A 135,589-nucleotide genomic window follows, 5' to 3' on the forward strand; every position below is an offset into this window, starting at 1 on the left:
TGGACTTTTGTTTGTTGCTTTTCCCTGTCCGATACCTTTGAACAATAAGATCTAAGCTCTTTGCAGATCATGGCTTGTGCTGTAAAATGTGACTATTAATAAATCATTAAAAAAAAGCCCGCTAGAACATTTGAACTCGATTTGAGGTTAATCAGGGGAGCTTCGAATGTTGGCAGGCGCGTGCCGAATCCCATTTAACAAGAGTTTGAATGTAATTAATGACTACTGAACACAGCCAGTCATGAGGGGGTGCACCTCAGCCCCACCGATTAATTGTACGATATAAACATTAACACATTACAACATAAGACAAAGACATTCAAACACTCCCCACTCAAAAACAAACAAACAAAAACAAAACTTTGTCCCAAAAATCTGCACATTTTTCTCACTGTTGTAAATCTAAACAAACACTTAAGGACAAACGAATGTGAAACAATCAAATATTTTTTCTTTTTGGTGTAAGCACCAAACGTTTTCCAAATGTCTCAAACAGAGTTGACTCCCCCCCAAACTTTGTTGGGCTCAAGAGCGCACACGCTTGGGCAACCGAATTATCTCATAGGTCACATTAATGGTGGCAAAATGATTTATTTTTGCACATTAATCTGGCATTTGGCCAAGGGTGTGTAGACTTTTTAAAATATCCACTGTACAAAACCAAGTGCCAGTCAACACAAGAGCCGTGCCTTAAATTTGGAAAATGAATGTCAAAGTGTGATTATTTGGGAGTATCGTGGCCGTTGATATGACGCGTTCCATATTTATCTGTAATGTTCCTTTCCCCAGAGTGATAATGTACCATTCCTCTGCCCTCCACACACAAGTTTGAGTGAAAAATATTTCTGAACTTAGACAATATTCTGCCGCCCCCTAGTGTCCCACAGAGCCCCCCCCCCCCCCCTCCAGCCCCCTGCCCCTAAAAACATTTGATCCAAAGACGTGCTATGAAAAAGTCCACCATTCATTTTCTGAAACGGAAATCACATTTATTGTTTTGTTCTGGAGTTTGATTCAGCTAAAACTGTACAGAACAGCTCTTTTCTCTCTCAAACATCTTTTTTGTCTGCTGCTGTCATATCCACCGTATTATTGCGCGTGTGCAACACACACACACACACACACGACAATACACACACAACAATCCACACGCGCACGCATACACACACAACCTTTTTTTGAGGGGGAACACTAAGGCTCATTAAGTGACGCAAGAGTGCAAAGTAGTCCCATTGAAAAGCTTCTTGAGGCTGCTTTGATCCACTGTCAAATCGCCTTCAATCACACAAGTTCCGTCGCAACATTCTGAGCAGCACCAAAAGTTTCCGCGACTCGGCGATTTAAAAATTTAGAAATGTTCAAATATTCACTTTGCAGGACTGCAAGTACAGAAAATGCACAGAGAAATAAAATACATAGAATCAGTTTGAAATTAAATCACAATAAAGGAATTCAGATCACTTCTTTTTTTTCAACTACGTGGCTAATATACTGAACAAAAAGAAAAAAAACCCCAAAACGCAACACTTGTTTTCGCTCACCTTTTTCACGATCTGAGATCTTTTGCTATGTGGGCAAAAGGCCCGTTTCTCTGACTATGGGTCCCAAATCGATTTCAATGTGTTGGTGAGAACTTCTAATTTGCCAAAGCGAGCCACCTCGTGATTCGCGTCATTCCTACGGATCATTGCACGGCTCTGCTCGGTGAACTCAAAAAGGTTCAAGTCTGCCTCGGCTCCACGGTGGCCATCAGGGTTTCGCGAAATCAAACGCACGCGCACATCCAGAACCTGGCCAACACACTGGTCATAAAAACTGGACCAAAGCTAAGTAGAACGCAACATTTTGCTGATCTTAATTCACTCGATAATTGCCCCTTTCTTCGCTTTCGTGTACCGTCTCATAGTCTTTTATCTCAGGCGCCGATTCGCTAGCTAACAGCCGATCGATCGTCACCGTCTGCAAACGGCACTTCGCATTGCGCTGACGGAGGCTCGTTCATTCAAACCATATCTAAGAAGCACGACGACACAACAGTTTCTCGCAAGGGTAAACGTTGCTTTTTCACTTCGACGAGCTCCTGCTTGTATTAAGAGCGTATTGCTCAAGATTGGCCTCGGTGTGCGTTTCATTTCATGAAATCCTCGGATGGCGTCATAAACAAACGACGACGCTAAACGAAGGAGTGAAGGTTGGCTCCCTGCAAGTATCAAGCACTTGACCGCTACAAAAGATTAGTTCGTTTTTTTTTTTAACGATACTTGAGCGGAATTGATCTTTTGCGCACGTAGAAAAAGTCTTCGATCGACAGGGGGCAAAAACAAAAGTGTTGCGTTCACATTTGCGTTCAGTGTAGAACTGCTAAGAGCTCCTACTAATGTCAACAGCTTCTTAAGTACATGGAGTTATATAGTGTGCGTCTATATTCCGTACACGGGGAAGGGGAACGTTGAAAGCAAACCGTCGTGTGAAACATGGGCAACACGGGAACAAACTAGAAATGTCAGCCTAGTTTACTCATGTTTATGCTTCGGTTTTGCGTTGATATGAACACACCGAAGAACCGCTGAAGGACCGCAGCCCCAACGTTGCGCCGTTTTTCTGTTTGGACTGCGAGCTGAGAGTCCTCCAGAGCTCCTGGCTTGGAATGACGTTTGGTTTCTGTTCATGTTTTGTCTGCAATTGTCTCCTGTTCACGCCAATCCCATGGCGGGCGTCTCACTCGGAGGCCGCGTCCTTTGCGACGAAAAAGCGCAAGGCTGCTCGTAAGTAGGATGCGGGCCACCGCTGCTCGGTCCATTATTCGGCGAGTAGCCTCGGGGAACTCCAACGCTCGCTCCCGTCATCAGGTCCAACGTAAACAGCTTTTACAGAGGCAAGGCGAGGAAGTAAACAGACTCTTTGGCACACCCAAACGCCAACGCATATCCTGCACGTCCCGATCCCGCGACGTACAATCGGGAGGCCGCGCGTTAAGTCACAAAGATGTCCTATCGAGCCTCTTTTTTTTTTTTCTCCTTCTTTCGAAACTAAAGCATAATTGTACAAATGTATGTACACCAACCGGCCACATTCTAACCAGCCGCATGATCTAAAGAGAGCCAACACAACTGTCTCAAAGACTATCCCCCCCCCCCCCAAAAAAAATGTTTCTATTGAAACATCAGGATGGCGTGAGGTTAACAATATATTTATTAATGCAATTGTAGTTGGTTGTCAACGGTACTGTTTTTTTCCGAATATTTGGGTTCCCTCGGTGCGCTACATGAGAGTCAACGTATTATAACAGCGCTCCTCATCCAATTTAGTTTGTCAACGACCACCACAAGATTACAAAGAGAGAGAGTGTCATTCCAGACTAAGCAGGACCATCATTGCAAAGGCAAGAATCTTTGTCTTGGATCTCAGTAGATTGTGCAAGTGTCCTGTGCCTCATGTTGCGGCTGGGCAGTTCCGGACAGACATACGCGCGCGCACGCTGCACAAATGCAAAAGTGCACAGTTTACCAAACAATCCAACGTTCTACTGAAGTCTTTATAATGAGCTAGCTTACCACATTCAGGTGCATCATAAATAAATAATTATTTGGGTTATGTTTAAAAAAAAAAAAGAAAGAAAAGAAAAGGCAGGATGCCGATGGTAACACTGTGAATGGAAGGTTAACTGTAAAAACATGTAACCATGAATGTCCTTTTTTTTTGTTTGTTTTTGAAGGCCCCGAAATCAACAGAGGGATAATTAAAAGAAAAGAAAAGAAAATCTGCACAGCAGCAGTGGAATATCAGTGGTATCACACGGGGCAAGTTTTTGATTGCTAAATGTGTGGAAATAAAAGGAATGAACAAGTGCTTTATGCTACATTCAAGCAACATTGATATTTTGGGGTCGGTATTCAGTTAATTTCCCTTTTTTGGGCTGTGCTTCCACTTCTTGCTCCTTACACCAGTCACAATTTCATCCGATCCAATTATTTTCATAAGTGCTCAGTGTCTTATGTCAAAAGTGCCGTGTATGTTTTTAACACTAAGTGTTAACGTGTGTTTAAAGTCTCCGTCGCAAGACTGGCTGCGTGAAGAAATCTCTTCTGGTTTCAGTCAGGACCAATGCCGCCGGCACGCTCTCACGGAGAACGTGCTGGTAGAAATGGTTTGGGAGAACAAGGGGGACTGACCGGAGCGCGATGGGAGGGGGCGCTAAACCCTTTTCGCCCCCCCCCCCCCCCCCCCCCACGATAAACGGGTGCCGGGGGTACGGCAATGGTCCACGTCAACACCTGGACATTCAATAAAAACAAGGCGGAACAATAAGTTCACCTCCGCGGATAACCTCGGCCGCAATCGCCCTTCAGCCGAGAGGGCTTCGTTCCCATGGTAACAAGACTTTGTAACAGTTTCAAAAGCTGCTTCAAAAAGGTGCTTGGGGCACTGAGGGGCTCTTTGGCCTTCACCAAATGTTGAAAGGGAGCGATTCTCTTGACGGGGAAGAGACAGATGGACTCGAAGGAATGAAACGGCAGGAAAGTAAAGAAAAGAAGAGGGGCAAGCGAGGCCTGCGAGGTGGAGAGGGATGAGCTTACACCACCTGGGCGGGCAGGGCGACGGGAGCCGGGGTGAGCGATTCCTCCGAGATTTTGACGAGCTCCGCGACGCTCGGAGCGAGTTCCGCCGGAGGCTCGGGCGAGCGGCCGTTGGCGGCGACGGAGCGAGTCACGGCGGGGGTGAGGGAGGTCGTTGAGGAGGTGCCGGCGGCCGAAGCCTGCCGGACGGCGGTCGGCTCGTCCGTCGCGACTTGAGCGCGGTCCGCTTTGGGTTCAACGGGCTGGCTGTAGTTCATCTTGAGGATGTGTTGCTGGAGGTGCCTGATCCAGTCCTCTTGCACCGAGAGCGGACCGTGAAACTCCACCTCGCAGAATCTGACGGGGCACGGGGGGGGGGGGGATAGCGGTGACAACCTCAACGACGACGGCTCGACGGGCCGGCTAATTTTAGCCAATCGCTGATAAATCGACATCGGTCTTACGCGCGGCTCCTGTGGAGCAAAAGTTTGTGATTTTTCAATGTCGTTTGACTTTTTTTATGTCGTTTTTGTAGACGGGGTTTGTTGGGTTTTATTAATTGTGATTTATCAAATATATTTTGCGTTAGCTCGTTTAACTTGGGGCAAAAAATTTCGAGCAGGAGGCGGAGCCAAACTCTCCTTCCCAACAAATGACCGCTTGAAGCCTCGGGCGATAAGATATCCACGACAAAGACTTGACTCACCGGCACTTCAGGGTGTAGAACTTGCCCACCAGCTTGACCAGGGGGTAGGCAGGTGGCTTTGGCACTAAAGCGGGGACTGTGCTTGTGCGCGGGGGCTTTGCCGGGCCGCTGTCCCTCTCGGTTCCCTCGATGCAAGACGGGTGCTTCAGGGGCCGACGTTCGAAACCTTCCAAGAGGAGGATACTGATCAGTCATGCTTATCGTTATGATCAATTATTTTCTTACGTCACGGCGACAACAGTCGTAGAGTAACGTGCCGTTTTGAAGACGTTTGATGAATGGCGGCTTAAAGCTTATAGGTCATTTTTAAGACCTTACATTCTATCCAATTGACATTTTAAAGAGCTTACGACACCTCATTATGTGTTCAAAGCAATGCGGCTGTCCGACAAGTAGCTCTGATCTTTTGAATGATCCGAGGGGGCGACGTTGCGTTACGATATCGAAGTGCACAGACTTGCGGCAAAAGCCCAAGGCAAGCGAGGCTCGTTTGTGGGGATCTTGTGAAAAAGAGACCACGCCATCAAACGCACAATCGAAATGGAATCAAACCGTTCTGTACCTCTGGGTAGACGAACATTGAGTTCACTGCGAGCCACCTGCGCTTGAAGTGGAAGGCTACTGACAAGCTGCGAGGGTCTGGGACCGCCGCTGGGAGGCCTGACGTGAGAAGCCCGAAGGTTGGGACCCGCTTCATCTTTTTCCCAAGCCTTGTTGGAGCCCGGGCCGAGCTCGCGGCTCAGCGGGCGCACCAGGTTCACCGCCAAAGCGGAAGACCATTGGGAGGATGATGAAGAGGAGGCCTTATGCGAGAAGGGGGGGCTATGATCGGAATCCGTGGACGCGGGGAGCGGTGAGCTGCTCTTCTGCAAGGCAACGAGGGAAAAAGTCATTCCATCGGCAGTTTATGGACAAGACACGGTGACCCGCATGGGGCAAATCTATTTGGAAAAACACACACACACATTTTGGTGAAATAAAAACTATGTTGGCCAGTTTAATTGCAGTTTGTGATACCGAAAGGTAAACAACACAGCCAGCTTCCTTTTGTTTTTGTTTTTTTGGACCTAAAAAAAGAAGCAGGCTTGGAGAATGGCGCGCGAACTATTTTTAGCAGCCAAAACAACCACAGGCCACGAGATTGACAATCGACGTTCAAACGATTTATTTTCTGTCGGAGGACGAGGGGCACCTCATCCGAAAAAAAAATGGCGGGTTCAAAAACTTGACGATTCGAGTGCGTATTCCTTCATTTCGTTGGCTGAACCGATTTTTCATTGTTGCTGTGAGAGTGACATTTCAGTTTTCTTCTATTCATGTCAGTTCCGTCTGAAACAATGTGGGATTCCAACGCAATCGATTGGAAACACAATTGACATCCGGAAGGTCATCCGCATCACAGCTCGGGCGAAATGTGAGTGAGAGTGAACGCAAATGCACCGAGAAACTTAAGTCAGAAGGGAAGAAAAACATTTTCTTCAATCGGCAACAAACGATAATTCATCTGAAGATGAAACCTAAGCGGCGAGGCGCCCTGGTTGCTATGGCAACTATTGAGTCAATAGCTCACTTGCGCTGGCGCGGCGACGCTTGCGAGACGTAAAGACACCGAATCTAATCATCGAAGCTGATCGGCGACACGTCTCGAGTGTTCCAAATCGCGCGAAGCCCGTCAAACCGCCAGCTGAGGCATGTCTGATCTCCGAGCATGCGACGCAGAGTTAAGAAATGCAGAGAGCCCACAGATGAGCACTTCGGTGGGTTATGACCCGAGCAGCTTGGTTTCGTGATGCGTCTCCATTTTGTTTTTCTCCAGAAATCGCAACAAAATGAAGTGTCAAAGGTACAAGATACATGCAAATAAAACCCTCGGAGCGAAAAGTTTGTTGATAAAAGCCTTGGCTGGGCTGAGCTATGTGACTACAGGGGGGGGGGGGCGCTGCCTCTACTTACTCTCTTGGAGGTGGGGCGGTTACTCTGCATGTAGCTCCGGTGCATTTCCAACACCTTCTGCGGCCTGCTGTGAATCCAGGCGCTCAGCGTCTCGATGGGGGAGCCGTTGACACACCACTCGGTCACGCCAAACTGCCTGAGGTGGGCTCGCGCGTGGCTGGCCAGCGCCTTGCGGTTCTCAAAGTAGAAGCCGCACAGCTCGCAGCTCGGATCTGATGACACAGAAGAGAGGACGGGGGGGGCATCTCCTTGACGGTCAGAACCGTCGCCGCCGGCGGTTTTGAAAAGCGGGACGCGATTGGATCACTCACCCTTCCGGGCGTACTTGTCAGGGGAAGGCTTTTTTTTCAAAGGGAAGTCGCGCGGCAGCGGCGAGAACGTCTTGCGTTGATGCGACGCCGCGTGGGAAGGGTCCGGCGACTCGGCTTCTTCGGGCTGTTTTCCTAGCGGGGAGATCCTGACAATCTTCGGTAAGCTGGGGGTCTCAAAGGGGCCCGCGGAGCTCAGGCCTTGCTTGGAAAGCCTGGACCCCGATGACGGCATACTAAGGGGGGATTTATAGAGCTTGGCCAACTGGTAGCCAGATATAAACAACCCCCCTGAAGTTTTGGTTGCGTTGGCCCACGAGGGACTTTTGGCCCCCTCCTTCTTCTCCCCCTCAGACTGAGAGGAGGCGCTTAAGCCCCTCTTGTGCATAAAGACCCTCAGGGTGTCAATGGGCGACCCGTTGACCGTCCACTCGGTAATGCCCATTTGGCGCAGATGGGATCGCGCGTGGCTGGAGAGGCCTTTTCGGTTCTCAAAATACTCGCCGCAGAATTCGCAGCGAATATCTCTCGTCGGCTCCACCTCACGAGACATAGCTGCAGAGAAAGAGAGAGAGAGAGAGAGAGAGGCTGTGTTCGGTGTGAACCATTCCAAAACGCTTCGATGATAAGAACTTACCCAAGTTGAGAGGGAACGCACTGTCGGGGACGCGCCAGCCGCAGCCGAGCGAATCGGCGGAAAGGCCGCCGGAAGCGGCCGCCGCTTCCGCAGTCGTGACCTCCAGCTGCACGGGTTCAGGCTTCAGCTTAAGAATCAGCCCGCTCGAGGACATCGGTGGAGCCGAATTCGATTTGGAAGCGGGCGGCGGTGGCGGCGAGGCGAAGGGGAGTCGGCTAAGGACGGTCGACGGCGAGGAGTGGGTCGAAAGCGGGGAACCGGGGGGTCCGGGAGAAGATGGAGGGGGAGTTTTGCGAGACTTGAAAGGACGGGCGCAAGGCAAGCTCCGTCTTGAGATGATTTCCCTCAGCGTGTCGATGGGGGAACCGTTGACCGACCACTCGGTAATGCCCATTTGCCGCAAGTGGGAGCGAGCGTGGCTGGACAGCCCTTTACGGTTCTCAAAATATTCCCCGCAGAATTCACAGCCTATTTCCTTTGCGGGCTCACCTGAGCAAAAAGAAGATGGCGTCGGCTCGTGGATTAGTGCGCACATTCAACTCATTCATCGGAAAACAACAACAACAAAAAAAGAAAAGACTCACTATGTGGGAGGCTCACGATGTCGCCACTGCCCAGGCGGAAGACCGGCACGGAAGATGATTTGAGACGCTTGGGAGGCGGGCCAAAGGATGACGGAGAGGTAGCTTTGGAGGTGGACCCGCCTCCCGCTGTTGTCAACTTATACAGTAGAGATGGGGAGGAGGAAGGCAGCATTGCCTTCTTTGGGGAGGACAGCGTGCCGGGAACACTCCGGGATTCGGCGTCAAGCTGCAATTCGCCGGCTTTGTGCTTGAAGTCCTCCGAGTCCATCAGCTGATTCAGGAGGGCGATCGGTGAGCCTTTCGATTCCGAGTACTCCACGCCGAAGTGCCGCAAGTGAGCCCTGGCGTGGCTGGACAAGCCTTTGCGAGTCTCAAACCAGGCGCCGCACAGCTGGCAAACGATGTCCTTGCTAGGCTCCACTTCGAGGGCTGCGCGTTGGGAAAAACGCAACGTCAATCGCGAAACCGCCTTCGTATGAATCGTTCGGACTGGGGGGGCTTACCGAGGTTGAGAGGAGCGTCGTTTTCATGCGGGGCCCAGATCGGTTTGGATGGTGAGATGGCGGCAGAGGTCAAGAGGTTGGGGGTCAAGCCTTTCACGGCCCCGGTCTTGTGCTCCGCGAAGCGCAAAGGCGAAGACGCCGGCAGCAAAGAGGAAATCGGGGCTTTCCTCACCATCGAAGTTGGAGAGCCCGCGGGAGAAGGCGCATGCGCCGAACAGGAAGCGGATGGCGTCGCTTTCGCTGCTTTGGGCAAAGCGGAAAGGGGCATCGCGTTCTGGTCCGAGTCTTCGCCTTCCTCGTGGCCTTTGTCCTCTGGGGTCTCCGAGTCCACCAGAGAGGAACTCTTGGCCGACTGAGCCTCGGGTTCACGTGAGCTTATTTGGCTGTCCGGGTGACGCTCCTTGGCAGTTTGACAGAGCAGGTCGATGGATGCCTGCAAGTGAGAGCTGGCGTGGCTGGACATGTCGCGCCTGCTCTCGAATTGAGCGCCGCACAAGTCACACTTGAAGTCGCGAACTGCAAGAGAGAGCGGAGCGTCCACGAGTTACCCGACACTCGGCTCATACCCTTTTGGGCCTTTCTTGCGAGATAAAAAACATTTCTGTGGCACCTTTGGTGCCTTCATCGTCGCCTGCAGAGAGGCAATCCCGGTCCGCGTTGCGCAGGCCTGTTTTCTTCGGGCTCGAGCTGAGGCCATCGACAGCCGAGCGCTCAGGCTCAACTTCTTCTTCAGCCTCTCCGTCAGCTGCAATAGAACACAACACCGCCGTCCCTTGTAATGCCGCTTGAGAAAGTTCACGGCGATTCATGTAAGAAGAGAAAGTTAGCCCTGTTTCAATGTTAAGGTTTGATGAATTCTTCAGGATCTGATCAAAGGCATCCGGAAATGCGCCCCGCTATTGTCGGTCAGTACTTGTTTAACATCAACTGAGCCAAACGCAGAAACGTGCGCGAGCACACCAGCGTTAGATAGCAGCCGGGGCATCAGCTCCTCAAAGTCGAACATTTTTGTATTTTGCAAGTTCTGGTGCATTCTGGGGTATGCCAGCATTTGCAAAGATCTGAAAGTGGAGCAGTCTGCAGTGAAGAGGACATCTATGGGACTGCAGTTTGATTCTTCTTGTTCAACGTCAAGGTGCCGGGTGATCAAAAAGCTGCTCGATCCTGGCCGACAGCCCCGTCGAGCCAGCGACATATAAAGCAAAAAATAGGAAGTCGTCATCGCGCAAAAGAAAACCAGTCACACAACACGAGGCATGGTTGAAGAGAACCAATGCTCTGCTCAATCACGAGACCGCTGCCGGTCATCAATGATTCCCTCTCAAACAGAATGCCTGAAAAAGAAAAAGAAGGCCGTTGTTGCAAACCGTAAAAGTAATGTGAAAAGAATTAACCTAATTACACCTTTGGGACTGGTTGTTTATTGTCTATCAATTTTAATAACAGTGCTTGATTTATTTAAGGGCAGCGCTGTGGTTGGCACACCCACGTCATAATTCTGAGGTGAGGGATTTCCCGCCTGCAGGGTTCGGTTCATCGAAGAATCGAAATTGTCCTTCGGTGTGAATGTGAATGGTTGGTTTGTCTTGCGTCAACATTCAAGGCTCTACTGATCTTTGCCGGACATTTCTGCTGCATGTTGGCTTTGTTGTTAAATAAATGATGACTGTGAAGTATGTGATGTGCCATTATTCAACTGATGTTGCGGACTTGGGACCTGATAGGGACCAAAAAAAGTCCTGATACTGGAGATAAAACGCCGTATTTTGATGGTGACGACAATATAATTCCAGTGTGTGTAAAGTGCACGAATGAATGAGACCACGGGAAGAAAACAAAGCGCAACCTTGGCAGCGCAGTTTTTTTTTTAGAAATCGCAGCTCACAATGACATTTCATGCATAGACATCACACAGCGACAAAAAAAAAAACGGTGCAAAAAGGAAAGCCGGTGGCCGAAATATGGACGGTCTCCTGCAGTTGGGCATTTTCTGCGACAAAAGGGTGAATCAAAAGAGACGTGGAGCCAGACAAAGCTTTTAGGTCTGGTGGGCGGGCCGCTCATCCCTCGACTGTAATGGAGCGGCGATGTGACACCTCGGGGTGCAGACGAACCCATTTACCTTCCAGCGTGGAGCAAGGTCAACCTCTCGCTCCACTCTGGATCGCCTCAACTAAAGTCAAAACTTCCACCGGGGCTCGCGGTCCGAGTAAGATCCACATAAGGTTGTTGGGTGCACTTAAGTTAACATCGTGACGTCGGTGCGATCGCTCCGGGATCCAAGATGCTTCCACGCAATGGAATCGCAAGCACACCCTCTTCAGAAAATCAAAGCGAAGTAAAATGGCGAGGATTGTGATTTAGGTCTGATCGAAAAAGACCGAGCATATCCAACTGCGAGCAACGACCCATCAGCGATCGCAATCGATCCTCGTAATTAGTCATGCCCGTAAGTAATGACCCGATTTAACGCGCTTTGACGTGCGCGTTACCTGCGAGGGAGACGCGCATTTATGTAGCTGACACTTTTAATGGCTCGGGGCTGCCCGCGACGTGACTCGAGATGCGGCCCGAGTCGCGCGACGCACCGCCGCCGCGGGGAACCGAGAGCACGCGCGGAGTCGACGCCGGCCGCTACTCACCGGTCCGCGACCGCGACGCATTGGAGCCGGACGGGGTTTCCGCTATTGTTTGGGTCTGCGGGGAGGTGGAAGCAGCCATTTTGCCCCCATATGCACCGCTCAGCTAAGGCGTGACCAATCGAGAGGAGGCGGAGGTTGCGACGAACGCACCGAGTCGAGTGCCACATCAACGGGCATCGGGAGGCTGACTTTCTCACCACACTCCTCCAGTCTCCCTCACCTTCTCGCTCATACTCGCGCACGCGCGGGTCACACACCCCTGTTTTGATTCAGCATTCAAAGTGACGGGTGAATTCCAAGCATCTGGGGTCACATTTCCCACTGCTTCATTCGTCAGTCATTCAAATCCTTCGATAGGCTTATGTTCCAATATTGCCCCCCCCCCCCCACACACACACACACACATTCAGTCACTACGGCTCAGGACTTCGTTCTGCTAAAAGGCAAAATGTTCACCAATGGCACAAGTAGTAAACAAACCCTTCAACGTCATTTGACAAGACACGGCTATCCAATCTGTGCGATTTTTTTGCATTTAGGCTGGCTGCATTCGTATTGGCACATATCCAATTTCAATCCGGTTCTTATACACATTTCGAAAAGAAAACTGGTCAGCTTGGCTGTCAAGAGGCCAATGGCAACTATGAAGGAACGGCAGTAATTTCTTGCAAAAACTGGTTGTTTAGGACAAGTTCCAGCCATCTCCCATCTTCCTTGGATTACCCCACTGTGGTTTAAGGTGCCAACACCGAAGCCTTATCTTCCAAAGGAAGAAAGAAAAAAAACCACACCCTTGATATTTCAAGCAAGTGGGTAAATGTTCCGCGTTACGCTCCGATGAAACCAAGGTTGAACTTTTTATCTCTAATTCCAGAAGATATGTTGAGCGCAAACAAAACACTTCATATCGCCAAAGGAACATAACCACGGGTGAAGCGCGGTGGTGACAGCAGCGTGCTTTCTCTTCAGCTCAAACCAGGGCCTTCTTCGTGTGGGCGGGAATAATGAACGGTTCCAAATATCAATCAGTGGTAGAAGAAAACCGAGGAAACAAAACAAGAAAACCCCATACAAGCCTACTAGAACAGCTCAACATTTGTCTTATCTAATTAAAGGTTTTCTTTCACAGAGAGAGAGTGTGTGTGTGTAGGGGGGGGGGGGGGGGGTAGGTGATAATGACCCAACTAGATGTCGCTGTATGCATTCTGCTCCGATCACTACGGACATGATTCGCACCGACTGAGCTGGATCGACCACTTGGAGGCGCTGCTCCGAAGATTTGTTCATCGACCAACCGCACTTTGGCCTACAACGAATTCAAACCATCAAACGTACCTTCTTTGACACCATCCTCCGCGTTCAAAGGTCCAGCAGATGCAGATGAGAGAGAAACAGGAGAAAGAGCATCCCTCTTCGTCTCGCTCATCTCACCCTCCAGCTTGACCTCAATGACCCCATCCCCGTCGTCCTCATCTTCTTCTTCTTCTTCTTCTTCTTCATCCTCTTCGTGAACGGAGACGGGGCTGCGCGGGGGAGCTGTGGGGATGACGAGGTCCGGTCTGCTGGAGAACAGTTTTCGCAAGATGTGGATCGGCGAGATGGTAACATCCCAGTTGGTGATGCCGAAGTCTCGCAGGTGCGCCCGGGCGTGGCTCGACAGGCCGGCGCGGGTGTCAAAGCCGGCGCTACAGAACTCGCAGTGCATCACGCTGAACGTGGATGGATCGAAGTTAGCCACTGTGGAGTGAAAAAATAATAATCATTGTAGGAAGTGTGATTTTTAGTTTGAGGCTTTTTGTGCTTTCTACTCTCTTTGCGATTCATTTATGGTTTGTTTGTCGTATGAATTGTTTTTGCTCCGTGTTCAATACTTTTGTATGCAGCCACGGTTCGCTCGAGGAATGCGGTCGAGTTGAGAATCTTCACCCGTTTCCGATTGCGCTGCCGTTACGTTCATGTTGTCTCTTATTTCTGTTCCGAACCAAGACCAAAAACGGTCTTGGTGACTTTCAGAATTCACGGTCACAATTTAACAAAGACGCTGACCTTTTTTCTTTTTCTTCTGATAGGAAAAGCGCTTCTCAATAGCATTGACCTCCTCCGGGGATATGAAGTGGCGCACGTTGTAGCTGACGCCCACCCGGTTCAGGTGACCCCTCACATGATTGGCCAGGCCGATGCCGTTATGGAATCGATCGGGGCAGTAGGGGCATTTCCTCTCCACGCTCCTCAGAGAGCCCGAGACCTCATCGATCTCATCTTCCACTTCATCCGAGATGTCCCCGGACAGGAAACGTCGCAAGCGTTCGTCATCGTCGCACTCGTCGCTCTCAATTTCTACAGGGGGCGCAGTAATCCTGTTGCTTCTCCTTAAAACAAAACCCCTCGTGTCAGTCTCCCCTCCTGGCTCATCCTTCTCCTTCAAACGATTCCTCATCTCGGGAGACTCATCTGTATAAAAAAAAGGGTACGTTTCAGGCTTGAAATATCGCGCGGTGCCGTCTCTTTCTTTCGCCTCACCTGGCTCAGATGGAGCTCTCGCGCGTCCTTTGGCGACAACCTTCTCGGGGTGGATCTCTGGGCTCTCCTGCCGGTCTCCCTCACAGCCAGGAAACTCCTCTTCATTTGGCCTGGATCCAAGTTTTGCTCTGCGACCGAACCTGCTGTTCTTATGACATCCAAGGACTACCTGGGTGGCCACAACCTTCTCAGAGGCGCCAACTCCCTGGCGGCCTTTGGTTTGACACGAGTTGGGCGGGGCTACAGAGTCGGAGACGCAGTTGGAGTCCAATATGGAGTTTGAAACGGGCTCATAAGACCAATGAGATCCCCCCAGCGCTCCGTCGCGGATGGAGTCCGGTTCAGAGCGGGCCCGTTTCCGCTGTCTCTTTGTTCCGGCTTGAGATGAACATGAGGGGGGATCGGGAGAAGAGGAGCCAGACTTAAAAAGTAACGGCTTTCTCATGTGGGTCTTGGTGTGATTCGCAAGCGCCTGGGAGGTTCTTGTGCTGAAGTTACAATGGGTGCAAACAAAGCGGCGGCGGTACAAAGCAGCCCGGGGCTGGAATGCGGTTCCTAAAGAACCCGGAGGACTTTGAGATGCGTTTGATTGAAGAGCCGCATGTTCACCATCCGATGTTAAAGGCGGAGCCTGGTACGGAAGTGGACGGGTGTCTGACACCTTGCCGGGACTCGTATTTTGCGTTATTGCCTCAGGCTCCGCTCTCTCTTTTGCCTTCTCATTTTCATTCAGTTTCTCGATTTCCGCCAGGATCTTGGCACGGGATTCCCGGTGTCTTTTTTGATGGTCGGCTAATACGACAGAATCGTGGAGGTCCCATCCGCACTCGGTACACTCAAAATGTTCGGACCCTTCTTCACTTGTTTGACGGTGCTCAATCATGTGCTCCTTCAGGTGGACCCGTTTGTTGAAGTATATGCTACATTCCACACAGGTGAAAATATCGGCGCCGCGCTCAAAACGACAGTCTTTGTGCTCCTCTCCTTTTGCTTCACCGTCTCTGATCATGATCGGCTCTTCCGCCGATCCCTTCCCCAAATCGTCGATATGGTATGATCCTCCACTTTGACTCGGAGGTGCCAATTCGGCATTTACTGATCTTCGGGGACTCCCGCCCGCTTGTGTAGCGGCCTCGGGAGATGTGTGGTGTAAGGTACCGGTGAAGGGCCTGAGCGGGACTCTCTTCTGCCTGCACCTCTGGAAGTGTGTAGCGTCAGGGTCAGAGTCTCCCATGAAGCTGTATACATCCCTCTCAAGATCCTTGGCATCTTTTCCCTCTTCCTCATCCCCCGTTTGGCAAGCATCCTTTGGTTTGATTTTGCAGAGGAGGGCCTCACCTCCTACTGTGACGCAAAAGTTGCGAATGAGAACGTCTTATAGAAAAGTGACAACAACTATTTTTGTTCTGCCACGTGGGTACTTACGTTCTGTTGGGCCGAGCTGAGATGTATTTGGTTCTTCTGCTATTGTGCTTTCTCGACTTTCCTTGCACAACTCCCCAGAGACGCACAGACCAGACTCTTGCTCCAAGTGCTGCAATTTTTCTGGTTTTTCGTCGTCCTCACCATCAACTCTGGACAGCACCCAAAAAAGAAAAATAGATATCCATACATATATCCAGATATTTTATGTACAGATACTACACTGTATATTGTCCAGTACTGTGCAGTATACTGTATGTGCACACAGAATACACACAAATTGTACATTATATATAATATACACACAAACACACCAAACAATACTGTATACTAGATACAATGTCACACGAATGCTTTACATGCACCTACAATAAAGGAGTCGCTTTTCAGTACAAGCAGCGGAAGCATCGGATGTCATTGAAGTCATCCCACCAATATTCCGCCTTGGGACGTAGCAAGTGAGTCAAGACAACGCGTATATAAACAGTGAACGCTGTGATGCAGCGACGACGGGGTGACGTTTCAAACTTCTTCTGTTTTGTTGCGTCGAAGGCAACGTCGCCGCCCAACGAGCATTCATACGTCGCGGCGGACGCCGATTTCGGGAAGTCGGCTGGCCGTGAACATCGCACGAACATCCCGACGGCTTCGTGCGGGAACTTTCACTTTCTGCTCTGATGGGGCCGTTTTGCAAAATCTTTGCATTAAAAAAAAAAAAAAGGCTTTAGTTTGTAAGAGTAAACCACAGCACCACCTTCCTCACCTGGGTCCAGAGGAAGGAGATCCTGGGCTGTGAGCAGCCAGACCTTGAGGGTTAGAAAAATGCTGCAGCTCCTCCTCTGACATATACAGCACACACAAACCACAGAAACAATCACTTCACAGCCAAACAGTGAAAATCGACAGTCAAAAACGACATTGTCGTCAAAGTGGATTCCACAGAGGGAACTGAGAGACTTCTCCAAGCAGACGGAATCACATTTAAAACGATAAGAGGACGACAATGATCACGACTGAATTTGCTTGGCTTGACTAGCACGTTTCAAAACTTGGACAAAATATGCAAAGTGATGTGTTACCATCTCGGGTTTCTTTCTCGTCCCAACTCAGGGAGGAAGAAAAGGCCGAGGACCCGAATCTCCTCTGTGCGCTCCTCGCTGGGTCTGCGCTGTGCTCAGAGCGCTCGGTCTGCTCGGGAGGCGCATCCCCATCGTGACCTTGTGAGCCTTTAGTCGACGTCAGGGCGTCGCTCACGTCGGAAGAACATGAGGACTAGTGGCAAGAATTACAAAAAAACATATGGGACATTTTTATAATGCTCACCGTATTAGAGTTAAGAATGGCACAGTTTTCTTTTTTCTTAACAAAAAAAAAGTGCATTTTTCAGATGTCAATTGTGATTGTTGTGACTGACTGGCAAACAGTCCAGGGTGTAAGTCACCTTTGACTCCAATTTAATTGGGATGAGCCCCTAATGAGAATAGGCGGTATAGAAAATGGATGGATTACATCACAAAAGTAATATGTAAAAAAAAAAAAAAAAAAAATAAGTCACACATTTCATCATTTTCTCACCATCTGTGCCGAGGGGCGCAACCAGTTTTCTACTAGTGTCACTGAAAAAAAAAAGACATTTGTTGAATTGACTCCATTTTATGATGCCAGGTGGTTGCATGAGATAAAAAATCATCTGGATGCAGATCTTTTTTTTAAGTAGACTATATATATCCACTTAAAATGTATCAGGATCTTTATTTTGTGCAGTCAATGGACAAAATAAAATTGAGTAAATTCAACGAAGCGTTTTTTTTCCAGTGTACAGTATATGAATATATTTTTTCCACCGGGCTATGGGGTAGAATAGACAGTGCTTTAGAAGTTCTGTCAAGCAACCAAGAAATATGTCACCCAACAAGGAAAAGTAATGCAAGCAACTCTGTTGATCCACGGCGCCAATGCTAACGTCTTCACCAATAGTCCAACACCACCTTTGTTGTTTTAGTACTCTTCGACTACTGTCAATAGAAACTGGTTTGGAACCGGGGCAGAAGTAACTAATCTGTAACACATCTGAACTCCTGTGAGGCAGATGTGCTACCCACTAGTTGACCATGCTACCCTACTGTTATTCGGGTATTGTTCCAACAACTCCTATTGTCTTTCAGTAAACATTCATAATAAAATCACACAATACTGATGTTGTATGTGTGATTCATAACATTGCAGATGACATGCCCCACTATTTCCTCCACCTTAAACGACAGCAGTGATGGTGACGTGAAGGCTTTACCTGCTGTAAGGTGCAGTTAAGGAAGGCCGGGGTGACTGGATTTTGTGCGGAGTTCAAAGGTGGGGGCACATCGCTGGTCCCTGGGGTCTGGGGTTGCCCTTCTGGCTCCATTGTCCCCTCCCAGAGAACAGTATGGAGAACAGACTGCCTACATTGTGCACCCCCTCCTTGTCTTGTGAAAACATCCAAAGAGGGGGGGAAAATGTGATAAGTTACGTTTTCTGCTTTCTACATTCATCCATTGCTCAACGCCGATTGCATTCATCTGCATGACAAAACTGCAGTCGGTGTGTTCAAACGGCGATGTCACACAACGCAAACGATTGCGGAGTTGCAGAATGTTCATGTTTTAGCTGTCCTCAGTAGATCCCCCACCGGCTGCAGCTGTATAGGCCCGTCTGACCCATTTTCACAATACGTCCGCTCTTTTAAACGAGACAAGGTGCCCGAATGGTTACAGAAAGATGCGGCGTTTATTTCCAGGCCCACGTCCTTTCTGTCCCTTTTAGGTCAGTGAGGAAATAACCGAGACGTTCAAAAGGTGCAGCGGCTGGGCTTGTGTTAGCCCACTGTAAGTACGTGGCCGGTGTTGTTGATCGGTCATTGTCGGGTCAGTCTAAGCTCCGCGATGCAATGCACGGTGCCTTTTAAAAGCACGAAGTCACATCGGCAACAATTTCACTAGGAAAATACTCACTGATATCGCCTTGGTGTGCGGATCCAGGGGAAGGAGTCGCAGCCTAAGCTTCGCTCGTCATAGTTGAGGACCGAGCAAGAAGCTTGACGCCCCGGAGACGATGCTCGCTACAAGCCCCCTCGGCTGCTTACATGCGCGAATGTGCTCTGTGTTAAGTGTCACACGAAACTCTTTGGTGATGTTTTGCATGGCTCCCTGGCAGGCATTCGGCACAGGACTCCATATTATTAGATTTGCAGGCACGCCACGGCGGCGGCGTACGTAACGTCGACTGGGAGGTGACAAGAAGTTGAAGTCGCCCTGCAGCAGCAAGTTTATTTTCACTTTTAAAGGTTTTTACTCGGGCATTCCACGTACGACAATGATTACTGGATGCGTATTTTGTACATCCACCTTTGAAAAAAATATATATATATAACGTGTAATAATAGTGGTCTAGTGTGTCTAGTAAGGTAGTTTATATACCTAAGTGGGTTGTGTACGTTACAAAATTTCATTGACATAGAAGATTAGAATCTCCATTCAGATTGTAGTTCAGTGCAATTGTAGATGTTATAATTGTCAGTTGGCATTGGTTTGGTTTACATAGACGCTGTTAAAAAAAGGCTCACTTGTATTTTAGTCAATGGAAATCTAATAGCAGGTGTATCCGGTTTTAAAATTTGACACCCTCATTAAATACCTTTAATATTGGAACGTAATGCTCGATGAAGAAGCTTTAATTAGTCCTTTAGCGTACCCTAGTGGCCGTCCCGGAATTAGGTTTGTTATCAAGGACTATACATTTCTTGAATTAGGGTTCACGGTTTTAGTATTGAATAAAACTGGCTTTCGATAATGCAACATGATATATAGTATACTTATCGTCACTCTACTGCCATCCATTTTTAAAATTAGTATGCGTCGTTTGGTTCTGGTTTATACAGTCGAAGTGGCCTCCATTCAAGCGTCACTGTATACTTTGTGCTTGGATGGATTTGGTGGAGTATTGTTCAGTACTGTACGCTATTTGTTTTGATGCTTCAATCTTAATCCGGAACTGTAGGTGGCGGTATAAAGTTTATCATTGCCTGAAATGTCACATGACAAGCGGGACGAAGAAGGCAGCTTCCACAGCCAGCATAATACGGTTAGTTTGGCTGACAAACTATTCCTCAAATACATTGACACATTCAGTTTCACCTCCACCACATACAGTCAAGTATGAGTAAATAATATACATTTGGGTTTCCACTCCCGCAAAAAAATGATTATGCCTTTTCTTCTTATGAAACAAACGCTAGCTAGTTAGCTAACACCCAGCTGGTAGCGTTCTACTGAACTATTACAATACAACTATATGTTAAAACGCAGCTAATATGTTATGGAAAATCGAAGTAAAGCCGCAGTGGGATGGACATTATAATAACGCGAAAGGATTCTCAAATAATCTGCTTTTTACCCCAAGCTAAATTTTAATTTCTCATTATGGTATTTCGTACCAGTAGCGTTCAAACGTTCTCATATTTTAATGAGTTGAAGGAATAAAGATTCCCCCAAGAATACATTTGTGTAGAATCTATACGTGAGGAGCGCAAAAGAAGTTGTGCCTAAATAAAAACATGTTTTCCTGGTCTAATTGTTATTAGACATGCAATGTTTACAAAAATAAAAAACTAAGGATATTTATATTCGCGGTGAACTTCCAGGATGAACCTATGATTCAGAACATAGCTTTTACAAGTAAATTGATTGTGACCTCTAAAAAAATTGAAACCTGAAAATGATCCAAAGCATCTCACCATCGTGAGGCTTCAAACGGGACCGCGGAGCGGTATAGAAGTGGATGTCTTTGAAAATTGCAGGGTTAAAAAAAAAACCCTCCCTCAAACATTGCACAATTCTAAGAGTGGTGAGATCAAATTAAGTTCACCTATAAATGTTCATCTTCAAATTTCACCTGATTTTTTTTCTGAGCAGTGTATGTGTTTAAAATAGCATTTTCCATTTAGACATTGCAGATCCTTATAACATCATACTAACCATAAATCTGTGTTTCTCAGAAAATGGACACCCGGTTCACTCGAGGGAAATCTACTATCTTGGAGCGCCCCTTGACAAGACCCAAGACTGAAGTCAGCGTCAGTGCGTTTGCATTACTGTTCTCAGAGATGGTCCAGTACTGTCAGAGTCGAGTGTACTCGGTTTCGGAACTCCAGACACGTCTGGCTGACATGGGCCAGAGTGTTGGAGCTGGCATGCTGGATGTGCTGGTGCTGAGGGAGAAGAATGGCAAGAGGGAAACAAAAGTGCTCAACATGCTGCTCTTCATCAAGGTTTGTACCTTCAACAAGTCCAAAACTTACGTGATGGGAAGCAACCAAGTGCAATACTAAGTAGATTTTTTCTGCTGTCTGTACGTCACTTGAATATTTTTCTGCTGACTTCTACTCCTTAAAACAAAAATCTGAATTATGTTTTTGAGAGTGCATTTAAAATGCATTGAAGTTTATTTGTACACTCTTTTCATTGTAGGTGAATGTGTGGAAGTCTTTGTTTGGGAAAGAGGCTGACAAACTGGAGCAGGCCAATGATGATGACAAGACTTACTACATCATCGAAAAGGAGCCCCTCATCAATGCTTACATCTCTGTGCCCAAAGAGAACAGTAGCTTAAACTGTGCTGCCTTCACTGCTGGCATCGTGGAGGCCATCCTCACACACAGTGGCTTCCCCGCCAAGGTCACTGCCCACTGGCACAAGGGCACCACGCTTATGATCAAGTTTAATGAGTCGGTCATAGTCCGGGACAAGGCTTTAGATGGCAGATAAGGACAGCAGGACAAAACCAGGGAGGGTGTTTATGTTTATCGATGCAGGATAACAACAAACAACTGAATTCTGCGCAGTCTTGCAGTTACTTCTTTATTTCGGAGTAACTGCAAGATTAATTCCTGTTTTACTTTGTGACTGTACAAAAGACTGTGTAACCTGTTTCCCACTGGTCATCTAAGATGACATTTTCCCAGCTCGCCGTCCTATGTGTTGAGGTGCCAATGTGGGACGGGAGTTGAAGCGGACCAGAGTTTTTGTATCGGCGGCGTAACTGAGGTGGAACACTGCTCGCTAGCCACCAGAGCTTGAAATTTAATGCCGGCAACTCATTGTGTACACGTCTTTGTTGGAAGCACCCGCTGTTGTCACACCGATGTATACAACATGGGTATGGAATGACACCGCATGTCCTGTTTCAACAAGTTTTGCCTGAGAGGCACAGGCTAATAAACCCTGGCTCTACGGTTTCGCCTGATTCGCTAATTTAGACAGAGTGCAACGTGAAAATGGCTTGCAGGCTGCACGGACAGCATCATAAACAGAAAATATGCATTTTAGTTACGTTTTCTAAGTCTTCATCATGTCCTATTGTACATTATGAAGTAACACTTAATGGGGGAAATTCCACTTTGTACCATATACGATCACTCTTGTTTCTATTGTTTCAACTCTGTGTTGTATTTGTCAATATTATGTAAATATGCGAGGTATTTCATTGAAGCATCTTATTTACTGTACAGTAGTTGATAAAGGCCCTGTCCAATCGCTTATGGCTCACACAATTAAATACAATATTCCTCCTGAAGAAAGTAAAGACAGGTGTTGTCATCGAGCTCCTCTCCTTCAAATCATTCAATTTTGATGGCAAATATGCTTCTTAGAATATATCAACAGAGCATGTGGAAATGCGGTCGCCTAAATGAGAAGATGAGACGAGGCCACGTCGTGTCTCTTTACTCTCCACACAAAACTACACAGCAAGCAGCTCAGATCTTCATCCTTTCAAGTCTGTAATCCCTCTGAACCGAGAAACGTGTTTCAAAAATGACCTCGGCGGTTTGAATCATTCGCCATCTAATGACACACGCTTACTTTTCCCGACCTACGAGGAAGACCTGTTGTTTCAGCACGGACACGGCTCCGTTGTTGACACACCACGAAACGTTTGTTAAAAGCGAGGATACGAGATGTACTGCGGTCATCCCGATCATGAGTTGAGCCATTTCTGCGATGCAATTACATACGAGAGACAATGAGAGCAGCCTCTGAAGGAATACTTTTATAGTGCCAGATCTGTGTGAATTATTAATTTTGAGTGTGTTGAAAGCATGTCAGGTAGATATTTCATAAGACACTCTGCATATGGTAATTGTTTGGAGATCTCCATAACAAACATGCTAAAAATACTGGATGTTAAATATTTTCCTTTGTGTGGGCATGAGTCAACGTACGCGTTGCGTCATTGCCGGTGCTATTGACAGCAGTCACATGACGAAGTCACGTGGCATACAGGAAGTTGAGCGATGTTTCCCATTCTAGCGCTTGTTCTTACAGTGTGACGCGGAGCCGCATAATGTCTCTCCTTTGTTTACACGAGACCCGAAAAATAGAAATTATGAAAACAATTACCCGCCTGGCGAAGTTACTGAGGTAATATCCAGCCTTTTGTTTCCCGTGTGACCGTCCAAACATCCTCATGGCATCACCGAGGTGCGCTCAGGAGCTTTCTACAGGTTTGTTGAAAACAACGACCTCTTCTGATTGCATTCAATTAGGGATATCGATGCTTTCTGAAACGGGACTATATTTCACATGTTTGTTGCTGCTTATTGAGCAATTCATTATTTGCACGGGTGTAATCCATTCATTTTCTTTTCAATGTATTCGGTAACGTGGGGTGCAATAGGATCATGAATCGAGATGTTTCTCTCGCAAAACACTCATCGAGAGTATGAAGGAACGTACGTGTTTTTGTCCACGCGAGGAGACCTAGATGATTTGATGGTCACCCAAAAATGTGTGGAAAAACATTGGCATGGCACCCAATCAGTAAAGGTTTCTTTTGGATTAGTGACTGCAGAAACTCAATAGGAAGTAGGAACAAACCAGAACATTGACAGAAACTGAACTGACAACTTTCAAGAGGCGTGACTGACATGACACGCCAAACTAATGACCCATTATTCTAGCACAAACCTGGCACGGGATCCAGAATATTAATCCCAATTAAATTACAGCAGAGTAGTGAAACTATAAACAAAGCACAACAGAAATCTTCCCTCATAAATTTAGTTTGAAATGTCACCTCTTAAGGACTATAACATTGCTCAGTATCCTGGTAATAGTAAGGATGTCATTTCTTTCCCTTCTGTCACAGAGAAGGACAGGATCCTCTCATCCATGGGTCTCAGTTATGGGTCTCAGAACTTTCTTGGGGATACACCAATGAGCTCTGATCTCCACCAGCAACTGGAAGAGGAAGAGGAAGAAGCCCTGAGGAGGAAGCTCAAATATTTCTTCATGAGCCCTTGTGACAAGTATCATGCCAAGGGACGCAAACCATTCAAGTTGGGCCTACAACTGCTCAAAATCATCATTGTCACAGTGCAGGTAAAGCAAGCCTTTACACTTACAAAAAAATATATATATATTTAAATCCTCCCTTCAAACCCCCGGAAGTGACCACCGGATGATTACTCTCATATGTAGTTATTATTATTTTTGGGGGGGGTCACGTCGGGGGCTGCTGAAAAAAATGGACGCTGGGCCGCAAATGGCCCGCGGGGCGTAGTTTGGACACCCCTGGATTAGAACAGATTGAACACTGCAGTATCTGTCCGTATTCCGCACCGTAGTTTCACCCTTTGTTCAGTATTTTACTGCTCTCTCCCTGTCTCTCAGTTGGTGCTGTTTGGGCTGAGCAACCAGATGGTTGTGACATTTAAAGAGGAAAACACGGCGGCATTCAAACATCTCTTCCTGAAAGATTACCAGGACGACACTCCTCAGGCTGTTCACATGCAGAAAGAGCTGCACAGCCACATCGACTTCGCCATTGAGCAGGTAGCGTATCAAGTTAGTCACTGCACTGCTTTGGCCCCTCCATCTAAAAGCCACCCCCCCCCCCGCCCCAAAACAAAAAACGTGAACTTCTGATTGTATCCTTCTTTCTTTAATTAGACAATTGAGACAAGTATATAGCGACCTGTCTGAAGGGTTTAAAATGAACATGGAGCATTTGCGTTTGCAATGTTGACATGGTCCTCGCATGACACTTGTCATTTCCGTGCCCCTTAGTATCTAGCTCTGCCTCAGATCTCACTGGGAAAATATGCCTACGTGCAAGGCGTCGGCTTCAACGGAAGTGCACTCTCACTCTGCCAGAGGCACTACAAGAGGGGCACCATCGTCCCCGTCAATGACACTTTTGACATCGATCCTCATGTTGTCACTGGTAGGATGGCCGTCATTGTTCTTAGTTTATACTTCAACATATGGTGTGTGTGTGCCCGGGGCCTTTGGCGGTCCGCCATCCATTTGTCAGCGTCCGGCGAAATGACCAAAAATAATACGAATGTTTTTGGTTTTGTGTTGCAAGTCCACCTTTGAGTCAATATTTCATGCACTATTAAATCCTGCTGCTCATCCGGCAGACAAAGAGCTTTTGATTGCCTGACAAATCCCGTGAAGTGCACTCAAAATGCTCAGTCAGTACTCTATGCTTTGAAGGAAGTGGAAAAGTGGATATTATGTGTCACGTGATGTGCAAACAGAGACTGGTTGGAGTATTTCCGCATGTGATGATATTTTGTTCCTCTACGTCTGCTTTCTGCTTCCTTTTTCCAGACTGCATCGGACTCGATCCGCCGAGCTTCGGTTCCGCTCCTGGAAAGAGTGACTACAAAAACTTCACTCTCAATTTTTACAAGTTAGATTTCTAACTGGCGCAATCAAAGGTTAACACGTCTTGTAACGGGCGTTCGCATCTCAATGATGATGTGTTTATTTACCTCCAGGCTGATCAATGTAACGATTGACTTCCAGCTGAAGGCCATCAACATTCAGACCATCATCAATAATGAGATACCAAACTGCTACACCTTTGCTATCACGGTGAGCTATTCGTCTTCTTTCGAAGCAAATGTGTGCCTTTCTCACAGACTCCGCGATTCAAAAGAAATGCTCATGCTAACTTTTGCATTTGAGCGAGATTCATGATCTCAACCGGATGAAAAATTTGATCACGAAATCCCGGATAGGAAACAGTGGAGTCCTATTTCTGTTTCAAGTGTTCAATATGTCATACAGTACAAGAAGTTTGGCTGTGGTAACGTTGATATTATTTTTGGACTGTATTTATCGGAATGTTTTTGAATGCGCTCCTAGATTCTCATGGATAACCGAGCTCACAGTGGCAAAATGAAGATCAGTTTGCAGAACCAGGCCTCCATAAAGGAATGTAAGGACCCCAACGTTTCCGGACATGGTGAGTACCTGCAAGTAAATGGCGGCAAAGGGCCCCCCAGCCCATTTTGAACCTCCTCAAAAGTCCTTTGACCCACATTATTTCTCTCGGCACCTGTCAGCGGAGAACTACGCCCGAGAGTTCTTTGACGTGTTGGTTGCCCTGGTTTGTCTGCTTTCTCTGCTTCTGTGTGGCCGCTCCATCCTCAGAGGTGTCCTTCTGCAACACGTAAGAAACCAAAACGCAAACCTTTGCGTCTCTTTGTCTCATTATATTTTGGAGACATTCAAAGAGGTCAAGGACACTGTTGAGGACGTAGGCACATCATTTTCGGTGACTTCTGTCAAGAGTCGATGCACCTTCGTCAATGGAGAGAAAATGATGCATCGCAGGCTTCTCATTCTCTTCATCAACTGCGTTTTGTGTTAATTGAGTCAAGGCGAGGCTCGCTCTTTATTTTAGGCCACCAGTCTCGAACGTGGCTCTTAAGATGGGCAGCGATTTGAAATTGGACTGGCAAATTGGTGCCGTTGTGAAATCAAGCTTCTTTCATCTTTGGCAGCAGTTGAGTTGAGAAGGCGAGTTTATAGATTTGAACTGACAAATACGTCTGTGAGACAAACAAATGCGGTTTCTTGGTGCGTGGTGTTTGTTCAGTGATATCCCTGAACAAGCAAACCTCAGAGGTAGAATAACAGCACTGCGTTTACCCTGGAAAAAAAACAAAAGTGAACCAGCCATGTATCGTTTTTTTTTTTTCCACTTCATAATTATGAGCCACTTTGGTCTATCACGTGAAAACGTTTAAGGTTGTAATTTGACCAAATGTTGAAATGCTCAGATTTATGAACGCTAACGCAAGTCACCGTGTCTACTATACAAACATTATCTTCTCAGGAATACGCACAGTTTTTCCAGAGCAGACTTGGCCGCGGCGTAAACTGGGGAGACCGACTGGAGTTCGTCAACGGCTGGTATATTCTGCTCATTGTCAGCGATATGTTTACCATCATCGGCAGCTTCATCAAGATTGGAATTGAATCCAAGGTCGTAATACATACAATTTGATATTGTGACCCGCTTCTTCGTCGTCTTGATTAATACTCATTCATGACTTATGTCTCCATTTTGATGAAGAATTTGTCATCATATGATTCGTGTGCAATCCTGCTGGGAACGTCCACACTGTTGGTGTGGGTGGGAGTCATTCGTTATCTCAGCTTCTTTCAGAAATACAACGTAAGACACGTTCACACCCAAAACTTCACTCTCCACACTTTTGCCGTCTCTCTCCCCTGAAGGAATAGGAATCGTTTCCTCCCTTTCTGTTTTTCACCCCAGATCTTGATTGTGACGCTCAGAGCCGCCTTCCCTAATGTCATCCGCTTCTGTTGCTGTGCGGCGGCCATATATTTGGGATACTGCTTCTGCGGATGGATTGTCCTGGGGCCGTATCATACCAAGGTAGCGTACGCTACACCCGCGCGCACGCCGTGAAACATTCTGGCTTGAAGCACATGTCAGAATATTCGTAACTTAAGCGTAAGAGTGCGTGTGCTGTTTCCTTTTTACGAACGTCCCTCCGCATGAGCAGTTTCGCTCCTTGCCCATGGTATCAGAGTGCCTCTTTTCTCTGATCAACGGAGATGACATGTTTGTGACCTTCGCTGAGATGGAGCAGACCGGCACGCTGGTGTGGATCTTCAGCCAGGTCTACCTTTACACCTTCATCTCCCTCTTCATCTACATGGTGTTGTCACTCTTCATCGCGCTCATCACCGGAGCCTACGACACCATTATGGTACAGTCGAGTCAATTCCCGAGACAAAACGTTTTAGGCGACGCGAATCAAAGATCAAATGTGGCAGCCGAAAGAGGATTTCCTTTGTTATTTTCAACAGGCCCAAACGCAGGAGCAGGTACGGGTCAGCGATCTTCACGCATTCATCGCCGAGTGCACAGACACGCCCAGCTCTGGCAAGTTCCGCGGTCCCGAGGGGCCGTCGTGCTCCTTTTTCTGCTGCTGTGATTGGTAAGGAGGGGGAGGGGAGACTTGGGTTTTTAATCGAAATGTGTGTGTCGAGATCTCGGATTTGAAGTGGTAATCACGTCCCTTTTCAATTTAGACTTGAGAAGTTAGGTTCGATTCAGGGCCAATTGTTGATTCAGTGAGCTGCACCATATCTTGGCCGCGTTTCCACCTGACTTGAGCCGCACTCCTTTTTGCAGAATTCCTAGCAGGGAGGATGATGATGATGATGATGCCTGTGCAGAGAACTGACTGACCTTGAACCACTCTGTCCTCTGTCCCGCTGATGTTCAGATGTCGCACTCCAAATCCCGCTGTTACAGTAGCACTTTCAAACACAGAAACTCGGGCCAATTTGGCTTTTGTTCTGCGTGAATAATTCCCTGCGAGCTAGCTTTTCATCACCGATGACGTGAACTAAAGCTGTCATTTTATCTTTCGTTTTACACTAGTTTTAAGATTTTGTTTTCGGTGTCTTCTAAATCTTATATGTACACGCACGTAGAATAGACTGTCCATCGTGTACTGTATGTTAAATGCCTTCTGTAACATTTACAGTCAAGGCTGTTGCTTCATGCTCTCTTCCATTCCCCCCCCCCCTTTGTTCTTGTTCTCCCTTGGCTGAAAATTTTTGATGGCTGCACGCGCAAGGACGAGCCCTGCAGCCAGCCGCTGATTCATCAATATGTATGAACTGTAAAAAGACTGCACACCAGTGCACAGAGCATTTCTGACTATTTGCTTCCAAAGTGCTGTATGCAGGTGGTGAATCTCCTGCAGGAAAAGACAACTGTGTGATTTCCCCCCCCCCCCCCCCTTCCAATGGACATTTTGCCAAAGCCTAACATTTTAGAGTAGGTTTATGTGATTTTTTTTTAAAGTATGGGAGTCCTGCAATGTCTGTAGGATGACATTGTAGCCGTTTGAGAAAGGGTAATTGCTCATTTTATCTGATTTGAGGGCATATGTACAAATCTTAAGCTGTTGTAAAAGGGAACAATTTTTGAAGATGGCTTAATGAAATGCTAATGTCATTCCAGTTTGCTGCGTGAAGGGCACTGTTCAATGAATACGGTCGCTCTCTACTGAGAAGGTAAAAGGGAATTTAATGATTTTCCTCTCTCTTGATTCCCTTTAGAGTCACACCACTTTGGAGTTGTGAAACTTTATGTGCACTCATTTGTACTTTAGGATGACTGATTGACAGTTTAACATGCTAAAATACCTCTCATAGGAACGAAGGAGCGCACTGGGTTATGTGGCATTGTTTACAGTTTGTAATGCATGCCTTCTGACACCTCGTGGAACTTAATTTAATGGTACTTGAATATACTGGTGAAACGTGTAGTCAGGTGTTTCTCAGCCTCTGTGAAGAAGGCCTTTGTACAGTTCATCTGTGGCATTGTTATATTTATTGAATATTCTTTTTAAAGATGTTGGCTTCCACGCATCGGGGAATTAAACTAACCTCACTGAAAAGGTGTTGGAAAAAAGGATACGGAATAGTCTCACGGTGTCAAGTTCTTGTTTCTACGTGTGGTATTTTCGACAGCTGACTTAGTGTCAGTGGTTGTTTAAAAAAAAAAAAAAAAAAAAAAAAGTCATTGGATCACTTGTGTGTTGGACCAAGGTTGCAATTGTGTCTGTCTCGAATGTCATGAAAATGTATTCTTCACACTGCATGTTTTCATATGTCTCATCGGGAAAATTGAGAACCTGGAAATTATTTGTGGCATGGGGCCAGTGAGTGTTCCGTGTTTGAATAAGTGGGGGGCGCCCGATAGGCACTTTAAGTAATTGCATTTCAGTATATTTTCATATATTGATCTTGGTACCCAAGCGAAGAGGTCGGGCAGATTTTTTTGCTTGAGCTACACTGCCACCCTCCTTAATGGCTACCAGGCCCTTTTGGATGGGCGGGTGTTTTGTCGGTGTCTGCCACCACTGGAGGGAGAATGCTGGCTCGGTCTGGAGCAGGCAGCCAGCCAGTCAGTCATTAGACATGTATAGATCGAGAAACTAAAGGGATGAGACATTAAGAAGAGGTTCCTGCCCGTGTAAAACACAAATGCTTGCATTAGATGTCTGCGCGCTGTACGAACATACCATTTGCTCTTCATCTACGTGACTGTTTTCCTATGCCATTATCATCAACTACCCTGAGGTTGTGCTGGAGCCAAAGAAAATGCATCTCAGCGAAGATTCAATCACCAATGGATGAAATTGAAAGAGTTACAGGCGATACAGTATGCGCGCACTCACTCCTTAGAGTGCAGCCCAGTGGCATGGCTGTCCAACTTCCTCAGTGCACGCATGCATTATTTAAAAGATGAAGCACTTACAATCAGGTAGACGGGAACCGGCCAACCTGCTCTGGACAGCCTCAATGTCCCCAAGAGGAAAGCCTCAGTTGGGCAGGGCCTCTGTTGACTCCCTCTCCCACCGTGTTAACTGCTGCTATGGCAACCGAGACAGATTCAAGAGAGGCAATGCATTGTACTGTACTTAATTATGATAGCTCGCTAGATATAAAGCATCCGCGTGGTCAATTACAGTCCTATGCCTCGACAAAGACCTGCAAGGCAGGATTATCTTTTGTTGTGGCAGAATGTTTTTGATGCCCTTTTGTATTGGAACGTAACAAGATGTTTAGGTGTATCGACTCTTGTGTATGTACATATATGTTACGCGTTTGTCGAAACATTTTGCCCGCCATCACGTTGAAGGATTTGCCGCGCCGGCACCGTTTGCTCTTTGGGGAGTTGATGATGTGAAGCTGCAGCTGCGTACACTGATCTGCCCATTTTCTATCACGCATTCCATTCGGAGCATGATACTCATCACATAGCGATAAAGGCATCACCTTGCCAAATAAGAACACTTGAAAAGAGAGTGAGTCGGGAGTAGCTTGGGCAAAAGATGTCCGTGTGCGATGTGAAGGCTGTGTCGAATGACTTGTGAGCTGTTTCCTTCTGTGGTTTGGTCGACTTTGGCAGTGGAGATGACGCCTTTTTGCTGTTTTCTTTCAGCCTGCAGGTGCTCTAGTGCAGGAAGCAATATGACAATCCTTGTAAATAACGTCTCCCGCCCCCATGCGTTTGCCAGATAGCCTCTTTGTGTTGTTGTTCAGCAGCTGGACAGTCCATGGTCAGGTCAAAACAATGAGATAAATAACACGGAAGCTATGGAGTCGGGTACACAGCCCGGCCTTTTCCTGTCTCGATTGCTGCATGCAACTGCTTGTGAGGGGAAAAAAAACAAACAACTTCCCCTCTTTGTTGGGCTTCTGTGGGCCATGCCAATACGTGCATCAGCATCAAGCAACCGTGCATTCGGAGCTTCCCGGAATCCCCACCCTCTTCACGGTTTCCTTTGCCTCTCTATAAGCACACCTTCCCGTGTACGATATGATCAGCCGTTTTCCAAAAAGCCATAGGATGTCATTTTAATGGATCCGTTCATTGTTAAAAGCAAGTTAAGCGTAGTTAAACAGCAGATGCTGCCCAAAAGCTTTCTAATTGTTATGATGCACTAGCCTCGAACATGATGGAGAGTAGTCTGAGGTCCACGGACAGCTGAAGAACCAAAAGAAAACATTGCATGAACATCTATAAAGGACTTTCAGAGAGCCCAACAAAGTGTCAGAAATTAGGTTCACACGGTGGAACCTTCGCAGTTGATCACGCTGAAAAAGAATAGAATTGCAAATTGATGTGTAGATGAGGCGGTACACCTGTTTCTGCTGTACTTTGGTAACTGAGCGTGCCTTCTTTGTGACGTGATGACGGACCGTATTCTTGCACATCCTGTTCATCATCTCAAAATGTCAGTTTGGTACAGCTTCAGAGTAAAACTTCTCATTCTGGACACAAAAGCATGGCCGCCCATCCAGAGTAGAGCAGGACACAAAAGCCTGGCTCATCCCGACTGGCGAGGCGGCTGCTGGGAGCTGAGCAACAGCACAGCAGACAGTCAGACAGGCGGCATGCCCGCCCGGTCTATGATGAAAAGCCCCATTTTGATGAAGAGCGCGGCGCAGAAACAAAAGCGTGTCAGCTGTGAAACAAAGCCCGCCAGTGTCTAATTATACACAAGTTGACCAAAACACCGGTGCTCCTTCTATTGATTTTGCCACCACTAATACCGCTCTGTTTGCTTTGGCTGATTGGGTCAACAGGTGTTCCACGCTTCGAGTCAGGGATGCCACGTTACCTTCAATTTCCACACAAAATGGATTTATTGCACTTACATATGAAGATTTGGCTAGTTTTATCATTCCCATTCCTTATATGGAAAAAAAGACAAGGAAGACTCGAAATATAATACATGCCACAAACAGGTTTATAGACGGATAACAATCTTGCAATGCAGCGTGAAAGGCGTGGGTGTCTGTCTCTGGTCTCTGTATGCGGGCGGGCGTGCGTGTGTGAGTGTGTGCGCGCATTCATCCGTGAAGAAAGGAAGAAAAGGTTTTGGAGAGAAAGGGGATCTTGGGGGGCCTAGAAGGAGGGAACAAACTAAGAGAAACTCTGGCAAGAGATAGGGTGACTTGCAAGAGATGACATCATCTGCAATTTGAATAATCCCTCACATAGGGAGGTGATTGGCTGTGTTTAGAAAAAGCAGTTGTCCCCCTGCTATTCGCTATTCACGCCTTTCAATTTCGGCGTGGCGCGCTGTCTGTTGAATGATGCCTTCAGGGGATATTCGTAATATCCTCTTCTCGGTGGGTTATCATTATCTTGCTGCAATCCTTTACATTACATCAGATGTTTTCAATTGTGAAATCAAACAAGCGAGTGCCATTTTCATTGACTCGATGCAAATTGTTACTAAAAATAAACTAACAGCAACAACAAAAAAAACCACTTTCGTCAGACTGTATCCTGAGAACATGGAGCATAATTCCACGGTGCCTTTCAATGTGTATATGTAAGACAACAATAAATGGGTGCAGCTGCTGGTAAAGAAAAGAAATGTTTAATCTATGGCTAGAACAAGCCGCGTTTTACGCTCGTCGTTTGGTGTATTGTCAGTTTTCCGACGTTCAAGTAGCATGTGAAGGCATTCCTCGCCTTCGCCTGTCCATCCATCGCTTCAGCGGTCTGCGCGCGTGTGTGTGTGTGTGTGCGCGCGCGCTTAATGAAGCGTCACTCGGTGTCTTTCTTCCTCCCAGCGAACACAAGCATCACTTGGGAGAAAAACGGCGCTTGAGAACAAGAAGTTTCTTATTCAGAAGCTCGACTCGAAGTCTTAGCCTCAGCTCTACGAGTCTTCCCTTTTCCCCGCCTGCGCCTCATCTTCACTTTCTCTTTGAGTACCCGGCGCGATCGAGGACCCAGTCGGCGCGAACCGGCTAACATAGGGCGTAGCTGGCGAGGATTTTGCTAGCTCACCGCCGCACTGACCGGTAAGCACGACATTGAAATTGAGCAAACACACTAGCGTAGATTCGTTTCTCGTTTGGCTCATTGACGCCGTTTTTAACCAAACATCGCTTACTTTAACGCCCTTTCGGCTCTAGAACGGGCGTCTCGCGTTATTGTCTTTGCCGTCGGTAAAACCCCCGCTACTCAACAGTTTGTCTGAATCGTGACATGTCATTATGAAAATGTCAGTATTTTTCTTGGTGAATATGTATTCCTACGTGTGTCTATATGCTATTCATAGGCTAGTTTACATTCGGAATGGATGGAAACCGGTCGGTGGGGCGGTGGCAGGCAGCGTGGAAGCTGGAATAGCCCGCCACCGCACCGGTGAAAGTATGCTAAATCAGATGTATGGTCTAGTTTTGTCAAATGATCAGCCTTTTTTTAGGTTGTGTGCTCTTACATTCCACATCAAGATTTATCGGTGTTTTTCCATTCACCCCCGCTTCCTCATCCCCCCCTTCCCCATGTGGCGGATGCCCATTGTTCTGGGGGTGCTGGGTGAGTGCGGAGAAATGTTCGTGTGTCATTTCGAGAGGGAAATGACAATCCTGTTGTTGTTGTTGTTTTTGCGGCAAAAATAAAAATCAACTTTCTACGCGCATTCGCTCTAGGGCACTTGAAGTCCGGTCCATGAATAATTCACCTAGGAGACACTTGTTAATGGCTGAAATGTATCCAAGAAGGGGGTAGCTAAGACTTATTAGGCTGGCACGTTATTAGGACTGATTAATGTCACCCCGAAAAGTGATCAGCTATTGTGCTCGAGGAGTTATGGCTGTCGGGGCTGAGAGCTGCTCCTTAACACACTCACTTGGTGAGTGAGCGCAACAAGGCACATTACCCCTACCCTGAACAATGGGGCGGAGAGATGGCTGCCGGTTGCCACAGAATTACTTACCAAAAGCATTTAACAACATGCAATCATCAGAAAATATTACTGACCATTCCATAATGCTGTCATTTTCCCTTTGAGGTGATGGAGACGTTCAGTGGCCACAGTGGGCGTGGATGGCTGTTGGTGGGATGTTGAGGTATTGGCATCAATCAAAGTAAAAGGCATCTTAGCTTGACTAATAAAAGCACTTTCAAGGTTCAGCCACAAAGGGCTTGGAGACACTCCATGACTCTTGAATTCGAGGTGGGCAACGACATCAGCTTGTCCGCCCCCATGGATGAGAGAACGGCTGACTCACAGTGTTGGTCGGTGGTGTGGCAGGGAAATGGAGGACGGAGAAGGCAGGGCACACAGACCACGGCCTAATGCAATCACATGGAATTGAATGAAGATGCCGTTAAAAGCCATGCTTTACTTTTATTAGGTTCTTTAATTTGGTTTGGGGGATAAATGGGTTCAAAAGGATCAAATTGGATTGAAAACAAAATACCGGTAATATAAATATTCCCACCCAAACCTGTAAACAACAGTCTGACCAGCGACTACCGTCTGTCCTAGAGACCTGGCATTTGTGAATTTTCCTGCCATGATTTGAGATTCAACTGATCCGTGTTACGGAACAAATTCTATTTGTATCTCGTAAAATGACATATTTTTGGCCAAGGATATTTTATGACTTCCTTCTTGTAGTTCAGACTTCATTGTAGTAATTGTATAGCTCCTCCGGTATCGCCGGTGTGTGCTTAACCAGCTAGTATCGCTGCTTCCCTTGTCACTAGCAGATGTGCACCCTGTTGAGAAGAATTGTAACAGGGTTGAAAGAGTCTGTAATGTCGCTGCCACCCATTGTAAGGAGGGGAAAATAAGCCCCCCGGTGACACTCAAATGGGCGCAGGCCTTCAGCGCAGTTGAACAGTCCTCATTTGCGTAGGCAGCAAAAGGTACAACTTTGTAGATATCTATGCCGACAACAATATTGGCGCAAAAATGAACAAAAATGTCATAAAGTGGAGAAATAAAAATTCATGTCGCTGCAAATTCATCTGGGTTGGATCGCACTCAAAATAGAAGGGCGGGGGGGGGGGGTTCCTTGGCTCGGGCCATCTATTTTTCTCCAAAGTTTCATGAAAATCTCTTAAGGCAGTTTTGCAAATCCTGCTTAGTACCTACAAGAAACAAATAAATCATTGAAAGATTTTACAGAGGTTAGTGAGGTGACTTGACAAATGTGTGGAGATGATAAAGGGCAAATAAAAAAATGAATAATGTCCAAAAAAAACGACACGGACTATTATTTTTAGCTCAATAACGATCTTGTCATTTTCGTATAGAAGCTTGTGTTTTTGGGGCGTTTGGAATTTAATGAGCAGTTTTGCTCCCAGCTGGCCCCTCAAACCAAGAGGGGAGATGTTTGTTCTTTGTCGCATTAATAGACTTGTGAGTCAGCCCGCCCTTCGCCTCAGGACTGGTGTTGGGTGAATGTGTGACTCACAATGAAATCCCCCCACAGTTCTCTAAATCTCAATTGTGACAAGGGCAAGCCTGTGCCTCTGGTCGTCCGTCTTTTTTCATCCAGAACTCGTGATCCCTGCCCTCGGCGTCGTCAAATGTTATGCGGAGCTCCGAGTTTAGCCACGGCAACAACAACGGCAACAAAGCGGGAGCTTCAGCATGACGATGATTCAATGGGCGGAAAGGTCTGATTCTCCCAAACTGTTTCTGACGGTCTACACCAAACCGGCAGCTGCAATAATTTGCTACGTTTGGACATTCTGAATGCCTTTCGTGGGTGGACGACGGGCAACAATCCTTTTTTTCTGTCACAGTTGGCTGCTATGAATACACAAATGAAAATAATGCCACAAGAGTTGCAGGACGTTTGTCAGTTGATGATGTTTCACTGCCTCTTGCGCACATTGCTATCTCCGTTGTCAAGTCACCGGTCTGGTCGAGCAGCTATCGCGTCGTGTTTATGTCAGATGTTTTTGACCTGACTGCTTCCAACAGCATGTGGCTCGGTCCAAGAGCGGTTTTGAGATGAATCGTTGCAAGCTGAACACGCGGTCGCTTTCGTCGAGAGTTGTCCCCCCTCGTGAGCACGGTGCGTCTGCTCGACCCTTCACATTGTTTGTCTTCCCCGCAAAGGATCAGATTCCATCTGGAACGCGTCTTGTTCCATTTCAAACGGGTCCTAATCCTCTTATGGACACAGTTGTTCCACTTAGACTTGGCCGGTCTGCGTCCGTGTGCTGTGCAAAAAGGCAGAGTGCCGAAGCCTCATGGGTGCATTTCTGCCACCCTCTCCAGATGCTTTGGTCTTACCTCTTCCGCCGTGTCTGCGCGCGTGTGTGTGTGTGTGTGTGTGTGTGTGGGAGAGATTCTGTTCTATCTTCTGTCACCGATCCAAGCCACCAGCTGGTCCCGGGCTTGGCTGATCTCATTTACCCCCAGAGAGGAGCCTGTTTGTGGGCAGACAGCCCATTATGGAGATGATCCACAAGCTCTTCAAGTTACAAATTAGCCCGAGTTTGCCTGTTGCTGGATTCTCTCGATACAATGTGCGCCGACTTAAAAAGAGTCCCTGCCATTTTCCTTATCTCCAAGGGGAAAGGTTAAAAGCATCAGAGGAACACCTGCCCACTAATGCACTTTGTCTACGGAGCTGCTGGCCAGACTCCCCCCCGCGTTGTCTCGTGGGATTCAATATCCACACCGTTAAGCTCTGAACTGTCCCTGAAAGTCTCGGTAGGCGGCGGGCGCCGGCCAGGCTGTAATCGGGGGCCGACGTGGCCGGAGCCTCGTTTGTGGCTGGTCGCCGGGCACTGTGTCTCGAGCCTCTTTTGTTGAGCGTCTGACTGAGCCCGAACCTCTCGGCCACCGCAGCATTGTGTCATTTCTGGGCCACGGCGAGTTCACAACTATCAAACGTGTCCCTCCTTACGTCATCCGTGTCCCCATCGCCACTCTTTACCCCCTTTTGCCCCGGCACTGTTTTGAGGATAGTTGAGGGCGACTGTACAAGATCAGCATCTCTCTTTGTCCGGGGTTAACGCGCTCTGTCGCGTGTTAATCTGCCCGTCCCCTGAGGGGCGCACACCTCTCTCAGTGCGACGGCAACAAGGGAATAACTGCGTTTGACAGGTTGGATTGTTTATCCAGGAGACTCCGTTCAAAATATACCGGCCAAACATAATGACCGACGTTTGCTAGATATATGTACGAACATCTTCCAAATGTGTCGATTTGACATCGTGCGGTTAGCCTCCGCGCGACATCTCACCTTTATTGAAAGCATTCAAGGGCATCTTGGAGTGAAAGTCCAGTGAGTCCTGAGGATTAGCGCCAGCCTTTCTAATCACTCCAACCGTATCTGTCAACCAGGTGCCTGTCACGCAACCTGCTGCTCTCTTTCAGACGTTTGAAGTCAACAAGGAGACGCCGCGCCACTTGTTGGTCCTTACGGCGATGCGTTTGAGCTCATCGAAGGTCTCCGCACTTTCCCAGACTGTGAAAGTACTACAAAGTGATTGATGTCCATAACTTCAGTTGGCAGTGACAATTAGGGGAGTAGACTTGCAACCGTGTTTCTTCTGAACCCGCCAGTCTGTGCAAGGTCAGTGTGTGTTTCAATTTTTTGATGTAGAGTTTAGGTACAATTTGCCATGCGATGTCATGTAATGGGCTGGGGGGGTGGGAGACATCCCGTCCCGAAGCTCTCTGCTCGCTCAGCCCTCCTACTGACGATTCGGAGCAGCCTGCTTTGTTTGGAATTTGTGTGAGGGACAGAGGCGGTTTCCTGACCTCAAGTCGGGGGTGTTTGGAGAATGTTTATGCTCTGATAAGTGTTCCGTTGATGCGGGCAGCTCAGTATCTTTCATGCTCTCCATTTCGCTGCTCCGATCCTGCCACGGCTACAGAAAGATTTTTGTCATCTCTGTTTTTTTGGGAGATTGTCGTAAAAGTCTTCACGCATAGTGCACCTCGTGAGTTTATTAACCGGCATAGGTAGTTGGCTGCGCCTGCGGTTGTGTTTGGCTGGCAATTGAATGGACAATCTCCGGCCCCATGCCAGGATGGGGCGTCTCGATTCTGACATTCACCCCCTTACCCCGCCCCCCTGCGAGGGGCTGAATCCGACTTTGTTGCACTCCCCTCAAAGAGGAATGACTTTCCTTATAAAGAGACAGTGTAGACACACGCATGAGGCCTCTTGAATCAGGCTATTGGCCCATTTGCGTTTTTTTGCTCTAAGCAAGCCAACAGTCTATTATTCATTACACTGTGGAAAGTAGGAACGGGCAACAAAGCTTCAAAAAGCACATTTGCCGTGACGATCTTTTTGACAATACGGTAAATAATTTTTGAACGATATATTTGTGATGGGTGCTTCGAAACGTCTGCGCTTTTATTGCGCGCAATATTGATTTTCCCGATCGAAATGAAAACAAAGTGCAAATGTGGTGTCGATTTCGCAATATTTCAACACCCGAGAAAATACGGCGGTAAATTCATACACGCTGCGATAGGGCACGCCGCCGGGGGAAATGTTCTGAATCACATTTTGAATGATTCGGAAAGTGTGGATATAAAATGTGAGCGTTTAAAATTCCAAATACGATCATGCTGGAAGTAAAACACAAATGACACAAATAGTGCATTTGTTGCCCAGACGTTTGCTCCGGCTTTGCTTTACAAACGCGACCATTGTTGTGTCACATGACCGGCAATGCTTTTAAACAGGTCAGAGATGAAACGCCGCAGCTGAGCATCTTGTGTTTGTTGAGCGCGAGATAAAAACACATCAATTACAGGGTCAAAGGTCACCAAACACTCATTAACCATGTCCCCCCCAAAAACAGACCTCAGCATGCATGTTCCCGCTGGCCGTCTTATTGATGAAACCTTTTTCATTGGGTCATTGTCCGAAATAATTCAATCAAGCTTTAACAGTGGATGTAAATAATCAGCACATGGTGTTTTTTTTTTTTGTTTTTTTTTTTGTGGTATTAAAAAAATAGGGTACGGTTAAACTTCAAAACTTTTACCCACCAATCTTATCACGCTATGAAAGTGACTCATGGCCTGCACGCCATGTTTTTTAAGAGAGAGGAAATATAAATAAACAACTGAGAGAATGTGGTTGCACAAGTGTGCACACTCTCTTATAACTGGGATGTGGCCATGCTCGGGGATTAACCGAATCACGGCCAAACTCATTTTAAATAGGAGTTGGTGTACACGTGCTACCATTTCAACAGCCTCGGATTACCCCCCCCCCCCCCCCCCCAAACACATTCTCCAACAAGTCTGCAGAGATTTTTATTTTGTTTGGTGTTGTTGTTTATTTTATTTATTTTTTGGTCCACTGTCACCGAAGTTGAACCTTTTGACCATAATGCGAAACTGGAAGTATGTTTGGCACCAAGACAAAACTGCCTGTCACTAAAGAACAAAACGGGGGGGGGAAAAGAAACTCCCCAAAACATCATGCTGACCCCAAAACATGGTGGAAGCAGCATTCTAGTTGCTTGGCTTCAGACAGAACTACAGCCTTCGACTTGATGAAAGGAATTATGAACAGTTCTCAATAGTAGGCAGTGTTGGCGCAAAAGCGTCAGGCTTGTGCGAGAAACACAAAATACAAATCGGTAAAAAGTCTAATCGCTGAAATTGATTCAGGGTTAATCAGAGGCGCGTGAAATGGTGGCCAGGTGGGTGTTGACTCCCTTTAAATGTAAACTTGTCAGCAGAGCCACGTCCCGGGTACCGGACTTGGGCGAGCGCATTGCGCCCGGCATTTGAGCAGAGTTGCGGACACTTTTCATCTCCGCGATACATGAGCAAAAAGCCGCATCAGCAACATCACGTACTTTCTTTTGCATCTTTTCTGCCATCTTGCCGACGCCACCCCCACCGTTGCTTCTTCCTTCCCCCACAATCCCTCTCTTTGATGACTATTTGGAGTAGGCCCCGGGGATAGAAGGCGGCCCACAGAATGCATTTGTGTGTGTGTGTGTACACAGTTGTGCGCTCTGAAAGGCAGGGTTGGATTTCTACTCACACAATTCATACTTGCCCACGGATGGCCGGTTGGACAAAGTGAGGCGACGAGAGGGCTCGCGGTTTTTTTTTTTTCGCCTTTTTTTTACCTCAAGGAAGCATCTCTCGACTTTCCGACCCGCAAAGGTTAAGTGCAGATGCGGGCGGATACGTGCTGCAGTCGGAGAGAAAAATGGATGCAACTCTCGCTCACAAAAAGTCAACCTTGGCTTCCATTCAGATTTGGCCACCCTTTTACAATTTGGTTAAATTGCAATGACCTCCTTTTCTCACATAAGTCGGGCTTGTCGAGCGAAGGTGATTCCTCTGTGTTGAAATATGCTGATGACCTGATTATTCAACAACTGTGTGTTTCTGTCTAGACATCCAGAAAAGCTTCGGTCCCTATGCAGAGCTGGATGGCTTCCAGTTATTGACAGTGCCTATCGAAGCACTCTACACACACACACGCACACACAGACACGTTTTGTTGATGACCCAGCGCAGGTATTAGGAAGGGATGATCTCGCCTTGCGTCGCTGCCTTGCTCACGATTAGCTTAGGTTGAGGCATACGAAGTGCAATCATGACGACTTAAGTAAACATCGGGTGGCCTGAAAATACAAAACCAACATCACTACCCGAAGGTGTAGAAATGATCATTCCCACGCTTATAATTCTAGTTCTATTCAAATCTCGAACGACATTTTTCGGTTTGGTTCTTCAGCATTTGGGTGGGTTTCCGTGTCTGTGGCTCATCGTTGAGGCTCGCCAGAAATTTATTGTGGGAGGCTATTCGGAGGCCCCGTGCGAGTATTTATGACAAGGCCGCGCACACCCCGGCAAAATGACAACGCGCAGAAGCAAAAGCAATTCTGAAGAAATAAGACAACTTGAGAGGAGAAGGCGGCGTTTTATTCTTTGCTGCTCCGTGCTTTCTTCTGCTTTTCTCTCGCCAAAACAGGGAAGAAAACAATTTAGGAAGTAGTCACTCCCGATATTATTACACGTGAGTATAGGTCATTTGTGAGCGCGCGCGCGTCTGTGTGGTCAGGATAATGCAACCGTTGACGGGAGCTGCCGAGGTGCCTGGTTTCACGACTTGAAATTCCAATCGCAGACAGACTTTTTTTTTTTGAAATCAAGTTTCATCCAGAAGGCCACGCTGAGATTCCAAACCAGACTGTGAGCAAGATTTGCTTGCCCGTTTCCAAGCTTCCTCAGTTGATTTTCACAGTCGGAAATGAGTCGTTCGTTTGGAAGCATATCATGAGCACATCTTGTCTCACTTCTGAACCTTCGACTTCGACTTTCCATGGAAGTTGGAATGTTTTGCAAAACATAAGTAAAAGCAGAATAGAATGACTTGCAAATTATTTTCAACCTAGATTCAATTGTCTCAACTACAAAGACGAGACATTTCATGTATGAACTTGTGAATGTTATACATTTATGGATTTTTTTATCAGTAAGGGGGTTTATGATGGTACCGGTGGGGTGTTGGTGTCCATGGCCTGGGTGATTTGCTCATCTGAGAAGGCAGCATTGACGCTGGAAGAGGTACATCCACGTTTTGGAGTGACTGATGTGACTTTCACAAGCAGTGATGGCTCATCTGTCTCCCAGAAGTGTTGTGACTTGTCAATCTGTGTGTGAATCCAGATTTTTTTTTCCCCCCCGAAATCAGTCTGCTGTTCATGAATATTTAGTTTTACTTCAACTGTTTCCTGTTCTGGCTCTTCGTCTGGTGCTTGGATTTGTTTTCCACCTCCGATCCAAGCGATCTTGGTGGGGAGAGTCTGTTTATTTTCTCTTAAGTTCCATTTCCTCACACCGGTTGATTTGTAACCTTCCCATTCTTCCCATTATTGCTTTGACGGCATTGAAAATGCCCCTGCGATGAAGGGTTGGGCACCAGGAACTTCTCTCGCAGACATCCGTTTCTCATTTCTCAACTTCTCAGGTTGTGATTGAAGTGGAGATGACTTTGCATGTTGTAGTTGGGATTCCGTTTTTTTTTTCTTTCCCCTTCTGACCTTGCTCAGCTGCTCCGGCCATCTGTGCAAAGCCAAAATGGATGGTGTGAGAAGGGTTGTTGTGGTGGCGGCGGAGGGGGCGGTCGGGATATCGGGGAGGGGAAAATTGTAAAAGTGAAGTTTGCTACTTTAGTTTGCTAATTACATGGTACTTAGTTTGGAACGTGCGTAAGGGGCGACTGAAGAAGGACAGAGAGAAAAGTTTGAGGCACCGGGATGATGATGTGACGCCTTCCCGAAATAGGACAGTGACTTTGAGCCACGCAAGTTGAGGTCAGTGGAAAGTAGGATGACGAAACATGTCTGGATTTTAGAGTTAGGCTAACAAATACCATCCCGTCATGAGCTCTTTCTTTCTTTTTTTTATTTTTTTTTTCCACGTTGAGTTTTTTTCCTCCTCTTTGTTTCTCTTTCCCACCCGCCTCTTTGTTCCCATGCTCCCCAGGCCAAACATCCTCCTGGAGTTGGCCTCTGCTTTGCCTTCATGGTTGCCTCACGACCAAAAGCCAAGTCCGCGTCCCGTTTGGAAACGCCTTCCCACCTCATGACTTCCATTCCCTCAGCGCAACCCAGTGTATAGTGGCTCATGAAACTAAATGAAAAACAGTCGTAACATTGATGCTGACAATATATGACAGCTTTTATCACAGATGGTTGCCCTTTATCTGCCCTCATATGCTTCACATCCTGTCGCTTGTCCTCAGTTGTTCGTGCGACTCCGATTTATTGGCCCACTTACGCTCAGCGAAGACTTTTCTTACCCCGTCGTTTTGTGTGGACAAGCATTATTGGCTGGCATAAAGTGTGAATTGTTGGCGAGAAATTGGCTACTCTTCGTGGAGGAAGCATGCATTACAGCTATGAGTGCGCGAGAGCTTCGTCTTCTTCTTTTAAGCTAGTCTGGTCTTGCTGTTTTTTTAAACTAACCCCCCCCCCCCCCCCCCCCTTTGTCTCTGCAGACTGAGACCTGCGTCCAGATCTTGGGCAATCCGATTAGACCTGGACAGACCACTTCTCTAAAAGAGGAGATGAAACCAGATGGGGTTATTACTGCAGCACTGGAGCCAATGGAAACTTTAGAATCGAATCCAGTCAATGAGTTATCCCCGGTCACGGGGCAGCAGCCCAGTCAGGGACCCGGCGGAGCGGCGGAGGAAGCGGCCCAGCGGCCCAAAGATGTGGTTCCGCCGGGGCCGGAAAAGGCCAAGGAATCCTCATCTGCCAAGACCGGTAACAAAATCTCGGGGGACCCCAAAGCCAAGACCGCGAACAAGACCTTGCAGAAAACAAAACCCAGCACGACCAACGTGACGAAGACCGCATCCGGCTCGCGGCTCAGCACGACCTCGAGCCGCCTATCCAATGGCTTGTCCAAGCCCCAGAGCAACGGCGTGACAAAGAAGACCGCGCCTGCCCTTGAGAAAAAGAGCACTCCGACCTCTGCGGCACCCAAGAAACCAACAGCTGGCGTCCCGGCCCCTCGGAACACGGCCAAAGTAACTGAAAGAAAAACGGCATCGTCTGCCACTCAAGGTGCAAAGTCTGCCGTGGGAGCCGCGGCAATTAAGAAGGCAACATCCGCCACGGTGAACGGCGTTAAAACCGGCGCGGCCACTGCTGCGAAAAAGCCCCCAGGTTGGTAATAATGTCACACGTGAAACCTTTTGCCGTCAAGATGTAGAATAACATATGTCGGCTGACGTTTTTTTTGCAGAACGGGCTGCAAATGGAAATTGCGACGCATTCGCACTCATGAGATGGATTCAGTACACAAATTAGGCATGCAAGAGTGACCGCTGCATTTGCCCTTAATCCTGATGACAGATGAAAAGAAATGTGTCTGACCTACATCGCGTACTGTACCGTACATTGTTCTTCACCGTCCTCATAATCTCTCCTCTGTTGTCACCTTCCCATTTTCTTCCCCCCCCCCACCCCCCGCACCCTTCTTTTTGGCTACTTTCCTGCGCTACAGCTCCGAAGCTTGCCGCCGCAACTTCCACAAAGTCCACCACTGCACCCAAGACCGATAAGCCTCCCGTTTCCAAGACCAGGTCGGTATGACGTGATATGAATGTCAGCTAAAGGCCGAATAAAAGCGGCATAGACGGTGTATATATGGGTGAGCTCTTGCCCCTGCCTGATTAAAGTTGGCCAAACACTGGGTTTCTTTTTCTTGCTGGAAGTGGGGCTCGGGTGATGCGCCGCAGGGGTCATCTATCTATGTACTGTTGTGACCAAATGCATTCTTGAGTGTCTTCTGTATATACGTGCAGCTCAGGCCTTCACGGTGGGAGCAGCATGTCATTGCCCGGCATATGCTCATCGGCAGGGAAGGGAGGGCGCGACATGTGTTACATGCGCAGGAGTCTGCTTTCCCTGCAGATGCCGCACAGCAAAGCGAAACAAAAATGGCGGCGTACGTGCCTGGCTCAATGCGTCGTATCCCGGTTCTCGTGCATATTGGATGCAGAGGGAGCCAAAGAAGTCATCGGTGGAGGAAAGCGGCAGTTCCGATGTACCGTACGTGTGGCTGAGAAAAATACGAGCCTCTGAGTACATTCGAGGATACAACAAGGGCATTGCCTTGATCTGCATTTAAGGCTGAAATGCAGGGGCAGGCAACCGGGCCAAGTTGGTACTTCGGCCATAAGGCGAACTTTCAGTTCTGCTTTTATTTTGCTGCCATCCACTCAGCCGCCCGTGCTCTCATTAGTCGGGGTCTTTTTTTCTCATTGATGGTCCCTCTGGGGTAGTAAATGTTTGCAGCCAATTCAATTGAGCCCATCTAACAAATTGCCGCTGATGTCATGGTCTGACAGTAAATGCGTGTGGTCGTCAGCTTACTTGGCCCCGACGCAGTTGCCGGGGCCGTAAATCAGCGGTCCTGCTTTGGGGTGCGGCCGATGACTGAGCAAGGCGGCGTTTGGTTGCCCGGATTTGATCCAGGGCCAACCGCAGACCTTATTAGCAAATGGGGAGAGTGGTAATCGGTGGGAGGGGGAAATGGAAAAGAGCGTTTGTGGCGGTTCATTCTCATGACCAATATGAGACAACGGCAACCTTTTCCCCCCCGCTGTCGGTTCGCTCAAATAAACCTTTTCAATTTTTTGCGCCGCTGCTCATCAAGAAAGCCAATTGCAGTTCTTACTTACATTTGACCGTGAACTCTTTGACCCGAACCGCGTGAGATCGTCTCAAGCCTAATAGCTCCGGCAGGGATTATTAGTTTAGCTTTGCGACTTACCAAGTGCTGTTGGGCCAACAAGAGGGCAACGCGTCGCAACAACAAGTTTAAGGACATCTCGTTGAATAATGCAGTCATGCCGATCAACCTGTGCTCGTTTTATCTTTTGTTCATGCTATTCTACGGCATGGCTTGCATGTCGGCTTGTTTGTGCCCTTCGGGGGGGGGGGGGTTCCCGCCCCAAACAGCACTCCTGTTGTTTGTCTTTGTCCGCCAAAACCGATCAACGGCGGCGGCGCGCTCGCAATGTTTACCAGCGTGACCGAGTTTAACCACCCGTTGCCATTGTTTCGTCAGGACACCTGCAGAGAAATGGAAGCCGAGGGAAAACAACAGTCATGATCTCATTTGGAGGGCCACGATCATTTTGACAATAAAATCCCCAAAGCGCCCTCATTCGCATGATTGCATCTTGCGCGATGCTTCAGCTTCAGGGTGAAGATCCTGCCTCAATATTTCTGCTTCCAAATGATCATTGATTTATTTGTTTTTAATATGACGGCAATGATGTTTGGAGCCGCGGGTTTTGTCCGTTGCCTTCGCCGCGGGGACAATGTCTGCGCGCTCGCGTCGCTCCTTTTGATGCGGAGTTCCTTTCTTCAAATCTTAAACTGGCTGGTGGCCGAAGGTGGAACGAATCAGCCCCAGCGGGCAGCCGTGTTCTCCCACAGCTCGCCTTTTTTTTTTTTTTTTTTCTTTCAGCTGCAATAATTGAGTACATTTGTATATTGTATAGCAACAGAGCTAGCGTTCTCGTTACTCCTCAAGCAAACTTCTTGCTTGCTTCTCGCGGTGTGCCCGTAGCAACTGGCCGCATGAGTCATCTGATTTTGCATCTGCGGTGCCTTTCTGGGATCCCCGTTTAACATTTACTCAAGCTCGAATGCACTGTGGTGAAAATGAAGGAAGCAAAGTAACAGCTGTTTTTGTTTGCTGCTTTTTTTTCTTTTTTTTTTTCTTACTCGCTGTGTTTTGAATTTCATACTGAGGCCGAGTGACCTCCTTTCAGAACGACGTCAGGCCTTCTGTGTCATTCAGCTGAAAGCAATCGTGATCACAGAACGAATGGGAGCCTAAAATCATGAAATGATCAATGGAGCTCTGTTTTCAGAGATTGTTCCAGTTGCCAAACATTGGGGAAACATAATCGCAAAATAGATTTTGGTCTGAAATACTGTCATGGATTTTTCAGCTGTGCTCAATGCTCCGTTTCATTCGCAGGAACAAGGCACAGAGATAACGTCATCAGTGGAATATTTCCCCCTCCACACGCCTGCTCTTATTTCTCTTTCAGTCAACCGGTTCTTCTCCAGCGTTCTCGAAAGTGGCCGTGCCATTTCAGATGATCCCTTTTCCTTTGAGGAGCCAGTCCATCATGAGCACTGGCCTTGAATATTCTGCCTGCAAAAATCCCTAATCAGGCCTCAAAATAGCTGATTTGTATTGCCAATCAATGACTTCATTTGAGGAGTAAAACGCTGCAGCGATTTTTGCAAGTGAATCCCGGGGACCTGAAACAAGGCTTTTAGAGTTCCGGATGGATTTTTTTGCAAGGGTCTGATGTTGGCCTGCTTTTCAACTTTTTAAACCACCCCAAATAAAACACGAACGGCACGGCAAACTCATCTCATTTAAAATTCAAATACATTTTAAAGAATTTATATCATTGAGTATCCGTTTTTTTTAGTGATCTTGTCGCAACGATTTATTGGGGGGGGGGAAAATCAGCTTGTAAATTTCAAAACACAACGTTGTGCTTCTACTACATCCCGGTTTCGGGACTGCCGTTTGATTCCGGTCTTATTTCGTGTCTCCAAAACCTTGTTCCAGTGCACAGTGCTTGCTCTTTTTTTTTTTTTTTTTTTTTTCAGTTTTTCCATTTTATTTATTTATTTTCGAGTCCATTCACTATGAAAGATTAACGTGGCCCCAGCCATCTTCCTTTTCCCCACTGTTCTCGTTCTGTCAGCGGTAACTCAAGTCTTAATTTAGAAAGTGGCGGTTAGTGTAGCATGTACCCTGAAGACGGCGCACCATCGCCTTGTCAGGGCGACTCGATGTAGGTTACTTTGCTCAGACCTGACACACAGTCCGCTTCGGGGCCAAGCAAGCAAGCCAAGCATGCAGGCTGATGCGTACTGCCTCACGTGTCACTTCAACATGGGATGAATATCCTGTTCAGAGACCGAGGGGAGGGTAGATGCCTCTCTGGGGTACATCGTCATTCACTTCCTGTCCCACTTAATGATTCCTCACGAACTTGTAGTTGAGAGAGAAGAGTCTGGGCTTTTACAAAATGCGTAAGTGAGCTCGATGCACTGAACTGAGTTGAGAAGGAGACAAGGAGGTTTATTTACTTCTGTAAGTCCCGCAGAGAGTAGTTTTCGGGTTAAGATCAATTTCCTTAAACTGCTTACACAAGGATTGGGGCTGATGCCACATCTGTGTCGGATGAGGTCATTTTACGGTCGCCGCTAAATCAACGCTAATCTAATCGAACTAATTATAGTCTAACCACCGCTTCTGAGGTGGCACGTTTTACAATTGTTGTTTTCTGGAATTGCACTTTTCCTTTTTCCACAGTTTCTTCAGCGTTCCCGTTTCACTTGCGTTGAAACGACCGACGCATCGTTAAAGATTCCCTTCTGACCCCAGACTGAAACACATTGGATCCATGTTCCTAACCTGTATGCTACTTACATATTTCACTTTTTTTTTCTTTCTGCAGACCCACAACCGGCACAACCGCATCCCGTCCTACCACAGGCTCAACTCGACCGCCCTCCACCATCACAACCAAGAGCCCCGCCGCGACATCCAAACCGGCCACCCTGAAAACCTCCGCTACCGGTGCCAACAGTGTTGCAACCAAATCGGCCTCATCTACTCCCTCTGCTGTCAAAACCCCTGCATCTCAAACATCTCGAAACATAACCCCTGCAAAAAAAGGTACGCTGCACTCAAAAGTACAATCTGTAAACTGCATCCGCTTTGCTGGATTTGGATGAAACCAGATGCAAGAACCTCAGCGCTTGGTGGCTGTATTGCCTTTTGCAGACTCCTTTGCATAGAGCAGGGGTGTCAAACTCATTTCACATGGTGGGCCACGTACGGCCTCGGGAGATGTCAAGTGGGCCGGACCATTAAAATGATACCGCACTTTGCTATAAGTAACCAAAACAATATGTCTTTGTTTTGGTATAAAGAAGCACAAGAGCATTAGGAAAATGTTGAAATTTAATGAACATATCTTTTACAAAACATTTCATGAAGCACCTTGCAATTCCTTCGACAATTTACTTTTATCGTTCACGTATATGCATTGCAACTGATTGTACAAACTTTAACAAGTAATTGGTATTGGAAAATATAGTCATGCACTTGAAGATTAAACGAGATTTATAAAGAAAGGAAGTTTTAAACCATTTACACGTGCATATAAAATCGAAATGCAATCCCTGCCGACACCTTGCAAACTAAGGAGAGTGCTATTAAATGTGTAAATGTGAGAGTGCTATTGATAGCGTCTGCTGCCATGGGTCTGTCTCAGTGACGGACTGAGGCTGCTGTTGTCTTCTTCTCTGATCAAAACCGTGTCCCCTAGCGGATACTCAATGAATTGCACCTTATTAAAAATATTAATTCAGTGTTTTATGCTTTTTTTTTCACTTTTAAATTATCCCGCGGGCCCGATTGAACCCCCTTGCGGGCCGGCTCCGGCCCGCGGGCCGTACGTTTGACACCCCTGGCATAGAGTATCCACAAAACTGCTAGTGTGTCTGCATATAAATAACTGCTCCTGTTATTCTTCTTCGTGTTTACATTGCTGATCAAGTTTCATATGAACGCATCAGAAGATGCAGGTGAGCGATGACGTTGGCTCAGGGGATTGCCTCAGCATCATCACTATCACTATCGCTGAGGCTCGGAGAACCAGAATTTGTCGTGACTGTGGCTGCTGCAGTGTTCTGCGGTCTTACATACCCGTCCTACTTGCTGGATTCTTACCAGCAATCTGACAAAGAAGACATTTTCTACAGCCGTGCATTTCCAGTCATATTTTTATATATTATCACATAAAGGTGTACTTTAAATGCCTTTTTTGCCAGTCACTGATGGCGTAGTGGTACACTTGACATGACTTGTGTGCAGGCAGTGTGGGTTCGGTTCCCACCCAGTGACGGTGTGAGTTGAAGTGTAAATATCCCTTCATCTCTTTATGTACCCTGCAACCAGTTCAGAGCACATAGGCTTCAGCACCCCATGACCCGGTACAAGATAGGCAGCGTTGAAAAGGGATGGATTTTTTTCTTTCTTCCCTATTTGTTGTTCCTTTTTATGTGGTGGTATTCTCATTATATTATTGTAATACTATTTGTGGGTTCTTTTCCCCCCACTAGATGTTACCAAATCTGCCACCCCAGCAGCCAAAAAGTCTGCAGACTCTCCACTCAGCCGACCCTCTGCAACTCTGAAATCAACAAGATCCGAGGCGCCTAAACCAGCTTCAAAATCGGACAGTCTAGCCAAAAAGCCATCTGTAAGTAAAGTTGCAGACGCAAAGGCACCGAACCGTTCCAAAACACAAGAGAATAAGTCCACACCTTCCAAGGATGTCGCCAAGACACCAGCCTCCAAAACCGTGGCAACCAAGAATACTAGCGCCAAGAAGACTGTGGGCAGCAGCACCCCAACGCCTGTGAAACGTGGACCCAAAGCAGAAGAAGCTGCTGAAACTGGAGGGGAAATTGCTGCTGCTGTTGCTGCTGCTGCAGCAATAGCTGGTGCAGCAGCTACCATTGTAGGGTCAAATGAGTCCCAATCACCCGCAGAGGCGGCCTTGGTGGAATCTCAAGGCGCAACTGCAGAGCAAATGCCTCCTACGATCCCATCAGCCTTTGCGGTACAAGGGATCATTTCAGATCCCACTCCGGAGCCGTCAACAGAACAAGCATACGAACAAACACCGGAAATTCAACAAGAAAAAATACCAGAACCAAGGCAAGAACCCACGCCAGAACCCATACGAGAAACCGCACCAGAACCCATGAGAGAGCCATCACCAGAGCCCATACCACAGCCAACACCAGAATATATCAGAGAACCCACGCCAGAATTTATACGAGAACCCTCTCCGGTGCCTGTCAGAGAACAAACATCAGAGATCGTAGCGCAACCTACACCAGAATTTATACGAGAACCTACACCGGAGCCTATACTACAACCATCAGCAGAATCCATTCGAGAACCTACACCACAGCCTGGCCGAGAACTAACGCCAGAACCCCGACGAGAACAATCACCAGAACCTCTCAGAGAATCGTCACCGGAACCTATGGGAGAATTTACACCGGATGCTGTTCGAGAACCAACACCAGAACATGCGCTCGAGATCACACCGCAGCCCCTACGAGCGCTCACACCAGAACCCGAACAAGATTCAAGTCCCGAACCTCTGCAAGAAATAACTTCAGATCCCACTCCAGAGGCGTCACCAGAACAAGCAAGTGCACTAACGGCAGAAATTCAACCAGAAATCGTACCGCAAACAAGGCGGGAAGCCACCCCGGAACCCTTGCGAGAACCAACACCAGAAGTCCTTCGGGATCTCCCACCAGAACCAGTGCAAGATGCAAACGTTGAAACCCTTCTTGAATCAGAACCCGAGCCCCTGCGAGAGTTGACACCAGAGCCTGTGGAAGAACAACCTCTGCTTCATGCATGCCAAATGTCTCCCGAGGTCCCCGATGAAGCATTCCGTCAGCCCACAGAGGAGCCGCACCAGGGAGCCGCATTCGGTCACGAGCCAGCTTCCGATTTTCAACAATCGGCACAAAATGACCCTTTCAAATTTGATCAGTCTGCAAGGGACTCGGTTCCTTCCCTCGGAACTACAGTCATGTCTCCTCCCTGTTCGCCACCGGTCCCTGTTTCTCAGATCAGAGAATTTCAGGATCCCTCTGATCTGCTGAGCATGCACATCCGACCGGATCCTTGGAACAGGAACCGGACGGTGGAGCCATGTGATATTGATCCCCAGGTGTCTCACAGTATGATGAGCTTCCCGGCGGGGGAGCGCAATGACCAGGACGAGGAATGGGAGACGAGGAGAGATGAAGAAGATGAGGAAGAGAATCTGATGACTTCCGCTGCTCCTTCCGCAGAGGCCTTCTATGCGATGGCGCAGCCTCAATTTTTGGGTGCCTCGGCCATGGAGGATTTTACTTCCGGGCACACGCCGTCGCCTCATGAAAAGGAAGTAGCGGTGGAAAAGGCGGATGAAGAAATAAATGAAGATGAGGAGGATGAGGATGAGGATGAAGAAGATGAGGAGCAGAGGAGGTTGGGCCATCATCTCTCCTCCATGATCACTGATACCAGCACTTCTCAGCCCTCGGAGGAGTTCCAGATCAGACCTTCGGCTTTCGGCGCTTCTACCGGCTGGCACTGCGACGACTTGCTGTCAGGGATGGACTCCGAGGATGTCAGCAGTTGCACCAGCAGCCGACAGCAGGGCATTTCCGACTTCAGCAGCACCCAGCACACCGCGATACTGGAAGGTACTCAGAGCTCGGACGCCTTGATCGACTCGAGCCTCCGTGGCTCTGAAGGTGACGGTAACTTCATGGGCTCTCCCAACGTGGAAACCTTAGCCAATGAAGAAGATGATGAAGAGGACGAACGTGTGGATGACATGGATTTAAGTTCGGAGAGAGCGGAGGAACATCATCACGTGTTCCAGCAGCGAGAACAAGATGAGGACGAAGAGGATGAAGATGTAGAAATGCACAGTGACGGAGTCACGGAAAGCTGTGAGAACGCAGAAGACGACTTTCACGAGGAGGCGCATTTAGACAACCTCAATCGCGCCGATTCGCCATCCGTTATCCCTCCCACCACTTCCTGGGGTCAGACCAACCCTTTTTCCGATACCTGGGCTCAGCCTCAGCCGGCTTCGTCGCGCTCCGTCTCCTCCCCCAGCCCGATCTCGGAGCACGGCGCCGGAGAGTCTGAAAGCCCCACGCGGTCCCCTGCCCAAACTGGTTTGGCCGGCAGCTCCCCTTTCTTGGCTCCTCTCTCGGGGCAAGACTCTGAGCGACAGCGGTCCTTCCACGGGCCGGGCGCCTGCGTCCCTGAAGATAGTCCAAATACGCTCGCTCCCGCCCCTGCCGGCCTCTCCCGGTCCAGCAGTCTGAGTGGCACAGCACTGGCCGCCCGCAGCGGCAGCGAGACGAGCACGCCAGAAGAACTACGGGACTACGACAGCAGTTCAGGGGTGGAATCCCGCTCGGACAAGCAGCACACTCCGGTTCCTGCGTCACTCCAGCCTGACATGGAGCAGGATCTGGGGATTCACCTGGAGAAAGGCGACGGAGAAGAGGAAGAGGCGGAGACACTGCCGGCCGATGAGGTCCTGGGAACGGGACCCCCAACTGCTCCGGCATCTGCCCCATCGTCGCCTACCACCTCTGTCGACGAGGCCAGTGACACAGAGGGGGAGATGCAGATTAATGAAGCCGATGCGCCCGTGACCACGGATGAAAGCGCCGCATTTGAAAGCCCGACTCCGACGTGCAATTTGTCCGCTCTCGACGAGGATGAGGAGGTCAGAGAAACACCGGCAGGAGAGGGTGAGGAGGACGAAGGGGGGACCACTCCCCAGTCGGCAAATTCCGTGGCGTCCTATGGCTTTGACTGCACCACATCTAACTCGAACGCCCACTCCATGGCCGAGAGCTGCGGAAAGAGCCCCGGCATCTTCTCCCTGGAAAATGAGGAGCAGCTACCAGAGGAGGCCAAGGACCCGTCACTCATCAAGGAGCTGACCTTGCCGCCTCCCGCCGCCGCCGCCGCCCAGGCCGAGGACCTCCTGGGCCGACCTGTGGACCTGATGCCCTTGAGTTTTCCGGAAGATAAGCAGCCCGGTCTGGATGACCGCCGCTACATGCTCGGGGGTGAGCTGACCGCACAGCACCTCGAGGAGGTGGATCCATTGGAGGCAAGTCTCCACCACGGGCCTGTGGAATCTGCAAATACGGATGAGAACCAGCCATCCTACTACTCCACCATATGTGATAAGACAGATTATCTGGAAGGTAATGTATAAGCCCCTCGCAGGTACTCCCCCCGGAATGCACCTTTTCCCCGCAACCTTCCCCCCCTTTACCTAGTGTTTGTCTTCGCTCCAGTTGGGTTAGATAGCTTAGAAGAAAACAAAAAGGAGAGCAAGATATTAGGAAATTGACGACCAAGAAGATGAAAATGTTGACTGTAGCGATTTTTAAATGAAGGCTCCTTCACTGTTATGGCCACGCTTTTAAGTCTACGGCTTCAACTTAGCCAATGTACAAGAACTAAGATCATTTTCTAGTCGAATGTTCTTTCGAAGTTCGGTTGAAGGGTACGGACGGATTGATCCAATGTGACTGAACTTTTAAACGAAAACAACAACAACAACAAAAACAGAAGGAACCAATGGGACTGTATTTATCCTGCTGTTTTTACCTATCAAATGTCAATGTTTTTTTTTATTTTTAAATTTGGTTCTTTTTTTTTGTTTGTTTGTTTCCGTCTATCCCGAACCTCCCGATTTTGTGTATATACCCTCAGCGTTCAGCAGCACCGTAGTGATAGTTCCGTGCGCCATGCTCTTTAAGAAGTTGGTTTTTGTTCCGTCCATATCAAGGCTAGTTTATTAACGCTTCTACAGATGTGTCAAGGTAGGTATGGGAGTCTTAGATTGCCGTTGATTAAGGTGACGTTTTTAACTGTGTCCGGTTCTTTTGTTTGCATAGATTGCTCAAGCGTAGAACATGCAGTTGCCGACAGTATTTCTGGCTTTCGATTTTCAGTGGCTCGATGACAAACCGCAGCTAGCGCGTCCGTCGTGTGGCCGAAAAGACGAACTAGTCTGTCGTTTGTGATTTGACCCCGAATTGCTCATCATCTCTCTCGCAGCTTCACACCCATAGTGGACGCTTGGTTAACTCTTTCAACGATATATTGCATGTTTACCTAGCAAAAAGACTGTGTACTATCTGATACCGTTCAAGGAATTCTACTCTCAATCTCTTCATAAATTAATAGTTCACACTAGGTTGTCTTTCAAAATTCCATTAAAACATCATTGCAAGGCATTGTTCCTGTTTCTTTTTTCTTTTCTTTTTTTTTTTCCTCCGTCTTCCAGCAAACGACTACCCTTGTGTTTCAGTCACTGCAGTATTTGTTTGTCAGCACGTTTATTTTCCCATGGCGCCGCCTCTTCCTTCCCATGGGAATAATCGGTAAACAGGAAGTGATGCAAAATGGAATTTTGTCAAATGAAAGAATGCAGAGGTTACCCTCGTGCCCTCCAAGCATGTTCATGCCTTTTTGACATGACCTGTCAACGCCAACGTCACATTCAGACCTCATCTTTGGCAGGGTGGCGCTCACTCGTTAGGTGCTCTGTGGAGCTTTCGAAACGGGTTGGGAACATGGCCAATTTTGCCACCTTCCGGTTCAACGTACTTTGTCCGTGGGGGCACAAAAGCTCCTCTTTTGGGCACCAGTTGGACACTAGATTTTGTTATTTGGCAAAACCATTCCGCCCTGAGCTTTTGGAAGATCCAAACTCCCAAGAAAACCACTCTCATGACTGATTTAATGGCCTCAGTAAAAATCTTTTTTTTTTCCCATGGAACAAAAACATTTGGTACTCTTGGCTCTTTAGTGCAATTTAAAAAACTAAATAAAAGAAAGAAAAAATACCAAACCCAGCCAAACAGGAAATAGGCTTGGCACGGTTTGTCCACGTTTAGAAAAGAATGGGAAAAAAAAAAAAAAAAAGCTCCACATCCTCACAGCAAAGACACGTCGTCTTCATGCTTTTGTGCCGTTAGCCCGCACCAAGAAATTTCCCACCCTGGCGCGAGCCACACGGATGCCTCTGAATGTTGCTGTCGCCATTCATGCCTTTTCCCGTGCCTTGCGCACTCCCGCCCCGACACTCCGGAGCCATTTGTAAACTGACATGGAGCATGTGCCTACCGTCTACTGTACCCGTGTCCTGTCCTAGTCGAGCCTCGCTTCCGCTCATGAGTCTTAGTAAGCCGGTGGTGAAAACAAATCGGGGAGACTACCACTGGCCTCTGTGGCAGTCGGTAAACTGCAGCCGTCGGGTTTTACCGAGGTGCCTTTTAGCAACACAATGGCATTTTTTTAAACAAGAATCAACTCACTCAAAATTGCGGTATTTTTGAGGTACTATGTTTGACCTGCACGTCATTCTAAATATGCCGAAAATGACTGGTTTCATTGGTCGTTGATGATCTCGAGCACGAGTTTCACCGATGCTCATCACCAATTCGATATTTTTAAAAGTACACTTGCGTTGCTGGCTGATTTTGACTTTTTGAGTGCAATTTTATCTCGGTGACGGGACTCCCTGTCTATCCTCTTCTGTATTGCATCGTGTGTGCGGGGAATGACTGCTGCGCCGTGTGATAACGAAGACTGAGACAAGTGCAGGCATTTCCATTGGCTGCCCACGTTATCATGCGGCCGCAGTCGCTCCTGCCTGTCAAGTCATGTCAAGCGCCAAAATGCCCTGCAAATATGAATGCAATTTATTATTATTATTGGGCTCGAATACCTTTTTACTGTCCACAGTCTTGGTTGCTACCGTTTTTTTCTTTTTTTTTACGGGGTGTTAAATTCACAAAATTCATCCCGAGGCTTTCTTTTTCCACCGTGTGCAATAAAACATTATGCTCAAAGCAAGTAGACGACAAAAAACGCGGAAATACTTTTTCTTTGATATGTTGCGCTGGACGGGTTACCGGCGCAACTGCGGTCTTGAATGTTGAAATGTTCCTTTGAGTTAGTTGCACCTTCACCCCGTCAGATTTCTCCTGAACCCACCACCTCCTTGTCCTTGTCCTTGTGCCACCCGTTCAATTTCTGCATGCATCTGACGGATGCACAAAGTGACACCGAATGTCTCACAGGAGACAAGAAGAGAGATGAAGCGGATGACCGGCTGCATACGCGCTCCCTGGAAGACCACCGCAACCGGAACCATTCCGCCGCGCTTCCCGTAGCCAATGGTCACTATCTGGCACTGGTTCCAGGCAACAGGAGGCCCATCGACCCAACCGTCGCGGCGCAGTTTGCCCAAATCGAACAACCTTTAACCGGCAACGATGATGCGCGCGCTTTGCGCGGGGAGCAATTGCGGAGGCTGCGGCAGCACCAGGAGAAGCTTCGGGAAATGCAGCATCGCCAGGAACAGGAGAGGCAGAAGAGGCAGTGGTTGGAGGAGGAGCGGCTGCGGCTTGAGCAGCAGAAGCAGTTGGAGAAGCAGCGGAGGGAACTTCTTCAGCTGCAGCTCCAACAGCAGCAGCAAGAGCACCGCCAGCGCAGGCAGGTCCTGCAGTGGCAACTGGAGCTGGAGCAGCAGTACCGCATGCAGCAGAAGCAGATCCAGCAGCAGCAGCAGCTGAGAAGGAGCCCGACCGGAGTCGCGCTCTCGCCCTCTTCGGGTTTGTGCACCATCTACGAAGCCATGGAAACCAGCGACGAGGACGAGGACGCCGCAGTTGAGCAGAACGGGAACGCGCAAGGGAGGAGGAGGATGCGAGACTACCAGAGACAGCTGTGTCCGTTGCCTCCGCACGAAGCGGAGTGGAACCAAAAGGTGGACATTGTTCAGCAGCTGATCAACCAAACGCTGATGTTGTCTGGAAACGGAGGCTGTCCACCTCTCCTCCTCTTACCCGTGGGGACGGGCGGAACCTTGAATCGCCTCGACAGCGGCCAGTGGCCCAACCTGCTGCGGCAGTTCAGTCCTCCCGCTGCTACCGTCACATCAGTCAGCAGCTACTCCCCGGATGACCAGGGGGCCTCCTCACCTGGAGACTGGACTGTGGTGGAGGTGGAGACCCAGCACTAGTCACCCAACAAACAAGGACATGTAAGACAAAAGAAAAGTTTGCTCTTTTGCAACATGCTCATTGGGAAGTTAGGTGGCAAGATTTCAGACGGTCTTATCACAATCCATTCAAATCACAGTGAACAAATAATATTTTTTCCCTTAAACCAACAAGCATTTAACAATATAATATAAAATGTAAATTATAAAAGGAGCCGACGGTTGTCCCCGTTTGCAGCTGCAAAAAGTCAAAGTCAGGAGAAACTAGGCGGGCCTGAAATAAAATACTTTGGCGTTTCATTCTTCTTTCAACAAAATAATATAGCACCATCTAGTAGTTGACAGTGGAATTACACCCAAAATAAGCCAGAGACTGTACAAAATAAGAGTGACAGTGCGCACAAAAAGGAAAATAGCAGGTTTTGCGAACCCAAAACTAATCATGGGGCGATTTACTGCAGCACACTTGCCATGTGTCGGCTTATTGTGGTTGCCCAAAATATATACAGAACTAGATCTGGGGGAAAAAAACTCCAACTAAATAGTCAACTCAGTATAAGAATTAAGCAATGACATACGGAATCGTACATAACGGTCAAGAAATGTTTTCCTCTCCGAGTCGCTGATCTGAAATCAGCGAGACGAGCTGCCGATAAAATGCGATGGCAACATTAGCTATCATAATGATTACGATCATGACCAGTAGACGACAGACCCGACGTGTTTTAAATAATGTCTTTCAAGTTTGTGAACTTTCATTTGCGGTTTGGGTCACGGCATGTTTAGCTTCTACCCATGTGTTTATCCGGTTACAATTGAACCTTTGTTTTTGTTTTTATATAATAGTCGACGCAGCCTGAACATTGACGATTTTGATCAGGACTTGTAATCGGTCATATGAGCGCAAGGATTTATATTTAGCACCCTTTTATTTTAGACTGCGCAGGGCTGTGTGATTAATTGCCCTTATCCAGCCACGCATATCACGGCCTGTTAAGTAGGACCAGAGCGTGCTTCCTTGCTCAACTCGTCTTCAATTCAAAGCACCGCTTTGTGTTTACAATGATGTGGCACGGGAACAACACTCCTCCTGCGAGTGTGTGGTTGTGCATATGCCTCTTAAACTATGACAAATTGCACTTCTGTTTTACTTTAATTTGCATGCGAGTTGAAGTGTCCGTACAGGTAAGTGTCCGTTGTGTTTATTGATGTTTGTTGTGGGCCACCAAACCCTCGTACGTGGGGGGAAAAAACAGTGCTATGAAACAGACCATTGTATTCATCAAATAGGATTATTTCCAGTCTGGAAAGGCTTTGGGCACACTCAACAGAACGCAGTCACCGAATGTAGCTGTGACTTCATCGGACAACCGGGATTTCATGCACCCATCAGTCAGGGAGGACTGAAGCGGGTGTGGGAGAGAAGAAGGCCCTCCTTGTCCTGTCGTTGAGAGGAGGGGACTGCAATGGGCGGCCGAGGGCCTTGCGAGGGTGTTGGGAGACGGGGCGGGGGCGTCCGGGGTGCAGTTGTTGTCATCCCTCGCAAATTCCAAAGCCGTCGCCTCATTTCCTGGGTCGGCCAGCATTCAGGGAGTCGCCAAGGTTACCGATGATGTCATGCTGAGGGAAGAAGGCTTTATTTGGGATGAGACAATGCACCGTTTTGGGCAGGCAGCTGGTGAGGATGGGGGAATCTTTAATCCCGAAAGGATTGGTTTGGTTTGGTTTGTTTATTGAACATAAAACATATATACAGTAATAATTTGACAGAAAATAAGGTAGATAAAAAAAGAAAGAAATCAATCTTCATACAACACAGTTATTATGTTCAAGGGAGTAGGAAGAAGTAAAAAACTTATCTAGTCCTACCCCGTTATGTGATTGTATCTAATAAATCATTTTTATATCAATCAGAAAAGAAAAAAGTAAGAAGAAAGAAGTCTCCATTAAGGCTCATACTTTACCCTTAACCGTGATATTTTTACAACTTTTGGTTTGTATCGGGATTATATACTTCCACACCCTGACACTCTTGTGTCAATTTTCTCTTGTATTCATAATGGATATTTATATACCTTTCTCTATTTATCAACTTAGTTCTGATTTATCATTATATTTAATGTTTTGAATTTATCATTTTAACTCTGATTGATGTAGGTTGTTTGTACTATTTTTTTGAATTTGTTTTTGAACTCAGCAAGCGATTTACTCATTTTCAGGTCCGTTTCGAGATTATTCCACAGATTAACGCCTTTGATAGATACACTTCTTTGCTTGATGTTTGTTCTTGTTTTGAGTTTTTTGAATAAGTTGGTACCTCTTAAATCATAGCTGCTTTCTCGAATTTCGAAAAACTTCTGAATGTTTTGGCAGAGCAGGTTATTGTGTGCTTTGTACATTAATTGGGCGATTTTAAAGTCAACCAGGTCATAAAATTTCATCGTATTTAATTTGATAAATAGTGGATTTGTGGGTTCCGTATATTTTGATCTATTAATAATTCGAATTGCTTTTTTTTGTAGGTTGAGAATAGGGAGTGTGTTTGTTTTGCAGGCATTTCCCCATATTTCCACACAGTAGGTCATATATGGTAATAATAATGAAGTGTATAATGTGTACAAAGATCTCTTATTTAGCACTTCCTTGGTTTTGTAGAGGATCCCTACGGTTTTGGCTATTTTTCTTTTTACGTTATCGATATGTGGCTTCCAACATAGTTTTGAATCTATTACTAATCCGAGAAACTTGGTTTCATACGCTCTTTCTATCTCAATTGAGTTTACCATAATTTTAGCTTGGTGTTTGATTGGTCTTGTGCCAAAAACAATTAACTTCGATTTTTTCAGGTTAAGTGACAATTTATTTCTGTCGAACCAGTTTTTTAATTTGTTTAATTCGTTTTCTACGGTTGTCAGGAGCTGTTTCAGATTTATTCCAGAACAGTAGAAAGTTGTATCATCAGCAAATAGGACACATTTAAATTGTTTTGAGACCTTGCAGATATCATTTATATATAAGATGAATAGTTTTGGACCAAGCACTGACCCCTGAGGAACTCCGTGAGTGATTTTTAGTTGATTCGTTTTTTTATTGTTGAGTTGCACGTACTGATATCTGTTTTCTAAATAACTTTTTATCCATTTATAAGCTACACCTCTAATGCCATATCTTTCTAGTTTTTTCAATAATATACTGTGATCTATTGTGTCAAAAGCTTTTTTTAGATCTAGGAAAACCCCAACAGTAAATTCTTTGTTGTCTATATTAGTGGCTAATGCTTCCACAAACTCCATAACTGCCATTGAGGACATTATGCTCAGATGTTTTTTTGTTTTTTTTTTCTAAATGTATGCTGTTCATGTATTTCACTGTGCAGGCTAGATCACATATTTTATTATACGTAATATCAGTTAGTCATAATACATTACGATACACTTGGTGTAAAAAAAAAAAAAAAGTCCATGCACCCCTGTTCAAATGCCATACTTTTGTTAAATATCAAACATTTCAAAACTTTTTCCACCGTTAATGTGTCTATTGTTTTTTTTCTATTTAATTTTACAGGTTAGAGGTCACATTAACGGAGGTAATAGTATTAAAAATATTTATCTTAGGCATCTTTTTTTTATATCACAGAAACAGGGGTGTGTAGACATTTATCAACCATTTACAGGTCGGAAGGTAGGCTGAACCTGATAATACATATGATAAAAACAACAGCGCCATCTGAAGGTTGGGCAAGATATTCACCGAATGCAAAATTGATGCGGTATAGATGTAATGCTCTTCTATGTTGGACTGCTCATTGAGGAGTTTGATGAATCCTACTTGATATGACTTTTCAAAGCAGCATGTCCAGAATATAGGTTGTAGTTTTCTACACAATTTATACAGCAAGTATCTATACAATAAAGAAGCCGCATTTTCTATATCTGCCATTATGGAAAGAGTTTCTATATCTGCCATTATGTATGGCGTCTTAAATGCACAATAAGCCCTACTCGATAGTTTTATAAATCATTTTCTACGTGGGTAACACGAAATATGTTCTGTAAAATAAGATTTCTAAGACAATCAATAAATGTTGCTGATAGCTGCTATAAATCCTTATTGATTCATCCAAAGTTTGATCAAAAACATTCCAACTCCGACGAGCGATGTAGCAAAGGCATGTCCAGCTCGGGTCTGGAGGGCCGCCGTCCTGCCTGTTTTCCAGCTCTCCCGGCTGCAACACACCTGATGCAGATGATCAGCTCATCAGCCAGCTCTGAAGCAGCATTAGAACGTTCCTGATGATTTCAATCAGGTGTGTTGCTCTTGGGAGAGCTGGAAAACAGGCAGGATAGCAGCCCTTGAGGACCGACTTTGGTCACCCCTGATGTAGCACAACCAACATTAGCAATGCATGTTTCATTTAAATTATACGGTTTATAGTGCCTCAATTTCCCTGTTTTTTCTTGACATGTTTAGTGTCTTTATGTGATGTTGATGTATTCGTGTGAAACGTCACTGTTGAAAGTGAAAATTATGTTTTATGTGAAATTTCGATTTTTTTTTTTAAAAAACGCACAACTTCCGGTGTTCCATTTGCCATCTCGCTTTCTGTGCAAAACTGAAAGACCTTTGTTCCTATCTTGAATAAAGTGGGCTGATGTCTGTCATATGTCTAATGCACTCCAAACTTATTAAATATAAATCGTGCTTTTTACATCCGAGAATTTGGATGTGAGCGTGAATGGGTGTTTTTGCCAATCTGTACTGCAATTGTTTGGCAACCAATCCAGGGTGTGCCTTGCCTCTTGCCCAAAATCAGCTGGGACAGACTGAGGACGAGCAATATAGAAAATGGATCGATAGATTCGAGCCGACCCTACACGCCGATGCCAGCCCATGACTATTAAATCGGGTACATCTGCCTATACACTTGCACAATATGGTCCGTCACAAATCATTTCGTCATGCCCATTTTCGATTGAGACTGTCAGAATGACACGAAAGTGGAACCGCACCGCATCGTACATTGTGCTGTATGTTTCCTCAAATCCTATTTGAAACATAAACATTTAGCATGGCGCAGAACTGTTCCACACCACTGACAACTACAACCACATTCGAAGTCATTGTGCAGTAGCGCCTAATATGATGGCCAATGAATGTATTCAACGATGAAGCATACGGCTGCTAGCGCCACCTTGCTGTGGTTTCCGCTTGTCAATGTCAACAGGTCCGGATGAAGCACACTCGAGTGCTGGACTGCATCAAGCTTTCATTAATAGCTATGGCTATCACGCGGGGAAATAGGCTACACTTTCAAAATAAGACATCCCTTGGCCTAATCAACAAGGAATGAGGCATTTTTAATTTCCTTGCCGTTGGTTTGAGTCAGTCTTGGATGACTTTCAGGCGAGAGGTAAGTTACACCCTGGACTGGTCGCCAGCCATTCTCACTTCTTTAAAATAATGGTAATGTAATCAAATGTGTCTTTCTACCCAACTGAGATGGATTATTAAAGGTACAGTAAACCCTAAACATTGACTGTGATCCTATTATTAAAGCTACTAAGGTTGTGTACAATGTGTCATAGCAGATTACTGTACAAGGAGGGCCATCAGCGTCATAAACACACATTGGTTTCACACACCACTAGAACCACTTGTGGAGTTTAAGGATCTTTTTGTAAACATTCATCTTTATTTTTTAGTTTTGTACTCAAATTACAACCTGTAATTTTCTTTTTACTTTTCAGAAGGGGTTGAAATCGTACTTCTGCTTTTACCAGTATATATTTTTTTACACTGGCACTATATTTGTACAGTACAGTACTTCTACTCAAGTAGGTGAGGACTTTTCCAACGGCTGCTCCTTAGCATCGACACGCATGCACCGTAGTAGCTATATTTTGAAGGGTCAAACCGGAGGTGCTGTTTTCCTTTCCCTCCCTTAAGTGACTTGATGCCCGTTTCGCCCTCCCCAGAGCTCCCGTCAGCGTTCAACCGCGTCTTGTTAGGAGCTCGCTGACTTGTGGCGACGTGGTCCCGGCGATGGTCGCGAAGTGGAGCGGAGCGCGGCGGTGACTCCGGCGGCGACCCTTCCGTGTCCCATCTGCAGAGGATGAGCGGCCAGCCACCTCAACGACCCTCGCTCCCACCAGCACAGGACGCCGTGCAACTGCGCGATGCGGCTCAGGGTGCAACGAGGAGGCGACTGTCTCCTCTCTCCTCTCTCCTCTCCGCTCAAAGCATCTCCCGGCCGGGTTCACGTTGACACTTTCTCCGAGTAGTTTTTTGTCACCGTCGTTGACCACGGCGCACCCGACGTTTGGCCGCTTTCTCGGGAAGTGCACCATGATCTGATCTTGAAAGCGAAGCAGGCGGTTAATAGGAGTCACCTGGAAGCACATGATGGCCAACGAGCTGCAAGTAAGTTCTTGACTTTCTGACGCCTTTGTTGCACGTAGGGCATGAACTGATTATTTAGCATTTGACGTTCTTTGGAATTAATATCTTGAAATTGGAGAAGGGGAAACTTCTAATCGATTGGGATAAGTAAGCGTTTGGATTGTTTCAAGAAGTTATATCTTCTCAGTCTTTGTGCAATTCCATTCAATGCTTTGAATGAAAGGGGCACGACACCGTGGACTCCCACAATGCCTGCTGTGAGTCATTGGAAGGTGTCGTGCAGTCGTCCCCGTGTGTCAGGTTACAGTTCTCCCGGTGTCAATCCAACGCAGGATGGCGTACAAGGAAATGGTCCAAAATGATCAAGGTCAGCTGTGGTTCTGTCCCATCCGGGCAGCGCTCGGGCACATTCCGACTGTTTTGGGAATTCTCTCAATCCCGTACGGTCGTTTGGGTGAGCGGCTTTCCAATTTGGGCTGTGGCCTTCCTGCAACTTATCCGTGTGTGCTTGTTGGGGCGCTGTGGCTTCTTCTCATTTTAAAAACGCGCTTGGTTGATTAAAGCCTCCTAGTAGTGTCCTAGATGTGAATGTGAGCGTGAGTTTTATTTATATCTTTACGTTATATCTTTATGATCAGTTAATTGAGTCATTGATTATAAGACGCATCCCTAATTTCACTATTGTCCACTTTGGTATAGTTTATGTACCGGAGTGCGTTCCAGTTGTCTACTCAGCAGCTGTAATGTGTGAAGTTTTTTTTAAATTATTTTCGAGACTCTTTGCACTTGCATCCTCTCATCCCGATGCTGTCATGGTGACTGCAGAGCGTCAGGCGATGATCAGTGAGCGATGGCGGACGGAGATGCGCCGATTGAGGTCGCTTGAACCCTCTGGCATCGGGCCACATTCAGTGGGAGATCCTCATCGTATCACAGACCGATTGCCAACTGCAGTTCAAAATACATTCAAGTAAAACCAGTCGGGCTGCAGATAAGAATTCTTTTGGTAATCAAATAATCTGTGGATTATTTACATCGGATTTTCATCCTTTTTTTTTTTTTTTTTTTTTTAAAGAGGTATCATCTAAATGTGGGTCGGGTCCGTCGAGGTCACCCCATGTCTTGGCCGTTGTTTTTGCTTCCTTGAGCAACACGTGAACTCTCACACAGGCCTTGACCAGAAGTGCAGCGCAACTCTTTTCTCTCAGCCTGTTTATCTTTTTGGCCCTCCTCCGTCAGATGACTTGAGGGGTGTAAATCCAGCCCGGTGGTGGTGCGCCCAGCTGATAATGTAACGTTGGCTTTGGGGAAGCTGCCGTCTGCAGTCTGCAGCCTCCCTCATGAATTGTTTATTTCTTTTGGGGTTTGGAGCGTAAGAGCACGGGAGAGCAGAGCTCCCGCCGCTCGCTGCCGGCTCTTTCCCGGGCGGAGCGGAGCGGCCAAATGACTTTTGTATCGATCATCCGGCAGGAGGGAGGCGGCGGCTTCTTCCATTTTCTTTAATGTCCTCGGAGGGCTCCTTCATCCGACTCGGCTGATCGTCTCCCTTGTGTTATGATACGCCGCGACGAGTTGCACGGCGCTCGCGACCTCGTCTCTCCTTCTGCCGCGAGAAGATAAAAAGAGAGAATTTGAAAAATTCCGTTCGGTAACAAACGGCGAGACTGACTTCAACGGGCTGTAAATAGTGTTGGTGCTCCTTCACAGTCAACAGTCATTTTGACACGTGCGTGTGTGCGGTTTACGCGCCTCACAACCTGTGAGGTGAGTCCAAGCTGGTTAGACGAAAGGGACCTCAGTTCAAATTAGCTCCGCTTGAGGGACCATCTTCAAGCCAAGGTCCGCAAACATGATGATGCCATTAGGATGGTCTGAAAACACAATCTCTCCGTCACCATTTTTGACCGTACTTGGCCCTCCCGTCACGGACCTGTGCCCGAATAGAAAAGTATCTGGGTCAGAGTCCGGCTGGAGATGACCTTTGAGGTCGGCCGATTATAGCCTGTAAGATTTGCCGTGACCTCTTCAGAGTGCGCAAAAGGCCGCTGGTGTGACCGGAGTAAGCGGAAGCTCGCCCGGAGAGACACCGAGTATGATTGACCCGGTTGCGGTTACCCCCGATGCATTTGAGATGAGTTCTCCCGCTACTGTTCGGGGGGTCATGCGATCGAGTCTGTTTGTTGTGCTACAATAGCGCTGTCGGCTCCAAGAGGAGTGCAGACTCGAGGCTCAATCCTTGACGGTGTCCTGTCTGCACCCAGAGGCCAAAACGGCATGCGGGGAGGGGGGGGGGGCAAAATAGGAGCTATTCTAACCTGTAGGCAAGGGTCGGATATATCTATATAATAGTCACAGCGTAGCACAAATGTAACCTAAACTTCCGCCATTGTTGTCATGCGTCATTTTTGGAGACGGTGGAGGAGCCGGGTGCCATTTTGTGCGTGTGTTTTAATCCACCACCAAACAATGCTTAGGAAACTTTGAGAGGAGTAACTTAAGGCGGATAAATGGCATTCAATGAATAGGATACAGTGTCTGCACAGGGAGAGTCCAGACAGGAGCAAGTTCGACACCGTTGTGGTTGTTTGGACTCCTTTTAGGCTGCTGCCTTGTGATTCATTCTGACTGTGTGAGTGTTTATGGTTACCACCTTCCCGATACCTACCTGGCAATTTACCGCTCGATTTCGATTCCTCTCCTCACCCGCAGCCCCTCTTGGCTGTCTTTTAAAACAGTTTATAGGGATAGCCTCTGTCAGGTTGAAGCGATGGTTCTGTTGTTGCCTGGATACAGTAAAACCCTTTCAAATAATATTTGCTTAAAAATCTGTGCTAGAGCGGGAACAAAGAGCTATGATTTCCATTTAGCTTGACGGCAGTGTCTTTTGGACCTAGATTTCTCCGACCCCTTCCCCCAGGTTAAGCGTGTGCACTCCAGAACTTTTCCCAGAGAGGATTTTTGGCGGGCTTATTCCGCCCAAACAGAGGAACTTTTTGTCGCGGCCGAGTTCACAATGGACAAAGCCGGCAGCACCAACGTAAGCATTTGCTGAAGTCTTTGGAGAAGATCGACTTCTGTACAAAGATGCCATTCGGGTTGCTGTGATCCTCCCCAGCTGTGGAGTGGAGCACACTCGCGCCCGCACACAGATGCGCACATGCGCATCATTCAAACACACGCATGCACTTTTTCACTCGAATGCATGTGAGGTACATGGCGGCATAGCGCACCCATTCAGCCAAGTTGCACAACAACACAAAAAATCAAAAGGAGATTGCGCAACCTCATTTGTTCCGCAATAAGAGGGATTGTAGGGGTTAGCGGGCAACCCGCGCGGTCCAAGGTACATTGTGTAAGCTCGTTCCTAGTGGACCAGAGAGCAAATCATAATTCCAGTTTGCCAGGGTTATGTTTGTTTGCTTATGCATCCATGAGCCACATGCACACAGAAATTGTGCCTCCACAAATAAAAAGCTTATATTGTCTTTTAGGTTGGGTTTTTTTCCTTAGCTTGGCTCAGTTGTCAGCAGGCCACCGGCAGAATTGTGGCCAGTCAACGGTGCACCTATTTTTGGGAACTATTGATGCCTGCAAAAAAAAAAAAAAACAAACAAACAAACGCTGAAATGTCAAGTCCTTGGACTGACTTGGAATCGAAGGTCAGCAAAAAGGTTTTGCCCTTTTTACCCTTTGTGGGGTTTCCAAGTTGAACACAGCTCTGCTCATGAATGTGAGTAAATGGCGTGTTCTGTGCAGATCACTTACGAACGTAGCAGCAAGACAACTTCAAAAAAAAAAAAAATCGACCTCATGAATCTTCTTTTTTTTTTTTTTACTGGAGTACATATTTTTAGAGATGGGAACAATTGGTTTAATATGACCGCAATTGATCAAACAATGCTGCCTCTCTGCTTTGGGTCGTAACAGGAAGCCGGCTGGCTGCGAGCTCTCCCACTTGCACAACCACCAGTGCTTGCATATACTCAAATGTGTGTGTGTGTGTGTGTGTGTGTGTGTGTGTGTGTGTGTGTGTGTGTGTGTGTGTGTGTGTGTGTGTGTGTGTGTGTGTGTGTGTGTGTGTGTGTGTGCACCAAATGCATGACTCCTCCATGAGCAGAACAGGAAGCGACCAAGTCTGCACTGTTCTCTCTCTCTCGTCTCCTCCAGCTCGTTCACTCGCTCTGGAGTTGGACAAGCTTTTGAGCGTAAATCCATTCTGGATTTTGAGAGGCTGGTATTAGTGGCGCACGCCGCGCGAGTGTTGGGTGGGGAAGCGAGTGAGGAGGGAGGGGTGGGAGGGGGTGAGTAAAGCCAGAGGCCAAACATGGCTAGCGAGGATGCAATAGAGGACCATATGAGGGATCAACCCGCGGATGACCTCGTACACACCGAGCAGAGTGACGCAGATCATTCGGTAGGCGAATCTTCAGCTCAAATCAACATGGCCGCCTTGTCGTCCCGCCAAGCGTCGAGCGTGGCCTTCGCTTTTCTGCTGCTTCCTCTTTCACATTTTGGAAATCCGAATCACTTGTGTTACTCTTGTTGCTGTTCTGCCGCTCACCTTTGTTTCGGCCCCTACTGTGGAAGTCGCCTTCCTCTCGGGGCATTTTGAGTCCGAAAACTCCCGAGATGAAGTCGCATTGTGACGAGCGAGAGTTTGTCACAGCGCAAATTCTCCTTTCCTGCCTTTCATGGTTTGTGAGCGCCGAGGTCCCTGCCGGGGAGGGGAGGGGAGGGGGGGGGGGGGGGTGGCCGCATGGTAGACACTCACTGACCTCAACATTTGCCACACTTGCGCAACACACGGTCGCTCCATCGGATTTCGACAAAAAGTCCCGTTTGGATTGTCGTTTGTGTGCAACTTGCCACGTACGTTTTTGGAGACAAAAATGTTTGAATCATTCGGAGGTGTTCTTCTGAGACTGTCCCGTTCAAACATTTGGAGACGTTAAATGCGTTCTCGGGGTCGGTCGATTGTCAGGGTCGCCGCGGGGGTCATCGCGCTCCACCCAAAGGAAGACTGGCAGTCTTTCTGATTTCAGAGCGATCCGGGCGGGCTGTCGGTACTGCGGCAACTCGGCTTGGACCACAACTCGGACCTCTCGGACTCCGGCGTGCAGCAACGCCTGGATGAGCACCGGGAGAGGATCCGCAGGGAGATCCGCAAAGAGCTGAAGATCAAAGAGGGAGCCGAGAACCTCCGGCGAGCCACCACCGTCAAGAGAAATGCCCAGCAGGTGGACTCGCAGCTGCGCAGTTCCAAACGCAAGCTGGAGTGCCTCCGCGCTCAGCTGCAGGAGCTCGATGCGCTCATCGTGGTCAAGAGTCACAACGACAACCAAGGTACGCTTTCTGCTAGGGGAAAAAAAAAACCCCAATGCTCAAAATGTGCCGCAATTGCTGATTTCGTAACTTAACGGGCGTTCAATCGGCGACAAATGCCACGATTTGAGTTTTTCAATTTCCCGATGCTGTCGCTTATTTGCGGACAGCTCCGCAGCTGCATTTATTTCTGCTTTGCGCGTCGGCGGCCTTTGTCGCACAGCCAGACACTCGCGCGCGGACCAACCGGCCAAGTTTCTGAGGTCACTCACTAAGCCACGCCCCTTGTTGTCATTTTGATTGGCTGACCGGACGCAAGCGTTCATCTTGTCCCGCTCTCCTGCTCCAGTACGTTGGCCAAGATGCCCTTAACCTGCTGCCCTCCTCTTCCAGACGCCGCTACGTCTCCGGGCTCGCTCGGTCGACCGTCTGCCAACCAGCAGCGCATTGCTGCGTTGGAGCGTCAGCTAAACATTGAGTTGAAGGTCAAACAGGGGGCAGAAAACATGATCCCCATTTATGCCAACGGCGCTACCAAGGTGCTTCCACCAGCAAATTTGCCCTTCGTTTTCTCGGCCTCGCGCCTTCTTTGTATTTTTTATTTTATTTTTTTTTAATTTTCTTGCAGGACAAGAAGCTTCTCCAGACGGCACAGCAGATGCTGCAGGACAGCAAGACGAAGATTGACATCATCCGCATGCAGATCCGAAAGGCCATGCAGGCCACGGAGCAATCGGAGGACAGCCAATGTAGGCCGTCGTTTGTTGTTGTTTTTTTTTTCACCCTCACTCGAATTTCGGGTCCCCACCTGTCACGCTGCATATTTCATGATGCCGGCAGTCACCGATCGATTCTTTCTTCTGAAGCTCACAGCGCCCGCTCAAACACACTCGCACACCGACGCCGCGTGCGCGCGCGCATCGATGTGCGCGCTGTCCATTACAGCCCTCTCGCTCCTGCTTCGAGACTTATTGATGTTCCTGCATCCCCCCCCCCCCCCCCCCCTTGGTGTTGGCCAACAACTAAGAGCTCGGCCTCATTTAGTTAGCAGAGGTTAGAGACAAAGAAGGTTGGCTCCGGCCGGACACGGGGAGTCAGGATGGGGAGGGAGGCGGAGTCACGGCGACGCCACTTCAAGGGCCGCGTGTTCACAAGCTCGATCAATGTTGTCGTTTTCATACGCGCGCGCGCTCACGCTTCCTTCCGCGCCGCAAGGATCGAGGATTATACCGCACTTAAGACAATTCTCCCGTTTCAACATTCGTCACTGAAGAGTAGTCACGGATACGAATGAAGTCATTTCATCGATTTTGCAAACGCGCGCTAGGTAAAGCCGACCTGTGCGGGGTGGAGTTGCGCGTGGAGGAGCTGTGGCATCATTACCGTGTGGAGCACGCCATGGCGGAAGGAGCAAAGAACATGCTGCGACTGCTCGGCGCCGGCAAGGTCCAAGACAAAAAGGCCATCGCGGAGGTCAGCGTTGACTTTGCTTACCAAAAGCGACACAAGCGAGGTGCCGCTCGTTCCGCCGTCAACGATTGCTCTGTCCCGACCCGCAGGCGCAATGTGGTCTGAGCGAGTCGTCGCAGCGTCTGGACCTGCTCAGGTGCTCACTGGAGCAGCGGCTACTGGAGCTCCCGGAGGACCACCCCAAGGCCTGTCTGATCAAGGAGGAGCTGGCTTTGGCTTCCTCCTCGGCGTTTAGCAGCCGCCAAAGCACACCTTATGTCCACAACCAGTACAGCACCCTGAGTAAACCGTCGCCTCTCACAGGTAGACACCGAGGGCCCCGATGAGCGCTTGTCACGAGATTGTTGAGCAAATCGGGTCGGCTGCGCGTCTTTCGAATAGTGCGGTCTGCAAAAGGCACTGCGGTGCGTCATCGTCGCCGAGGCGCTCTCCAAGCGGGGCGGGAGGGGGCAAAAGAGGGGGGAAGCGGTAGCAAAACAGGCCTGCGTGTGCTTTAATTACACGCAAGAGGGAAAAAATAAATAAATAAATAAAAGCAAAATGATTTTTTTTTTAAAAAAACCTCTTTGTGCAGGAACTCTTCAAGTTCATCTTCTGGGATGCGTAGGGCTGCCAGAGGTGGTCCCAGGCCGAAGCAGAGGGACCCCCGCGCTTCTTCCCGCTTACTCTCCGGGAGATGGACGCTCCTCCTTCAAACTGAGCGGCCTCTACAGCCGCAGCACCGGTAGCATGAGCCTCAAGATCCCCGGCAAGAACGATGAGCTCTCCAGTACGTTATCTTATTCGATTGTAGAAGTGGGAAAAAAAAAATTGCAACTGAAGTTGAAAACGAGTCGTGTAAAAGCGCTTTTCAAATGAAAAAAAAAAAATGACGGCAACGTCGCACCTCAGACCAGAAAATAGGTGAGACTCCTTGGACAGGATTGGTCCCGGTTGCAGCCAAACAACGTCCTCCCGCTCGCTGCAAATCAATTGGCAAACCCATCGAGTGCAGCCGTGATCAAATCAACTTGAAGAAACTTTGTTTCATGTCAATAACTTGGAATTTGCTTGGACTTTTGCTCGATGTGCCCAGCTCATTCCATGAATCTCCAACCCCTCCCCGAAATTTGTATTCTGACCTGGCCAATTCAAGAGTCGCAAAGAGAGTCCAAGCCCAAGGTTATTGATCACTTTTCATGAATCGCAGCCCTCGTTGAGAAGAATAAAACGACGTCTCTCATGTTTGTGTGCGCACTAAAGCGGAAGTGAGTGCCGTGCTGAAGCTGGAGAACACGGTTGTGGGTCAGACCGCTTGGAGAACGTTTGGGGATCAGACGTGGGACCAAAGCTTCACCGTGGAGCTGGAGAGGGTGAGAATCGATTGCGGCGGCGCCCGGCGCTCCAAAAACAAACAAAAAAATCTTTCCAGTATGCTGCTTGTGCGGATGTCCGCGCCAATTCCAGAGTTGTTAATGAGGAGCAATTTGGTTGCCGGGAGTTATATGCATAAACTCGGTGTTGTTTATGTTTTTTTCTGTCGGACTAGTCCAGGGAGTTGGAGATAGCCGTGTACTGGCGAGATTACCGCTCCCTGTGCGCTCTGAAGTACCTGAAGCTGGAAGAGTTTTTGGATAACCAAAGGCACCGAGTCAAGCTTGATCTGGAGCCGCAGGGCCTGCTCCTGGCAGAGGTAGTCACGCACAATTAACTCATTCACTCCCAAAGACGTTTTTAAACGTCTTTTCAGACTTGGTCCAGAATCGGTTGGTACTGAATGAGTTAACAGACATACTGTATATGTCCAAACGGAGCCATTTTTTGGGGTGTCGTGACAACATTCCGGTCGTGTCAGATTGACTCCAGAATTTCGGATTCAACTTTCGGACTCCTCCTTTGTGCAGCGCGTTTGAACTTTTTGTTTACAGGTCACCTTTTTCAATCCGGTCATCGAGAGAGGACGAAGACTCCAGAGACAAAAGAATGTCTTTTCCAAACAGCACGGTACGCTTCAGAGGGTCAAACTTTGCACTGTCGCTTTATTTCCGATTGGGAAGAGCGGGGCTGAAACGCCAAGCGTACCTAAAAAACTGCGGCCGGTCTCTCTTTTGCAATTGGCGTGGTTTCGTCTCAGGTAAAGCCTTCCTGCGCGCCCGCCAGATGAACGTGGACATCGGCACGTGGGTTCGCCTGCTGCGGAACGCCATCCCGAGCGGAAGCAGCCCGCCGGCGTACGCGGCCGCTTTCGCCGGCGACGCTCTCTCGCGCAGCTCCGGGTAAGCTCATCTTCCCGCGACGGTAACATTCGTTCGAAGCTATCCCGCGTTGTTTTGCGATTCAGTGTCAGTGTTGAGGCTGATCTCGAAAGTCCAATTTGTTGAAGATCCAAGTCCGGGTCCTCGCCTCAGGAGGGTTTTGCCGTACAGCGTTGTGAGGTCACGAGTCGCATGCGGCATAAGACTAATTGCCACGTGGCACATGCCCACATAACTTTCTGTTTTTCGTTTCATCGCTTTAGATGTAGTTATTTCAAATGTTTTTCACCTTTCCACCGCAACGCTAAAACTCTGCCATTTGGCGCTGTTGTGTTTGCAGAGAAATTTCTGTCGAAAAGCTAACTCTGGACACGGAATCTCCCCTCAAAGCCCAGATGGGAGACTTTTCCACCGCGGTGAGTGAGTACGAGTCAAAGAGGAAACGCCCCCCCCCCCCCCCCCCCCCCCGTCCTCACATTATCCTGTCGCTGTTCTCCTCTCTCGGGTCCGAAACATTTGGCGACGGAAGCTGAAGAGCCGTCACTGAGCCGGCTGGCGAGAACGGAAAGTTGTGAGCAATTAAGAGAACGAACAAAGGCAAAATTCCAAATTCGTGGACAGTTGGAGTGGTTCTAAATTGGATGGAGGGGAGGCTTTGACGCGAGGAAGGCCAAAGCCGCGACACTTGACTGGTCAGATGAATGGCGAAATCCAATGGCGAGCGGCCACGTCGGAGAGAAAACACGAGGAGTGTTGTTCGGAATGAAAGAGGACGACCGAATGTGCTACTCAGCAAAACTGGACGCCGTTCGCCTTACTATTCCGTCTGCTTCCCTCTTACTGTCAAGATACCCTTGAGCAAGACTCTGAAGTTTAGTGTCAATTTTTCCAACTGCAAACTGTAACTAAAAAAAAAAAAAAACCAGGTCACAGATTTAGATGAGCAGAGGGAGAGTTGGAGCGGGAAAAGGCTTGCGGCAGATGGCATGTTCATCAGAGCTCGGAGCATTAAGGGATTAATTACTGATTTTGAGAGAACTAGTTAGCGTGGAGGAAGGAGGGGAGGAGCTTGGCTGAGGGGAGGAGCCAGTCAGCCGCCCGCATACGTCGATCTGCAAGTGGATGCGACTGGCATCAAAGGCGAGATGAGCATTCGCATGTTTATCAGCCTCCTCTAGTGCTTGTTGCAGATGTCGGATCAGGGACGTCCAAATTGTTTTCTCCCAAGGGTCGCACAAGAGCGCTTTTGATTTGCCTCACATTCTAAAACCGGTCCATCGGTATCGGTAAAGATGGGAAAATAAACCCGCGCCGTGTCAATTGTTGGTTTTTGAAAAGCCCCTGTTGTCAAATCATCCGCCGTGTATCTGTATTTTGTTCCCGTTGTCTCCTGTCCTCTTCCCCTGCTTCACTCCGTGGCGCTCCCATCGCAGCAGACGGCGGTCATCGAGCCCCCTTCCGTGCCGGATGTTCCTGTTCCTGACCGCCCGGCCAGATCACAGGCTCGGAACTCCTTGCCCAGGTGCCAAAAAACACACGCGCTCCCCGTCTACATCCCCATCAACCCTTTGCGCTTCCTTTTGCAAGATGGCCGACACCGCATGACACCAGAACCCCCCCCCCCCCCCCCCCTGCACACAATATGTCTCTTGGTTCAGCCCTTTAAAAAAAAAAAAAACACTGAATCAACATAAATTGTCTTTCTTACAAATTCCTGCATGCTAAAAATTTCTTTTCCACACCATTTTGAAATTGTGGATGTTGCAAACTGCTCTGCCCCATTTAGATCATTCAAGTATGTGTTTGGAGTATGACAGAAAATGCATCATACGCGCTGCGTTACATGCCCGACATATAATCTGTGTGTAATCTCTCTCTCTCTCTCTCTCAGAGCAAGCAGAGGCCCCGTTTGCTTGCAGGATTTCAAGGTGATGGCGGTGCTGGGCAGGGGGCACTTTGGCAAGGTATTAACGTGCCGTGCCATTATTCGTTCCATGATGGACACCCTTAAGCTCTTTTCAAAACTATCAGTCTGATTCTTTTTCTTTTTTTTTTTTTTTTTTTGCTGGTGCTGAATAGCAACACATTTGAAATATGAGACCAAAGCAAATGACAGATTGGCCTGAGTTCGTGCTGCCCCTTTGTGGCCATTTGTCAGTTGACCTCCGAATGCGAATGACTGCTTGTAGTTTGCTGGCTTTTAGCTCGGGCTGCGATGAAATGATGGATTGATTTTCAAAATATCCATTGAATATTTGTATCATCAATTAGTTGTCAAGTCATCAATTGCTCGTAATGTTAATTTCCTCTTCATATCTTTGAAGACTGCTTCACGGGCATGCGAAACCGCCTCCCCTCAGACAGACACTTGGGTGACCTTTGACATCTTGAACATTAGAACCAAAAGTCCAGCCCTTCGCTTTTCGTGAAGCCATCAATCCAATTTTGGCGACGACTGACGATTCATATTTTCTCAGCTCTAAATGTGCTTTTTTTTTTTTTTTTCTTGGGCTCTGCAGGTGTTGTTGTCGGAATACAAGCAGACGGGCGACCTGTACGCCATCAAAGCCCTGAAGAAAGGAGACATCGTCACGCGGGACGAAGTGGAAAGGTAAAGAACGTCGCCCGGCGGTCCAATATCCGTCCCGCCTGGACTCTCACCTTCGTCCCTTCGGTCCGTCTCCCTGCTTGTCTCGCTTCAGCCTGATGTGCGAGAAGCGCATCTTTGAAACCGTCAACGGCTCCCAGCATCCGTTCCTGGTCAACCTGTTTGCGTGTTTCCAGACGCCGGAGCACGTGTGTTTTGTCATGGGGTACACCGCCGGAGGAGACCTGATGATGCACATCCATACCGACGTCTTTTCAGAGCCGCGCGCCGCGTGAGTTCAATCGCTGACCCGGAATGCCATGTAGCATAACAAACGCAAATCTCACCGTCTTAACTTGGATTTGTCCACCTTGACCGACAGGTTCTACTCCGCTTGCGTTGTCTTGGGTCTGCAGTTTCTTCACGACCAGAAGATTGTTTATCGGTGAGTCTCGTTCTTCCCAAAAGACAGCGACACGTGCATTCGCTTGATATGAACTGCTTTTTATTTTTTTCTTTCTTGTTTTTTTCCTTCTCAGAGATCTCAAGTTGGACAACCTGCTGCTCGATGTTGACGGTTATGTCAAAATTGCCGACTTCGGTCTGTGTAAAGAAGGTGAATCCTTCCGGCATCCACCCCTTACTGTACACGTTTGATTTTTTTTTTTTTCTTGGTATTACTTTTAACCAAATCCCCCCCCCCCCACCCCATACGCAGGCATGGGTTATGGGGACAGGACCAGCACCTTTTGCGGGACGCCTGAGTTTTTGGCCCCAGAAGTACTGACGGACACGTCGTACACGCGAGCGGTCGACTGGTGGGGCCTCGGGGTGCTCGTCTACGAGATGTTGGTCGGAGAGGTGAGAGGCAGCTCCAAACACTCGCCGCCTTTTCAAATCACTCTCTCGTGGCAAGTATTTTATTCTGCGAAGGTGTCAAAAGGAGTTTGTGTGAATAAATGAAGCGCCTTTCGAGAAATGATGACGCGGTCACGGGTCACGTTGGCAGCAGAGAGACATTGCCAGTTGTTTTATTCTTCTTTTTTTTTTTTTCTGGTCAGAATCTTGTTGAAAGCACTCCGTTCTCATCGTGCGTGGTTGTTTCCATGACAACCAGGACTGACGCAACAGCATTGAAAGGAAACTCGAAGATTCATTGTTGTCGACTTTGTCACTCCCCGAAAGTGACCGGGGGGGCGGGGGGGAGTTTGCTGGTTATTTGAAACGTCTGACGACACCCTCCACCACACCAGACGTGCTTTTTGCACGCCTTTTCGCAGACTGCAAAATGACGCTTGCATGAATCCGCTACCATTTATTTTATTTCTTGATATTTTTTTTTTTTTTAGGGACCCCGCCAAATAAAAAGCAAAAAACATTCCGGTTAATTGTAAATTGAGGGAAGCCGAGGTCTTGCATGGCCGAAAAGTGGGTTCGGAAGATGAATGAATGAATGAATGGAAAAAGGTTGCACCGCTTTATAGTTCAGAGAAGACGGCAACGAGCTCACGCGATTCCAAAGTCAAATAATGCGCACGCGTTCTTTTTCAGTCCCCCTTCCCAGGTGATGATGAAGAGGAGGTTTTTGACAGCATCGTGAATGACGAAGTGCGCTACCCGCGCTTTCTCTCCAACGAGGCCATTGGCATTATGAGACGGGTAAGCTTTGGACTCCGCAGCTTGTCATCATCAATTTGGGGTCCTGATAGGCACGATTATGGAAAATCAAGGATGTATTTATGTTGATATGCCTTCGTGTGATATTGTTTGTTGAATTTTTGTCTGCGCCGCAAGCTCCTGAGAAGGAATCCTGAGAGGAGGCTGGGCTCTGGAGAAAAAGATGCTGAGGATGTGAAAAAACAGCCTTTCTTCAAAGTGAGTTGGAAGTAAAAATGCAAACGTTCTTTTCAAACGACGTTCTCTGACGACGCCGTTGCGGTTTAGGATGTGGACTGGGAGGCTCTCCTTCTTCGGAAAGTCTCGCCGCCTTTTGTCCCGTCCATCAAGGGAAAAGAGGACGTCAGCAACTTTGATGTGGAGTTTACAGCCGAGGCGCCGACCCTCACGCCGCCCCGCGAGCGACGCAGCCTTTCCCGAAAGGAGCAGGACTATTTTAAGGATTTTGACTACGTGTCTGACCTCTGCTAGGGTCCACAGAGTAGCGGACGGCCACTGCCGGCCTCGGACTCGAGGAGGTGAGGAGGATGGGATGGTTAGCTGCAGGAACTCGTGAGATGAACAACTGCTTTGCATCAGTGTGTGTGTGTGTGTGAACAGAGGGGGGGGGGGGGGGCAGCCAGTATGTGATCGCGTGTCTCGCACATCTGCAGTGTCTGTGACCCGCTGACCTTTTGGGCAATCTGGAGGGGCTTTTCGCGGAAATCGAGATGATCATCCAGATGATGTAGCGATGGAGTTGACACGGTCCCGCCGTGTGCAGTGTCTGGAGTCGGCATCGTTGTCGGCAAAATGCTCAACGGGCCAAAAAGTATCAATCGGAAGGAAGCTGGTTATCCTCACGACAGGTTGTGGTCTCGCATCTTGTGTTTTTATCTAGGCTGTGTCTCACACTGACTCGCGCTCGGCCAGTCATGAATGTACGCGATCGCTGTCGATCATGCGCAGCTTCAAAATGAACACTCGGGGGCGCCAAAGAAACGAAAGTCAGTTTACTGTCAAGTCGAATTGTGTTTCTTTTTGTTGAGTGTGTAAAAAAAATAAAAAAAGAGGCATTCGTAATACTTTGTCTTATCCTGCTGTAAAAGATGTGTTGTAAACGTTGTTTGAGTTTCATTAAATTACTTTCATCCACTTTCGCAATCTTCTGTATTTGAAGATTGGAAGGCGCTGATTTTCGTCCCGACAGCTTCACGCTCGGCTGCGAAACGCTCGAGGGAAGGTTGGAGATCACAAAAAGCAGAGTCGGAGTACTTCGGCCACCAGACCAAGCCCCCTCAACCTGCCTCGGAGACCCCTGAGCCCGTGTCAGCCGAGCGAGACGGACGACTCCCGACGGTGCCTCAAAAGCCCGGATCAAATCTCCGTGCTCACGTGCGGATGACGTAGGAGGTGTCATGCATGCCAACGAGAGACGCCGGAAATGGCGTCAAGTGATTGACGGCACACAGATTTGCCTCGGTCGGCCATATTGAAGGAAAGGGCGGGCCAGATCTGACCTTTGGGCCTTGAGTTTGACGCCTCGGAACCATCAGATAAGTATCTATATTTTGGTGAAACCGGCGGAAGGTCCTCAATGCATGATGGCAACTTGACAAAGGATGGATAGAGAATGAATTGAACAATTCAACAAAAATGCTACGTATGTATTTCTTTGATTTAAATTTCTTATTTCATGGTCAGCGAAGCATTCAAAATATCTGCGCGTGCGAGTCGCCGCCCCCTTCCTCGACCGTAGATGCCCACAGTGTCCCCTCGTACTCCCCTCACAGATATTTCCCACAAGTAGCACCTCGGCTGCAAAGCTGCATTGAAGCGGCCCACAGGCGAGTGTTGTCGCCGGTGCAGGATTTGGAGGGTGCGTGTGAGTGCGTGCTTGTGTGTTTAGGAAGTGAGTGAGCGACTGAGTGGGCTGGGTGGGGACGTCTCGAGCTGTGGACGCCAGTCTTTGCAAAAAACGAGCGAGGCGGCAGCTGGAGCGGCTCCGTCCCGGGTGAGTTCAGCTTTTGGGTCATTACTAGAAAGTAGCTTGGGTGGAATTGAAAAATCATCACAAAACTCGCCGCTGTGTCCTTTTTGCTACCGATAGGTTCGAAGTGGAAACAAATGAAGTGACTGCAAGGCTGTTTGGAAGGTCATTCCGAGAATATGTTTGGACTCCTCACGATGAATGTTTGAGGGCAGTCTTTTCGTGATCTAAAACTTGACGCATGAGTTACACGATGCCTTCATTGTCAGGAATGAGATGGACTGTTTTTTATGCATTGCTGTTCTTCTTGAGGAGACAGGCAGGTGCGTTGCCTCTCGACAGGCTTATTTTCATCCCCAAGTATGCAAGCGGCATTTCGTGGCCTCCTCTAATGGATCCGCCCGTTACCCCACAGCGTCCGGTAAAGAGAAACAATGTTCTGTGGCTCCAGTGGGGGCGCTCCACCCAGTTGAGGCCCTGCTGGAGAAGTTTGAGGCGGGCCCGGGCTGTGCCGCCAGAGAGAGTGGGAACAAGGAGACGCATGTCATCGCGGTGGGGAGAGGAACCAGCGGCACGAGTGACAACATGGTAATTAGCGCGCATCGTACACAGGTAGAACTGCACCTTGGTTCCATAGTCACAATGGCATCAAAGGGACCCACATCCAAGCTGACCCAAGTAATAAGTAACCACTGTAGCTTGTGTACGAGCGTGGGTTTTTTCTCCCTCCCCTGTGGTTTCTTTCTGACCTTCGGGTTGAGTGAACGCTGGCGCGTTTTGGCTGCCGCTGCTCAACCCGTATTGTTTTGTGTTTTTTGTTATTGTAAAGTGTCCTTGGGTGTCTTGAAAGGCGCTTATAAATAAAATGTATTGTTATTATTATTATTATCCCAAAATCCTTTAAAAAAAAAAAAAACACCAAACCCCCCCCCCCCATTTCCTTCTACTCAAAAGTGATGGAGCACTGCCATCTACAGGGATGTGTTAGTCATTACAGCAGGTTTATAAATCTGAATTTCACAGACAATCTTGCATGCCTCCCTGTTGAAAAATGTCCTTCAGCAATATAGAACTGTGGCCCTTTCCCTTCACAGGTCACAATATTATTGAAGCCGTTGTCTCTAAGTCTGAGCAAGTCGGCGTCGAGAAAAATTTACTTACTCCTCAGCTCCAAGCAACCAATCAGCTGGAGGCTGGAAGCTGAGAGACTGCCCCCTGACCTCCCTGTGATCGTCAAGGCAAGTGCAGCCTAGCTCAAGACGTTTCCGTTCCAAACACCTGCACTCTGTGTTTTTTTTTTTTCTTGTATAAGGAAGCGTGTACAACCACATTTATGACATTCACGTAATTGTGTCTACGGCTCCTTCTTTTAGGTGTCCTCAAACTCCAGCGTACAGTCCCAAACTCTAAGTTTGCTCGTCCGGCCACTTCAGTGGCTCCCTTTCCGCCCGCGTGCGCTATACCGCTGGGCTCTGAAACACCACGGTAACCTGTCCTCTTTGACACACGTTACCCATGGAAACCGAGTCTATGTCCGTCTTGGAGAGGGTGAGCCACTGCCGGACCAACCGTTGAATTCTACTGTCAAATCGGGCATCCAAAAAAAAGAGAATCGCCGCACACAAATGTACAATTGCCGAAAGAAGTACCGTTAGCTTATGCCAACATTCACTGGAAACCGCCGTGGACGTGCTAATGATTAGCATCAATAGCTGTACTTTTGAACCTGCTCGGCATTAACGGCTGGTATTGCAGCATCTTACGGAGTCGCTTACAGTCGTTGTCAAACTTCTTCTTCATGTGTGACCGCATGACTAAATTATACTGCCCCCAGTGGCCAAGGTGGCACATCAGAAGGAGCGGTGGCGCTGGCGGTAACACAAAGTATTTGGACAGGGAATTGTACGACACGACGGTTACATCGAAATCTTGTAATGACGCAAAAGAGGTTTTAAATACAGCACATACAGCAAAATCCATCTTTTTTTTTTCCATCTCCCCTTTGCAGATCTGACTCGGCCTCCTGTCTGCCAGCTGAAGTCAATGTTCGTCTCCAACAACTACATGACTTCGGACCTGCAACCGCAGGAAGTGCAGGGCTGCGGCCGTTCGGCAGCAAGTGGAAACGACCCCGAGGTTCACGTCATCAAACTCCATTCCGCAGGCTCGGGACTCTGCGGGTGAGTGTTCTCCATCGGATGCCGCCGTCAAGTTCTTCCTTACGTTTCCCAAAACGGGAGGATGCACCGTGTGACGGCACCAAGCGCATTTCAAGATGTCTGCTCCAGCTCCCTGCAGGTGGAGGTGATCGTCTCCTTGGTGGCCCCGTCGCCCAATTCTTGGAGGCGAAAGGTGGTGCTGATTCTGAGCAGTTCGGTGCCAGTCAACTGGGCCATCGTTGCTCACGACGTCCGGGGTCATATCTTGATTCACGTGAGGGTGCAATTTCTCCATTTGATTTTATTCCAAGGGAAGATGGAAAATGCTGCGCTTCTTCTCCATTTCTTGGCCTTGTAACTGTGATGAGTGCTCAGCTAATTTTATCCACCCCGAATGGAATGGAATTTCTTTTTTGAATGACATCCTATGAGGCCCGCTGGTGCTTTTTTAACAGCTCACCATTTTGCGCACATGTGTGTGTGTGTGTGCGTGTATCTTTTGTGCAGTCTTCTAACAGCGTTTCCCCTCCCTACCCTCCTGAGCCTGAACTGAGTCTGACGACCACACTCATCCCCGACCTGTCCACCATACCGGACCCGCTTGCGTGGGCCAAAGAGAACGGCTACCGCAACGTGACCTCTTACACCGAAGCCGATCAGGCCAATCGCTTTGTCATCCAGCTGGTTGGGGCCAAGGCAGGTCAGGACCGCGTGCGTGCGTGTCTCCATTTTTTAAATTTTTTTTTCATTTTCCATTCCATTTATCCTCACAAGGGCCACGGGTGTGGAAAGGTAGAAAGATGCCTGACCCCAAGTGTGCGCTTGCATGCTTTTCTTGGGGAGCTCTGGCATTTCAAAAGCATTTTAGGTTATTTGAAGACAACGTTTGACGAAGACTATCCAGCTCCAAATTCATGGTTCTGCAACCGGTGTATGTTGCATTGTACGCATGTGCATATTTACTCGTGTTTTGGATACGGTTGTAGCGATGAAGGCCATTGCCGAGAGGCCTGCGTGGGCTGAGGAGCGCCACCTGAGAGGGTGGCTCACTGGCGGAGGGAGAGCCCGCCGGGGCCGAGACGGTTTCGCAGTGCAGTGTGAAGACGGACGCCTCAGCGTGGCAGTGGACCAACGCTTCCTACAGGTCTTTCGTGCAAAGCTTCTCAAAGCGGGCCCCGCGAGCCTTCCCCTGGGGGTCTGCGAAATGCAGTCATTTGCATCGTTTGACGAATCGAACGGACTTACTCCTTGGCTTCTGTATTTTGTGCTGAAGCGCAAAAAAATGTGACCTCTAATTCTTTCAGAGTTTGCCTGTGCCTGTTTCGGCTGTAACGTTGCGGGACCCAACGTGCCAGGCTCAGTCCAATGGGAGTCATTTCCTGTTAGTGTTCCCTGTCATTTCCTGTGGGACTGAGGGACAACTCCTGGGACAGACTCAAGGGGTGCAGTACAAAAACACGGTGAGCTCCACAAAACACGCAGATGAGGAAATGATTGCAATCCACCATTTACAGGGCCCCCTAATTGACCCCAAATAAAGTTCAGCTGTTCTAACAGAATTTTACTACCTTTTTCGTCGAAGCTTGGCAACCTTGTGCTCTCTCTGACTAGTAACATCAAGGGTGGAAAAAAGTTTTGAAATGATTTCGATTGGTTTAATTGTTTTAAATAAATGTTTAAAACGCTGCCATTTGAACAGGGGTGTGTTGACTTTTCATTTCCTCCATATTTGCTGGTGGCGTCTCTACGCGACGGCAGTATGTTGCGATGGCAGCCGTCGTTCGCTCATATCATGCAGCCCATTGCTCTCCTCTCATCATTTCTTGTTTAGGTGCTGTTATGGAAAGAGCAGCCTGCTACCACGCTGCCAAACAATGAGACTGACTGGATCTCCAGAAGTTCACTCGGAGTCCATGTAAGAAAAGCGCATATCGAGATTTTTGTTAGGCAATAGGGAGCACTGAAGTGGACGCGCACCTACCAGATCAAGAGCAATCGTCTTTTGAGACTACATTTATCACTAAAGTGCAAGAAGAATGCAATGCTCGAAGACACCAGTTTTATTTCTTTTTTATATATAAATAATTTTATTTATATATATAATAATATAATTATAATTTATATACTTTGATAAATAATTTAATCATTTAATAAGTAATTTTTTTTTAATATAATTTTGATCGAGTCCAAGAAGTGCGTCTGTCTGTCTTCTTTTGCTAGTTCAGCTGTTCGGACATCGCGGCCAGCGCGCCTCAACTCGTTCCTGGCGATGATGCTGTCAATCCTTCTCAGGCCCCCTGGGATCCCGTGCCTGATCCTGGACCGTTGCACTTTTCCTCACCCAGACTCAGATCGGGGCCTTTGCTTCTCCTGAAGCTTTTCGTCACCGAGAGCTACAAACAGCGACGCGTTGGACCCTGCGTCATCGCTGCTGACCAGCGTGTTTATGTCGAGGTGTCTCGTTTGAATTTCCTTTTCCCTTTTGTAGAGACTAAAGTTTTCCTGAAAGGTTGTGTTTTGAAGGTAGAATAAACTTTTTCCCCATCGTGACTGTTCCAAATTCCCTTTTTTTTTCTCCAAAATGTAACAAATGTTTCTACATCATCATCCATTTTTTTTTCCACTGCAGATTTCTGCCCAGGGGGCCTTCATCGACGTCGCCGAGGTGAAGTCATGTGTTGTTTCCCCTCTGTCAGACCCCAAAAGCTCTCCGTTCTGGGCTGTCATACGCAACGACTGTCTCGCGGACCCCTCACTTACCTTTGCGCGTGCAAAAGTGGAGGGGGAGAGCGAAGATGCTGATGAGCAGGAGGAAGAGCCGGAAGACAGACTTGATGATAAAAAAGGTTCCGAGGAGATCAGCGATGAGGACGACGGCGTCTCCAGTGACGAGAAAGGCAAACGCAAGGGGAGAGAAGAACCCTCGCGGAAGGACGCAGTGATAAGGCCGTTACGATTTAGTTTCATCCTACGACCGGTTTACAACGTCTCCATGCAGTTTCTCCACTGCAGCCTTCGCCTCTGCGTGTCCGACAAGACGACCAGGGAGCCAACAAAGAAGAGAAAAGAATGTCCGCATGGTAAACGTATCCCTCCGCTTGCGTCGAGGACACTCGGACGGCAGGTACGCAACCAGATATGACGCAAAATCATTTGTGGATCAAAGCGCATTTAGTGAAACATCAATTTGCCTGTCGTTCTATTTTTCGGCTTGCGGATGACGAATAAGGATTTCTTCTTGGCTCCCAAACTGTAGTGCGAGATTCGAAACCTGTCCCGGCCCATGGTGGTCACTCAGCCTGTGACCTCGCTGGCACGTAAAGCGCCAAAGTCCTCCACGGGCCTACGAACCAAAAGACTGAGTGTCTCTCCTCCGGCCATTCCTGCCTCACCACAACAAAGAAGTGAGTGCGTCTTTGAGCATATATCGAGCCGGCAATTCTTCATTTTAAAGCTAACGGAGGATATCTGTAGGTTCTTCATTGCAGACGGGTCCACTGATTGGAATTGCCTTGGCAGCCTTTGTATTGGGTGTCAGTTTGATGGCGGGGCTGTGGTACGTCTACATCGGCCCATCTTCCCCGTCAGATGAGTCGACCAGCTCGCCGTAAAGGTGAGATAACTGGATTTACGAACCTGAGCCGTATCGTGGTCTACTTTTGAAATCAGAAGCCAGCAGTTTGTTTATTTTAAAAAGGGGGGATTGGAAACAAACCTGACAATATCTCATCTCGGTGGTGTTAAAAAAAAAATGGCAAAGAAACACAAAGTCGACACACATGATTTGCACTTTGCGGGCCACATCGATAATGTCGGCGGCCAGATCTGGCCCCCGGGGCCATGAGTTTTGACACCCGTGCTTCATACAGTTATTATGATTCAGGTCAGTTTTCACTCGATCGCCACATGGATGCATCTGTGTAAATTCCATTTACTAAATGGGACAGAGTACCATACAGATTGTCAAAACTTTGCCATCAACGGTTACAGAAAATGTGTCACCATTGGTGAGCACCTGCAAAGTGTGAAGAATGGGGTTTTTTTTTGCTGTTGTTGTTGAATCAGTGTTTCCTCCAACAAAGGGAAGACACGGTGGGCTGAGAGGAGCTCAGACAAAATACTCTTGTATGTGAAATACTCTGAAATTGCTGCCAAGGCAGAGCGTGACCAACGTGACTAACATCCCTCCTGCTCATTCCGGAGTTGTATAAATCCAGACTAGGTTTTTAAAGCTGCTGCCTATTTAAAACTGGAGGTGAAACCACGCGGGATTATGTATTTGCATCCTCAGAAAATGAACTGGAGGCCAAATCAAAGATGGCCTACACCACCACCATTTTCCAATATCTGTGTTCAAGCAGGGAATATCCGTGACTTTTTGCTATAGTCACGAGAAGGTCTCTGGTCGCAGACTGGCTCGTGTCGAGGTGCTACCGAACTGCCATTCAGAGCATCCTGTGTCACCAAAGTGTGGCTTCGCTGTTTCGCAGATTTTTTTTTTTTTGGGCAATTTTCTTTTTTCACACAGTGCGTTAAGTTCTGCGTCCTGATTGTGGAAGGACTGAAGATCAATGTCAACAGTCTCCACGCCTCGTCTCTGTACAGCTTGTCAAATTTACGTTTGCAACAAAAACTGGTTTTGATGCTTGGTTTAATTCTATGGCACAGTATTGTATTGTGTCATTATCGTAAAAAATAAAGCTGAGTGGCAACTGTCGCAATTCCATATTCACGGTTATACACTATTAATTAATGTGTGTAGGTTATTCTGCCCCCTGCTGTTACATTTGAGGGTTGCATTGAGTGGCGAATGTTGATGCGAAGCCACGGCAAGGGCTTCGATTTATTCTAATACTCCTAAATTCCCGTTTAGAAGGCTAAATGGTATGTGGCAATGACTAATGTGTGTGGGGGGGTTTTGCTGTTGAGATGTATTTAGGGATGTTGCACTTCATAGTTTTTCACCCCAAAATGGTGTTCATCAGCGACGGACGTGTGGACAATAAAGGCTGTTGAACATTGGTCGACTCGTCGAGTCTTTCTAAACCATTACGAGCAGTCACACTGACTACTTCACGGATTGATCGCGGATTCTTTTTTTGGGACGCAACCCCAGCGCTAAACGAGGGTTCACTGTACATAAGCTTTATTGAAAACAAAACGAAATGAAAAGAACAAATGCATTTATTATTACTTTTTTCTCGATAAAACTTCCATAATCAGTCTTCCTTTTGAATGAGCATGCACATTGTCGCGTGGCACAGGTGTGAGGCCGTCAGTTTTGCGCGTATATGCTTCCATAGCCACACGGAGCCTCTTGGTGGCGCTGTAGGTCGACCCTGCGTTGGAAGTTGTGGCGACAGCGCGGGCAGCTGAACGGTCGGTGGCCGTCGTGTTTGCGAGTGTGAGTGATGAGGTTGGAGCTTTGGCTGAATCCTCGGCCGCACACCTTACACACGTGTGGTTTCTCACCTGAGCGCAAAAAAAAGAGGGCGGGGCCCACTCAATTGGATATCCGACACTCGTACGCGACAACTACTGCACCTCACCCGTGTGGATGAACGTGTGTTTCTTCATGTCTGACTTCTGGTGGAACCTTTTGCCACAGTACTGGCACGGGTAAGGCCTCGTGTCAGAGTGGATGAGCAGATGTGTGGACAGCGTCGACGAGCGCTTGAACATTTTTCCACATACCTTGCAGCCAAAGCTCCGTGCCTGTTTTGGCGAGGGAACGCGTCACTTGTAACTTGACCGTGCATTCAAGGTGATCCGGGGGACATTACCTTGGTTCTGCCAAAGCTGTCAATTGCAGAGAAAGTCATCGAGGACATGTCGGTGGCTTGGGACCTCGTCGGGGGGACAGGAAAGCCGCCGCCGACATGAGCCTGCAGATGGTCGGACCGCGAAAGAGACTGAAGGATAAAGACGGGTCATCGTGGATCAGGGGGGGTCAACGGCCATTTTCACCTTGAGTGCTGCTTCTTCGGTACCGATTTAAGTGACCGGCGACCAGTTTGATATGACGAATAACGGAAAGTCACGTACACGCGTAGGTACGGATCATGCGAATGATATATCAACGATGATTTAACGAGGGAGGAAACATAAATATTGAGACGCAACGACTTGTTTCTGCAAACGTCTGCAAGTGCTCAAATTTTTCAACATCACCAAAATACGAGAGACGCCGCTGAGGGCGAAATACGGCGCGATGCGGTTCAACAGCAACTTTCCTCAAAAGCACTTCCTGACCTCGTTCCTTTTGAATTGAACGTTTAGCTGCGTGCGGTTGGTGCGCTTGATGTTTCTCGGGGTTTCTTTTGCCACTGTCACTGAATGGGAGGCAAAGTACCTTTTCACAGAGCGGACAGTGGCCGAGTGGAGATCCGAGGTCCGTACGCGATGCGCGACACAGGAGCGTGAAGACCAGCCGTTCCAGTTGTCGCTCTCTGTCCGACGTCTGGTGTCTTTCCTGCACGCCGTGAGTATTCCTCTCACCGGAGTTTGCTGGAGGAAGAAACAGGGAAGTTGTCCTTTGAACGCAATTCGTGAATGTCTCGACCATTTTCTCTACCATGATAGAACCCGATCCTTGGAGTTACCAGATGCGCAGGCCTCCTTTGGAAGACGGCGTTGACTCTGCAAAGACGTTCCCTCCCACGGGGGATCACCCTCAGACTGAGGCTCCTTCGGGAAATCGGCCCGCACGTCATCTTCAGTGTCCGCCGGCTGAACTCGATCAGCGTGAGATTGATCCCGCCGTCTGAAGAAGTCCTTGGGCGCACCGGCGGGGTGATTTCTTCTACCCCTCACAAGAAACGACCGCGGCATGGCAGAATCTGCACAAGTCAGGCAAGTCTTCATTCCAAGCGATCGTTAAAACACCTGCTGGCGCGCGTTCGTTTGAGATGCCAAAGTTTGAGGTTTCCAACGCAGCCCCGCCACCTGCGAAAACCTTCTCGACGACTTCCAGAATCGCTGTGAACTGACGACAGCCTATTTGGACAGCCGGCAAAACGGCAAAGCTCATTTGATAACAAGTGAGCTCAACTCGATTCTTGACGTGTGCAAATTGCGTTGTCGTCATTTGCAGTAGTGTAGAACTGCCGTCAATCTTTAGATTCTTCAAAAGCTTTTTTTTTTTTTTCCGACAATGCCGTCTTAAAAATAGCCAACAGTCAGAATTGTTCCATGCCACTCATAGTTTTGCTCCCCTGCAAATGACGACAATAAGAAGAAATAGCTCTCTGCCAATGTGATTCTGACCGAAATGAAAACAAACTTTTACTGATGAGATGTCAGAAAATGTAACGCGACAAATATTTCTGACACGATATCATTTATACTCGTCTAACTCGGCAAAGCTTTGATATGAAAGTTATTTTCTGAATATATGCCACCTATCGCGGTAATATCATGTTAATAAAATCTTGATATTTAGGAATGATGCCACAATCAGAAATGTATGAATATTCCAAAGAAATTTAAATATCAGGTTGCAGTACAGAAAAAGTTTTTCTGTGGCGAAGTGCTGTCCTTACCTCTGAAGCGCACAGACGAATGTCAGTAACGTCCTCTTTTCTCCTCCCGAGGCACATCTGCTGGTGACACGCCAAAGTTTGAACGCATCTTGAAAAGTTACAGAGTGAGAGAGACACCCTTGTTCCAAAACACCAACCGAAAATGGTTGCACGCTTCAACAACATTTTCCCCTTCACTTACTCTTAGCAATGTTGCCACATTTTGATTTTCAAGTACCACATATGGGGGCGTCCATTTGTGAATTCACGTTAGGATCAAACGGATGGCCTTGAGTCACCTTATGATGCGGACGCACAAACTGTGGCTTGAACATCCCGCCATCAAATTGAGTAATGAGATCAAAAAGCTGTGCACAGGCGAAGGCGGGGGTTTTCTCATCCGTGATACAATTTGGTCATGATGAATACAAAACTCGGGCTAATCTGGAAGCGTTCTGGGACATTTTTTTTCTCATTGGGTTGCTGACTGGCAAAGTCGTATCACATCAAATATATTACTTAACTACCAGACTGTCATTCAAAAGTCTCAAAATAAAACAAACTGAATTCATTCAATCTTGACAAGTGAACGGTTTCTGTCCCCAGACTGATATCGAATCATTGAGGGCCATGAACTACAAGAAACCAAAACGGTCTTTCTAAGCACTATGGGCTTTTCTTTTCTTTTTTTGTACACATCTTCTGCGAGCAGGATAAGAAAGCGCTCGTCTGCCTTGATGTGCATGGAGAGAGGCACGTCGCAGGCCTGTGGTCGGTGTGGCGGGGGGCTCGTGAGTCTCTCCGAGGGGCTGGTTGGGGGAGCAGGCGAGAGGTGTGCAGGGAAGTGAGACGCGCTGGTGGGTTTGGTGGGTTCATGCCTCACTGGGGGTGGGGTGGGGGGGGGGGGTTCAAATCTTGTGTTCTTCTTATGGTTGTGGCAAGCTGTCTTTCTAAGAACCAGAAAGATGGAGAGGATGGAAGAGAAAGAAACATGCCTACCATGACAGTATGTTGCTTTGTTTCACAGGTTGATGTTTTTTGGAGTGTTCCATCAACCTGCCATGTATGTTTTTGGAGAGGAAACCGGAATACCCGGAAAAAAAACCCCACGCAGGCGCGGGGAGATTCCGCAAACTCCACACAGGAAGGCCAAAGGCGGAATCGAACCCTGCACTCTGCGCTGTGAGGCAGACGTGCTAACCGGTCGTCCGCCCGTGCCACCCGATTAATCTACGCTTAAACTCTCATGCGGCGTTATGCAACATTATGATTCAAATTCTAATCTGGCTTCTTGTTTTTTGTGAGCTGAAAGCTATAATGACCAAAGTAAGAAAGAAAGAAATAAAACCATGAAAATGCGGGTGGTGGCACTCTGTGGTTTCAGTTGCGGGACTGGTGTCAAAAAGTGTGATGCCACTTTCCCACAGCCAGCAGCTTCTTTATCTCTCTCGAACACCAACACGCTACAGTTCTCGCACATTTTCAACTTTCTTCCACTTTGCCTTGTGATGATGGTTTATTTCAAGTCATGATGGCAGAGTTGGGAACTTGATATTTTTGATTAAAAAATAAATAAATCGTCATTACGATAAACGACTGTGATGGTAAAACAGGATGTATAAACAACCCACAATATATTTCGAGCCATGGGAACGACAGGGTGCACGAGCTCTCAATATCACACGGTCACACACTCTGCCGGTGCCTCCCACTGAACAGGAAACAGAAATATTGCCGATACATTTTCTCTCACGGATGATGTCATTTTACAGTTTTGAACAGATCTACACACGTACACGCACGCACACACACAGGGAGATATATGCAGATTATAACCATTGAGATGGTTTCCATCAAATGATTTCAAAAGAATGTACGTTACATTATGTACTGTGCTATATAGTACATACGTACGTGCTCTATTTGGACACTCAATTAGGTACATTTGTATAACCGCGAGACCAGTGGCCTAAAGTTTGAGTTGTTGGATGACTGTGTTTAAAATTAAAAAAAATACATCTCTTCTAAAATTTGACAATGGATTTATGGGTTTCAATTTGGGATTGAAAACTGCGTGCACACGACCTTCCCGGAAGATTTGTCTTTTTTTCGCGCCACGTGCTGCTCCAGGCACCACCTCCGCAATGACGTCACGTCCGTATCAGCAAACTGACCAATAAAGTCAGGTAGAATTTCTTGTCAGCCAATGAGAGGCAAGAAAGACCGCTTCCTGTGCGATCGACTCGCGGGAAAACAGACAGGAAGAAGTTGAGTTTTGCCGCGAAAGGAGTGACCGGAACCATTGTTTGCAGAACTTTGACGGTCGTGCGATTTTTGTCTTAATTAGCAACCCGCGCTGCTTGAGTCATGTCTGGCTTTGACGACCCTGGAATCTACTACAGCGACAGCTTCGGAGCGGGAGAACAAGGCCCAGATGAAGGTGGACAAAAGCGGATTCAGATCAAGAAACGATTCCGTGAATTTCTCCGACAGTTTAGAGTGGGAACCGACCGAACTGGCTTCACATATAAATACAGGTAGGTGGTCCTCCCTGCAAAGGAAAAACAATCGCATTAGTTCAATTCCACGTTTAAAGGGTGGATTGCAAAAAGCTCCGATGCTCGTTCCACATGAGGAGTACTTTTCAAAGGAAACGGTTATGTATGTTGAGACAAATGAGCAGATGTGCCGAAAGTACTCTCTACATAACTAGAAGTCCGGCTACTTACATTAAAAATAAAATTAAACTGAAATGAAAAAAACTCACAGTAGATTGCATTTATAATACAAACTACGAAATGTATTTAAGTACACAAACGTATTTTTATTGTTAGTCGCATGCAATGCCTGCTTTGATAACTTTGCACAAAAGGGGAAAAATATCTTAAATAAAGCCAAAGATGGGGAATATCTTCGAGTTGAAGTGCTTGAAAAATATTTACGGTGTGTGCTCATCCCAGAGATTGAATCGGGTAAGGAACCATTCATTGCAATTCCTTACTGAATTATCTCCACCAGAATGAAACCTTACTGTCGCTTGCTTTGTTGGTCATTTTTTTTTTTTTGAGCTCTTATTGTTTGTCTGCATTTTAGAGATGAGTTGAAAAGGCACTACACCCTTGGGGAGTACTGCGTTGAGGTGGAGATGGAGGACCTTGCCAGCTTTGACGAGGATCTGTCCGATTGTCTGTACAAGCTTCCTTCAGACAATCTGCCACTGGTAAAATGCCGTATTCAAACCTCGGCTTTGTGACTATAATAGGATAGATATACATAGCAATTTTAATCTGTTAAAAATGACCACGACGAACAGTTGGAGGAGGCTGCTAAGGAGGTTGCCGATGAGGTGACACGTCCACGTCCGGTCGGAGAAGAGACTGTGCAAGACATTCAAGTCATGCTGAAGAGCGATGCACATCACGCCTCTCTCCGCAGCCTTAAGGTAAAACAAATGCAAGCAATCCTTCTTGTTTGATTTCTTAACGCGACTCTGTGGTCATTTCAACTCGTCAATTCTTTCCTCCGCAGTCTGAGCAGGTGTCTCGTCTGGTGAAAGTACATGGCATCGTCATCTCGGCGACACCCGTCAAGGCCAAGGCCACCAAGGTGTGTCTGCAGTGTCGAAGCTGTCGTCACGTCATCAACAACATCTCCGTGCCTCCGGGCCTGCAGGGCTACGCTCTTCCTCGCAAGTGCAGCAAGTAAGCATGACTTGGGGAAAATAACAATGAGCACGCGCCGACGGTTTTATAAACGAATTGTCCACGTTCTCTTTCCACAGCACAAATACCACTGCAAGACTGAAGTGCCCCATGGACCCCTATTTTATCATCCCGGATCGCTGCGTTTGTGTTGACTTTCAGACACTGCGACTGCAGGAGTCTCCAGATGCCGTACCGCATGGAGAAATGCCTCGGCACCTTCAGCTCTACTGTGACAGGTTAATATGTTCGACCTCAATCTGGCAAAAAGACATTTGAAGCGCATAGCATTTTAATTGAATATAATGATGTCAAAGTCACGGGGCAAATCACTTGGTGTGTGGCTGCAAACTCACAGTCCTTCCTTTCCCAGATATCTGTGTGACCGTGTGGTCCCAGGGAACCGAGTGACCATCATGGGCATCTACTCTATCAAGAAGACGGCCGCTGTGAAGGCCAAAGGCAGAGAGAAAAGTGCCGGTGTGGGAATTCGTGCATCCTACCTGAGAGTGATCGGCATCCAAGTTGACACAGAAGGGGCAGGTAAAAAATAAAAAATAGAGAGACACAAATCTGAACCTGACCACTTTTGCGCTACAGGCCACAGCACAATGCTAAAGTGTTCTGTCCCCGGCAGGTCGTGGTGCTACTGGATCGGTGTCGCCACAGGAAGAGGAGGAGCTACGGACGCTGGCCGCTTCTCCTGATGTTTACACCTCGCTGGCTCGCTCCGTTGCTCCCTCAATCTACGGCAGTGATGACCTCAAAAAGGCTATCACCTGTCTGTTGTTTGGAGGCTCAAGAAAGAGGTGAAATGACAAAAGGCAAGCTGAGCGCTTGGCTTTGTCGCTCACCCTGGCTTATATGTGTTCACATCCTTTTTCTAGGCTGCCCGATGGTCTCACTCGTAGGGGAGACATCAACCTGCTCATGCTTGGAGATCCTGGTACCGCCAAGTCTCAGTTGCTCAAGTTTGTGGAGAGAAGCTCGCCCATTGGGGTAACGTTTTTTTTTTTTTTTCCCTCTCAACATTAACCCCGCCACCAGTAGTGGAAAAAATTATGAGACTCTGCCCCACCCAAAATGCTTGTACAGTATTTGTCACGGGCAATAGTTGAAAAGGTGAACTGTACAGTTCAAAATAAAAAGACCTTATTTTATTGAGGGTTTTGGCGCCACCTTGTGGCGTTGCGTTTTTCAACAACTGACAGAATAGGCTGCAAAAAACATGAATAGGTGAATTTGCGATTGAAAAGCCATAACAAGGCGAGGGATAACTGTACTCACATTTGTACTGCATCATCATCAGCCCAAATTTCCGTACCTCGTGAATTGCAGCGTTAAATCGAGCGATTGTCAGCTCTTGTTTTGTGCACCCTCAGGTTTACACCTCAGGAAAAGGGAGCAGTGCTGCTGGTCTGACTGCCTCTGTTTTGAGGGACCCGGCTACGCGTGGCTTCATCATGGAGGGTGGCGCTATGGTTCTGGCTGATGGCGGCGTTGTCTGTATTGATGAGTTTGACAAGGTAAGGTTGTTGGGGTTTACTGTATTTTCGGGCGCAAGATGCTTCAACTATGAAATGGGGCAAATAGCGTCTTTATGAAAAGCAAGTACTACCGTATACCCCCCCCGCCCCAATTCTTGCTCCATTGAAGCTACTCGGTGCATATAGGCAAAAAAAAAAAAAAAACTTTTAAAAAATGTTGCGCAACATCTGTAAGATTCAATAGCAAAATCTTAATTGACAATTTTAAAACAAAGCCAAATTTGTCTTATTTTGCAGATGCGAGAAGATGACAGAGTTGCCATCCACGAGGCCATGGAGCAACAGACCATCTCCATCGCCAAGGTGATAGCTTGATTCGACTGAGGGCTAATACTTAGCAGGAGACGGATTCCGGCTAGGATCACCCTGCGGGTCGTGGTCCCCGCACGCTTCGGCTGCGGCACTCTGCCGATGACGCACCTCTCACAAGTTAACGCTTGACCACTCTTGCTAGGCTGGCATCACCACCACTCTGAACTCCCGCTGCTCAGTGCTGGCTGCCGCCAATTCCGTGTTTGGCCGCTGGGATGACACCAAGGGGGAGGACAACATTGACTTCATGCCCACCATCTTGTCCCGATTCGACATGATCTTCATCATTAAAGACTTGCACGACCAGCAGAGGGACATGGTAATGGGCCTCGTGTGTTTTCCTAGACGGTCGCACCCTCAAGTTTGCGGGCTGTCATTTTTGCCCTCTTGATATTTTGCAGACACTGGCCCGTCACGTTATGAACGTTCATCTGAGTGCCCAGACACAAACGGAGGGTGTCGAGGGTGAGATTCCGCTGGCCACCTTTAAGAAGTACATCGCCTTTGCCAGAGCGTAAGTCTCGGTTTTGCTTTCTTTCTTCATGACGGACGTACTTTCCGCAAATAGGAATACTTTTCCACCTGAAATTGTTCTTCCAGGAAATGCGGCCCTCGTCTGTCTGCCGCTGCGGCCGAGAAGTTGAAAAACAGATACGTGCTGATGAGGAGCGGCGCAAGAGAGCATGAGAGGGAAACGGACAAAAGAGCCTCCATCCCAATCACTGTCAGGTACTTCATATTGGACGCCATTAAAGGTGCCGTACAAATGTTGTATGTTTAAAAAGATGTTTGTGGAGCCGGTCCACTTAATTTTGGCTGCCTTCAACGTAATTTTTTGTCTCGGCTATATTCCAGGCAACTGGAGGCTGTTGTGCGTATCGCCGAGTCGTTGGCCAAAATGAAACTGCAGGCCGTCGCCGGAGAAGAAGAAGTGGATGAGGCGCTGCGACTCTTCCAAGTTTCGACGCTGGATGCCGCGCTCTCGGGCAGCCTCTCGGGTGTGTGTTTTGAGTCACTACATCATATATACGTTATACCAGTTTTGCCTTGGTGTTTTTTTTTTTAAACATGATTCCATTCTGACACGCAGGAGTGGAAGGTTTCACCACTCAAGAGGACCAGGAGATGCTTTCCCGTATCGAGAAGCAATTAAAGAGGCGCTTCGCAATCGGCTCCCAAGTGTCTGAGCACAGCATCATCCAAGACTTTGCCAAACAGGTCAGTCGGAAGGTGGAAAAGGGACACACAAACACCCCAATGACAAAGACTATCATCAGCTAGAGAGTGTATTTATCTTATTTTGTGCTTTGAATCGTCACGAAGCTGTAAATATTATCCTGAACTGATTTTTTTTTTTTCAATGTGTGAGAAGCATTTCAAATGTTTTTTGTTGTTTTTTGACTCTTTTTTTTTTTGTGATCCGCGATGCAGAAATATCCCGACCACGCCATCTACAAAGTTCTCCACCTGATGTTGCGGAGGGGTGAGCTTCAGCACCGTATGCAGAGAAAAGTACTCTACAGAGTCAAATAGATGATTGTGTCACATCAAGTGCAATTTGATGTAAGTGCTTCCGCACATCTGCCTCTCATCATCATTTGTGCTCTTGAGTGGGTGTCAACGTTCGACTTTGCAGTCAAAGATGAAAATGTTTCGCCAACATGGATGTTTTTGTTGAGCAAAAAAGACCTGTTTCCACACATCTGCATGCCCTGTAAAGAATTTAAATTCTGAGAATCATAAATAAAATGTTATCATAGCAAATTATTGTTGGCCTTTTTTGCCTATTCGGAAGCAAACTGATTAACTGTGTGTTGGATTGTAATTTGCCTTTTCGTACATTAAAGGAAAAGCTACCGATACCGACGTGTATAAAGTTGGCAGGTCCGCCCCGCAGTGCAGAGGTGCAGGGTTCGATTCCGGCATGATCATCTTTCCGAGCAAAATGCCTCCAAATGTCCGTGTTCCAAGTTTGGTGATTAGAGTTGAGCTCAGACCGTCTTGACCTGACATTGGCTGTGGAAGTGACGCGTGATGTCTGGAGTTTCCCCTCGGGGGATTGTGACGAGTGTCATAGAAGAAAAAAAAAACAGATGAATGTACTGTCAACAAATCTGTTTCCTCTTTTAATGTTTGTTTCGACAAATACATACTTATACTCTGGAATTAAAAAAAAAAAAAAAAAGGACATACAGTAGGCTGTTCAATCAAATACAAGTGCGGACATTTTTAATAGCCAGGGTTCCAGTTGTCATTTGTTTTATTAGTAAAGTGCTCCGGGTGCTTGCGGCGTTGGGTAAGACTACAAGAGATACATTCCCGTTCCAATAGTAGCCAACGTGACGCACAGTCCCACAGTGAAAGGCGTGAGCGGAGGAAACGGGAAAGTGGCACGGTTGATCTTCGATGGTTCGGTTGCGACACACAAAAGCTTCTGCAAGTCATCAAAAACCTGTCGGGGAAAACAAAACACGTCAGCAGATTTCCTCAACAGACTCTGCATCAGTTCCTCTAAGAGTCCTTCTTGTCATTGACCCCCCCCCCCCCCTCCCCCAACGAGGCTCTTGGGATGAAATCGTCACCTGGGTGTTGAACTCAAAGGCCTGAACCGCCTCCTCCAGCACAGCCGCCCTCTCCGCCTCGGTCAGCTCGATGGCGTTCATGCGACTCCTGTATAGCTGCTTGAAGCGATTAGCGCTGGTCACGCCCGGGAATGAGAAAAAGGAAAGACCCTCCTTTCCTGTCAGTCGGAGGGATTTCTGGGTAATTTTTCCCAGCACTTGACCTCCTGACAGATCCCCGAGATATCGAGTGTAAGCGTGGGCCACCAGCAGCACCGGATTCTTTTGACCGATCTGCAGGAGAGAACTTGGCGTTCGGCAATTTGCCTCATTGCAAATCCGTCGCGGGAGCCACCGGCCGTCGCATTTTGCATTCACCTCTCGTAGCCTCTGCGTGTATCTGTGGGTGGCAGCGGGCACAATCACCTTCCCGCTCCAGTCCGGGCCGAAAAAATGCTCCAAGTCGCTCTCCAGGTATTCCAGGCGAGCAAGTTCCTGTGGGAAGTAGATCGGTGCGACCGCCGGATGGGAACAATTCTTATCCAGTTCCTCTTCCAGCACCTCGTAGATCTCATGGAGGGAACACAGCAGGAGCTGACGGAGGCATCGGATGGTTGGATTTCACGTTGATGTGAATAATAATCTGGCTATCTAGTTTTGGATACGTTTTTCTTTGGCAATGTGCTTTCAGAGTTCTTTTTTTTTTTTATGGCTCAAGTAACGCTCAACTAATATTTTTGGTCATAGATCCATAGGCAAATAATACGGATTTATTATTAACTGGAGGAATTTGTGTGGAACCGACCTTGTACTGTGGCAGTGTGATCTGTCCCCTTTGGTAACTCAGCATCAGCTCGGTATTTTCAGCTCTCACATGGTTGTCCTTTGTGGCTTCTTTAATCTGCTCTGACAAATCACTGTTGACAGCACAATCATTAAACCGATGCAATGATTTTAAATGCGTTCAGGACAGTGATTGCAATTTCTTTTTCTGAGTGTCATACCTGCCCTCTTCCCACGTGTCGTATTTCCTCGCACTTTTCTTGGTCTCCATCTACACAGGCAAGTGCGCGTTTAATCGAATACAGCTCTAAGCATATGAACCAACGACGATTCTATGAATAAATATACAGCATCTTACCTTATTAATGTCCGTGCTGCTCGAGGGACTTTAGAATAGAGGCTCTGACACTCGTTGCTTACTGGGTTCCCCTTTGGCCTCACTGAGCCATCACGTCTCATTTATACACAGGCATAATGTGCGGAAGGTGCTGAGACAGATGGGAAGTGTTACTGATGACTCGCATGACTCCGCTCGCTTGCGACATAACCTGACGTTGCAGATGTGGGGAGAGAAATGACAAAACATGACACAGTAGAATTTCTCAGTTTTGGTTTTGGATTTCAGCTGAACAAACGGGCCCCGTGCAGAGACCTTTGGAGAGCAACATGCTCAAAGCTAAAAGGGGGGCACAAGGAACCAGAGTTTGAAACATTTCACAGCAGACTTCAGCGACATGATGTCCTCAAGGACCACATGAATAGCCCATGTGGTTCTGTTCTATAAATTGCTCACCAGGATTGTTGTTGTTGAAGTGATCATCAAATAGTTGCTGTCCAATAACAATGATGCAATGTATTATTTTTCTTTCATTTTTATTCGAAAAATAACATTATTTTCTGTGATGAATATAAAATGCAACCACGCACAAATTGATGATTAGCTTAGAATTGTTTCATGGTCCCTCCCTCGTAACACCAAATCCTTGATACTGGATCAGCGCTGGTCCCGCCCATTTCACGTCCACTCCTTTTGAAGGGGAAATATAACAAATGCAATTATTTCATGGAGCGCAGGGGATCCTTGGAGACGAAATTACACGAACGCCTAATAAAGAAAGATGCACCGTTTTGGATTTAAATTTGTGGAATTGAGGCTCTCCTAACCACGCCTCTTTGGGCGGGCTGACGTCCCCTGGTGGACAACATGGGCGGTGCTTGACGATTTTCAGGAGCGAACCTCGTTCTCCCGCATTCATCCAACGGTTGAAAAACAAAATACGGAATCATGTAGACATTCTCATAGGTTTCATTCTCTCCCCACCGCCGATGTCACGTTCAAGGGATCGCCTGTTGTAGAAGGTAATGCGGATTCGCTGTCCTTTTCGCTTGACCATTCGGTTCCGCTGCTTCAGCGGGAGATGGCTGTCGCTGTATCCGCGAGAGAGTGACATAACAGCGGCTGGAGAGTTCAAGGAGAGCCGGGGGATTCCTGTCCCGTTTCTCATGCGTATTCTTGCACCTTGTCCAATTTTAGACCGCGCCCTTCTCAATTTGCTCTGCCGCTGGGCTCAATGCAATAATCACCGAATACTGACTTTGTGCTGAAACGTCCTGCAGTTCAGGATTCCTGGATAGTTTCTCATAAGGGCCCTCATGCCCGGGCACGCTAGGAATAAAACTCAACGTTCCTACTAACTCTCTTGGAGATGGGCATCTTGCAATTGTTGACAGTCTTTTGTACCAGCCTGAAGTTACACTTGCTAATGGTGTGTCAGAATCAATTCGTGTTGTGTTAAAAATAAACGAAGGAATTCATAGGGTAGTTTGTGTCACAATAGGAGTAACGAAACTATGGCCTGGGGATTATTTGTGGCCCGCTGTCCATTTTTAAGTAGCCCTCGGCACATCCTGAAGTCCACATTTGACACAGCCCATGTTGTTTGCCAATACTTTATGACTTACTTTCTACATTTGGTGGCCAGATAGAAGAAGAGAAGAAATGTGTCCTCCTCTTTCACCTCCTTATTTTGCACCAATCAGACTTCACTACAACAGTACCACATTTATATTCATAACACACCGATGCATATAGGTCATTCAATTACAGCAGCAAATAATTATTTGCTCCACTTAATGCTCTGTGTCCGGGTCCGATTTATAGGGATTGCACTTCTTACGTGGGACGCTGAATGCGGAGATGTGATTATGCGTCTGCAAAGTACAGGTGTAGTACAAGTGCATTCTAGTGGGATGGAGGGCCGCTGGCCACCCAAAAATACAGAGGAAAAAACAATTGAATATCATGAGCTTTTTTTTTTTTTTTTTTTTTGCGAGGGTCATATCGTGATACTATAACGACGTTTGGGTATTATGACATCCTGACTCAATGGTGTCATTCACACTTTTAAACCTCTTGTTCTACAGGTAATGGATTCCTGCCTTCTATGTTTGATCTTCTCCCTTGTCACCGGTGTGACCAAATGCATCGAAGATGACCACCGGGTTAATGGCACTCACCATCATGACTATTGCATCCTTGGCGCTGGGCCTGCCGGACTGCAGATGGGCTACTTCCTCTCCAAAGCCAAAAGAGACCACATCATCTTGGAGAGAAACTCTGGACCTGGCAGTTTTTTTCACAAGTCGGTGGAGAAATCTTTGTCTCCTGATGTGTGTTGAAATGCATATCATATTGAGCCTTTCTAATTTTCATGTCAAGATATCCCCGGCACAGAAAGCTCATCAGCATCAATAAGATCCACACTGGACGGCAGAACCGAGAGTTTAATCTTCGCCATGATTGGAACTCGTTGTTGAGTGATAAACCAGAGCTCCTGTTCCGGCAAGTCAGCGGGGACTTTTACCCGCCGGCCGATGCCTTCCCACGCTACCTGTCCATGTATGAGATGGAGCTCGGGCTGAGGGTCCAGTATGGTGTGGATATTCGAAGGATCGGGGCGGTGGTGGCATCCGGCGGAAGACGTTATGTCCTAACTGATCAACACGCAAAGGAATACACGTGCAGGTGGGTTTGCTTTTCACTGGCCTTGAAGGTCAAACTTTGCAAACAAAATAAACATAAGGTCACGTTGCGCTCTTTCTGTCTCAGCGTCCTTCTGGTTGCCACCGGTTTGTGGGTTCCTCAGGAGGTGGACTTTGTTGGTTCTGACCTGGTCGAGGGCTACGAATCGATCTCCGCAAACTCGGAGGACTACAAGAACCAGGCTGTGCTGATTCTGGGCAAAGGGAACTCGGCTTTTGAAACAGCCCAGAGCATTTTAGGACATGCGAGTCGGGTTCACATGGTCAGTCGCAGTCCCGTTCGACTGGCCTGGCAAACACATTACGTTGGAGATCTCAGGTACAATTAGGGAACAATATCTGTCGTTTCTTTTTTTCTCACTGGCTACTTTTTTTTATTACTCTTACTCGTGTAATTATTTGGAGGACTGCTTCTTACTTTAATTGCGTTATGATTGTAAAGTGCTCTTACTTGAGTACACGCTTCGGCTACGCTAGCCACCTCGGATAATGTATCTTTTTCTATATGCCTCTCGTAACATGACCTGATCTTTTGTTTGTGTTCTCAGAGCTGTGAATAATGAACTCATAGACACGTATCAGCTGAAGTCTCTCGATGGGTTGGTGGAAGCCAGCCTGGAGCGCATCGTGATTGTTCAACAAAAGGAAGATGGCAGGAGGAAATCAAGCAAAGTCAACGAGAAGAAAGGACAGTTGTTTGTGACGATAAATAAGTACATGCGAAACCGGTCGGAGAATAACAAATCCGATGTGACGGCTGAAGATCTGCTTGGGTATCACATTGACAATTTCTCCATGAGGAAACCTTACGATCGTGTGATCCGATGTCTTGGCTTCCGGTTCAACTTCAGCATATTTGACAGGTACAAGTAATATACTGTTATTATTATTATTATTAGCATTTTTTGTACAGAACATATTTAACACTGCTATGTCTATTTTTTTTTTTTTTTTACTGTGAATTAGCTTTCTTTGCGGACAAAAAAGTTCATCCCCTCAATCAATTTTAGCAAATGACATTTTTGTTTGAATGTTCAGTTATGGGCCCGATGGGATAAATTATGTTGATGAGAAATTGATCATTGTTCTCTGCGACTTTACTGTGTCTCAAAATACAAACATCTCCACAGCTCTGCCTGTCCACCCAAGAGTAAAAATGCAAAAGGGAGGTTGCCACGGGTCACAGCCTGGTATGAAGGTCAGGACACTCCTGGTTTGTTTGTACTGGGAGCAGCTGCTCACTCCAGAGACTATCGCAAATCAGCCGGCGGTTTCGTTCATGGATTTCGCTACACAGGTTAGCATTCAGAAGCTATTGTGGCCTTATCGCTCACGCTTCGCTAATTTGTTCGACGATGCAATGATGGCGACGCCTAATACTGTCGTACACTTGGCAACGTGAGTTTTGAACAAGCGTTTACGTCATTCTGGTTGTGTTTCAGTGCGAGCCGTGCATCATTTGCTCGAGCAACGTTACCACGGAACACCGTGGCCATCTACACGATTGTCGACAACGCAGCTGCTCTCTGCCATTTTGAAGCGGGTGGGCGAGGCATCTGGGCCCTACCAGATGTTTGAGATACTAGGAGATGTGATATTGCTGAGAGGGTAAGTTGTATTTTATGGTTTAATGGAATCCGCCACTGGTCATTTCAGTTTCTGCAGTTTGAGATAGCCCAGGCATTATAGTGGAAGATTTACTGCCTAAATCTGTAGGAGGCAACACCGTGTTTCAACACTTGTTGATGTGTTTCAACACTGTATTTCCCGTATTTGTTAATGCCACGTTTTGTTTTTTTTTCCTCTCTTTTTAATATGACCGAAAGGTCTAATTGCCAGTATGTGGAGGAATTCCCACTGCAGGCCTTGCCTCAGTTCTCTTCTCTCTCGGGTCATGAGGTGTCCGAGCATGGACTGGTGATTCTAGTGATGCAATATGGGAAAAAGAAGATTGACTATTTGGGAGCAGGCAGAGCAGTCACGGACTGGAGCAAAGCTTGGAAATCCAACTTTCTACACCCAGTTTTATACTACTATGACACACTTCCCACCGGTGAGTAAGACTTGGTGGCCATCAGGGTGGTGGTCCTTTTTTTGGTTCTGCTATTTAACAGGTAACATGTTGCATGGGAGTTGACTGGAATACCCCTGTTGTACTCAAGACGAAGAGATGAAACGCCGTCCTCATGGGTGGGCTTTACCCAGGCCTAAAGCTATTCATCACATGGTTGAAGACTTCCTAACTGAGTGGGATGGCCCCATATCTCACATCCAGCCTTTGCGACGCTTTCTGGAACACTGCGTCAACACTGACCTCAGAGCCTTCTATGCAGGTAAAGCAGTCGAACCTGTCTGAACTCAACTGGGGTAGAAACTTAGCGATAACCTTTAATTTGACCCCAATGTGCTCTGAAGATGCTCCAGGCCGACAATCTTATCAGCTGCTCAATATTTACGATCCTGTGGTCAAACCTTGCAGTCCAGATTGCGTCGCTCACTGTTGTGTTTTCTTCCATCTTTCAGAATCATGTTTCCGCTTATCGCTCACCCACCGCATGCCTCCACTGTTCTGTCGCCAGGGATACTTGAAGCAGCAAGGCATTGCCCAGAAAAATGAAGGGATGCATTTTCATTTCACTCGGCCTGCGTCTGGTGAGCAGCATGCAGACACATCAAGCGCCAGTGCTGCATTTCCTAACTACCTTGCGCAGGCTGGAGCCTCCATGTCTTCAGGCCTAAAACTTGACTTATGACTGTTTCACTACCTCCACCTCATAAAAATCCAGATAACTTGGATTAGTTTTATCCCATGTGGTTGCTGGCCTTCATAAAACCAGGAAAAACTCCATGATTACGGAAATGCTAAGAGTTGGCAAGGAATCAACACTGCAATGTATTAACCAAGGAAACAGCTCACCAAGCTTCAACTTTAATTTTTTTTGTCAGTGACTTTCTAGTTCAACTGGGTACTACACTGGATTTCTGGTTTGAGGTACTAGACTCTTCATTGTGAGAATTCTTATCATCTGTGGTGTGCTGTGTTGGTCATTTCCAAATGTTTGACACAGACACAATTGTCTCCGAGGGGAGAGGACCTCCTGACCGTTGCAAATTCATGTGTTCGTCACAAAGTATGTTCACTACCTCTACAAGTATTTATAAATAAAAAAGGGGGCGGGGTATGTCGATATAATGTATTTGAAAGCATCACGAGTGAGTGCGGGTATTACTTCTTAAACGCGGTATGAACAGCACATTACACGATGTCATTTCACATCGAAATGTAAATAAACGTGTTAAAAACAAGTAAAATCGGTCGCACCATTGACATGACCCACAATCAGCTTTTAAATGTACGCAAGACGCAAGCGCACGTCCGCACGCGGTGCAGGAGTATCGGTGTGATTGGGTCCATATATGCCTCTCCTCATTGGACGAGAACGAATGAACAAGGTTGAAGGTGATTGGTTGGGGTTTGTCTCGTGGAGTTGTGGCTGTCCAATAGGCGTGCTTTATACTACTTTGTGTGAAACGGAAAACGCGAAACAGGAGACATTTTGGTGTTGTGACGGGAATGCATTTGCTATTGAAATACTTTTCCAGTGAAGGAAACCTAGTGACGAGGAGTTAGTTTAATGTGTTGAACGACCGTAATATGGTACTTGTCCTCGGAGTAAATGAGACATCCACGTTTATGGCGACACTATTTTTACTCACGCAGCGATGTGCTAACAAGTGTAAACACGGCTTCCACATGTCATGAAAATAAGTAAGTATGGACGGGTGGGGCTCAGTCGTTGCACCAGATAATGACCCTTCAAGCTCCGAGGGGGAATACATAGTCGAACCAGGTCCCGAACATGAGGCGACAGAAGGAGCACATCGGGGCGTTGTGGAGAGGATGGACGACGGGGCCACCGATGTCGGATTCGGATTAAGTGGGATAGGAGAAAGCAAAATGTTGTTGGGACGAGGGGGACAGAGAGACGACAGAGAACTTCGGTACTTGCACTTATTGTGGGAACCAGGACGAGCAGAGACCGGACCTGATGGCGGAACCAACAGGCTGGGGAAGATGACTGGAAGCAGGACTAGGAGGTGTCACCGAGCCACAAGGAACCCGATTGGTAAAGATGTGTATGGTAAGACACTGTTTATATGAATAGTTAAGGCATCTCTAGTTATCTCTATAATTAGTTTAATCACAGCCAACCCTGGAAAAAAAGGACAACATTGGGCATGGTTCTAAATCAAATCAGTCAACAGTTATGCAATCTAATCTCAGCTAATCAGCGAATGAAATGGCAACTACGTGTTACTAAAAATGTAAGTGGTTGCTGATAAAAATATACCGTATGCAGAATAGATTTTCAGTGAGGGACCCCTAAATTGCACCATGAGGCTGTGTATAAAGTGCGTGTGAAAGGTTTCTCATATGTGCATCGAATTTAGAAGGGTTCTTTGTGCTTTGCCGTTCTGCAACGGGAGGTCAATACACCTGTCAAAAAGCAGAGTATTGAAATCCGTTGGACTCTGAATCTTTTCTTCACAGCCGTAAAGAGACTGAGGGACGCAGCAAACAGCAATGACATCGAAACAGGTACGAATGAATATGAACGCGATGCATTAAAAACAACAACAAGATGAAAAGTGATACAGAACGAGCTGGTTTGATCAGTAACGTTGTGTTATTCCAGTTCGGAAGCTCCTGCAGGATGACACAGACCCATGTGCAGCAGATGACAAGGGAAGGACAGCCTTACATTTTTCTTCCTGCAATGGCAATGAAAGCATCGGTAAGTTGAATACCAATATTGTAAATCGTACGCTGGGTAGATTTTCCAGATTTGCACTGGCAGAGGCGGATGGTGAAAATGCGGTGGCCTCTTCTTGACCACTGATGGCACTGACCAGGAACTTGTCTGCTTGATCGGATTGTTCTTCTAATGTAATTTTGCTGGCAAAATATTTGAAGCTATTGTTAGATTTCAATCATTTAGGATGTTTTTTTTCCATTCATTATTTAGATTAAAAGGACATAACTTCTAAATAATCAAGAAATGTTCCTGTTTATGTCTGCAGTGCAATTACTGCTGAGCTACGGTGCTGACCCCAACCAACGTGACAGTCTGGGTAACACCCCACTCCATCTGGGTAAGAGAGAATAGGGACCTTTTAAACGGCGACATGTCTAAGTTGTTCCCCACCTCTCGCTCAGCATCAGCTGAGATCGGATCCAGAAACCTGATGAGGTTAAGCAGTCTAGAATGGATGGACGATTGTTTTTTTTTTTTTTTTTAATATCGAATCCAAAACAATGCTGTGGTCCATTTTTAAGCCTTCCATTTTCTGTTGCTTCATGATCATTTGAACCTGTTTGTCTGCAGCGGCCTGTACAAACCATGTGCCTGTCATCACCACATTGCTAAGAGGAGGTGAGACAGTAGGACTCGTTCTATTAATGCTGCCCACTTTTTTCATTGAAGACATCGGTGACAATTATAGGATGATGTCATATCTCTATATTTTTAAATTCTTCACGTATCCGTTGAGTTGCAGCTTTGTAATGACATGGACTTAAATTTGGTGGTTTTGATCTGGTGTTACTGAATATCAATGGGGTAACTGACAATTGTTGCCAACTGGTGTTTTCTGCAAAGGATCCCGTGTGGATGCACTTGATCGAGCAGGCCGGACTCCTCTACATCTTGCACGCTCCAAACTTAACATTCTGCAGGATGGGGATTCCCGCAGTTTAGAAACCCTGAGAGGGGAAGTCACACAGGTAGAGAACATGTAGTCTTGGTTCTTTCCAACATTTCTTTTTGTCAGAGAAGGCAGGTAAATGTCTTAGTCAGACCCCAAATGGACAACCTGCAAACATTTAAGATGAGATGGGGAGCTCTTTTGTGCTTGATTAGCTTACCTCTCGGGTATTTGAACTGGTATAAAGAATCTGAGTTGTCCAAACTTGAATTGATGTACTGGCGACGATGACGATGCCGATTTATGCATGTGTTATTTTCGCCACTCAGATTATCCAAATGCTGAGGGAATATCTAAACCTAATGGGCCAAAGTGAAGCCAAAGAGAGACTGGAGCACATTTCCTCCCAGCTGCAACACATGCGAACCAAAGAGGAAGTAAGATGTACATCCTAATAACATTACATATCATTGCATTTATAACGTGTCATACAATTCCATCAATCAAATATAGTTTTTTTTTTCTTTTTTTTAACCACATTGTCTCTTTTTTTTAGGTGGATGAGGTGACTGATTTACTAGCCAGCTTTACTTCACTCAGCCTTCAGAAACAGAATTTGGGCGGAAGGTAGAGGATAAAGAAACTGGATTCCCTGCTCCCTTTTCAAAGCAAGTCTCAGTTCCACCATCTTGAACACTCATTGATACCGCTGTTCAGTACCACTGTCATGATTGTCAGTCAGAGATCCTACAGATACGATGCAGATTTTTGTAACAAATTATTTGATGGAGGCAGGGGCACTTTCTTGGGACTACACTCTGAGTAATTTTATTTTTATTTTTTTTAATGACCGAAGTCTGTGAAAATCTGGGAGAAGGTAGTAGGTTCAAGAATCTGGAGTCTTCGGAAAATTATGAATCAAATGAACTTCAGAAAAGAATGTGTACCGCCTATCAAAAAAATATATGTATTCTTGTGTGTTTGAACAGTCTCAAAGCAGTCCATGTGCTGAATATATTTATTGGTCTTTGTGAAACAGTCTGACTGATGGCAAGCCTTGAAAATTATCCAGCTACATTTCTTCGCCATCTGTCTTAGTCGATCAAAACATTCCCCCCATTTTTATTGTTCCTATGCATCTTCACTGTGTTCGTCCAATCGTGTCTTGTTTTGGGGTATAAGGAAAAAAAGAAACTTGAGAATTGACACATTCATATAAAGATGGTGTTGATCAAAGCTACCTCTATTGTGCCAAAAAGTAACAATTATTCATTTGCGGTTGGTGACAGTAAATTGCAGAAATGTTTTGATGGGATAGGACTTACCGCATTAAATCCCTGATTATTGGATCCATGTAATTCCAAGTGCATTTTATTTATTTGCCTTCAGCCAAACTGGACTTAACTATTCGACCTTAAAAGGCATCACGGAACACAACAGGCTGGACGGCAGTGCACAAATTGAACACGCACATCTGGTGGGGTATGATGCGTCTGTCTGTGCCTGCGTATCTTCGTCTTACTATTAGTCAAGGTCTATACTTCTAAATGCGTAACCATTCTTACTCTTTCTCTTTTGGTTTCTTCATCAGCAGGATATTTTCCATTTGTATTGCATGTTAACGTTTAACTCGTGTAAAAGTACAGTACTGCCAAAATGTATTTGTTTGATCAAATAAATGGACTCGCCTATGTGATTATAAGTGACTTTTGTATTTCATTTGATCAATTCCTGCACATGCACATGTACAGTATTTATTTATTTTTTTAATACAAGTATATTCGTGAACGTCCAATGATGTCATCCTGTTCCACCAACGGCGATTGGCTGCAGAACACAAGCCCCGCCCCGGCACTCCGGCGTATTGTTGTTCGCCGGAATAAAGATGGCGACCTGGCCCGCGTAATTTGGAGACTCACTTGAGGTAATTCATTTTGACAAAGAGAATTTCTCAGACCTTCTGCTAGTTTCGGAAACGGACACGAGGCCAATGTTGAAGGCGAAGCAACGAGAACACTTGAATGCACGTGTGCATGATTTTAATCGTCGTTAAATGGACAGCGGCCTCGCTGTGTTGAAAGCACCGGGCTGTCGTGAGACGATCGTCCAGGAAAGACGAGCCCCCTCGCGGCATGGAGCGTTTCAGGGCCGGAAAGGCCAACGAAGCCGGGTGGTCAAGTTAATGGGAGAGGGGGTGTGTTTGTGGATCATTACGAAAAGTAGGCGGGAAATCTTCAAGTTCTCACGATTTGTACTCTTTAATTGGTGAGAACGTGGTATCCTTCAAAACAACGCCAACTCGTCTCTTTTAGAATGCACGCCGGTGTTTGGTGGACTGCAAAATATAAGATCTATTAATGCAATTCATTATGTTTGCAACGTTGCGGGCGATGCAACGAAGTCGATAATAACACATATATTACACTTTGCGTCGTTGGTACTGGGCTCTACTTATTGAAACATGATCCTCTGACTTTCTTTTCGAATTCTATTTAGGCAGGTCCCCATCCTGTCTTGATGCTGCCTGGAACATCTTCGATGAGGAAATATACTGAGTGGCAATGGCTTTTGAAGAGATCAGGAACAAAGGAGAAATGGGTAATGACACTTTGACATATACAGAAAAATCTCATTAAAAAAATGTGACAACTGAAATAGTGATGAACTCATCTCAACGTAGTCACAAATTCACTCATTGGATGAAATTGGATAATTTCTCGCAGCAAACCTAAGGGTGTTGATGTCAAAAGCTGGATTAAAAAAAACTACAGTTCTTGTGTTAAACAAGTGTTGATGTGAATATGTTTTGGAAATACCAGTTTCTGATTTAGACATTGGGATGGAGGGAGAGAGAGGTCTTGTCGCCGGTCGGAGCCAAAGGGAGAAGAGAAGGTCATACAAAGATCTTCTACGAGAGGAGGAGGAGATTGCAGCTCAGGTTCGCAAGTCTTCCAAAAAACGCCCAAAGGTGAATTTTTGCTCTACTTTACAGAGCTTATGACCTATTTGATGAATGGTCCAGTACACTTTTTAACTTTTATGTTCTGTGTCATTTCCCATTAGGATTCAGAGCTCTTCATGCTGGGAGGTGACCCGCACAAAAAGAAGAAGAAATATAGTGATGACTACTATTACAGGGGTTAGTTCCAATTGAAGAAGCACCAACTAATTGAGACATGTTACCTGTCAGAGTGGGCTCTATATTTGAGGGGGGGGGGAAAAAAACAATATCTTCATATTGTTGACCTTTTGTGACTTTCTTATCAGAGCACGAAGGCCACCCCATCCACAAAAAGAAGCACAAATCACTCGAGCGCTCCCCGACACTCTCTTCCCCTTCATCGTCCCACCCGGCAGATACAGCGATGGGTCTTCTGCAAGCCATCACCTCTCCCCTGGCCACGGGATCCGACCCCGGTTCTAATTTACACAAAAAGCCCCCCTATCCCTCCTTGTCCTCACATTCCTCAAAAGACCGCAAGCGTGAGGGCGGCGGCGGCGGAAGCAAAGGGAGCCACTCGTTTTCCCATTCCCGTCCCATGTCGTCGTCGTCATCGTCGTCGTCCTCTTCCACCAAGAAGCACTCCTCGTCTTCCTCAAAGTCATCACTGTTCCACGGCGGCTCCATCAAAGAGGAGCCTTTAACGTTACGGCAGGCCGATGGGCTGAAAATGAAAGTGATTATGTCACCGGAGAAGGAGGAAAACGAGGCCATCCCAATCACTCACCACTCATCCAAAGTGAGTGGAAAGAAAGAGCGGGATCGAGAGCGAACGCAGGTGTCGAAATCACCCAAGAAGAAGCTGCAGCACAGCCGAGATCCTCTTCCGGTTGTGGGGAAAGAGGTGGAAGTGGAAGGTAATCGCGCCTTCGTTCTAAAAGGTGGCATCCGTTTTTAATTTGGTGGCCATCGTATGATGCCGCTCTATGGTCGCCGACACATAATTTGCCAGCCCCGACATCAAGTTAACTAACTCAGATCCGCTAAGGTCAGTTTTTTTTTTATTTTTTTTTTTACCCCACACTTTCCGAAAGGTTTGCATCTATATCGATGCCGTGTAAATTACTCAATTTGTAACTCAACATTCCGTGTCGTGCTTTGCGTCAAGGTCATTACGGAGGCGGGATGGGAGATGACAGCTCATCGTCGGGAGCCGAGCTGGAGGCCGGCGAACTAGTGATCGATGATTCCTACACACACCAGTCAAAAAAGAAGAAGAAGAGCAAGAAAAGCAAGAAGAAAAAGGATAAAGAGAAAGACAGGGCCAAGGATAAGAGTGGGAAGGACAAAAAGCACAGCAAAGGCTTTGGAGGTGTTGTAAAACCAGTTTTCCTCCATGTCCGTTTCCCGACGTTGACTCCGCGTGACCCGAAACGCTGCATTTTTATCCTCGATTGTCGTTCTTCAGATTCATCGAGGAGCTACGGCACCTCCCATCCCACCGTCTCTCATAGCGCCGTGGGTCCGATGTATGCGATGGGCACGCCGGTCCACCAACGAGGCAGTGACGGGGCGACGGAGAAGAAGAAGAAGAAAGAGGAGAAAGATCGGGAGAAGCACGACAAGGATAAAGATAAGGTCAGCCTGTGCTACTCACTTGAAAAAGCATCTCCCTGAGAAGAGAAGTCACATGAAACCTGCTCGCTTCTCGTGTTCATTCAGCCCAAGAAGAAGAGTGCATCGGCATACCAGGTGTTTTGCAAGGAGTACAGAGTCAACATAACCGCTGAGCAGCCAGGACTCGGTACGCCATTCGTTGGAAACTGTCCGCTGACGTGTATGTTAAAAGTAAGAATGGGTGTGTTTCCGCCCGACAGTTTTCGGTGAACTAAGCAAAAAGTTGGGAGAGGTCTGGAAGAGGATGCCGGAAAAAGACAAACTGGCGAGTAGTTCTTTTCATTTTTCTTGATTTTATCCGATAGCGTTCTAGCCAGCATTATCGCGACGCATTTTGGAATGTAATTTCCACAATCTGAAGGAATGGGTCAAATTTGTCGTCGGCATATGAGAAAAAAATGCTTTCCGTGCCGCTTGTCGGGAAAGGGAGAGATGCACCCGGCTGACTTTGACGAACAGGAAGGGTTTCGTTTGTCGCTATGAACGAAACATTATTGCGCAATGCCTTAAAACCAAAGTTTCGTCTGCCTTGGCAATGATTTGCCTGACTTTGTCAGTGGTTTTGGTCAAAGACCACCGGGTGCCGGGAATATTGACCGCAAGTGTAATGCAGAAAAGATGGAGCGTCGTGTTCTGACTCTTTGCGTCCTCACGCTTTCACGTCTTCCCGCTGCAGTTTTGGAGGCAGAAAGCTCAGTATCTGCAGCACAAACAGAACAAGGCCGAAGCTACCACAGTCAAACACAAAAGCTCAACTGAAAGCAAAAGCAAAGGTGCGTGTACGGTATCACTTAACTCTCAACCCTGCCCTGGAAATTGGGGGGGGGGGGGGTTGTCAGTCTCATGAGCATATGTTGTTTCCTTAGCCAAAGCCGGTGTGGTGTCACCCAACCGAGCGCCGGCCACCGTGCCCCTTTCCCCCGCACGGGTGCCCGATGTCGATCCCATCGATGCAGCTGCTCACCTGCAGCTGCTCGGAGAGTCCTTATCCCTGATTGGCCACCGGCTCCAGGAAACAGAGGTGGGTTCCCACACCAACGGGCATCTTGTAGTAGCGTAAAGAGGGGAAGGTCCTCATTTCTGGGTCGCTCCACCTGCAGTGTGTACATTTCTTGAAGGTGCAAAAGTGCACAGCATCACACCCTTTCTCACTTATGCACAGGGGGAGAATATGCACCTCTGTGACTATTACTCTTGTGTGTGTGTGTGGGTTTTTTTTTTTTTTTTTTTAGGGCATGGTGGCCGTGTCTGGGAGCCTGTCAGTGCTTCTTGATTCCATCTTGTGCGCCCTGGGGCCTCTGACTTGTCTCACTGCTCAAATCCCACAGTTAAATGGATGTCCCCGAAACGTGCTGGTATAACATTAGAATACTAATATTTTTTTGGGGGGGGGCGGGGGGTGGGGGGGTGATTTGGGTGTTATGCAGTTGCATTTTCTAACAAGGGTGTCTTTTTTTTGCTTGTCAGTCGAACACGTTGGACAACATTGCCTACATCATGCCTGGTCTGTGAGTGAAGGACGTCAAACATGCTCGGAAGAACTTTGCTGTGACAAGTCAAGGCCCCGAGCAGGGGCCTCTTTGGACTTCACAGTTACCTTATAATTTGGCAAGTCTGAAAACATTTTTAGTCTCGACGTGTTTTAAAATTGTATGTTTTTAGACTTGATGAATTATAGTAATGTGTCCATTGATAGACTTTTAAAAGAAATATTTTATTGTTGATGGTTTCACCGTCTGATTTCATTGTTGTTGTACAGTACGGCTTTGTAAGAAATGTTCTTGATGCCGAATGCGTGTTTGTGTACAGTAATGTTTTTGCACATGTCTGTATTTTTTTATGGTTTGTTCAGGAGCATCTGCAACCTTGTAGTCATCTTTAACATTAGGGAAATATATTTAACGTTTCATTCTTTAATAGAGTAAAGAAAAAAAATCCCCACTCCCGGCTGTTTTGTTACCTACATTTGATCTCTCGCTCCGTCCTGCCCTCCGTGAACAAAACCCCAAGATACTTAAACTCCTCCACTTGGAGGGAAGATCTCATCTCCGACCCGGCCGGCGAGGGCACTCCACTCCACTCTTCTCCGACTGAGGACCAAGGCCATTGATGGGGAATATCTTGCTTTTCCAACCCCTTTTCATCATCATCGCTCATGCTCTATATGGATCACATTCCACCATGTCTGTGTGGGCTCTGCTTTTCTTCTGTCTTGAAGGTCTCAGTTAAGATTGTTGTCACTTCATCCGCAGAAGTTGAAAAAGTGCTCGCTCAATTGGACCAAGTAGTAAATAGTGCATCTATCTGTTTTCATAGTCGGGGGGTAAAAGTGACAAACAAATGGTCAGTAAAATAAATGCTCATGTAAAGTACAGCAATCTGAAAAATCGACTTGAGGACAGTAACCCTGAAGTATTTTGTCCCTGACGACTTCCCACCACCGAGTCCCCGTATCAGCAGCCACCGTAGTCGGCGCTGCGCCCCCACGCTGCAAGCCAGTCGAGCGTCAGAAGGCGAGTCATCGTGCAGGAACGAGGAAACGCCCTCCACCCGATTTCTCGCCAAATACGACAGCGAACCGGTCGTCATGTCTGCTTCTGGTGTTCAAACAGGTCGGTTTGCGAGGGCGACTTATATCTTACAGTTACATTGCTTCGGCGACAAACGAAAAATATGACATTGGATGCTAGAAAAGTTTGGATAATGCCTTAAAAAAACGCAGTGGGCGCTGGTGACGCTGATAGAATTTTCACAATCAACAAACGGCACGCAAGTTATCGGTGTTTTTTTTTTAAAAATATGTAAACTATATATACTGCATCTACATGTATTTTGCCCGTAATAAAATCGGAGTGTTTTTTTTTTTTCATCACATGTATGCAACGCCCAACGTGCATCTCGCTGCTGCGCAGAGTTGAGGCTGGTCGTGCTGGGCCGCAGCGGGACAGGAGGGCGGTCAGCGGTTTGCGACATCCTGGGCCTGCAAGACTGCCGTCAGGGAAAAGAAGAAGAGGAGTGCAGGAAATACAGAAGAGAAGCCGCCGGCAGACGGGTACGACCAAGACACATTTCCAGACTTGAGTTGGACTGGACAGTCTCTCCTTTGTAAGAAGCCTGACAGTTGCTGCTACGCAGATTTTGGGTCATTTCGGAATTGAAGGACATTTTACGTCCCGCCTATCCAATTTTAAATAATCCACATTCAAAATAGCAAACCATGCAGTTTCTGAATAAATTTACCTGTTGTGAGACCAAATCTAAAAAAAAACAAAACCCGTGACATTTTTCTAACATACCAAAGAAGTGAGGAGAACCTCCTAAAATGCAACCGGAGTACCCGGAGAAAACCCACGCAGGCACGGTGAGCACATGCAAACTCCACACAGGAAGGCTGGAGCCGGAATCGAACTCTGCACCTCTGCACTGTGAAGCGGACGTGCCAACAGGCCATGTAACAACCACACCAGTAAAGACATCGTTACATTCACACCCCTGCGAGAGTGTCAACTGCAATCATTGTACCCACAATACTTCTCACCCCCCGCCCCCCAAAAAAAAGCACATCTAAACAACAACGACCTTGGTCCTGTCCTCCTTGACTTTGTTTTATCTTTAGGTACTGGTTGTCTCCAGTCCCGATTGGTTCAGTTCAGACTGCAACCCAGAGGAAAGAAGAAGACACATCTCCTCCTTGATTACTTTGTCCAGGCCGGGACCGCACGCCTTCTTGTTGTGCGTGCCTGTGAACCAGCCGGCTGATGGCGAAAGCAAAGCACTCGACGTCCTGGAGAATCTGTTAGGCCCCTCCGTGGTCAGCGGAAACACCATCATCCTCTTCACCAACATGGATGAGCTCGAGGAGGACGAGAACCTGGAGGATTACCTCGTCACGTGGCGCAAGGACCTCCGTACGCTGCTGGAAAGATGCGCCGGTCGATATCACGCCCTGGAGACCCGGACTGGAGAACCGGAGGAGAGCGAAGCCGTTGAGGAGCTGCTCGAGAAAATTGAGCAGGCGGTGAAAGAGAGCGAGGCTCAGTACTTTAGCTGCCCTCTGTACCAGGAAGTTAGTGAACAAGTGAGGAAGAGGCAGCTGGAAATAGTGAGACGGAGGAGGGAAGAAGAAGCACACGCTGACCCTTCTTCAATCGCGCACTCGGAGGTGACTGATGACGACATGGAGGCAGTCCTGGAAGAGGCAGAAAGAAGCATCGGAGTCCTAAATTTGGACTTAGATCATGTTTTCCCCTCTTCCAGCATCTCACCTTCCTCTCCCGTCGCCTCTTCTCTCCGAGTTTTGTGGGAGAAACTGGTGGGATGGTTAAAGTGGCTGCCCACTCTGGTGAGAAGGGAGGCCTTGCTTGGAGCTCTGGTCGGGCTCTTTGTTGGTGGGCCCGTTGGAGGCATGGTGGGTGCCACCGTGGGCTCAGTTGCGACAGAAGTGGGCAGGAGAAAAGCGCAGAAAGCAAAATAATCCCGAGCATACGAGTGGACGCTGTGACTTTTATGCCTTCCTTTGCACCTTAGAATCTCTTCAGTGTGCCGCTAAGCTAACCAGCTCACATGACCGGCTGCAGTATGGAAACCAGCTTCTCATAACACAGCACATGTCATTGCTTCTTTATCGGTGATTAAAGCAATTAATAAAAGCAGTTTGGTTTGCCCTGTTCGAGTTTAAAGCTCAGAAACCAAAAATGGAAACGTTTTTTTTTTTTCTTGAGACCTCGAGAACTCCATCACAATGAATAACTGTGATTCAAATGCGATCATATCGTTGGCAGACGGCAGTTTGATCGCTAAAGACAATTCGGAATGTGTCGTCTGCGATTTGAATGTCGCGTCCTCTCTCTTGAGGGGATTTCCGGAGCTGTGACAAACAATTTAGTGGCTACCGTGGCGTGCGGTCGTGTGTTCGGTGGCTCCGCAAACGCGCTTCAACAGATACGTGACCAGTGGCTGCAAAAGTCAATCGACAGGGACGGAAGTGCGGTCGCCGTGCAAGCTCTGCGCTGATCATTTTGAACCGGCGTGCTTGAGCAAACATTTGGCAGCGAGCATCGAGTACAAGAGCGTGCGGCGACCCAGGCTGAGAGCGCACCCCCCCCCCCCCCCAACGAGGTTTCCTTCGGCAAACGGCGACTTCAACACTCGGCAGCGGCAGGAAGACACCCCCCCGTCGTGGTGCATCCGAGAAGCGGCGCAGACAAGAGGTGAGCAGTTCATCGCGTGCACAGACGACACCTGAAAATGGCGACGATGAATTGAGCAAATGAAATGCAAAGAAACAAAACTACCGCCGTGCAATGTTTGCCGATTGTTTCTGCACGGTAAAGCCTTTCTTTTCATTTAATTGCATTCAATCAACTTTGTTGAGCATTGAGTTAATTTACCGAATATCTTTTTTTAGACATGCTGGCAGATAAAAAGGATTTTAAAAATCCATTTTAAAGCTTGTTTCCCCATAAACATTTTCTGATAGGCTAATGAATCGCCATGACTTCTGAAAAACGAGTCTAATATTTACAATGCGCTCCGCTCAGAAACCTCCACGTGGTGGCGACATCCTCTTTTCCAATGCCTCGAAAACGCTCACTGGCCAAAATACAGTAGGAGTCGTGCGCAGTCTAATATAAAACTCAAAACGCAAGATCTTTACAACGTAAATAAAGGACTTTGGATTGCAACCTTTAGAGAAACAATGTATTGTATAAATGTTGTCGTATACTGAGAGTGTCATCTGTTTCTGATGCAGTATTTGTATTTGCTTATTTGCTTTAATAAGGTCAGCAAAACGTCTTCGGAACACCGTCGGATTCTGGTGAAGGTGTATGAGCCTATGAATTACTCATTTCTCCATTTTCAACAACGTTTGTCCTCTTTAGGGTAGCGGATAAATTGGAGGGTGGGTTACATGAGACTGTTTGCCAACTATTAATATTTGTATTAACACGTAAACCAGGGATGGGCAACTGGCAGCAGTGTCAAGGGGAGGGGTTAAAATACATTATTATTATTATTAATTATTTGAACCGCTTTATCCTCACAAGGGACGCAGGGAGTTGCTGTAGCCTCTCCCAGCTGGATTTGGGCAGTAGGGAGGGGGGGGGGGGGACACCCTGAACTGGTTGCCAGCCCATCGCAGGCCACGCATAGGCCAACGACCATTTGTGCTCACAATCACACCGAGGGACATGCATAGTACTTCAATAATATCCACATTTGGAATTAGTTTATTTTTGTGAAATAATTTACAAAATTAGTTCTTGCACGTATAATGTTGGTTTCTTGTCCAGCAGTTTTATGCCATCCTTGAGTTTGGATTTTTATGCAGGACATCCATAGTACATCACTTATATTCCTTTTTTTTTTTTTTTTTTTAATTTGTGAAAAAAAATTACAAAATGAGTTCTTGCACTTTGAGGCATTCCAAAATATTGATGAGGAAAGGGAAGACTATTGTAACGTTTGACAAAATATCTGGTGCTCTCATTTTTGTGTTTCATCCTGGATTTGTCCAAATAATCCCCCTAGTTAATTTCAATGCATAGCGGCACGCTAAGAACAGATGTGACGTCAAGTCACATCGGCAGCCACCAGTTGTTATTGAGTGATACACCAGACCGCTTGCCTCTAGATGTAAATCTGTCTGTCCTTATTTTTTTTCTCGCTAAGTCACCCTAATAAGCCATCATAGAAAAAAAAAAAAGGGCCACTACCCGGCAAGCCACACACTGAGCTGCCTGCTTCCCCATCTGACATCGAGACGTCCCTGGAGCGCGCCCGGCCGATTAGATGGCATCCAGACATGGCTCTATCATTCTTTCATTCTGTCTTTTTATCTCTTTCTTCCTGATTCTCTTTTTTTCCTCTTTATAGTCTTTCTTTCTTTTATGGAAACAGAAATGATGTAACCTGACCCACATTACAGACTGGCTTCCGGCCTTCGCGTAGTACAAGCAGTGTCACCCAAAACACGTGTGGATGCAGTTTTTCTTGCTAAACCGTATCTAATGTTCCTTCTGACCAACACAAGTGCACTTGAATGTTTGATTTATTGCTCGGCAGTTTTGTGCTGACCTTGAATGGAAATTGTGATGCGAGAGAGCCCACCACATTCCCCAAGTGCCGAGTGTGCAAACGCCACATGACCAAGTGAGGCCTAATTGGTTGTCACCTGAGCCCTGAGCAACTGTGAGGTCATTTTTAATCATCAGCAAGTGGCAAACAGCCCCCCCCCCCCCGGGCCCTCCCCTTGAGATGAAACGATTCATATTGCGCGAACACAATATGAATCAGATTGCCGTGTTTAGACCAGTGGGGGGCACATACAACATCAAGCTTTGGCCGACCATAGTAAGAAGAATCACGTATTTGAATCCCCCAATCGGTCAATGTTTGTTTTCAGGGAGCGTTGCTTCAAGGTCAAGATGATGCCACTTTTGGCTCGACCTCGATCCATTCCAATAGTGTCAAGTCAAAGTGCGAGTGTCTCCCGTATAGTCTTGCGACGCATGTTTACCGTTAGTAGGAAATCGGCGGAGGGTGAACGGTGTCTAAAGATGGCTGCGGCGTAGGGATTTATGCTCGATAATTTCCACCGAGAACTACTGATGCAATGGGAAGCGTCTCTGCCAGACGTTCCTCCTGACACAATAGCAGGTTCTGACTTCTACAATGATGTAATTGCTACTCTGCTAAAACCATCAGCCGTGGCCCATCCTTACATCTCTCGTTCCCGTTCGGTCGGAGGCTCTTCCCCGGGAACAGCTAGGCGTTTCCGAATGTGGGTGGTCCGGCCTTGTGGGAGGGAGGGAGCGAGGGAGAGTGAGGGAGAATTAGCCCTGCTCTCATGTTTCCCAAAGAGAGAGGGAGGGAAGAGGAAGAAAAAAAAATCTGACATGAGGAAGAGAGAGTGAGTTAGAAGGAGCGAGAGAGTCAAAGCTTTGGGACTCGACATCTGTCTTCCAGATGTGACCGCCACAGTTGTCTGAAACTGGCGGCGATGGTGGCGGTGGGGAGTTAAAAAGTAAAGGAAAATTGGTGCTAAACAGTTTTTTATCGTTAGGGATTACACATGCAGAATAGCGTACGGTATGCAGGATCATCGCTCGGCATATGCCGCCGTTCTCTTCATGAAACGGCGATGAAATAGCACACTAAAGCCCCTCGAAGCGAGTGTATATAATAGAACACCTGTCCAAATATACTCCGTCTTAGAGGACGCGCAGCAGGCATATAAGACGGGGAAGCATTATGACATGAATGTACGAACTTATCAATATTTGGGTTATGCTTGAAGATAAATAATGGCACGGACACGCACGTCTGATCACGTGTTGCGCATATCAAGAAGAGTCCGCTTGTTCTCACGGAGCGGCGCAGGTGGGAAGTAACACAGTGCAAATGTTGCTGTTTGTTACCCCCGTTTGCAGGGTTTCCGCCCCTGTAACGTTCACATTTCAAAGCCCCCCCGTTTCGCGCCATTCATTTTCCAATTGGCGATTTTGCTCGGTCGTCTACCGGTCTTTCTTTTTTTCCACGTGAATATATTTGACTTAAGTACAGAGTGGGACTAGTTTTGCCACCTCTGGGGAGCAGACATGGTGGTCAGCGTGATGCTCAAAGATCAGACCTCATAGAAAAAGGGGGCGGGGGGTGGGGGGGAGAAGAAAGGACACGGAGAGTTGATTTGTGTCCGTGTAAATAAGCAAAAGCAAAATCTGAACAAACATGAGAGGGAATCACCAGTGAGCCATCATTAACACACTGGCTGGAAGTTTTGCTCCTCTCCCTCGGTGCATAAATGTTGTTGTAAGGTCCTTGCGGTCCCTCGTTGGATTTGGGGGGCAGGCAGTCCGTCACGTGAGAGTCGGCGGAGGCCGCAATATTTTTCTGTTATCATCGCACCCTATGGGCTCGCAAAGACGGCAAGCCAAAGGAAAACAAACAAGATGACACACTTTTTCCTGCCCGGCAGTAAGCCGCTCTCCCGGCTGCTGATTTACGCCGAAATAACACGCTATGATTAAACGCTGCAGACGAGCTTCCCTCAAAGTAGACAATACCCTGCTCCAAGGAAAACATTCCAAATAGTTTACTCATACAGCAAATACATTTGCTTAACAATCTCATAACTTCACTTTAGCCCTGGAAGGATAAAGTGTCGTCATAATCATAATCATAATCATAATGACGATGAGGCCGCAATAATACGAGATAAACCCGCGCCGTCCTTTGAGATTCAACACAAAGGAGCTCATTGAAAAGCCTCCGTCAACAAAGGTAATAATGCGCAGATGTGTCAACGGAACAATATATTTCTTAGCGGGGGGGGCGGGGGGGTCGTTTGCGGTAAGAATGGTAGCGGTCAAGCTCAGCAGCCCAAAATATCGTTTGAGAAATGCCCCTCGGCGTAACGCGCCGCAGGCCTACGAAACCGATGCACAGCAACGCGGCGAAATCTCTCCAAAAAAGTCAAACGTCACTGCAAGCTGTATGCCACTCACGCTTTTCTTATCTCAAGACGTGCTTAATTAGTCTTCACGTTGTCTTCATAAATCACTTCCATTTATGGATTCTTGATCATCTACCGAGCCCGGTAGAAAAGTGATGCTTAGCATTAAATCAGTTTGTACGGATTTTTTTTAACGCAATATCGGATGAATGCAAACCGTATATCTCATTAAAAAAAAAAAATAATTCCCCAAAACAGTATTTATCATTGCATTTCAAAACGAGACGGCACCCTATATGAAATATAAAAAAAACCCATAAATAAATCTCTGAATCCTCGAGCTCTTTCTTCTCTCTCCATTTAGAACCAAAACGTGCTACAGACAATCAGCGACGAGCTTTTCTAAATAAGCGAAAGCAGAACTGACCGGCGCCACACGTGTGTCGTATGCGACAAAGTCATTGAATTCATCAGCTACAGAATTATTCCTTCGTAATAACGCTTGATCATCCTCGCGAGTGAGCATTTGGACATTTGGAGCTGCAAGTGTGTCCGATAGCCGACTCGCTCTCCTCCTCTCTCTGGGTGTGCTCACTCCGAGCCCTCTCATCTTTTTCCCATTAGTGCTCTTTTTATGTTCCTTCCGAGCGTGTGTGTGTGTGTGTGTGTGTGTGTGTGCGTGCACATGTCCAGCTAAACTTTATTTATTATTTCTTTCATTGAAAGTTATTAAAAACTCCCAATAACGTATAATTCCTCCTCTTCCTGTATATGTATTTTTATTTTACAGAATGACACGCGTTGTTTTTCAGGTTGGCTGGCCCAGCAACCTTTGAGCTCTTTATCGGTCTAACCACAGGGGGGGCGGGGGGGGGGGGGGGTTAGTTATACAAGAAGTGCATTTTCGTGTACAATGATGCCGTCGTGCTTGAAATCGCTTTCAAGCTAGCGTTGAAACTTCAAATTCAGATTGTGAGTTCAGATAGTAGTCAAGAGCAATTATTGGATACAATTCTAAAATGCGATGTCTCATTGGATGCTTGAGGGGCCTTTGCAAATTGTGTTGCTGTATGTACCAAAATAATCCTTGCAGTTTGTGAGCGCCATTTACGATGAATATTTTGGGATGATGACGAATTCGGAGGTAAATTGTGAACGAGTAAATCATTTAATGCAGTAGAACCCCCCCCCCCCCCACACCTCCCAATAATTTACATATGTTTAATGTTGCAAATTTAGTTGTGGAGCGCGCCACTGCAGGGGTCTGTGTGTCTGCCGGCAGACGTGATGACCCTGAAAATGCTTGATGAATGTCCCGTTGAAAAGCAGTCTCCTGGTCTCGATCTTTTATCACCATTTCGGTCCGTGCGGACGGCATCGTTTGTCTGCCCGAGAGGGATTCCGAATCCTCGGGGTGTTTGATCACAAAGGCCCGAGATACGATGCATCCGGTGTGAGACATCTCTGAATGTTCTACTGACTGCAAGTGAAGTCAAAAGTATTTGTCCTTCTTGACTTCCCGCGGCTGGTCCAAAGCTTGTCGGTTTTTTTATCGTAATCCGGCTTTAGGCTTTGAGGAGTCTGATGATGATGTTTGTGTCGGTGGTGCGCGGTGTGAGAAGACAACTTACTGTACTTGCGGAGCGGAGAGCCGTTGAGGAATCATGTGGTCCGCATAAAGCGATGTGCTGTTGGTTGTAAGTGGGTGCGAGGATGGGGGGGGGGGGGGGAGCCTTTTGAAGCCGTGAGAGTCCTCTTCTCTGTAAAGGATACCAGTGTGCGGTTAAGTCGCAGGCTTGTCCTCAGCCGAGCTCGGCGCACGCACACATGCTACCCTTCAGGAGTAGTACCGGGCTTTGAGGGGATGTGATTGTATTATTCCTGTTGTAACACTCACTTAATTCAAGGCAGATTTGACCCTCGCCTATGTTTCTCCTCTCCCGGATCAAGTCTAAGCCCCCCCCACCCCCCGCGCGCTCACCACATGAATGCGGGCGCCGCGTTTGCCCGCGCCGCGCACGTCAACTGTCACTCGGCTTCATGCGCCGTCATGTAACCGATGCGGGCTCTTGCCCATGTCGTACGAAATCGGAGGGGGCTTAATTGAGAGCCGCGGGGAGCGCCGCTGGAGGCAGCCCAGACGTGTCTCGCGTAGATCCCACGTCAACCTGGAATTGTTTTCGCCGAGCCGCAATCCCGCTCGTCCCGCGCCGGCAAAAGACCGACGTCTGAGCCGTGCCGCCACACGGGGTCATCTTGAAACGGGAGCCGATTGGGAGACACTTTACGGTTCGCTCTGAGCGCCTCCAAACAAGACCGGGAGGCGTCCAGCTCTCATCGCGGCAACAAGAGCGCCCGCTCTCTGCCAAACGCGTCATCGCTGCCGGTCGAGGGCCCCGCCATTCGTCATATCTCCTCAAACCCCCGAAGCGCACGCTCCGCTCGCACTCGACCTTGAGCTAACAAGGTTTGCCGGCAAATCTTTTCCAAGGACCGCCCGCGGCAGACGAGCAGATTGCAGGGAAGCGGCGCTTGCGGTGGGCTTGACTTTTGGGTCAAGCCCACCGCGAGGCCCTTCCTTGGGTGCCGCCGGGATCCCCCGTGGCTCCCGCGGCCTACGCAAACCCTTCAATCTGCGATGGAAATGAAAGACGGTCTCGTGAACGGGGGATGGGCCTCGGATTTGTTTTGCGGTCCCTTTGAAAGCCTCGGAGCCTTGCAGCCGGTAGGAAAGGGAAACACGACGAGAGGAATACGATGAAGTCAATGTGGAAATGATCAAACGTTTTTTTGTTTGTTTTGTTTTGTTTTGGTGCTATTGCATACTTTTTTGGGAGGGGAGAGGGGGGGGTCAAATATTCTATCTGTCAAATAAATGGAATTACCACTGTGCTCAAAGTCGTCAATGTCAAGAAGAAAAATTGCAGATGTTTCTGGGCACTCTTGCGGACGTCGCACGAATGGTGATCAAAGCGCATGTCCAATCCCTCCCGTGACATGTTCGTACACAAATGTGTTTCAGTTTGTGCATGGTTTGCGCCCAGGCGTGAGGACCAGAGGGGGGAGTGGGGGGGGCACAAGTGTGTTACAGACAAATCGTGAGAGAAGCCGACGCATCGCGGTGGCTTTCATGTGCGCTTGGAGCCTGATCCTCTGCAATAGATATGAGGTGGAGAAAAAAGGGGGGGGGGGTGGGGATGAGGGGGGCGGGGGATGATGGGACAAATGTCTCATCCAACCACTACGGCGGAAGAGCGCACGGGCCTCGCGCGGTCGGTTCTCTAATTCGCAAATGGCTTGCACACGCACTCCTCCGTGGACGCAAACGATTGAGATGCCAATCACAAAGAGCGATCAAGTGGAAAGAAGGCGCTCCGACGACCGCCGGCCCATTAAAAGGAAACAAAACAGCCCCCTTGCCACATCTGAATCTTGTCCTCCTCTCTTTTCGCAAGAAACTTGCCGATCAGATTCACTCGCCAATCTGCTGCCCATATGTCCGACGCCACTCTCGGATGGAGAACTCCGCCGCGTACTTTGTACTCGCATGTACGGTCCGAGCCTCCGACGTTTAAAAGCCCCCGTCGTCGCGATTGAAGCCGTTTGCTACGCATTTCAAGTTGTAAAACAATTTCCAAACGGGCCTGGTTTAAATGGTGAGGGTCGCGCACTGACATCGCGCTTTATGGACGCCATCGTGCCCAAAAGCTCTTCGCAGCTGGAATTCAGACCAGGATGGGCTCTCTTAAACCATGAAAAAAAATGGCGATTGCGAAAATTGGCTTCCCTGCAGTTCACAACAAAGAAATAAGAGTTGAAAGAATGAGTTGTCCCTTGTGGTGTCCCCCAACTTACAGATATAAGGAACAACAACTCCCAAAATTCTTTTGGAGCAAGAACTTGCTTACTTAGTTGTGCGGGCTAACATCATTCCTATAAATGTCACTCACTTATTTTTACAAGATATTCCAAAAACATGCATGCCATATTACTTGCAGTGTAAAGATTATCAATAGGTGCGTTTGTTTGCATACATTCTGGCCACTTAACCGACATCGGCTGGATCGGATCCACGTCACCTGCGACCCGAACGAGGGAGAAAAAAAAAAACGCCTGGCCAAAATATTTTGTCATTGCAGCAAATTGGAGTCGATCAGCAACGCGGAAGAGGTTGCGGTCAAACTTTGAAGCTTCCGCGGTGCGCTGTGAAGATGCCGTGCTCGCTGGAAATCACAGCAGAGTCGTGTCACAGAAATCAAGCCCAGATAGTCGCATTGCAAGCTTAATCGTGCAGATATGAAAGCCATCAGGCAGCATCCCTCATTTATTTTGCGCTCTTTGTTCCAAGATGACTTCATTTTCCAACCCGATGCCAGACCTCGCTCACAGCCAACATGCGAATCCATCATCGTTCATCACTGAAATATCACAGGCTCACAAGCACCCGGGATTTGAAAAACCGTTCCGCAGATTCACACAAGTCGAACTAATAATTAACGGATGCGATGACTCACCGTGTTATTTTTTCTGAGGAGACCGTCATGTTGATTTAACGAGGAAGCTTAAGACGGCCGCGGTGCGCCGTTGCATGTCGATCGTGACCATGACACATTAAGTATTAAGACCTCCACCCTTACTTGCTCTCTGTTGGAGCAGGGTGGTCCAGCTCCATCTTAAGTGTGTGTGCGTGTGTGTGTGTGTGTGTGTACGGTCACAACACTATTTCACCCTTAGAAAGTTTCTCCATACTAAATGTACAATGCACGCAAGTCGATCGCAGACACCACAAGGATGCCATTGACACTGACTTCCATCCCTTCCAAACTCTCACAACCGCCCCCCCCCCCACCCCCTTTCTTGGCCTTCATCACCCTCCCACGTTGTCCAGGCTGCGGCGGCCCCGGCCACAGGGGCCGAGAATGCGGTTCAGGTGCAGGACTCTGCTGTTTCCAATTATCAGGGTATAAATTAGCGTAGCGCTCCCCTGTCTTCTCTCCAAACATTGCTGTCTCTTCATCCTTGTCGACCCTCCTGCGTTCCACTCCGGCGTTGACCTCCCCTTCATATCGTGGTGACACGTGCGTTTTTTTTTTTTTGGGCTTTATGGCTCTGGCTGCTAACCCCCGCGCAACTCTCCAAACGCCGCGCTCGGCTCCGTCGGGTAGAAAACTCCCCTTCGTCAGCCAGTGCCGCGATCGAGGCGCATCCTCGAGGAACGTCGCCTCCGGCTTTACGCTTCGTCTGGTGACTGTAAGACAGGAGAGAAAAGGCAGCAATGGCGTTCACAGATGAGATTTCAGCGGGATTCACTTACAAGCGGAGTCGCCGTTTTGTTTTTCCCCCTCTTGTTTGTGCGTGTTTTCCTCCACAGGTCACTCTGTAAAAGAGTGAGCTATTTTTCCAGGGTGGAGAGATCAGCGGCAACGTAGCCAAGTAGGACCTGAGGTCATCCTGGCACTGAAAGTTCACATCTGTCCAAATAAATCCTCCACTGTGCCCAAAGCAGTAAAAACACTCGCGCTCAAGCACTGTCCACCCACACAACCCGAAACGCAAGAAACGGTGCCATGTGACGGCTTGACTGAAGATGACCTAATTAAAGCAATTTCAACACCGCTGTATTTGGGAAAATGCATGGCTAGTTCATAAAAACCAAACAAAATCAATATGAAAACCATTTTAAATGAATCGGAACGTTGGGGGGGGGGGGAAAAAAGAGTAAATCTAGAACCACTTCATCGTGATAATTCCATCCATCCAATATAAAATGAGTATTCTAAGAGATAAATGCCGTTATTATAAATCCGCGTGGATAAGATCCAGTGCAGCTCCAAAGAAGCAACGGTAACAAAAAAAAACAAACAAACCCCAATATCAAACATAAATGGTACCGTTAAAAAAAAACAACATATGGAAACGTGACTCAAACCCTTTAGAGCAGTGTCGGCGAGAACCAAAAATGTTGAAATATTTCTACTTTTAATCGAGTTTGAGGACCAAAGTTAAACTATTAAAAAAAAAAAGTTAAAATGAAATAGTTGCTTAAAAATATATTGACACGCAAATGAATAATATATGCTCAATTTTAATCTCTGTAATGCAGGACGTGAATAGCACCAAGATAATATTTCACCTTGCACTTACCCCCCCCCCCCCCCCCCCTCGCACCCTCCCCCAACACATTCCTGACTTTGGCACCTGTCATTGGTGTGTTTTTTATTTGGCCTTTTTACAAGCTTGAGGCCGCCGTTGCAAAGGACACGCCACACGGGAGAGAAATTTACAGAGCGTGTCCTCCCGGGCCGCACGGCGTTCGCAGGGATCAAGTACTCCCAAGGTGCCGTGCGTGGGAATGCATCTCTATTACTCGAGCACCTCTGATGGGAGCCCCACCGGAGCTGCCGCCACCGCCGCTGCCTTTTTACCGAGGTCTCCACCTCAGAGTGCCCCCGGAGCGGCGCTTTATGGCTCCCTGTTGGAAAGCTCAAAGGAGACGGGGGGGGGGGGGGGGCGAATACAAAATCAAGGTTTTTTTTTTTTTTTTTTTTTAAGTCGGCTTCTGCGCTGTGAACAAGGACGGGTGATCGAGGCGCTTGAAACGCCGGCTGCAACATTAGCCCAAATGTTGCTCCGTTTACCGCAGCCTCTGACCTTGGGCTGCCTGGAACTTGTTAGAGACGAGCTAAAAAGCTCCAGCCTCCACCCCGAGCCCCTTCCTCTGCAGGAGTCCCAAAGACAAACACGCGCCTTTCACTTCTTCCCTCCAACCTCAATTCAGCCCCCCCCCCCTCCCTGGCCCCGCTTCACCACCCTCCGCGCTCCTCTCCATGGCTTCCTCCCTCCATCCAGATGTTTGGCCCGACAGCAGCAGCCAGACAGCGGACGCAGACGAGTCGGGGCGATGCAGTCGAGATCTCCAGCCTGGACTGGAATGCTGACCCCTCCATCCATCTCCATCGGCGGAGATGCGTTTGTTTGACTTGAGATGCGATGGTGTTGTTTCTTCCCCGCACCTGCGTCTTCCTCTGAACTATGCCCCCCCCCCCCCCCCCCCCCCCTCCCTCAAGGCCTCTCTCCTATTTTGACCCTCGGGACTCTCGCTGATCGATTGCTTTAGTTTGGAGTCGTACCAATCCTGCCGCCGCGACTCATGTTTTCCGTTCTCCTGTAGTGTTGCTTTACGGCCAAAAGGTTGAGGGAAGGTCTTTTTCAGCGAGGCATTTTAATCCAGTCGACTCGTGAAGTGAAACAGGCGCGCTGACAGCCTCGATCTTTGCCCGCTATCCGCTGTCACTCGCGCTGTGATTGACTGCCGGGCCGCAGGGAGAATCGCGTGGCCGTCGGAGGCGACGCTTGAAGAATTCCCATCGAATAATCAAGCGCCCCGGCCGGGTTTCGCGTGATAGCTAATCTCGCTAACCGGGGTGACCGTGACGTCTTGGAGAAAACTTTGCTCACTCTGCTTTTTGAATACATGCGGCAGCGAAAGCCGCTCTCCCGAGTCCAATCCGGCAATTTAGCCGTTAGCCCGTTAGCCGTCCGGCGCGTCCTTATCGGCCTTCCTTTTCAAAGACGGCGGGCTGGAAGCCCCCCTCAAGATGTTCCAGAGATCTGACAACAAGCATGTTTATTTACTGACTTCATTTGACATACGGGGGCGAGGGCGGGGAGAAGCCCTTTACGGCTCCCTCGAGTGATCGCGGTTCATGTCGAACTGTTCTTCGCTCGCGGATGTTCTTTCGCTTAAAAGAAAAAAAAACTAAACAAAACGGTTCTTGAATATTTAAACACTCGGGTAATGATGTGCTGCGGTACGAGTGAAGAAACATGTGGCACCAAAACACCTTCGACTGATCCCCCCCCCCCCCCCCCCCACCCCGAGTCGAAAAAGAACCGCCGCGGTATGAGGGGAAGAAGCTCGGTTCATCAAAATGAATGAGGTCTTCAGGTTGACAGCAATCACTCAACTTGCAACCTCCTCCGCCCGGAGAGACTAAACTTCCAGATGCTCTGCAACACATTTTTTGTTTGTTTTGGCGCATTTAATCGACAGGGGAAAAAAAAAAAACATGACGACAAGATGACCATAAACAGGTCAATTTACATTTGACAGGTGGACGATAATTGTGTGTTTTGGTGTTCTTTGGCTTTTTTTGAGATCCTCGCCTCAGAAAACATTTTTTATGAATGGCCTTAATATATCCATTCACACATCCGATATTCAATCCGCTTCTCCTGCCGGGGGTCTCGGGCGTCCAGGAGCCTCTTTTCCATCCGTCTTTGAGCAGTAGGCGGCGTACGCCCCAAACTGCTAGCCGCTCGCAGGGCACACAAACAAACGTTCGCAATCACACCTTCAGTCAATTTAGTTCAGTTAACCTACCATGTGTGCCCCCCCCCCCCCACGCACATTTTCTCAAGTAGTGGCCATAGGTGGGGTTTGGTGTTTATTTAAATGGGCGCAACTCATCTGGCTGTCGATTTATTTGAACAGAGGCCTTTACTGAGGAAATGCGTGTCGAGTTGTGGAAAGAGACTCGAAGCGGCTCGCTACATCAACTATGAAGTGCGAGAGCCGGAGACGATGCAGCTCCCACAATCGACAAGTCGCCACTGGGAGCCTGAATCGTGTCGGATGAAAATCGTACAGTCGTGATGACAAAAAAAATGGATCCTTTACTTTTCCAAGCGCTGGACTTGCGTACGATTTGCTTGCGCTCACCGGCTTTGTGTCGTTCATTCACAAACGTTCCATTCAGGAGGCAATCCAAACGCAGAGAAGCGATGCAATATTTTGGCTCGGATTGTCCGATGAGATGCGAGAAGATGTCGTTTGACTTCCGCTGACCGTGAGCCGTCAATCCTTTTCATTCCGAGGCCGGTCAAGTTTTGTGCACGCCTTATGGTGCTTTTGGCTAATTGAATTTGGTTCCCGCCGCCTCTCCGGCCTCTCTGCGCGTTGTTATTCCGGCTGGGTTGCGCAGCACGCCTTCAACGCAGCAGCTTTTTCAAATTTGAGGCTTGCGTCGCTCGGCCAAAAGCCACAAATTACCCCCCTCTAGCAGCAGAGAATTAGGAACAATTTTGCGTTAGCAATAAAAAAAAAAGGGGGGGGGGGAGTGGGGGCGGGGAGTGAGGGGAAAATATAGCTTCCATCAAGGGACCACCAACAGAGGCGACACGGGCTGAAGAGGCCGACTGTTTGGGTGGCAGGGCGGTGCCTTCCATCAATCCTATCGTATCGCATCGACGTGGAGCGGCGCGAGCGTTGTCAAACGCAAACACTCAAATTTGTGGATTTATGTTGCTGTTGCAGGGTGCTGGGACTCGTGCTCGCTTCACAGTCCCCCCCCCCCCCCCGCCCTCCCCCTCAGTATGCATTTGCGACTTGGTTACAGCATAGCCGCAAGTGACATGAGGTGACAATCTGGAATTTCATTCGCTCTTTCAACCCGGGGGTGGCAATCAAGATTTCCCTCCACGCCGCGGTTGGTCCTTCAATCCGAACATTCATGCGAAAAGGCTCTTTTTCTTGTTCCTTACAAAGCCTGAGGTTTGGCAAGGCCACCTCATCGACGGAAGCGCCATTGAGCCGATCCGTGTTTTTCCCATTCGGCCGCGCCTTCAGCTGCGCCGCTTTTAAAGCCGCGGCGTACGTTGTTGGCGGGGGGCCCGAATGTCGCGGTGGCGAGATAATGTGCACACACGGGGAGAGAACGGGGAAATTTTGTTGTGAATGGGCAGTATTCGAATATCCCCCCCCCCCCCCCCACCACCACCCCGATCTCCATGACCATGACTAATGCAGCAGGTAGACCACTCCGTCTTCCTTTTGAGATCCGTCAGACGCCGAGCGGGGTTGGCGACTCCCATTAGGCCGCACACGGGCGGCCATCGCACGCACCGTAGCGGTGCCAGCGTGGTTCTGCTCTGACCTCTCTCTGACACGTGTTGATTGTGCTTCCTGCTCCGCTTTTGATTAAATGACGGAGCTGAACTCTTTGTTTGTGGGGCTAATGGCTCCCATTTAGAGAACAAAGTGGTTGAGGGGAGGGGGGGGGGGCGCAGTGCGGGTGACATCACGCTACCGCTGCCTTTGATCAGGTGAAGGTCGGGAGGCAAATGTTCCTTGCCTGCCGTCGCTGGAAAGGCTTTTCGGGCCTGCCGGCATGAGGAAGCGCTTGTCGACGGACGAAACGTAACCGCGCAAACTTTATTCCTTTCGATTTTTACGACCCGAGCAGTTTGGGGCAATGATCCCAAATTTCCTGAAGTGCGGCGCCGGTGGGACGGCCAGCTCGGCTTTGCCGCGCCTTCACGGCGGCCATCTTCACTTTCGGCTTGGTTGTGGATTTTTGCGCCTTCGTCTTGAGTCGGTGAAGAATCAAGCTCCCTTCGGTTGCGATCGGGCCAGTGGCTCGAGGATTTTTTTTTTTCACCTTCAAGAAGTCCAAAGTTGATTTAGCATTTTCTTGGGAGTCTGAAAGTAAAAAACGAATAAGAATCGCAGTCGATTATCCGACCGCTTTGATGAAGCATAGCCATACGTTAGCAGGACACGTCTTTCGATTTCAAAGAAGTCGCCGGTTTGAAGTCTTGCGTTGCTACAACAGCGGTCAACAGTCACCGCAGCGCCGTTTTGAGTTTTCCGCAGGAGATTTGAGCATTTCTAAAGAAGAAGATCTCGCCGCGGTCCAACCTTGAATGCAGTTTGTGTTTACTGGAGCGGCGCATTTCCTTTGGGGATTGGCTCGCACGCGCAAACCGCAGGTTGAGGCTCGGAATATAATGTCTAAGAGGTTTAGTTGGAAATGATTGAATTAGACTGCCGAGCAAGTATTTCAAGATGTCACGGACAAATGATTCTTTTCCAATGAAGTGCGTCTTTGCATTTCACCAGACCGTTGACTTGCTTTTTTGTTTAACTCTTTGCTTGTCGTTTTTTCCCCCCGCACACTTGCCTCCTTTATTGGCTTTTATTGTCCCCGCCGAGCCCGCGCTTCAGATCTCCCCCCCCCCCCCCCCTCCGCTCTCGAGTTGCTCCCACTCCCTCTGAGCGCGTGGCTGAGGTGTGAGATCATTCTCCTTCTGGGTGGCTTTCCTGTTATATGTCACTGTCATGTGGTGGCACTGACACTTGAGGGGGGTCCCCTTTTCCAAAAACACACCGCACGCCGCTTCGCCAGCCCCGAGCACAATCAATTCCCGGGCACGAGACTGCGTCGGGGTGCACCGGTGGAATCGTGTGTTTTAATGGACTTGGCACATTGCTGAAAGAAGGAGAGCAGAGAAGGGGGCGGTGTGGTGTGTGTGTGTGTGTGTGGGGGGGGGGTCATGAAGTGGGGCGGGATTCTAATTGAATAACTCCTCAGAGAATGGCTCAAGCGATTTTCCTCTGGCAACTGGGAGTCGTGTGGAAGTTGAGCTTGCATCTGCCCCCCGCGGAAACGCGAAGGATTTGTTGATGGTAACTGCAAAGCCTCAACACTCCTTTTGCATTCACCAAATTCTGATCGGACCAACTAACTTGACGAAACGCGAAACCAAATGTCAATGTGGCGGCAGCTTGACACATTTCAACCCCTCTGAAACAATACAGGCACAATGTTTTTCTTACGCTGGGCCCAAAACCGCAGGGGAAATCCCACAATGCATCACGCTCTCCCCCTCGGCTGAAAAATGTGGAAGCGTCGAAGAGGGAAGCCGCTGGCGGCGGCGGCGAATGCTCCGCCAATGAGTTTATTTTGTCTGTTTGGCTTGGCAAAGGCGGCAGCTGCTCGCCGTGAATGGGACTGCGTCGACTCACTCTTCTTTCGCGAAGGGCCCGCACATCAGAAATGTGAGCCTTCACGCGGAAGTGTGCTCGTGCCGCCATCTGACTTATTATTGTTGTTGTTATTATTCGGAAATAATCCGATTTGATCACAAGTGTTATTGAAGGCCAGTGAAACAAAAACCTTCCGATGAGTCTGAATTATGATGACAAAGGCAGTTGCTGTTGCTTTGACGCCATCTAACAAGCCATGCCATGACCATACTCCACAAGCCAAAAGCTGAGCTGCACTGTTTTTGTTGACACACGAGGCAACCATAATAATCTTAACATCAAATGACATACGTTTTTGGTTATTAACATTGGTATGGCTGTTTCTTGTAAAACTGTGTTCAGCGTTCATGGATCACATAAAATGACTTTACGGTGCCACGTCTGGTTTGAGTTTGACGTCTGGTTCTCTGTCCTATAATAATAATATGATATATGGTGTTTAATGTCTAATTGCGTTGTACGCCTCGAGAGACGGACCTCGATAATAACATAAAATGAACATGCCATAAATTCTTCTTCTATTCTAATTGTAACGCAGTCTTATTCTCTGACATATCTTCCACGACAGCAGATTACGCTGACAACTGGCCACCCAATAAAAACTAGGGCCAACCCGTAGTGCTCTCGGAGTTGTTTCTAATATTTATTTCATATTTAGCTGACCGAGTAGCCTCTAATAAAAGCCGGCTAGCGACAAGTACCATCAGAAAGCCTTCTTTCCCCCACTACAAAAAAAAAAATTAAACAATCATTCTCTCTGAAGTGGTAAACAATCTCAAACTACGGCCAAATGAATCACTTGTTTCCCGTGTTCATCCAAAATGAGCAGTTTTCTCTGCTGTAAAGGCATTAGGGTTCATGCATCTCTTGGGATGGAATGGTCGTAGCTACGATTGCAGCACACCTAAGATCAAAACTATTTAAAACACCGTGACATGCCCCCCCCCAAAAAGAAAAGAAAGACAACGTCTCAATGCAAATATGTTTTACCCCACTCCTGACACGCACGCACACACGCACAAGGCTCGTGTGTCGCGCTTGCTTATTTTATCAGGTGCGTCGGGCTTTCTCCTTCCCTCCCTCCCGACAACATGTCTCCCATTCCCCTCCCCAGCTGCCCATCAGTCATCGCGACGGTGTTTCGAGTCGCCTCTTTCTCTTTTCATCTCATCGTTGCTGGGAAAAAAGAGAGCCATTTCGTCTTTGACTCGCTGGTGTTCCGATCAGCTGATCACTTGAGCGGTCCCGACGCCTGATGATGACGTTTGTGTTGAACGACGTTTGCTTCCGCGGTTCGTGTTTGACAAGTTGGAGTTCTGACTAGAAATACAGCAAAATCCTAATTGAGACCATCGAAACAATATTTGGCGTTGGATTTATGAGGCCTTAAAGTTGTAATCGGCAACATTTTGGCGACAGAAGTGGTTGATGTTAATCCAATAATGGATGCAAACTAACCACAGTTCTTCATTGGCTGTCAGGCATTCGTAGGCCTAATAGAGTATTAGATATTTGGAAATGACGTAAAGAAAGAAATCCCACAAGCATTAAAAACAGATCGCATTAACCTCAATTTAAAATAGTGGTGGAAAACAGCAGCGCTGGCAGAGATATGGGGCCTCGTAAAAGAAAAAAAAAAATCTCCCTTTGGGCCGCCGCCACGTAAAATTCGGAATCGGAATTTTTCGAATCTTTACCGAGTCCAATGCAAAAATCAATAAATAAATGAGGGGATTGAACAGGAAATGAGAATAGAAGAATCTGCGCTCTTCTTTTTGTTCAAAATTCCCCATCAGGTATTAATCTTCTCTTATTTGTTGCGGCTCCTCACAGTATTCCGAATTCTGCTTAATTTGTTTCTACATGTCTGATGTCAAGTGTGAATAATTTGCCCTGTCCACGAGGTTCTGCGACGATCCGTCTAAACTGTCGAGCATTAAATAAATATTCCAGTGCTCCAGAATCTCTGTTTATTTGGCTGTCGTGTTCGGCGTAACTCTGCACGATGCAGGGACTTATCTCGACTAAAATAATAAATGACCCCATCAGAATGTACACAATACCCGCGTGTACACACGAGAAGAAAATGTGCAATTATTTACATAGAACGCACTTTTTCATTTGAGTATGTGTCCTTGGTTAAATGGTGCTGCGTTTAACCAAATGACGAGATTGATATTTCGTTTTTGATTGCATTATACGTTATATAAAATTATGGAGCAGTTTTATAATTATCGCTTTATTGCTGTTTTTTACGTCTAATTTCTATTTGATTTGATTTGGTTACGTTTTCATATGAAATGAGTGATCAAGGCAACAATCGTGCGTTTATAAAAAATATTTACCTCATTGAATACTGCACTAATCGTTGCTTTTTACAAAGCGCCGTTTTTGACGGTAACTGTCCGTTGACGTCATTAAAAATTGAGCATGATCACAAAAGAGCAAAACCTTGAACTCTTTTGCGTACGTTTGAGATGCTTTTTGTGCTCTGCTGTGCCGATCTTTACGGATGAAATTCCTTTTTTAATCAAAGCAGCTTCGTTTCGGTTTTAACAGTTTTGTTAGTTGTCTTAGTGTTCACATCGCACATGCGTTGATTAAGTTTTAACGTCTGTGTTAAAATCCACCCCCCATGCATCATTTCATCCCTGTGGCCCGATTCGTTCAAAGGGGATTCCTTGCGTCTGAAGGGATAAATATGTAAATCCAGAGCACATTTGATCCAAAAAAAGACAATAAATAAATAAATAAAACTGAATTCGCTGTTTGGATTCCTTTTTATTTATTTCCAGGAAAACCTGTCGTTTAGACATTCGATTGATCACCATTTAAGAAATGAAGACTGTATCATGTATGTACAAGCGTAAAAAAATAAAACATTTCATTATGGAAACGGCTTTTTTTTTTTTTTTTACCTGAGAAATTTTAAACAGTCCGTAAGCGCAGCCGACGCGGTTTATTCATTGTCATGGTCGCCGACGCGTTTAGCGGCCAGCTGACTGTGCAACTTGT

The 135,589-nt window shown here is 47.5% G+C and overlaps 14 protein-coding genes across 24 annotated transcripts in view; 10 read left to right on the forward strand and 4 right to left on the reverse strand.

Annotated features, from left to right (window-relative positions):
- Positions 1-963: 963 nt before the first annotated feature.
- On the reverse strand, positions 964-19,053 carry wizb (WIZ zinc finger b). Of its 4 annotated transcripts, none has more exons than XM_086132515.1 (17): positions 18,819-19,053; positions 18,122-18,293; positions 16,911-17,103; positions 16,595-16,670; positions 15,835-15,983; positions 14,410-15,750; positions 13,936-14,340; positions 13,225-13,626; positions 9,858-9,992; positions 9,248-9,763; positions 8,745-9,173; positions 8,161-8,649; positions 7,527-8,078; positions 7,216-7,427; positions 5,825-6,128; positions 5,263-5,428; positions 964-4,913 (listed from the first exon to the last, which is right to left on the reverse strand). In XM_086132515.1, the coding sequence occupies exons 2-17, from the start codon at positions 18,230-18,232 to the stop codon at positions 4,574-4,576; spliced, it is 5,820 nt and encodes a 1,939-aa protein (XP_085988641.1). In that variant the 5' UTR covers positions 18,233-18,293; positions 18,819-19,053; the 3' UTR covers positions 964-4,573. The 4 variants fall into 4 exon arrangements, with proteins under 4 accessions (XP_085988641.1, XP_085988640.1, XP_085988639.1 ...); XM_086132514.1 differs by having other exon boundaries at positions 14,410-15,753; positions 18,819-19,052; XM_086132513.1 differs by having other exon boundaries at positions 13,936-15,753; positions 18,122-18,288.
- Positions 19,054-19,073: 20 nt separating this feature from the next.
- Positions 19,074-22,099, forward strand: trappc5 (trafficking protein particle complex subunit 5). The gene is made up of 3 exons (XM_086132516.1): positions 19,074-19,947; positions 20,861-21,133; positions 21,333-22,099. Exons 1-3 carry the CDS (start codon positions 19,894-19,896, stop codon positions 21,627-21,629), a joined length of 624 nt encoding a protein of 207 aa, XP_085988642.1. The 5' UTR covers positions 19,074-19,893; the 3' UTR covers positions 21,630-22,099.
- A 1,047-nt stretch (positions 22,100-23,146) lies between these two features.
- Positions 23,147-28,133, forward strand: LOC147192336 (mucolipin-1-like). The gene is made up of 13 exons (XM_086133709.1): positions 23,147-23,365; positions 24,010-24,242; positions 24,534-24,695; positions 24,930-25,086; positions 25,479-25,560; positions 25,649-25,745; positions 26,019-26,118; positions 26,219-26,325; positions 26,995-27,144; positions 27,235-27,336; positions 27,439-27,561; positions 27,692-27,898; positions 27,999-28,133. The coding sequence occupies exons 1-13, from the start codon at positions 23,329-23,331 to the stop codon at positions 28,131-28,133; spliced, it is 1,692 nt and encodes a 563-aa protein (XP_085989835.1). The 5' UTR covers positions 23,147-23,328.
- Positions 28,134-33,213: 5,080 nt separating this feature from the next.
- Positions 33,214-61,790, forward strand: prr36b (proline rich 36b). Of its 2 annotated transcripts, XM_086132370.1 has the most exons (7): positions 33,214-33,536; positions 37,868-38,066; positions 43,488-44,163; positions 44,504-44,582; positions 48,504-48,724; positions 50,176-53,871; positions 56,764-61,790. In XM_086132370.1, exons 3-7 carry the CDS (start codon positions 43,557-43,559, stop codon positions 57,705-57,707), a joined length of 5,547 nt encoding a protein of 1,848 aa, XP_085988496.1. In that variant the 5' UTR covers positions 33,214-33,536; positions 37,868-38,066; positions 43,488-43,556; the 3' UTR covers positions 57,708-61,790. The 2 variants fall into 2 exon arrangements, with proteins under 2 accessions (XP_085988496.1, XP_085988495.1); XM_086132369.1 differs by lacking the exons at positions 37,868-38,066; positions 56,764-61,790 and having other exon boundaries at positions 33,222-33,536; positions 50,176-54,912.
- A 1,863-nt stretch (positions 61,791-63,653) lies between these two features.
- On the forward strand, positions 63,654-79,931 carry LOC147192338 (serine/threonine-protein kinase N1-like). Of its 7 annotated transcripts, none has more exons than XR_015103135.1 (26): positions 68,383-68,499; positions 69,128-69,428; positions 69,801-69,946; positions 70,036-70,156; positions 70,735-70,880; positions 70,967-71,180; positions 71,452-71,646; positions 72,120-72,229; positions 72,406-72,549; positions 72,785-72,860; positions 72,991-73,132; positions 73,452-73,527; positions 74,545-74,633; positions 75,003-75,075; positions 75,631-75,722; positions 75,814-75,990; positions 76,081-76,143; positions 76,238-76,314; positions 76,417-76,559; positions 77,250-77,357; positions 77,493-77,573; positions 77,643-77,893; positions 78,029-78,223; positions 78,535-79,368; positions 79,465-79,509; positions 79,796-79,931. XR_015103135.1 is itself a non-coding variant. In XM_086132049.1 (23 exons), the coding sequence occupies exons 1-22, from the start codon at positions 68,410-68,412 to the stop codon at positions 77,844-77,846; spliced, it is 2,868 nt and encodes a 955-aa protein (XP_085988175.1). In that variant the 5' UTR covers positions 68,383-68,409; the 3' UTR covers positions 77,847-77,893; positions 78,029-78,509. The 7 variants fall into 7 exon arrangements, 1 of the variants encoding a protein (XP_085988175.1); XR_015103133.1 differs by lacking the exon at positions 79,796-79,931 and having other exon boundaries at positions 78,535-79,017; positions 79,148-79,368; positions 79,465-79,661; XR_015103137.1 differs by lacking the exons at positions 68,383-68,499; positions 79,796-79,931 and adding an exon at positions 63,654-64,106 and having other exon boundaries at positions 79,465-79,661.
- On the forward strand, positions 79,504-86,525 carry engl (endoglin, like). The gene is made up of 14 exons (XM_086132051.1): positions 79,504-79,509; positions 79,796-79,932; positions 80,439-80,582; positions 80,718-80,892; positions 81,353-81,524; positions 81,633-81,777; positions 82,011-82,203; positions 82,490-82,647; positions 82,808-82,963; positions 83,335-83,418; positions 83,724-83,957; positions 84,133-84,627; positions 84,760-84,907; positions 84,978-86,525. The coding sequence occupies exons 2-14, from the start codon at positions 79,930-79,932 to the stop codon at positions 85,112-85,114; spliced, it is 2,244 nt and encodes a 747-aa protein (XP_085988177.1). The 5' UTR covers positions 79,504-79,509; positions 79,796-79,929; the 3' UTR covers positions 85,115-86,525.
- Positions 86,526-86,669: 144 nt separating this feature from the next.
- LOC147192340 (uncharacterized) lies at positions 86,670-88,334 on the reverse strand. The gene is made up of 5 exons (XM_086132052.1): positions 88,106-88,334; positions 87,856-88,010; positions 87,287-87,415; positions 87,048-87,218; positions 86,670-86,970 (listed from the first exon to the last, which is right to left on the reverse strand). The coding sequence occupies exons 1-5, from the start codon at positions 88,332-88,334 to the stop codon at positions 86,779-86,781; spliced, it is 876 nt and encodes a 291-aa protein (XP_085988178.1). The 3' UTR covers positions 86,670-86,778.
- Positions 88,226-96,347, forward strand: mcm5 (minichromosome maintenance complex component 5). The gene is made up of 17 exons (XM_086132050.1): positions 88,226-88,355; positions 91,371-91,560; positions 92,117-92,243; positions 92,337-92,465; positions 92,552-92,724; positions 92,805-92,963; positions 93,098-93,267; positions 93,362-93,533; positions 93,612-93,723; positions 94,107-94,250; positions 94,509-94,574; positions 94,726-94,902; positions 94,985-95,097; positions 95,184-95,312; positions 95,439-95,581; positions 95,674-95,801; positions 96,015-96,347. Exons 2-17 carry the CDS (start codon positions 91,391-91,393, stop codon positions 96,114-96,116), a joined length of 2,214 nt encoding a protein of 737 aa, XP_085988176.1. The 5' UTR covers positions 88,226-88,355; positions 91,371-91,390; the 3' UTR covers positions 96,117-96,347.
- Positions 96,348-96,683: 336 nt separating this feature from the next.
- On the reverse strand, positions 96,684-98,445 carry hmox1a (heme oxygenase 1a). Its single transcript, XM_086133840.1, has 6 exons — positions 98,286-98,445; positions 98,149-98,198; positions 97,950-98,061; positions 97,523-97,738; positions 97,166-97,438; positions 96,684-97,035 (listed from the first exon to the last, which is right to left on the reverse strand). The coding sequence occupies exons 2-6, from the start codon at positions 98,196-98,198 to the stop codon at positions 96,886-96,888; spliced, it is 801 nt and encodes a 266-aa protein (XP_085989966.1). The 5' UTR covers positions 98,286-98,445; the 3' UTR covers positions 96,684-96,885.
- Positions 98,446-99,131: 686 nt separating this feature from the next.
- foxred2 (FAD-dependent oxidoreductase domain containing 2) lies at positions 99,132-104,281 on the forward strand. The gene is made up of 10 exons (XM_086134035.1): positions 99,132-99,286; positions 100,352-100,569; positions 100,647-100,952; positions 101,037-101,288; positions 101,518-101,832; positions 102,100-102,266; positions 102,412-102,577; positions 102,796-103,022; positions 103,132-103,302; positions 103,493-104,281. The coding sequence occupies exons 2-10, from the start codon at positions 100,355-100,357 to the stop codon at positions 103,720-103,722; spliced, it is 2,049 nt and encodes a 682-aa protein (XP_085990161.1). The 5' UTR covers positions 99,132-99,286; positions 100,352-100,354; the 3' UTR covers positions 103,723-104,281.
- Positions 104,282-104,506: 225 nt separating this feature from the next.
- Positions 104,507-108,371, forward strand: ankrd54 (ankyrin repeat domain 54). The gene is made up of 8 exons (XM_086133727.1): positions 104,507-105,111; positions 105,522-105,569; positions 105,667-105,765; positions 106,052-106,123; positions 106,357-106,404; positions 106,630-106,754; positions 107,005-107,112; positions 107,232-108,371. Exons 1-8 carry the CDS (start codon positions 104,745-104,747, stop codon positions 107,304-107,306), a joined length of 942 nt encoding a protein of 313 aa, XP_085989853.1. The 5' UTR covers positions 104,507-104,744; the 3' UTR covers positions 107,307-108,371.
- Positions 108,372-108,523: 152 nt separating this feature from the next.
- Positions 108,524-113,234, forward strand: hmgxb4a (HMG box domain containing 4a). The gene is made up of 13 exons (XM_086133703.1): positions 108,524-108,599; positions 109,172-109,273; positions 109,495-109,643; positions 109,739-109,814; positions 109,943-110,533; positions 110,785-110,988; positions 111,085-111,254; positions 111,339-111,420; positions 111,494-111,558; positions 111,970-112,066; positions 112,160-112,314; positions 112,526-112,648; positions 112,761-113,234. The coding sequence occupies exons 2-13, from the start codon at positions 109,237-109,239 to the stop codon at positions 112,803-112,805; spliced, it is 1,794 nt and encodes a 597-aa protein (XP_085989829.1). The 5' UTR covers positions 108,524-108,599; positions 109,172-109,236; the 3' UTR covers positions 112,806-113,234.
- A 124-nt stretch (positions 113,235-113,358) lies between these two features.
- On the forward strand, positions 113,359-115,942 carry LOC147192346 (GTPase IMAP family member 7). Its single transcript, XM_086133704.1, has 3 exons — positions 113,359-113,905; positions 114,206-114,345; positions 114,910-115,942. The coding sequence occupies exons 1-3, from the start codon at positions 113,881-113,883 to the stop codon at positions 115,765-115,767; spliced, it is 1,023 nt and encodes a 340-aa protein (XP_085989830.1). The 5' UTR covers positions 113,359-113,880; the 3' UTR covers positions 115,768-115,942.
- Positions 115,943-135,397: 19,455 nt separating this feature from the next.
- Positions 135,398-135,589, reverse strand: part of foxd7 (forkhead box D7) — a 1,398-nt gene continuing 1,206 nt past the window's right edge. Inside the window, exon 1 of the mRNA XM_086132386.1 lies at positions 135,398-135,589. This exon is cut by the window's right edge and continues 1,206 nt beyond it. Within this exon, the coding sequence (XP_085988512.1) occupies positions 135,534-135,589 (56 nt within the window). The 3' untranslated portion in view covers positions 135,398-135,533.

This window comes from Hippocampus guttulatus, chromosome 16 (genome assembly GCF_054856545.1).
Source record: "Hippocampus guttulatus isolate MCC_2025c chromosome 16, RoL_Hgut_1.0, whole genome shotgun sequence".
In the NCBI taxonomy this organism is placed as follows: domain Eukaryota; kingdom Metazoa; phylum Chordata; class Actinopteri; order Syngnathiformes; family Syngnathidae; genus Hippocampus; species Hippocampus guttulatus.

Excerpts from the sequence above, each read along its gene's own strand:
- wizb (XM_086132513.1), bottom strand. The coding sequence starts at position 18,232 with ATGGAGCCAGAAGGGCAACCCCAGACCCCAGGGACCAGCGATGTGCCC. Across the intron at positions 15,984-16,594 it reads TCTCCTTCCTCTGGACCCAG|AGTTGATGGTGAGGACGACG; the intron begins GTGAGGAAGGTG and ends GGTGCTGTCCAG. Across the intron at positions 8,079-8,160 it reads TGCGTTCCCTCTCAACTTGG|CTATGTCTCGTGAGGTGGAG; the intron begins GTAAGTTCTTAT and ends CTTTCTCTGCAG.
- trappc5 (XM_086132516.1), top strand. The coding sequence starts at position 19,894 with ATGTCACATGACAAGCGGGACGAAGAAGGCAGCTTCCACAGCCAGCAT. Across the intron at positions 19,948-20,860 it reads TCCACAGCCAGCATAATACG|AAAATGGACACCCGGTTCAC; the intron begins GTTAGTTTGGCT and ends TGTGTTTCTCAG. Across the intron at positions 21,134-21,332 it reads ACATGCTGCTCTTCATCAAG|GTGAATGTGTGGAAGTCTTT; the intron begins GTTTGTACCTTC and ends TTTTCATTGTAG.
- LOC147192336 (XM_086133709.1), top strand. The coding sequence starts at position 23,329 with ATGGCATCACCGAGGTGCGCTCAGGAGCTTTCTACAG. Across the intron at positions 24,243-24,533 it reads TCATCATTGTCACAGTGCAG|TTGGTGCTGTTTGGGCTGAG; the intron begins GTAAAGCAAGCC and ends CCTGTCTCTCAG. Across the intron at positions 27,145-27,234 it reads AGATTGGAATTGAATCCAAG|AATTTGTCATCATATGATTC; the intron begins GTCGTAATACAT and ends ATTTTGATGAAG.
- prr36b (XM_086132370.1), top strand. The coding sequence starts at position 43,557 with ATGAAACCAGATGGGGTTATTACTGCAGCACTGGAGCCAATGGAAACT. Across the intron at positions 44,583-48,503 it reads CCTCCCGTTTCCAAGACCAG|ACCCACAACCGGCACAACCG; the intron begins GTCGGTATGACG and ends TTCTTTCTGCAG. Across the intron at positions 53,872-56,763 it reads TAAGACAGATTATCTGGAAG|GAGACAAGAAGAGAGATGAA; the intron begins GTAATGTATAAG and ends AATGTCTCACAG.
- LOC147192338 (XM_086132049.1), top strand. The coding sequence starts at position 68,410 with ATGGCTAGCGAGGATGCAATAGAGGACCATATGAGGGATCAACCCGCG. Across the intron at positions 73,133-73,451 it reads GCTCTCTCGCGCAGCTCCGG|AGAAATTTCTGTCGAAAAGC; the intron begins GTAAGCTCATCT and ends TTGTGTTTGCAG. Across the intron at positions 77,574-77,642 it reads AAAAACAGCCTTTCTTCAAA|GATGTGGACTGGGAGGCTCT; the intron begins GTGAGTTGGAAG and ends GTTGCGGTTTAG.
- engl (XM_086132051.1), top strand. Across the intron at positions 81,525-81,632 it reads GCAGGCTCGGGACTCTGCGG|CTCCCTGCAGGTGGAGGTGA; the intron begins GTGAGTGTTCTC and ends TGTCTGCTCCAG. Across the intron at positions 84,628-84,759 it reads CGAGGACACTCGGACGGCAG|TGCGAGATTCGAAACCTGTC; the intron begins GTACGCAACCAG and ends CCCAAACTGTAG.
- LOC147192340 (XM_086132052.1), bottom strand. The coding sequence starts at position 88,334 with ATGCCGCGGTCGTTTCTTGTGAGGGGTAGAAGAAATCACCCCGCCGGT. Across the intron at positions 87,416-87,855 it reads ACTGTCCGCTCTGTGAAAAG|TCTCTTTCGCGGTCCGACCA; the intron begins GTACTTTGCCTC and ends TTTATCCTTCAG. Across the intron at positions 87,219-87,286 it reads ACAGCTTTGGCAGAACCAAG|GCACGGAGCTTTGGCTGCAA; the intron begins GTAATGTCCCCC and ends TCGCCAAAACAG.
- mcm5 (XM_086132050.1), top strand. The coding sequence starts at position 91,391 with ATGTCTGGCTTTGACGACCCTGGAATCTACTACAGCGACAGCTTCGGA. Across the intron at positions 92,244-92,336 it reads CTTCAGACAATCTGCCACTG|TTGGAGGAGGCTGCTAAGGA; the intron begins GTAAAATGCCGT and ends CACGACGAACAG. Across the intron at positions 93,268-93,361 it reads AGTTGACACAGAAGGGGCAG|GTCGTGGTGCTACTGGATCG; the intron begins GTAAAAAATAAA and ends TGTCCCCGGCAG.
- hmox1a (XM_086133840.1), bottom strand. The coding sequence starts at position 98,198 with ATGGAGACCAAGAAAAGTGCGAGGAAATACGACACGTGGGAAGAGGGC. Across the intron at positions 98,062-98,148 it reads GACACGTGGGAAGAGGGCAG|TGATTTGTCAGAGCAGATTA; the intron begins GTATGACACTCA and ends TGCTGTCAACAG. Across the intron at positions 97,036-97,165 it reads CCTTTGAGTTCAACACCCAG|GTTTTTGATGACTTGCAGAA; the intron begins GTGACGATTTCA and ends TTTCCCCGACAG.
- foxred2 (XM_086134035.1), top strand. The coding sequence starts at position 100,355 with ATGGATTCCTGCCTTCTATGTTTGATCTTCTCCCTTGTCACCGGTGTG. Across the intron at positions 100,570-100,646 it reads CCTGGCAGTTTTTTTCACAA|ATATCCCCGGCACAGAAAGC; the intron begins GTCGGTGGAGAA and ends TTTCATGTCAAG. Across the intron at positions 103,023-103,131 it reads CTATGACACACTTCCCACCG|ACGAAGAGATGAAACGCCGT; the intron begins GTGAGTAAGACT and ends GTTGTACTCAAG.
- ankrd54 (XM_086133727.1), top strand. The coding sequence starts at position 104,745 with ATGGACGGGTGGGGCTCAGTCGTTGCACCAGATAATGACCCTTCAAGC. Across the intron at positions 105,766-106,051 it reads CAATGGCAATGAAAGCATCG|TGCAATTACTGCTGAGCTAC; the intron begins GTAAGTTGAATA and ends TTATGTCTGCAG. Across the intron at positions 106,405-106,629 it reads CACCACATTGCTAAGAGGAG|GATCCCGTGTGGATGCACTT; the intron begins GTGAGACAGTAG and ends TTTTCTGCAAAG.
- hmgxb4a (XM_086133703.1), top strand. The coding sequence starts at position 109,237 with ATGGCTTTTGAAGAGATCAGGAACAAAGGAGAAATGG. Across the intron at positions 110,989-111,084 it reads GCACAGCAAAGGCTTTGGAG|ATTCATCGAGGAGCTACGGC; the intron begins GTGTTGTAAAAC and ends GTCGTTCTTCAG. Across the intron at positions 112,067-112,159 it reads AACTGAAAGCAAAAGCAAAG|CCAAAGCCGGTGTGGTGTCA; the intron begins GTGCGTGTACGG and ends TTGTTTCCTTAG.
- LOC147192346 (XM_086133704.1), top strand. The coding sequence starts at position 113,881 with ATGTCTGCTTCTGGTGTTCAAACAG. Across the intron at positions 113,906-114,205 it reads TGCTTCTGGTGTTCAAACAG|AGTTGAGGCTGGTCGTGCTG; the intron begins GTCGGTTTGCGA and ends GCTGCTGCGCAG. Across the intron at positions 114,346-114,909 it reads GAGAAGCCGCCGGCAGACGG|GTACTGGTTGTCTCCAGTCC; the intron begins GTACGACCAAGA and ends TTTTATCTTTAG.